The sequence below is a fragment of the Tachypleus tridentatus genome, chromosome 5, assembly GCF_004210375.1.
Source record: "Tachypleus tridentatus isolate NWPU-2018 chromosome 5, ASM421037v1, whole genome shotgun sequence".
NCBI classification, from domain to species: Eukaryota; Metazoa; Arthropoda; class Merostomata; order Xiphosura; family Limulidae; genus Tachypleus; species Tachypleus tridentatus.
This window is the reverse complement of record NC_134829.1, coordinates 19,285,312-19,429,490: the sequence shown is the minus strand read 5'-3', so window position 1 is coordinate 19,429,490 and position 144,179 is coordinate 19,285,312. Positions and strand designations below refer to the sequence as shown.

At 33.0% G+C, this 144,179-nt stretch overlaps 1 protein-coding gene and 1 long non-coding RNA gene across 2 annotated transcripts; one reads left to right on the top strand and one right to left on the bottom strand.

Annotated features, from left to right (window-relative positions):
- Positions 1-34,922: 34,922 nt before the first annotated feature.
- LOC143250649 (uncharacterized) lies at positions 34,923-127,799 on the bottom strand. Its single transcript, XM_076501513.1, has 3 exons — positions 127,665-127,799; positions 66,995-67,244; positions 34,923-38,014 (listed from the first exon to the last, which is right to left on the bottom strand). Exons 1-3 carry the CDS (start codon positions 127,764-127,766, stop codon positions 36,279-36,281), a joined length of 2,088 nt encoding a protein of 695 aa, XP_076357628.1. The 5' UTR covers positions 127,767-127,799; the 3' UTR covers positions 34,923-36,278.
- Positions 93,703-113,732, top strand: LOC143250650 (uncharacterized). Its single transcript, XR_013028287.1, has 2 exons — positions 93,703-94,056; positions 113,394-113,732. It is a non-coding gene; the product is annotated as an uncharacterized LOC143250650 (long non-coding RNA).
- Positions 127,800-144,179: the final 16,380 nt, after the last annotated feature.

Genomic DNA, 144,179 nt, shown 5'->3' with positions numbered 1-144,179 from the left:
ATGAAACATTATTTTTTTTAAAACTGTAGAATCATATAATGCATTTAATAATGCTGTAAGAAATCTAGAAAAAAAGGGAAAAATATTATGGCAGGTAAATACGTTTGTCAAATTCGTATAAAATGTTATAAAACTTATTAACTAAAGTCCACGTGAGTAGTTTAATCTTAAAAAATTAATAACATTAAAACTCACAACAACAACAGTATGAACTTAGAAACTGTAAACTTGGAGTCGTGGCATTTGAAAACCAGAAGTTTATCTCCTCAGATCGTCCGCTCAGTTGAGGATTTGGCTTTTGTCACACACTCTGTTACGAGAGCCATAAGCATTACAAATGCATGGTCTGCAGGTTCCACCAGAAGTTTATCTCCTTAGATCGTCCGATCAGTTGAGGATTTGAATCACGTTCGATATCAGTTTTTTCTCTTTTTTATTTTATCAGGAGAAAAGCCAGTTGAAATTGACGCTTTTAACAAAATATGAAATAAACGCGTTTTAAATTTTAGAAACCGATTACCGTAGATTTGTTTGAATTTCACCCAAAGCTACACGAGTGCTGTCTGCTCTATCCATCCTTCATTTAGCAGTGTAAGACTAGAGAGAAGGCAGCTAGCTATCACCATCCACTTCCACTTCTTTTACCAACGAATAGTGGGATTAACTGTAAATTTATAACGTCCTCACGCGTGAGACGATGGGTACGTTTGTTGGGGGATTCGAGCCCGAGACTCTCAGATTACGAGTCGAGCGTCCTAATCATCTAGCCATGATTACCGTAAGATTTTTGCTCAATTCCATTGTTGTTAATCAATGACTTGAAACAGATATGTGGTTTATAAGTGATAACAGTTGACTGATACGCATATTTACTCAGAAGAGTTCCTTTTTCGAAATACTACATCTTAAGAAAATAGAACTTTCCAGGATGGTATACCATTTCTGTTCCATGGTAATAAATATTCGTTTATGTAATTAATTAGCCAACGTGTCCGTTCACACAAGAAAATAAGTGTTATCTTCCATTTAGCACGACCTCTGCTAACTGTCGTTTTAAAGTTGTTTTTTGTATTAATTCTCAGTTAGCATGACCTATCACTATAGTTTCTTCTTCTCGTTAATGAGATTTTGGTCGTTGTAGACCAGGGAGGTTAGGTACTTGGACCTCTTCCTCCTGTCTGAACTGTAGTTATGTTAGAGGTGAATGTTTATGATGATGCTACGTGAGTGTCGGACTAAACCACACTTGCTCCAAGTATATATCTATATTAACATTCTTGTGTTGCATATAACGCTGTTTTATGTTTTGTTTGTCTTGTGAATGTCAATAATTAATTTTGTGGTACGTTTATTTTTGTGATATATTTGTGACAGTATTCTTTTATATTATTTAATAATGGTTATAAATTTCTCGCTGCTTTTGACACAGTGTGACACAATGGTTTAAGATTCCGCATGGCCGAAATAGAACTACCCCCGAGGACTGTTTGCTGGCGATCCAACTTCCTGAAAAATAGAACTTACAAACTAAGTGCCAGGGGAGCCTTCTCTGAGTATTTACTTCAGAGGTTGGAGTTTTCCAATGAGAGGAAGTTAATCCTATTTTGTTCATCATGTATATGAGCAATATGCTTTAAAAGACCCAGACTTCGAGTATGCATCACAATTCGTGGACGATTTTGAAATGGAATATGACTCTCCAGGCAAGCTGCGCGTGCGTGAGATATAACATATGCCCAATTTATCTGTGGTCACCTCGTGATATCATTATTCTGTGTAGCGATATACTTTTATTTTTTGACTTACTTAATGTTTTATATACTTCTTTAATATTTCAGTGTCTAATTTAAAGCGTAAAATATGTTTAGATGCTCTAAATGTCCAGAAAATTTACGATCAGGAACGCATATCCCTGTTATTAAATGTATTCCTATGGAAAATTTATTTTCCTTTATGCGTTTAACGCGACATTTTTCAGGATCGCTAAACTGTGGATGCTGGTACAGAGGCCTTTAAATGGGAGGACAAAACCAAGGGTACTGTATTATTCTCTGAGGAAACCCTCAAAGAATACATATCAAATAGGTTCAGGACAAGTGTGAATGGTGAACTTTCGGGAAGTGATATGTGGGACAACCCTGAAAGATGTGCCTGGTAAGTACTAAAATTATTCAAAACTTCTACACGTAAAAACCCCTGAGACATACTCAATACTTCTTTATGCATATAGATACTGGTCTGTTACCATAGCAATCTGTGATAAATATAAAATATCACAAAGTTAGATTGTACGAATATTTAATTGAATAATGTCGACAGGTTAAATAAACTATTGTGATAAAACAGTTAACACTCAGAATCTCATACAAAAGATGCAATGAATTTTGCAGAAAGGACCCCAAATTCGAGCACTTTCATCTATCCGAAAGCATTTAAGTTTATAGCTTTTGTCTTTAATTCACGAGTTAAATAAACTATATCGTTGAAAAGCATTTCTATATATCATTTCTGTATTCTAAAAATTCTCCGCTGGAACAGTGGTAAGTCTTCGGATTTACAACACTAAAAGCAGGGGGGCGATTCCCTTTGGTGAACTCAGCAGTCAGCCCAATGTGGCTTTGCTATATGAAAACACAATATTCTAAAGAATATAAATTTTCATTTTTGATCTGCAGTTAGCTTAATTAAATAATGGCCTGTTTCTGTAATAATGCTGTTTCATAATAATTGTAAAACAATTCATAATGATGTCTTTTGACAATATTGAAGGCTTTTGATCTTCGTCAGTTTTATAAAGATGAAGGTACTAAGTCAGCTCATCTAGCAACTAAACTCAAACTGTTACAAGTCATTTTCAATGGTTCTCAAATCAGGTGAGCTCTTTGAAAAAAATGAAAAGAAATACATGTAAAATCAAGAACTCATTAACTACATATTGTCACACGAAGTTGTCATTCAGTGGGCCAGCGGTAAGCTTCTGTAAATTTAAGCCATAATAATCTAAAATAGATCGAAATATGAAACGATTATGTCTATTTGAAGATTAATTTATAGCTTATCGTAACTGAAATTGATTGATACTTCAAATACGCAATTTAATTTTGAAGAAGAAAGATTTTAAAGTTCAATGTTAAATTGCCCATTTGAAGGTTTATTGATTCTGAAGGAAAGATGTACAACTTGTATACAGTCATAATCTAACCACTCTATTATTTCTCCTTCAAACAAAGCTACAACAGAAGAAACCTGAACAATCATGCTTATTACTTTCTGACACTTTAAAACAGTACAACAGCATTTAGTAAAGAAAACAGCCTCTAAAACAAGCTACCTAAGTAGTTAATAAACAAATGTACAAGACAGTAGAACCGCTTATGTACCAGAATCTCACATCAGGTAACTTAAGTTCTTGTACTATACAGAACCAGAATCTCACATCAGGTAACTTAAGTTCTTGTACTATACAGAACCAGAATCTCACATCAGGTAACTTAAGTTCTTGTACTATACAGAGATGAAAAGTTATTTTTTGAATAGCAGCATATTTCTACTTTTATACAATATTCAGATGTGGGTGATTAGAAAAGCTATCTGAGATTGAGAATCAAGCACCTTAGCCACTTGGCCATGCAGAACAATACAATTGTTACTCTACCTTCTGTTACTAGAGTATGACCATATAAATAATATGATGTATATTTTGTTTGTTGTGTATGACCATAAAATTGATATGATGTATTTTTTGCCGGTAGTTTCTGACCATGTAATTAATATGATGTTTCTTGTATTGGTAGTGTATGACCAATATATATGATGTATTTTCTGCTGGTTGTTTATAGCCATATAACTTATAAGATATTTTTCTTGTGTTAGTTTTGTATGACCATATAATCTACCTTCTACTGATATCATATGATCCTTGGTTAGAAGAGCAGGATCCAAATTTTGCCAGGTGAGTTTAATTTGTTTTGTTTTACTATAGTGTAGTAAACTATCTTCTATTATAGTGAACTTTATTCTGTGGGTGTTTGGCACTGTGTCTTTCTCACAAGAGTATGATTAGTCATTCAGAGCGAGATGCACACCTTGATATGAAATATCATTTATGGCTCCAAATAGAGCACCCATGTCGTGTTATTGAAGTGTGACCAGTCCTTTGTTATTATAGCTCGGTTCATCATCTACTTCTATGGCATGTTGTGTCGACCACCTACTGGTAAATTAAGACCTTTCATTGTCTTGAATAGGGAGCTCAAGTATGGCGTGAGTACACCGTGATCAACTAACTATAATTAATACAGTTCATTCCCAACTAATATGTTACTGTTCATTATCCCATGTTTGTGAGGTACGATATATTCCTCTCCTAGTGATTACGTATCATTGTATGATATTAAACCAACATCCATTTCTTATTACTACGATACGATACTTGTGGTGTCTGTTCACATGCATTTATGGCAAGATAAGAATCGACTTTTACCACGGTCAACTTCCTACCAGTAAATTACGATAAATCCTTCCTCAGGGTTATATTTTTATTTGTTTCTTTGTTGTTAAGATAAGAGCTACACAATGGGTTATCTGTGGTCTGTCCACCACAGGTACTAGTGTAATACCAATCCCAGTAAACAGCAAAGTATCCTCAAGATTTGAGAATATCAATGAGGGATTTCGGTCAATACCTTCAGAACATCCAAAATATAATTAAATAAAGCAGTAACGTACGATTATTTGTTTTATTTTGACTTATTTTGATACCTTGTTTACTTAAAGATCTGTTCTGGTGTCACATAAAAACATTGAATATATACACATACAAAACCTTTGAGCTGTTTAAAAATACTATGAGCAATCCCGGATTAAGTGTCACATCGTTGAAAATCTCTTTGACATTTCCGTCTCTTTGTCACGCGACTTTGGTTTATTGGATGTTATAACCAATATAAATAGTTTTAATAAATACTCTGGTATTTCAATCTACCAATAAATGAGAAAGAAAGAAATACAGAAAGAAACAATCTTAGCGGAAAGTTTTACAGCTGTGTTAGATTTCGTTGTACGTAATTAAATCATTAATATTAACTCAATATTAGAAGCAGTCTAAGAGTTTGTTATTTCTGTTTAGTTTGTTTTTTGTTTGTTTTTTGAATTTCGCGCAAAGCTACTCCAGAGCTATCTGCGCTATCCGTCCCTAATTTAGCAGTGTAAGACTAGAGGCAAGACAGCTAGTTATCACCATCCACCGCCAACACTTGGGCTACTCTTTTACCAACGAATAGTGGGATTGACTGCCGCAATATAATGCCCCCACGGCTGAAAGGACGAGCATGTTTGGTGCGACAGGGATGCGAACAGGGACCCTCAGATTACGAGTCGCACGCCTTAACCCACCTGGCCATTCCGGGCGCCTTCTGTTTAGTAATTTCAACTTTTTGATAACCTCGGATATTGCCTTTCTTTACACCACATACATGTACAAAACGGCTCGTTTGGTTTAAGAAAATATTTTACATAGAAGAACGAACAACGTTTCGACCTTCTTCGGTCATCGTCAGGTTCAGAAAGAAAGAGGTAACTGACCGGAAGCTGACAACATGTTTCGATGGGGTTGTGTAACTGAGTGTCGGAATGTAGAGGGCGGTGTTAGATGTTTGAATACATAATTTTATTTATTTTATTATATTAATATATGTATAAAGGCGTTCCTTTATATTGGTTTATTTTGGGTTTAAGTTGTTGTATAAGTAAGGCTTCTTTAATTTTGCGTTTTTTTTGCGTCATATTTTTATGACACAAGTTGAAACACAAGCGATTAACACAGCATTACATCCACCACTATACTAGTACAGATATGTAGATGACACGGTTGCGGGATTCAAATCTACAGAACACATACTTAATTTTTTCAATCACATTAACTCTATACATCCCAACATTAACTTCACATGTGAACAGGAAGAAAGCAATCAAGTATCATTTCTTAACCTCAAAATTACAAGAACTGACACACAATTCAAAACAGAAATCCACCGAAAAATCACCCATACTGGACTTTACATTCCTTGGGACTCAGCACATGAAACAAAACAAAAACTCAACATTCTATGAAACCAAATAAACACAGCCATAAAACTATGCTCATCAGATAAAATTAACGATGAATTAGACAAAATAAAACAATACTTCGTCAACATCAATAAGTTTCCTCCACAAACCATAGAAAACATTATACGCACACACCTAGACAGACAGGCAAAATAACCTACAAAAGTAAAAATATCTCACGAATCAAAAAATCACGAAACCATATACTGCTGCATACCATATACGAGGTCTGTTCAAAAAATACGCGGACTGTGTGAACTGCGCGGCTCCAGTTGATTCCAGGGGAATCCGCTTGGTGTCGCTAGTTTGCACAGATCAGCTGATAACGACGCCATTTCCCGATTGCAGATATCTTTATTTGTGTATTAGCTACGCGGTTTTAAGTGAAGTGCGATTTTTTCGTTTGGCGGATTTCTGTGAAATTTTGTGTTAAACTTGGAAAATCTGCGACTGAAACTTTTGCTATGCTTAACACGACTTACGGTGATGTTGCTATGAATCGTACGGCATGTTTCAAGTGTCATGAACGTTTTAAGGATAGTCGACAGTCCATTGAAGATGATGAGCGTCCTGGACGTCCTTCCACGTCAACTGACGACCCACACGTCGACAAAATCAACACCCTGGTGCGGGAAAATCGACGTCTGACTGTCAGGGAGCTTGCTGATGAGTGTGGGATATCAGTTGGATCTTGTTACGAGATTTTGACCGAAAACTTGAAGATGCACCGCGTTGCTGCGAAATTTGTGCCTCAGAACTCGTAAGTTTTTGGCCAAACACTCAATCACTGTTCTTCCCCACCCCTCCTACTCACCTGACCTTGCTCCTTGTGATTTTTTCTTGTTCCTCAAACTCAAAAGACCCTTGAAAGGAAGAAGATTTGAGACGATTCCCGAGATTAAGGCAAATGCGACGAAGGAGCTGGAGGGCATTACAAAAGAAGCGTACCAGGACTGTTTCAACAAGTGGAAATACCGTTGGGATACGTGTGTGCGTTGGGGAGGAGAGTACTTTGAAGGGGTCCCAGACCTGTAACTTCTAAACAAAGTACATTTTGTTTTATGACGTCAGTCCGCGTATTTTTTGAACAGCCCTCGTATTCCTGACATTAGCAGACAAATAACCAACATTTGGCAAAAACTAGTAATAAAATATGACATTTCAGTTAATACTAAATTTATTCAAAAACCAGGCACAAAACTGAGGTCTATACTATGTAAAAACTACACTGACAAACACCACAACAACATTATTTATAAAATACAATGTGATAACTGCCACGACTTCTATATTGGAGAAACAAGTAGAAAAATGGAAACCAGAATCAAAGAACATAAAAAGTCACCTTCACACGTTTTCGAACACTGCAAGTCAAATAAACACAACATAACCATAGAAAACACTCAAATGCTAAATAAAGAAACAAACACAAACAAACGCAAAATTAAAGAAGCCTTACTTATACAAGAACTTAAACCCAAAATAAACCAATATAAAGGAACGCTTTTATACATATATTAATATAATAAAATTATATATTCAAACATCTAACACCGCCCTCTAGATTCCGACACTCAGTTACACAACCCCTTTCAAACATGTTGTCAGCTACCGGTCAGTTACCTCTTTCTTTCTTTGTGAACGATGACCGAAGAAGGTCAAAACGTTGTTTGCTTTTCTACATAAAATATTTTCTAAACCCAAACGAGCCGTTTTTTGCATATATATTTCTCTACAAGTGGTTTTCTCGACATCACTGACTAGAATCACAACATGTCATTTGTTTACGCCTAATATGGTAGACGATTAAGTTTGAGTTGCATGTAAGCCTTATTTCACGTAATGTTTGACGTGATACTTAGTTTCTTCGTTACATTAATTTTGCTTGATTTCAAAGGGATCTCCAAGATTTGATAAAATCATTTCTTGCACGCGACATGAGTTCGGGGTTCAGATATAACCAGGAAATCCTGGATATAATCTCGGTAGTCAAAATTGTTTCGAATACACGCAGTTTAGATATTAAATGTACAGTAAAGTTATTCTGATTATGAATAACACAGCGAATGAGACTAAGTAAGTTGTTTCTATCACAAGCTCCCAGAACTATATTATTATTACATACACACGAAACGATTGAAAGGCGTCCAGACGCTATAAGCTATAAAAAGCTGACACAGACTTAGGAAGAATGAAATGAAGATTTATATTATCTAAGTCTAACTTAACCCATTAAAAAGTTTATGATGTTCATAAGAAAGATTGTCTTGGGAAGTTAAGCCTAGCGTGTTCTCAAAGTTAACGGGTTCGATCTAAGAAACTGACGATTCACGATTCATGGCCTTTCTCTGCAAAGTTTGTTTGGTACTTTGGGCCATGAACGAATGAGAACTTATTCTCATCCTGCTATTGAGTAAAGCAGGCGTACCCAAAGAGATGGCAGTGGGCGCTGTTATTCAGGTGCCTTATTTTTTCATCGACCGATTTATTAGCAACCTTATGTTGTCTTCCATTTTCACTGTTCCCCACTGTAAATAAAGCTTTGTTAGATCACAGCCTACCAGTAATATGCAATTAGACACCTGTACGAAGAATAATTCAGTTTTATTAAATAAATTGTCCCCTCGTTGTGTAACGGTAAGTATTCGAATTTACAACGGTAAAATTAGGGGCTCGATTCTTCTCGGTGGGCACAGCAGATAGTCCGAGATGGCTTTGCTATTAAGAAAATACAGACAATCTTTTTTTTTTTATCAGGGATCCTTTGTTTAAAGATTTGTTGTGTGGAAGTTTTTAAACAAACATCTTTCAGGCTTGGCATGGCCACGCGGGTTAAGGTGTTCGACTCGTAATCTGAGGGTCGCGGGTTCGAATCACCGTCGCACCAAACAAGCTCGCCCTCTCAGCCGTGGGGGTCGTTATGATGTGCAGTCAGTCCCACTATTCGTTGATAAAAGAGTAGTCCAAGAGCTGGCGGTGGGTGGTGATAACTAGCTGCCTTCCCTCTAGTCTTACACTGCTAAATTGGGGACGGCTAGCGCAGATAGCCCTCGTATAGCTGTGCGCGAAATTCAAAAAACAAATATTTTCCTAAGGTAATTTATATTACGTCGTCAAATCGATATTTTTATAAAATTACACCAAAACTGAAAGCATGTATTATATTTTATGATAACTATTTTATTGTTGGTTGTATTAAGATCTCTTTGCGTCTGTCACTAATTCAACTAATTAATAGTAAGTTCAACTTGCTAAAATAAATAAAGAAAAACACTCATCAGAAGATCTTATGAGTGTGTGGATTTTTAGATTGCATAGCAACAAAAATTGATTTGATTACTCTCAAATAAACATGGTCCACGTCTTGGGAAACCTCCACTCAGCTCTTGAAGAAAGCATTTTGAAAATATATAGGTTTTTAATACAAACTGTTAATATCCTATTTTTATTAACAATTTAAATTTTTGATTTTTCACATGTAAGGTAACATCTGATAAGTTACATATTTTGTATTTTAATGAGCTTTGAAACACTGAAAGAGATATGAGATAATGAACCTGGATGAATCTTGAATTATCGGAATAATATTAAGTTGCTAATATGTTTGTTTTTGAAGTTAAGCACAAAGCTATATAATGGGCTATTTGTTCTCTGCTCACCACGTGTATCGCTTTGTGATATCACAAATATTCCGCAAGGGAACGCTAGCTGCCGATATGCATTTTTAATAAGGATGAAGGAAATGAAATACCCTAGAGAAAAAAATGCACAACGAGTGTGTAATAATAGAAAAATTCATTCAGAATGATTAATTTGAACAGAATTCATTACTATTATTGCTGTTAAGTCGTAACCATCTGAAGTGTTTAGACATTTTTTAAACTTCCCATTTCGTTTTATTTACTCTCTGAGCAGTTATAAAATGTGAAATGTTATTGCAAGTAGTACCTTCAATCTATACTTTGTGAAACTAGCTGTTTTAACAAGCTTTTTTCAATTTACAAACATTTAACATTTTAAAGTTGAAGATATTTGGATGGTTTGTAGCAAATGTGTGTGTGGCGCCATCTGCGTAATATAATTTACACTATAGTACATTAACAATAAAATTCGCGGAGACATCAGTATCGCATGAAAACTTACATACTTCCATTAGGATAAATTAATTTCAATTTCATTCTAATGTTCAGACACACACACACATATATATATATATATATATGCGCTTCCATAATCTGTTATTTGTTATCAATTATCAGTTGTTTTTTTTAAAAGAAAATTTGTTCGCAAAACTGACACAAGTTACCTTGAAACATCTTTTTGCATGCAAAGACTTGTGGATATACAAATTTATCTCTAAATTAATAATTACTGTAAGATATTGAAAACGAAATTAATAATAATAGCCATTGTTATGTTGCTCTGTGTATGTTTTTTAATAATATTTTAAGTCGCTAATATATTTACTTTATAGATTTATTATGGATATTACTGAAAGCAAAGAGAACTTAATTTTACTCAAGAGGTCCAAAGCTTTTTAGAATACTATGTAGGAACTTTGAAAATGGTGAATGAACTTCATACCAGCATATAACGCGATAATTCTGGATTCAACTGAAGCCGACAGCTTTGGAATATAAAAAAACAACATAAAATGGAAGCATTCCGTTATTTTACAGATGTCGTTTAGTAAAATGTTTTTTTACGATAAACTATAAAATATAAGATTTTTAGAAAGTTCATAATAATCACTGTTTGCCTAGTTATTATAGTTATTTGAGACACCTCACTTAGTGATTGAGTCCGGAATTTATACCTTTATAAACCTTCAAGCTAACCATTGAACAAGGAACGCTAATTCTAAAGGATTATTTGTTGGTAAATTGTTATAACGTACTGAAAGATTAAGTGTTAAACTCTAGTCAAGCGTTTCCATGTCAGAACTTATCGATATTCAGGAGAATAAATAGAAAACACTTGAAATAGTTTAATTTCACCAGAATTATTCAGAATTCAATGAATACAATAATTGAATAAATGAACAGTTGTTGTTTCTTTACTCAAAATATCGATAAATTATGTAGATTCGTCTTTTAGTTTTGTTTCCTGTGTCTTAAATTTTCATCACAAAAGTTTTACAAAGATGTATTTATGACAAAATAATCTGAGTCATATTAAGTAATATTTATCCCAGCTCATAATGGTTGGTAAGCCAAACAAAATGCATGAGTTAGCCTAAAAATAATTCGTTACACGAAGAAATATAAGTATGCGGTAATAGATAAATTTATATTCGTAATTAAGACATATGGAAATTCCATTACAAGTAAAAAAAAAAAGTTCTATATGAATATATGTTTTTGGATGTCACTTAGAGGCAAAGTTTACATATTATAATTATTTTTCTTTCCTTTCAAACTCTGTAACTAGCTGAATCAGATCACACTTTCTGGATGGAAAAATCATAACATACCTTTTAGATATCCTTACTTGCGCGTGACTAACGTTTTCTGTAAGGGAAATTAATATCGTACCCCTCAGACTGAACACCTTAGAAATTGTCATTATAATTTCAAAGCACATTCACGGTGCGACTTTAACTCACTAGACATTCTGACAGTCAACACACGTGGAAAAAAACTGTGTAAAAGTTTAGTTCATTAAGCATGTGTGTTTTTCTTATAGCAAAGCCACATGAGGCTATCTGCTGAGCCCACCGAGGGGAATTGAACCCCCTGATTTTAGCGTTGTAAATCCAGAGACTTACCGCTGTACTAGCGGGGAACAGTGGTTCATTAAGCATCCTGACAGCCCTAAATGGCCAGGTGGCTAGGACGATCTATTCACAATCTGAGGGTTGCGGATGCGAATCCCCGTCGCATTTAAACATGCTCGCCCTTTCAGTCGTAGGTACGTTACTATGTGACGGTCAATTCCGCTAGTCGTTGGTAAAGAGTAGTCCAAGAGTTAGCAGTGAAAAGTGATGACTAGCTGATTTCCCTCTGATAAATTAGGGACGTCTAGCACCGATAACACTCTTGTAGCTTTGTGCAAAATTCAGAAAACAAACAAACGGTCAAATAACCTAAAATGTCAACAAACCTTGAAATTAAGTTATGTTAATTTAGTGAGAAGCCTGAAAAGTATCACCGTATCTGGACCTTATGTTAATGAGCTGTGTTTAAACGGTGTTTAAAAGTAAAATAACTTTGAAATTAGTTTTTATCAGCTTTTAAAAAATTCATGTTATTGTACCATAAGGCTCGATTGCTATGTTATTTGTTATGTTTTCAAAAGTAAAAAAGATATAACACCATCACTAGTTCGATCATATAGCTTACATTTCAAACATTTGTATTCATGGATTTTTCACAGGACCTTCTTTTATCAAGTTTTTCTATTAATCTTTCTTCTTAATTTCCTGTGTTCGAGAAAAATCTTTTTTTTATCACATTCTTTTATGGAAACAGCCAAGTCCTCGAATTCAGTTATGTTGCTATTTAGGAACTTTAACACTGATATATAACACGGAATGTGGACAACTTCATTTTCTTTTCCAAAATAAACACCTTCCAAACTAATACTTTTCATAAGGGCATGTTATCTAACCAGTGGGATTCGTCATTGAGATTCGTATATGTAAAGGCAAAATGAAAACAATTTTGTTTCAGTCCATGTACTTCTCATAATGCACTTAGTAAAGGTTCACAGGGTGTATACATTAGAGATTTCTTTTCTTTTTACCAAAGGTAAAAATAAAAATCTAACCTGTGATGTAGATGGCTAATACATTCTTTCAATCGCCGCATTTTGTTTTGTCGACTGCAATTTCGCCTCTTAAAAGCATATCAGCACGACTAGTGTCAACAAAACAAACCATAAAATATCCTCAGGCCCTTTATAATGGAAAAATGTAGATGATATCCATAGTGTTTATAACTCTTTTTAAACTCACCATGTTTTTCATATTAAATTACACTACAGACTACTGCAGAGGACATGACGAATCAAAGAATATACTAGATCTCTACGTCACGGATTATATTTTCAATTTTGTCTTTGATACAGCGTTATAATACTAATTACGTGCCCAAATAAATTCAAGTTACCAAATGGTGAGTTAAAATAACAAAAAACTCCATGAATATTGTGTTCATGTTGGGTTTAATGCTGACTTACGAAAGCATGATATAAATATATATATATCATACAGAGGTTAAAGACTGAGAAATCTGTTTGTGACATAAAACTGAAAACGATGTATGACCTTCTTTTCCTTTTTCATTTCATCTGGTGGTCAGTTTGTACATTAAAGAACAGATAACTATAATAAAACGAAATCATAATAATGAAATCAGTCCTGAAGTAAATGTTCCAAACACTAGTATATTATATTCAGAGTACATTCTATTTTCCGTCATTCTGCTTAAACGAACTTTTGAGTTTAATACCTCCGTAATTCAACCTTTTCTGAATTTGTATTGTTTAGATTTTGTTTGTTTGTTCAAAGTTAAGCACAAAGCTGCACAATGAGTTATTTGTGCTTTGCCCAACACCTGTTTCAAAACCTTGTTTCCAATGTCGTAAGTCCGCAGACTTGTCGCTGTGCAACTGAGGGCTATTGGTAGATATTTTAAATGTGTTTGAAATACTATATAAATACTTCCTCTGTTAAAAACTAATTCGAATACTAAAAACTGTAGATTCGGTAAATAATCACGAAAGTCCAGTGTTTTTATGGTACTTTTTATCTTTTTATCAGAAGTAATAGAGTGTAAAAGCTAAATTATTCAAATAGAATTCTGGCCCAGCATGACCAATTGGTTAAGATACTCGACTCGTAATCTGAGAGTTGCGGGTTCAATTCCTATAACACCAAACATGCTCGCCCTTTCAGCCGTAGAGGCATTATAATGTAATGGTCAATCCCACTATTCCTTGGTAAAAGAGTAATCCAAGAGATGACAGTGGGTGGTGATGACTACCTGCCTTCCCTCCAGTCTTATCTTACAGTGCTAAATTACGGACAGCTAGCGCAGATAGCTCTCGGGTAGATTTGCGCGAAATTCAAAACAAATAGAATTTTAACCTATATGAAATTCACTTCTATTGGTTAGGTGTGTTAAAACTATTTTTTATAGATCCACAGTTGTGATGACTCCTGACTCTAGATATAAAGTTATATACAGATTTTTTCGTACATATTAAAATCCTATTTCGAACCAAAATTAACTGTCTGTTTTGTTTTGTTTTATGTTGGCCCCATTTATCTAAAATTGCAAGTACTGTTCCATTTTACCTGCGTATTTCAATCAGATACTACTCTAGTTGTAACTTTAATATTGACTTTTGGTCATTGGTTTTATTTATTCTCCTATCAGGCTATAGGGGTTATCGTACGCTTTATTGCACATAGTTTTGTGTATTCTCTTAGTGAACTACATCTATTTATTACAATGAAACATAATAGAGTATTTGAAATACTGCAAAAATAGACTACTAGCGTGACGCTTACTTCAAATTTGTCCATTACTTGGAGAGCGGTGGACTATGGACTAATAATGTCAAATTCGGGATTCGATTCTCTCATGGTATAAAATGTAAATAGCTCATTGTAATTTTGCTATAAGACAGATTAAGTTAAGGAAATAAGGCTTTATTTAGAAAGTAAAGAAAAACAACAGAAGACTTTTGATTTACAGTTTGGTTTTGAATTTAGCGCAAAGCTATACTAGGGCTATCTCCGCCAGCTGTACCTAATTTAGCAGTGTAAAACTAGAGGAAAGCAGCTAGTCATCACCATCCACTGCCAACTCTTGGGCTACTCTTTTACCATCGAATAGTTGGATTAACCGTCACATTATGACGACCCTACGGCTGAAAGAGCAAGCATGTTTGGTGTGACGGGGATTTGAACCCACGACCCTCGGATTACGAATTGAGTGCCTTAACCCTCTGATCATGCTGGGCCCTAATTTAAGGTTTCATAATTGTTAGTAATATGAATAATAATTGTTTAATATAGATATCTTTGAGCGACAGAAATGTTAATGATAGAAAGAAACATATGGGTTTCTAAAACTTAGACTCAGAATTGTTTTCATGTAAAATGAACTGTCACTAGATTTGTAAGTTTGCAAAGTAGTTTGTTTTAAGATAATGGTATGTGATTTGTTTGTTTGTTTTCGAATTTTGCTCAAAGCTACACGAGAGCTATCTGCGCTAGCCGTCCCTAATTTTGCAGTTTATGACTAGAGAAAAAGCAGCTAGTCATCACCACCCGCCTCCAACTCTTACCCTCTAATAGTAGGATTGACCGTGACATTTTAACTCCCTCACGACTGAAAGAACGAGCATGTTTGGTATGACGGGGATTCAAACCCACCACCCTCAGATTACGAGTCGAGTGCCTTAACCACCTGGCCATGCCGGGCCCATGGTGTGTGAGCTAACGATGACTTTTTTAAAAACTTTGCTTCGGTAGGTATATGGGTGTGAAAAACCTTTGTTCATTTTATATGGTTTTATTGAATTGACTGTTTTTTTTAGCTGACGAAAGAAATATTCTTTTGTGATCTTTTGTTCAATTGGTGTTTTTAAACTCAATTAAGAAGAGAAGACATGTTAATAAAGAATTTAAGAGTAAACTATATATATATATAATATACGTGTTTTAATGGCTATCAAAATAAGTGTACACCAACAGAAACCAATTTATAAGAAGTTTATTGCTTTAAGTCCACCCATATATCTCTGCAAGCAGCTGCAACGTTTGTGAATTGAAATGGATTCTCTTAAATAACCATTTATAACGTTATTAACATGTTTTAGGTCTATAAATACCAGAGGAGCCACTGCTTTCCAACTTTTTCGGTCATTCTCATCTTGTAAAATTTGTTTTGTTTATTAAAGTTAGCACAAATCTATTAAAGAAATATCTGCTTTAAGCCATGTCCAATTTTAAACTAACAGAACGAAGAAAAGGCAGCTAGTCAACATTACCCACCGCCATCTTTTGGGTTATTTTCATAAACGAATTCTGGGATCGAAATTTACGTTATAACTCCCTACAGCTTAACAAGCGAGCCTGATCGGCGACAGCAATTTGCGCCTTAACAATCAGCCCTTTTATGCATAAATTTCTTTTGATTTTTTTAATTTTTTAATCATCCTACTGATTGGAGTAAAATGCAATTTTTTCGTGTTAAGTACATTTTATTTATCGTTTTCTCTTATTAAAGAAAAAGCCAAACAATTCCATAGTTGTCTTCTAGAACTGAATACTCTCACTGGCCATAAAAATAGCCTAATGTTGTTTTGCTCTATTAAAACAGACTAACTAACTTAATATATGTTAAACAGAGGATACAAAATGGCTATATCCTTGTTAACCTTAAGATAACCTAGGAAGGTCGAAACGTTGTTCTCTGCTTATCAATAAAAGTGTTAATACCCATACCAGCCGTTCTAAGATACAAATGACCATATCGTTCATAAGCAATTCCAATATCCATAACTAAGCTAATGGTTATCACTTTTCTATAAATATTTTATCTTATTTATACGGGTATCCAGAAATGTCCTGGAAAACCAATTTACAACGTTGTTTGTGAATAGTTTATCCAATATACACTTCATTTATTTATAATAACCAAAAATAACCAGTGAAAAGTATTTTGTAGTGAAATAGGATTATCCGTGTTTCATTTATTCACATTAACCAAAAGCAGCAACTGATTATTATTTTATAGTGAAATATGGCTATATATGTTTCATTTATTCACATCAACTGAATATAGATATTGATAATTACCTGGTACAGAAATGTGGCTGAAACTGGTCAAAACTACTTTTAGTTTGAAAATAAACAACTTAATACACATCACTTTCCTTTCGAAGCTGATTAAAATTATTCAACCGAAATACAAGCAAATTTCCTCTATCAAACAAAGATGTGTGTAAATAAAACTGAGGTATTTCTGTAATAGAAAAAGTGAAACTGCTTGAATCTCAATGTGTATATTGTTCCATGATAAAGTGTTTAACATCAACCACTGAAGTAACCTGGTTGAATGTTCCACGTTCCATGTTAATTTCGTGGGTTCGCATCCCCGTCGCACCAAACATGCTCGTCCTTTCAGCCGTGGGGGCATTATATTATGACGGTCAATCTCACTATTCGATGGTAAAAGAGTAGCCCAAGAGTTGGCGGTGGATGCCTTCCCTCTAGTCTTACACTGCTGAATTAGGGACGGCTAGCACAGATAGCCCTCGAGTAACTTTGTGCGAAATTCAAAAAACAAACAAATAAACCATATTATCGAACTTAATATATTCCATATTATCAACTTTATATTTTTATTCCAATATTATATATTCTCATATAATATATAACTTTTAAGATTCATTCTTAGCACAGACTTTTTAAAACAAAGGCTAGTCATTAATTCTTTTGTTTATGTTTAAATGCATGATTAGGTATTAGTTTTATATTCTAAACAATATGTTTGTCATGTGTCATTCGAAACAAGATCAAATTGAACAATTGGATTTCCATACTACGTCTAACACGAGTACTGAAACACGATTTTTAGCGTTTTAAGTTTACAGACATGCCACTAAGCAAGTAAGGGACTAAAATGTTTAAAATGTACATTTATAATTTCTCCTTTCGCTCCTTTATGCTATTATAATAACATATGTGAGTATACATATTCCACCACGAGATGGCGTAATTAAGCATTTTGACGACGAGAAACCTACTGTAAGAAAATAAGTTTGGAGACGGTTTGAATGGGTTATGAAGAAAACTTCTTTATAAATGTACAAAGTTTTCACAAGAAGATGACATATCGTCTACAGATTATATATTTTAAATAATGTTTTCTTTTTTTACTCATTCCTAGTATAGCGGTAAGTCTACGGATTTACAACACTAAAATCAAGGGTTTGATTCCCGTCGGTGGGCTCAGAAAATGGCCCGATGTGGCTATGCTATAAAAAAAACACACACACACATTCTACCAAGTTTCGACCCGTCATGTCCAGTGGTAAAGGCGCTTGACTCGTAATATGAGGGTCGCAGATTCGAATCTCCGTCCCACCAAATATGCTCGCCCTTTCAGCCGTGGGGGCGTTATAATTGACGGTCAAAGACTTTGGTAAAAGAGTAGCCCACGAGTTGGCGGTGGGTGGTGATGACTAGCTACCTTCCCTCTAGTCTTACACTCAAAATTAGGGAGGGCTAGTGCAGATAGCCCTTGAGTAGCTTTGCGCGAAATTAAAACAAACAAACTGGAAAATACTTTGATATTTATATATATATACAAGATTCTTACTTTGTGTTTGAATGAAAATGGACGCTTTTACCACTAAAGTAGTTGATATATATAATATAGTTTTGGAGCATGAGCAAACCGTCAGCAGTAAACACCCATTTTTCTTTGATCACATCTTTTACGATCCCGATTTGTACTTTCAATTTGTATTCACAAATTCTTCACTTCAAATTTTCTTCTATCTTTTCTTTTTCTTTCCTTGCAATAATTTTATAGTGGTGTCATAGTAGGGATTTATAGCATGAGAAAGCTGCCAACCATAGATTTCCTGCCTTTTTTACTTACCTTGTGACACTGCTCACTTATTAATTTTAAATTATCATTTTTAATTATCTTGTATGTTGCTTTATTAATGCACGACTGTAGACAGATATGTGACTAGAGTAAAAAACAAAACCCACTAAGCATGTATGACATTTTCCCTGTAGAAAAGTAGTCTTTTCAAATGAAACATCGCTTCGTGACATTAAAGTAATTATTTATCAAATCAGCTGGTTTCAGAGTTACGTTTCGTATAAACAGACGTTTAACACGCGTCAAGTACATAAGCAGCCGCTGAGAATAATATACAATATCGTAGCTATTATATATTTATAACCATGTAAATCAACTTTCAATTAAAAATAATAAGCTTTTTAATATTAACTTTTGATTTTGTTTACAGTTGTAAAATTAGTTATTTTACTTCTGTGTGTGTGGTCTAGACTATTGAAAAGAAATGTTCTAAATGTTGTTTGAAAATAAGTATACTTTTTGAGTTGAGTTTTGCTCGAATGTTATATTAAACAATTTTGAGAGCACATTTTTCTGCGATCTCTATTAAAAAATCACTATCACGGCTCGTGATTTCAACATCGCAACTTATAAATTTAATTACGAAATATTCTATAAAATTTCCGATACAAGCAAAATGTAAAACGTTAACTACTTCAGTAAAACTTCAAATTCATGTTGTTTTTTTCAATGAACAATTTACTGCACCTTATATACTGAGAAAAAAATGTTTATGAACTCGTTTATGTTTATTTACGTTTAGAATTTTAATTTAGAATTTAGAATTTTAATCACTTTTAAAGTAAAAAAATTCGTTCGTACTCTAAGATCCTAATAAGCTATAGAAATATTTCATTATCAATAATGTAGTGTTACAGAGTAAAACTAAAATTCTCTTGTGCGTAAAACACAGGAGCATGAAAGGGTCTGTTCTTACTGTAAAGATAAAAATAATAATTTAATTTGTTTTATAATCAATGAAAGCGTAATTAGCTTTCCATCTTCGTAATTCTCGCCTTCAGCTTTACACATTATTGGTTTGGTTTGTTTTGAATTTCGCGCAAATCTACACGAGGGCTATCTGTTCTAGCCGTCCATAATTTAGCAGTGTAAGACTAGAGGGAAAGCAACTAGTCATCACCACCTGCCGTCAACTCTTGAGCTACTCTTTTACCAACGAATAGTGGGATTGACCGTCACATTATAACGCCCCCACGACTGAAAGGGCGAGCATGGTTGGTGTGAAGGGGATTCAAGACTTTGATAAAATACAGAATTGAGGTAAAAATATTATGTCGTAAACTAATCTCTACATTGTTGTTTTACAACTACTCAAGTTATGTTACCTAAACACAGATTTGTATATTAAACGAAATTACAATAAAAATTACTTAATTACTTTTTAGTAACACTTATAATAAGTTATATTTTAGTTTAATTAGAATGCTATTCAGAGAAGTACATTTTTACAGATATACATTGATTATATATGAGCAACTCGTGTTGGTCGATTTTTCTGAAATTCTTATTTGAAATGTTTGTTGTAAATTGCATGACAAATGTGTTGAACCATCATAATACTTTTGTTTTTTATAATTTTTGAAAATGCTCAAGACGATAAGTTGATAGAATTTCCTCTATATTGAGTAAATTTCATACTTTTAATTAGATGGCGCTAGTTCAAATGAGTAAAAATGTAGCAAATGATGAATTGAAAATACAGTAATTCTAAGTTTTGTATAACCAATTTTGTCTGAAGTCTCGTCGTAAGGAGAAGTGTTAGGGTTACTATTGTGGTAGTTACAGCAGATTGCCAGTAGCTACCGGCTAGTCATTACTTCCACGACACCTAAAAAAATGGTAATCTTCCCTTTATTATACCGGCGTCTGCAGCGCTGGCATTTTAAAAGTAAGAACCCTCTAATTTATTTTCTCTTAAGACAGGCTTGAAGCTCAGATGACCATTACACCTCCCCCACAGGGTCGTCGACCAGGGTGTATCGGTGGGTCCACCCCTATCACAGCTACGCCCTCACCTCACTTCTAGTAATTATAAACAAAGGAAGCGGTACAATAGACTCTCCAAAGTCAAGCTAGAAGCCGTTTCAATAAATATGAAAAAAAAATTAATGACACAAAACAGACTATTATGACAGGTTCTGCGAAACTTTACCAGTCATACTTGTACACTGCAGCAGTTTATTGTCTAGATGGGAAGACCTGAAAAGTTTCACTTCCTTTCACAAACTCATATATATATATATATATATGTATACGGCTCTAGTTGTTTTGTTTGTCTATACACGTCTTTACTATGCCTTCCAGTTAATGTTTTCTCTTTTCAAGAGTTCATTTCCCTTATATATTATACCACACACGATTTCATTCAAAGTAGTCATTTCAACATATTGCTTTCATATTTGCTCGGCGAAGATGTTCTTTGTACTGTGTTTTATTTTGTTCAATGTTTGAAATTTTTGTGTCTTTAACATTGTGTCGTAATGTATAACAGACTAATACAGAAATGTTTAGCTCTAACACAACCTTCTTTTTATAATAGTCTTTGCTATTATTTTCATTGAATATGATGATAAATAAAGAATGCAGTTTCAGTTTCTATAAAAAAAAACAACTAATATTTTGTTAGAAATGAAAGTGAACATTTTTAACCATAGCATTACATCAAGATTCTCTTTAGAACTTTATGTCTTATTCTAGGGTCATTTGTTATCAAATGAAATGTCAGTTATTGGAGAACGGAAAATGTTTAAAGGTTGTGAATCATTTCAGTTAGCTTGAATAAATATGAAGCAGAAGGTAGACTTAAGCAGTATTATATGTAAACTAATACTCTGTGTTATTTAACAACTTAATTAAACTGTTTTCCACAAACATAAGCTTGTGCGAACTGTAAAACAATTAATTGTTCTGCCAATATAAATACGTACGTTTTGTATGTTTTCTAACAACACAAGTGAAGTGCTGTTCCTTTTGTTTATTTTAGTAAATTGTTGTGCTGTGAAATCACATTATCATGCGTATCTATATTGTATAAAATTCAATACAGAAATCGTTTGTTACCGAAAAATTTGTGCATTTTTGTACCGTTTAATGATTGTGTTGTTTGTAACTTGAATTTGTTTCATAGTTATTGAAATGTGGTGTCGATTTGTATTCCAAACTGTGTTGTTATAAGAATAGCTTATTTATTTTGTCAATAAAAACTCTGAAAGGAGTTTTAATGTCTGTATTCTAGAAACCAAGACCATTTTTGTTTTAGACAAAAGTGTCGGTTTTTTTATCATCTGATAGTACTTCTTCATGTGATACGTCTGTTAAGACTGTTTTCTAAATTCAGTGTTAAGTTCAGTTTCTTTAGTTTTCCACAATATCGTATCATAATTCTAAGTGTAGACGTCATGTTGTGGTAATGCTATTATTGTTGTAGTTTCTGTCAAAGACATTTACTTTTCTTATACTTGTAGACCGGCATAATCTGATGGTTAGGGTGCTCAACTTGTAATCTACGAGTCTGTTTTGAGGACGTTATAATGGTACTGTTAATCTCAATTTCATTGGTAACAAAGTGATCCAAGACTTGTTGGTTGGTAGTATTGACTGGCTACCTTCCATCTAGTTTATCACTGCTAAATTAGAGATGACTAGTACAGACAGTTTTTACGAGAAATTCCAAACACACAAAACAAATTTTATACTGGTATGGTGTTACTGCTGCAAATACAGTTTCGCTCTAATCAGTTGTACGTCTACGGGTTGTAGATTATCTAAACATAATCTCAACAATGTGATTGCATTTCCATTAAGATGTTATTGCATCTTTAGCGTGGGTGTGTTTTTTATCAAAGTGATACCATTATTGTGGGTGTATTTTATCTCAACGTGATATCTGTACTGTCAGAATTGTTTTATCAAAGAAATGTCACCGCTGTAATCGTAATTTTTCTCTGAGAGGTTTAGCAGAGTAAATGCTGCTTTTTCTAAAACAATATTACCATTATGGAGTTGTTTTAGTAAAGATATTTTAATTACTGAATGTGTTTCTTTATAAGCTAACTTATTAGTGTGTTTGTAGTTTCTATCGGAGTTATTTATCATTATTGGAAGTGCAACTGTTTTCAAAGTGGCATCTTGATTGTAAATATAGTGTCTCTTAAGGTACTATTGTAAAGGCAATTGTAGTTATTCTCAAGTCACGACAAATATACTTTTCCGAAGGTGTTATTATTACTGAGTTTTTAATCTCCCTTGGTATTATTAATGTACTTATATTTTTTTCTGAAAATGCTATCGTAACTGTTGGTGTGATTTTCTTGACAAGACTATTACTACGATTCTTGTAACTCTTTCAAAGTGTTATCATTATTATGGTAGTTGTTTCTATCAAAGTGATATCATTATTCAGAGTAACTTCTCCAAAGTGCTTTAATTATATTGGGTACAATGTCTTTGGAAAAATAATTATTATGAGTTGAACAGTTTTTAGAGAAAAAATTGTGATAGCATTTGGATTAATTTTGTTCAAACTGACATAGCAACTATGGTTATAATTTTGCTCACACTGTGGTTTCGGTAAGGTTGGTTCTCCGCTGGTACAGCGGAAAGTCTAGGGATTTGCAACGCTAAAATCAAGGGTTCGATTCCTCTCGATGGACTAAGCAGATAGCCAGATGCGGCTTTGCTATAAGAAAACAAACATAAAAATATACACTCCCTAACATTTGCGATTTTTTTCCCAATGTATTGTTGTCATTGTGGATGACGCAACCCATTTTTGTGACTGTAGTTTATTTTACAGTAACATGTGTCATACTAGTATATTTCCTTCTAAAGTATTATTGTCATTGTTAGCAATGTTCATTCTTGTGGTTATAGCTTATTACACAGTAACATGCCTCTAAATTGCTGTTAACACATGGGTTTAGGTCCTCTGAAATTGGTATGACATAGTTATCATTGTGGGTTCAGTTTCTTTCAAAATACCAAATTATAGTGAATGTATTTTTACTCAAAATTACGTCTTTATTGTGTGTTTAATTTCTGTAAAGTGATATAATTACAACATTGGGATTTCCTCCATAATAATAGTACTGACACAGTTATATTTTTTCTCAAACTAATATTCCCAGCGTGGGTGTATATTTTCTGTGGGATAAGCTTTTTTCTTCAAAAGGTACATTTGCTAACGACGTACGTTTTTCCAAAGTAGTAACGTCAATGTGTAAGTAGTTTCTCTTAGAGCCGTATAATTGGATTATTTCCTAATCCTAGAATTGCATACGTCTATTTGAACAAAATTTTAAAAATATTTATACACCAAATTTCTTAAAGTCCAATGGCTGCGTGGATTTCAGTCTAATATAATGTATGAATCAAGTGAAAAAGAGCCCGGCATAGCCAGGTGGGTTAAGGCGTAATCCGAGGGTCGCGAGTTCGAATCCCCGTCACACCAAACATGTTCGCGCTTTCAGCTGTAAGGGCGTTATAAAGTGACAGTCAATCCCACTATTCGTTGGTAAAAGTGTATCCCAAGTGTTGGCGGTGGGTGGTGATGACTAGTTGCCTTCCCTCTAGTCTTATACTGCTAAATTAGGAACGGCTAGCGCAGATAGCCCTCGTGTAGCTTTGCGCGAAATTTAAAAACAAACAATCAAGCAAAAAATATCAAAGGAAAATTAATATTAATATTGCGATTAACTGATCCCGTGACCCAGCGGTAAGTATGAAACACGTTGTGGGCACAACACAGATAGCCCATTTATAGAATGGAAGTTTATGGCTACGTCATTGCTCAGCAGTGAATTTGATATTCCACTGTTTGTAAGTAAAGTAACTTAGAATCTCTCAACGTGTTTAATTTCTCTAAAAATACCGAAAGCATCATTTACATATCTTCTGTAATACAAAGGATTAGATTGTTCGGGGCATTACCCTAGCCAAGAGTTTTTTCATGATGACATAGGAACAAATCGACAAGCGATGGGTCTTACCTGAATTCCATGGCAAAACTATCCAGTCATAGATTTCATTTTTATACACAAATGTTGTAAATCTTATATGTTTCTAACACATAATTTGGTTGTTTTCGTTGTGATATAATAGCTCAGTGCATAAATCTGTAGTCTCTTGCAGTGGTATATTGGTATACAGAAACTCTATATCAAAACTAGTGCTATAATTTATTTATTAAATTTCAAATATTTCATTTCTCGTGAAAATTAAAAGCTTTTTTTTAGTATATTTTATTTTAATTAGCAATTACAACAACTTAACTAAACACTCAACTAATTCACGATTATATACACTAAATACCCAGCTGGTTCGTGATTATATATCAGACACCTTCAGTAACTAAGGGTTCATCTTATGAATTTTACGAACCTCATACATCATATTTACATGAGTACCAGTTTTTTATTTTGTTATATTCATTATCTGTTTATACATTTTATTATATATATTTTAAATTCTCACAAGTATCTTTTAAACTGAATTTCTCTTATTTTATTTCGATCTTTATCTAGTCTTAGAAATTTAGTACTGTTACTTATGACTTCTTTAACTTTATTGACATGATCATGTTTTATAATAATTAATTGTTCATTAGTGCTTAGCCTTTTCATGGTCAGGAATTCCTCCTTTTCGATATTCATAAGTTTTCTTCCAGAATCATAATCAGTGAGCGAAGCTAAGCCAATACTGCTATATGAATTTTCATACTATCAAGAGATTCATCGCTTTTCTGTCATATTGTTTGCTTGAAAAATTGTTTAGGGAATTTCTAATTATTAACTAAATAATAATCACATTTAAGAATTTAGAGAGGAATGGTAACTTTTAAATCATGGGTCAAGAGACTTTTGTTCTATTTCATTGAAGTCATAACTGGAAAAGTTGAAGCTACTTTAAACATACCTTTTGCTAGCTTTTTTGACCTAATTACCTTTTAAAGTAATTATTTCTATATTTTTATAGAATTTTATTATTACATATATTTATACAATTAATCAGATTAATATAATCTAACTTATCTTTCTAGCAATTATAATTTTTTATTAAGTTGTCATTTGATTGCTTTTCAGTTTTAAGTTGTTGTTGATTTCCAAATTCAACAATTTTTTTCTTAAACTATAAAAACTCGCTTTGACAATAAAAATATGGAATAAACATTTTAAAATTAAGAAATTTTGGTGTTATATATTTTACACTATTTCAGAAATCTAAATTCAACTTATTTTTGTAATACTTAAAGCATAACTTGATTCCAACAAAATACAACTATTACAACAATTATTTATGACAGTAAAAACTGACTTACGTTTTGGTAATTTAAGGCTTATATTGAATCTTAATATACAAACACCTATAAGCAACATATTACAGTTGTATATATGCAACTAACAACTTTAGATATCAATTGTACTTCCAAATAAAACTCTGTAATTAAGTATTATTTCATAAATATTCCCTTAATCATAACTTGGAAATAGAATTTCGTGTAGGAGTAAATGACGCCAGATATTCAATCCTCAGTCTACCAGAAAATAAAATTATCCAATTAGAATGTAGAAAAGACAAGACGAACTAAACCATGAATGTGTGTTATAATAAGCACCACATTTAACTGAAATACATCCAGTTAGTCTTTCCTGATGTCATTCTTTTTTTCTTCTAGGGAATAAGAAAATTATACAAATAATAAATATCACATCACCTCACTTAATAAGTTGATCATACTCTAGCTTAATCAGAGTTAAAACTAAATGTGGTATTATTACACAAATCATAGGTATAGTTCTCTGAAAATAATATCTCTAGCATAGATATAGGTGTTCTCAAAATTATAGCATTAATTTAGGTGTTGCTTCTTTCATAGTGGTATCATTATGTTGGGTCAACTTTTCTTCAAAGTAGTAATGTTACACTCGGCGTGAATTTTATGAAAGAAATATCGCCACTGTAGTTACAGTTTCAAAGTCGTGTCGTTACTGTGGGCATAGTTCCATGTACATTAATTTCTCTAATGAGGCTGTAGTTTCCATTGACATGACATTATTATTATTTTTTAATTTGCTTTTTAAAAACGTTATCATTACTGTTTGTGTAGTAACTGTTATCACAGCTGTGACTGTAGTTCATTTGAAACTGAAATCATTATCATGGATGTAGTAACTCTTAAAGAGATATTACTTCTGTACCTGTGGATTGTAGGTTTTATTAAAGTGCTTTCTTTTGTCAGTGTGGTTTTCTCCCATAATACTATCTTTTTAGGAGGTATATTGAGGCAATTAAGGTTTATATGAAGTGCATCAATGTTATTTTCTCTTTAAGTTGACACTCTGAATGTTGTTGTAATCGTCCTGAAAGTGCTAGTACCGCAGTGGCCGGATGTCTCTCAGAGGGACATTAATAATTTATTTCCACCGTATTGTTTAATTATATTTTTTGTTGCAGGTGTTGTTGTTTTTATCAGAATCACTTTTGTGGTTGCTTTGGTTCTTCAACTATAATTTACTTCATAATTCATTACATTTCTAACAAACTGTGTCTTTAAAAAATATAACTAGTATCGTTTCACATTTTCTTGTCAGATGGTTTTGATGAAAAATAAAAAAATTATTAACTGGCGACCTCTTTATCTTTCACATCATTGTACATTTCTATAAATTAATAATTAATAAATTAGCTCATACTGTATGTATGTCCGTTATCTCTTGACCGCTTTGAGATCTAATTACAATTTTCGACTTAGGGGGTCAAACCCTTTCGATCGATGTATTGACCGCGCCCTAGGTCTGGTAAAATAATTTATTCTTATTCTGTATAAAAGAATTTCAGTTTGAGGATAAGCTGGTAAAAAACATGCTGAGCAATAGATTCAAGTCAGATACACGCTCGCTCCATGCTTCGTAACGCCAGCACATAAAAACATAGCTAATAATAAAATTGAAACAAAGTTCTCGTAGATTAACTTACTCTAATTTTGCCTAAAGGAGTTTCAACAGCAGCGGCTATTGAGAATTCTCTCTTGTTTACCAGACTTCGACGTAAGCTATTCACTCTTCTGTTGTGTTTGTTACATGAAGTATACGTAACGCTATTTGTTGTATATATATATATTGTATTCCTTGAATCAGTGGTGTATCCTGACCGGTGGCTATAGTTTATCACACTTATATATGTATATATATACTTCTATAACAGAAGTCAAAACATAGAAAAATACCCAAATTCATCATGAAAAATGTGTAACGAAAAGTATATTAGCATTTAGCATAATAAATAATACTAAAGTAGCGCCATCTGGCATTCGCTGTCCTAATTTGCGCCGCATCACGAGCGAAAAACTTACAAGGTGTTTAACTCACGCTGATCGGATGAACCACAGACGACACGTATAATCAGTATGTGGTTAACGAAGGATATATCTATGTCGCTTCTTCTTCTAAACTACAGTAATTATATATTTGAGTTAGTAATGGATGAAATTCCAATATTTCTATATTGACTAAACCACTATTTTTAATGATTCTCCCAAGGCTGGTTTACCATCGGTAAACGCGGTAATACGGAAGTACGCTACTGCTCTGAATCATAGGTACCATGCGGGCTAGATATGCACTAGGACTAGATAGTCCTGGATGGAAACTCTAAGTCAGAATAACAGTTATTTAGGTCATGGGGTAACGTTGCTATAGAAACCATTTATAAAGGGAACTGAAAAACTGGTTTGAAGTTTGCTGAAATCTATATGAGGATCACCTGCAGGGAAAGACTGGAGAGAAGGCAGCTAGTCATCATCATCCATTGTCAACTCTTCAGCTAATATTTTACCAACAAAGAGTGCGATTGCTTGCCAAATTACAACGCTCCCACGGATGAAGAAGCGAGCAGGTTTGTTGAAACGGGGATTCGAACCCGATACCTTCAGATTTGGAGTCAGTTGCTCTAATCTTCTGGCCATACCGGGCCAGGTACTGAAAGTTATATGCTTAGCTTACTGAGCCAAACTATTAGTACTGTGAAAGTCGACTATAAGAATTAACATTTGTTTCATTATGTATGTGTGTTAAAGCTTGAAATACAAAAAGACATACTTCAAAATAAAACATAACATACATACAATTCGCAAGTAGTATGAAGATAACTGTTTTTTGTAATGGTCTCATTCTCAATTGTGAAACGGACGTGTTCACTTGATGACTGGTTGCGCCCTCTATTAGTATGTCTAGTATCTTCGGGTTAGTAAAATTTTAGAAAGTATATTAAATACAACTTTTCCAGCAAACGTTCTTTTTTAAGGTAATTGCACCGGTGAATGGTGTTTTTTTTTCAAAAATTCCCGATAAATTTAGTTTCTTAAAATCTGTATTATATTTTAATATAATTTTGTTCAGCTACTAATAAATACGTGTGAATCTCCGTAATTTTTTTACACGTTATTATTGAAAGTTGTAACGTCAGCTACATGCTTTTATTTACGTATATATGTGTTGAATAACTGCAAGTATTATTACCTTTCCGAAGAGTATGATAAGATCATTCTGTAACTTTGTTGACTTTTAGAACAAGCGAAATAAACCACCTAAACGGGAAATACATGATTAAACAAATTAATCGGGTACCAGCGAAGATACTTAAGCGAACAAAGAGATGGAGCTTCTAACTAATTTATAACAAACTAGGATTATATGTATATATATATATATTATTAACAACTTTATAATCGGCCAAGCTTTTTAGTAAACAAGTTGTTAGGCATTCCAAATGAAACAAATGAAGTACAACGTTTAGTAACATTTTCAATACTGAAGTCAACTATTTTCCATTAAATTTATTGATTTGGCAAATAAGTTTAAGTGGCAAATAAGTCTAACCTTGTTAGTTAACTTGTTGTGTTTTGTTCAAATCCTGTTTTTATTCTTATTTTTACTATTATTAGTATTTTAAGGTTATCGTTTAAAGTTTTGTGGTGAATTCCTACAAATAGTACCAGAAAAAGCAAACAAATAGTAGGTTTAACCCGACTGTTGGTTTTGAGGTTAAATTGTACCTAACCGTGAAAATATGTATGTGAAAAGTAGGCCTTTGTTGTTATGTAAGACAACTAATAGTTAAATTTTAGGTATGGTAGTGAATCACTTATCTTAGGCCTTTGTTGTTATGTAAGACAACTAATAGTTAAATTTTAGGTATGGTAGTGAATCACTTATCTTAGGCCTTTGTTGTTATGTAAGACAACTAATAGTTAAATTTTAGGTATGGTAGTGAATCACTTATCTTAGGCCTTTGTTGTTATGTAAGACAATTAATAGTTAAATTTTAGGTATGGTAGTGAATCACTTATCTTAGGCCTTTGTTGTTATGTAAGACAACTAATAGTTAAATTTTAGGTATGGTAGTGAATCACTTATCTTAGGCCTTTGTTGTTATGTAAGACAACTAATAGTTAAATTTTAGGTATGGTAGTGAATCACTTATCTTAATGTTGAAATTTACTCAATAATCCTCTCACAGAAAATTGTTTATTCAGAAGAAAACAGATTTTTACGAACCTTAAAAACAAAGTGTTTAGAAGAATCAACATTTTTGATTGTTATTAATGTTTGTTCTTGTTAGTATATGAAATGTAAAGTAATAAGGTATTGTCATATTGGCAATCTAAAGATTTTACAAAAGAATTTCAAAATTAATTCTTTTGGTAATAATTACGTAAAAACAAAACAGAAGGCAACTGTGAAGCATAAGTATGGTTTATTTTGAATTTCGCGCAGAGCTACTCGAGGGCTATCTGCGCTAGCCATCCCTAACCACCCACCGCCAACTCCTGGGTTACTCTTTCACCAGTGAATAGTGAGATTGACCATCAAATTATACCGCCGAAGCGACTGAAAGAAAAGCGTGTTTTGTGCGACGGGGATTCGAACCTTCGGATTACGAGTTGAGTGCCTTAACCACCTGCCCATGTCGGGCCAACAGTTCTGAGAACAAAACAGTGGAAGATTGAAAACACACTTTCCAAAACACCATTTTTCCCTTGAATAAGCAAATATTAATTTGTAAAAGTGGAAAAAATTTAATTTCTCTTAAAAATAGAACATTGGAAGCTACAGTATTCATATATAAAATTATTACATTCAACAGAATCAAAATAATTATTTTAAGCGAAATTTTGAACAACTTTTTCCGTCCAGTTTATCAGACTTTAACGAAATATTTTTCTCTTCATTTAGACATTTCATTATTTAAATAATGTAAGCAAAAGATTTAATTTATTAATAATTTATACATTTTCTAACATGCTACAATTTATATAAATATTTTCAGCTTAATTATATCCTAAATAACGTCTTTATGTTACTGATCTGTTCAAATAATAAAACAATTTTCTTCATTTTGTTCATAAATTTGGTGATTGAAGTTCATATTCTTGTACAAATTTGTTTTTGTTTAAGCACAAAGCTACACAATGAGCCAGCTGTGCTCTGCCCATCACGGATATTGAAAAACTGGTTGTAAGTCTGTAGACATGCCGCTGTGCTAATAGAGGTGTCATTCGTTATACAATAGTTCATTAATACGTTGAGCATCATTACTATCATAAAACATTATTTCAGACTATATCTCTGAGCGCCTGGTATGGGTATTAACACTTTTATTGATAAGCAGAGAACAACGTTTCAAGGCCTGGCATGGTCAGGTGGTTAAGACACTCGAATCGTAATGTGACAGTCGCGAGTTCAAATCCCGTCATACCAAATATTTTCGCCTTTTCAGCCGTGGGGGCTTTATAAGTGACGGTCAATCACACTATTCGTTGGTAAAACAATAGCCCAAGAATTGGCAGTGGGTGGTGACGAATGGCTGCCTTCTCTCTAGACTTACACTCCAAAATTTAGGTCGACTAGCGCAGATAGCCCTCGTGTAGCTTTGCGCGAAATTAAAATAAAAAAGAAAAAGGAAGAAAGTTTCAACCTTCCTACCCATACCAGCCGTTCTGAAGTATATTCTTATTTCAAGCAGATTTCTCCTTATCAAGAATTATTTCACATTGTTTGCCTAACTCCATTGCTTAATGTAATGTAGTCGAATGTTTTGGAACTTAAAAGTTTTAAAAGTCGGTAAAATAAATGTATCAAGTAGTTTCTTGAATCATGGTTTAAGTAAACATTTTTTTTCGAATACGACGTTATGTGATCACAGCCTTACCTTTAAATATCAATAATGTTTGTTTTGTTTCACACTCTTTATTACAAGTGCGATAAGCAGTTGCAAGACTTTAGAATCTTACGGCAGAGGAAAGTTTAGGATGTGGTTCTAAATAACTAAATAGATTCGTAACAGATGTTACCATCTCACGGTAATAGATTCGTAACAGATGTTACCATCACACGGTAAACTTTACTGATACAGAGTATCAATAGCTGATATGAATGCAATAGAGCTTGAATTAATACTTTCAGTAGAGTTAATATAAAGGTGGTGTAGTGAGTGAATGACCTCTTCTGGTGACTTTTGTACAGGCTGTGCAGGGACATTATAATCACTAAGTGTTTGTTTTAAATGTATTTGTTTGTTTAATTTTAAATTTCGTGGAAAGCTACATGAGGGCTATCTGCGCTTGCTATCTCTAATTTAGGAGTGTAAGATTAGAAGGAAGGAAGCTAGTCATCACTACCCACAGCCAACTCTTGGGCAACTTTTTTACCAATGAATAGTGGGATTGACCGTAACTTTATAACGTCCCCATGACTGAATGGACGAGCATATTTGGTGTGATGAGGATTCGAAGCCGCGAACCTCGGATTACGAGTCGAGTGCTTTTACCATATAGCCATGCCGGGCCATGAATAGTTATCTTAGCATTGAGCTATTGCCACTTTGTATTAATTTTTCAAGGGGCTTTCTGAGCTCTGCCCACTAATAGTATCGAACTTTAATAATTGTCATCATAAATCCTCATGCTTACTGCCAAGTCTGCTCGATGCGTATAGAAATATTTATTTGTCTTTGTTCTAATGATTTTCATTTGATGTATGCATAATTTGACACAAATATCTACACTGACGAGTCATAAGCTTATTATAACATTCCATAAAACGAGGGTATAATTGTAACTCCATTGTTTTGTTACAGACATAATTAAAATGGAACATTAGTTGTTTTAAAACGCTATTGAACTTTTACAATTAAAATAATTAAATGATATCTTAAAGCGTACTTCTTTCTTGTCGAACTGCATACTAATTTTGATATTAACTCAAATATTGTTAATAAAAACTTGTGACATTTAGTATAAGCTGATAAGATCTAAGACCTAGCATGGCCTGATGGCTAGGACACGTAATTTGTAGGCCGGGGATTCGAATGCCGTTACTGATCATGTTCGTCCTGTCAGCCATCGGAGTGTTATAAAGTGACGGTAAATCCTACTTATGGGGAATGGTGGGCAAAGCGGGCCAGCGGGCAGAGTGAGCCACGTGGCCTAATTACATAATAAAACATTTTATAACTTCCTTTTCTTGAGTCTTGGCACTTCTGAGCAATACGGAAAGGTAAGAAATTGCACCATTTTCATCAAACTCCCACAATAAACATCATGTGATGCCTTGTCTCTCCACCACTTCCCCATCTCCATAACGTATTCAACCCAAAGAATGTCTAGTTGGTTTTTCATACGGAACAAAAGTTTTATACATTTTAGATAAAAGGCGCACCAGATAACGACTTTCTTTAGGCATGACCCCTTAGCAAGGTGAGCCACGGCAAAGTGAGCCATGGCCCATTATGCCCACGACCATGGCTCACTTTGCCCACTGAATTGTATGCACTGCTAATAATGCTAACTCACCATAAAACAACGTAGCATATTTTTGCAATTTTTTGTGTTAAATGAATAAATAGGCCCAACTGAATAAATTAGCAATGTTTAACAATAGTAACAACAACATCAACAACAACAATAATAATATTATTATCAGTAATTATTTTTATTTATTTATCGTTTGTGGTTTAACGAGGGTTAATATATTATCTACATGTAGATGGTCTCAAAGTACACGAAAAAACCGCACACGGTTCATGGTCACTGGAAAACCTAAGACAAGCCATGGCCCAGGCCCATTCGGGTCTTAAGTGCAAGGAAGCAGCTGGACGGTATGGAATTCCACGTGCGACGACGCTTCAGAGACATCTCAAGACCGCTAGTGAGCAGAAACAGTCGAGTCGTTTCCTACTTGGTAAAAGAGTAGCAGAAGAGTCGACGGTGGGTGGTTCTGACGAGTTGAATTTCTTTTAACTAGTTCTCGAGTAGCTTTGTGTGAAATCCAACGAAAGCAAAATTTAAAAAGTCAATCACAATATATTGCAACTAGGATTCATTGTTTTTCGAATGTTAATAGTGAAATGCTTTTGTTTTTTTAGGTATATTTACTTTAAATGGAGTTATTAAAATAAATCTTTAGAAAACAAAACAAAAAACTGAAGTTTTATACAGAAAGAAATGACTGAAACTAATTAAATATAGTTGGATACTTACTATTATTCACACATAAAACCGGATATTTGGTGCAATGTATTGTGCTGTATTTTATAAATATAAGAATTGTAATATATTTGTAGTTTTAGGTCAGTATATTATCGTAAAAAAATTCAAGTGGTGATTTTTGTTTTTTTAAATTTCGTGCAAAGGTACTCGAGGGCTATCTGCGCTAGCCGTCCCTAATTTAGCAATGTAAGACTAGAGAGAAGGCAGCTAGTCATCATCACCTACCGCCAACTCTTGGGCGCTCTTTTACCAACGAATAGTGAGATTGACCCACAGCTGAAAGGGGGAGCATATTTGAGGGTGACAATGATTCGAACGGCGACCCTCAGGTTACAAGTCGAATGCCTTAACCACCTGGCCATGCTAGCCTGAGTAGTAGAAATAATCAAAGCTTTATCAAAAAATTTGTAACTTAACCTGTCGTAATATGAAAAGTGAAGAATCATAAATACTTTGTAAATTTGAAAATAAATATGTAAGTGTCATGAAGGTTTTGTAGGTTTTCACATTATGTTTAGGTTTCAATTTTTTAAAATTTCTTTGTAGGTAATTTTATGTCACATTCTGTGGAAAAATAAATTCAATCTTTTTAAAAGTTTCTTAATAATTTGTATCAATAGCTTGAATACAGAAAAAAATAAAAGAAATTATTTTATTTCCCAAGACAATTTGGAAAAAAACACAAACTTATTAGTCCTGAAAAAAATTCAAATGTACATTCACAACCGTATATATATATATACTCTCGAAACCAATGCTTCTAACAGAAGCCCTTTTGTACTCTGAATGAGCTTAAGGTATAATTGATTTTGCTTTATTTTGAAGAAAGCTTAGGTTTGGAAGAATATTCATACAAGATTGGGGTTCTTATATCAATATTAAACAGTTAATCTTTATACAAGATTACGATCTTGATGTCAATATTAAACAGTTAATCAGAGACAATCTTAGTCCACAGTGTTCTAAATAGGATTTATAAATATATTAAGAAATGCAAATGAAAATGTACTGGCTGAAATATATTTTTTATACTTTACAAGCGTTTGGAGAAAGATCAGGTTTCTATAGCAGGTTGTGATCCGGCAAATTGCGAACATGATTTCTCCACTTTAGGATTTTGAAAACACCAACAATCCTAAATCGCACCAGCAAATAATGTGTCAAGAAATATTCTCATATATCACCGAATAATATATTTTCTGTAGAATAGATTATTTCGAAGATGTGTTTTAAACCAAATTTTTTTATATTGAGTTGTTATCAGAAATACTTCAATTAGTGATGTTAAAAATACAATATAAATTAAATAGTAATAAAAAGACTGGTATTTCTTAGATAATTAAATGAATGTCAATGTTGTAAGAATATTTAATTTGTACAGCATTATGCTTATATTAATAGATATGCTATTTTTTGACAGCTTATTCTGTGGAATAAATATGTACATATGAGATTAACTCACAAACCACCAAACTATCATAATAGAATATGGCTTGCCTGATATAGAGTAGCAGAACCGGAAGGATAATTAATGGTTGGTGAAGCATTTGGAAAGCGTTTAATGTGAACCGGTTCGACAACATGTGTTTTTAAATAAGATATTTTCTCAGCGTACTTGCATCTAATTAAAAATGAGCCAATACACGCGTTAATATACATAATAAAAATGGTAGCTTAATAATTATGTGTTTTTAAAATTCGAAGAGTTTCAAATATGATGGATGATAGTCTTTATTATGTACAGGAACTAGTTAAAAAATTAAATCAGAGGAATTTCATTGTCAAGCATTGTTTACATTCAGGCTGTTTCTATTCAACTCTTTCACTATTTATGGCAATAGGACGGACGAGTATGTAGTTATTACTGAGATAATATAGGTTGCTTTGCTCTAGATGACAAATTTAAGTAATACTGTTTAGTAATCAGAAGTTATTCTGAAAATCTATAACAGACTTAAACAAAGCTAAGGACTAATTTAATTCTAAGTTGATTCCTATTCTGTTGATTTTTTCTGTATACATTTTCTTTTGGACGTATATGTTGATTGGAGATTTTCAGGTGATGACTTTTTTTGTTTGAAATAACCTGGTTTAACTGCAGTGCTATAACAGCTTGTAGAGTCATTCACATTTGTCTTATCACTTTCATATTTAGGAGTGTATTTAGAAAATGAGTAAGAGTTGACACGATTGATGTTTGATATAGAAGTGCCTAATTCTCCCAAATCACTGTCATTTGAAGTTAAATTATCTTCTTCGGTATTTCCCGGTTCCAGAGAGCAATTCCGTGACTTGAAATTTTCTAATTGTCTAGTTCCCTGGTTAGTTGTTTGAGTTATTACGTTTGAAATATGAGGTGGATTATCTGTTTCTAAAGGAATTAGTCGAGAAGTGGTTGAGTGGGAAGCAGGGTACTGATCTTCGGAGATCAGTTTGGTTATCACAGAATCAACTCTTTTGAAAGAAGGATCCTCAGTCTGAGAGCTTATTTTGATTTTACCACTCTTGTTATTTTCATCTAGTGCCAATGTTGACTGAGTTTCAGATTTTCTGTCTCCAGTTGAAAGCTGGGATTTAGCGAAAGAGGATATAGGAAGAAAAAGAGGTATGGGGATAGGTACAGGAAATGGAAGAGGACAAGGAACCATAACTGTCACTGGAGGAAGGAGAGAGGATGTAAACGGGTTCTGCGTTTGAGCATGAGGAAAAGGACTAGGTAGAGAGTTCATAAACGCGCTAGAGACATTAGCTTGTGATAGGGGAGGAATAGATGAGATTAAACCAGGGGGAACGGGAAGAGGCGTGATGCTCGGTCTAATCCCTAGTCCGTGTTGCATTCGGAGCAAAGACTCCATCTGCTGCTGAGCCATGAGGTTCAGAGAAGATGGATATAAATTCGAAAGAATCACCGGATTTCGTAATTTATCGGAACCAAAATGGAGAGAAGGAAACACGTTCATAGAAGCCTCCGATTGGTGAGGGTTGACTGTCGAATAAGGACTATTTAATAGACTACCTTGAGTACACATGTTGATAGGGCTGTGTGGTGTGCTGCTCGAACTACTTGGAGAACGTGTTGTTTGGTCAAGGGGTGGTATAGAGGTCATAGCTGTATATATTGTAGAACTGCGAGCAGAACGACGTAGCTTCTCTTGTTCCTTGATTTTGGAAGATTGTCGAGTCGGGGTTTCATCCTCTTGGAGTGAAGAACCTACAAAACTTTTAGTAGATAAAGAGAAAGGTGATATCTTTTTATTTTTCTCTGAAGGTAAAGTGTCACTTTCCTCACCTGTTTCTGGGCTTTTTTTATCATGACAGTTCATAAAACTTTGTGTTTTGCAGTCCTGAAGCCAGAGATCAGGCGTAATTAAATTCAATGAACCACTACCAGCTACCCTACAAGTGGTTTCTTTGAGATGTGGATACATTTGAATATGAGCTTGAGTCTCTGTACAAAATATGTTCATTTTGTATTGGTTCAAGCACTTGTCACTACAGAATTGAAGCTGGTGATCTCCGTCTTGGAAGTCAACATAGTTCACAGTGTGTCTCACATGTTTACACCAATCACAGACTTTGTTCTTTTTGAAAGAAGCCCTTCGACACTGAGTAAAGCAAAGTTCGCTACAGAAGGCTTTGCTTCCATTTGTTTTCTTCAAGGTAAAAAGTTTCATTCCTACTTTCTGACACCACGTGCAAACTATGCACCCAGAAGGTATATTGGTGTGTTCTGGTAAACGAATAAAAAACAATATAATTAGTATTTTTAATATATATATAATAAACACGCAACAGTTATGTGTATCACGAGAAAACAAATCTTTTCAAACTTTTCTATAATGAATATTGAAGTCTAAAGTTTTTAATTCAAAGAGTCAGAAGATATATATATATGTGCTTGTTTAACAATATAATATAATATCGGCCCGGCATAGCCAGGTGTGTTAAGGTGTTCAACTCGTAATCTGAGGATCGTGGGTTCGAATCCCCGCTACACCAAATATGCTCGCCCTTTCAGACGTGAGGGCGTTATAATGTAACGATCAATTCCAGTATTCGTTGGTAAAAGAGTAGCCCAAGAGTTGGCGGTGGGTGGTGATGACTAGCTGCCTTCCCTCTAGTCTTACACTGCTAAAGTAGGGACGGCTAGCGCAGATAGCCCTCGAATAGCTTTGTGCGAAATTCAAAACAAACAAACAAACAAACCTTGAACCTTTATTTCACCATCTTCTGATTCCCATAGCATGTCCTTTTACGTCCCATCTATCCCATTGGACATGCGTGGATATAATGAACAATCAATTTTTCCGGAGGTATTTGGAGGGTAAAAATGCGCATTACATTCACAATTAGATACTGGACAATTTACTGCAAACTATATATTGGATAGGTATTAGGCTACATAATAAGATGACAGCACAAATAGGGTTTAAAACATTTCTTATAATAGTATACCATACAGGAATAGAATAATAGCTGATATAAGTTAGTTTAGTTTGTTTTGAATTTCGCGCAAAGTTACACAAGGGATCTCTGCGCTAGCCGACCGTAATCTAGCAGTGTAAGACTAAAGGGAAGGCAGCTAATCATCATCACTCACCGCCAACTATTGGGCTACTCTTTTACCAACGAATAGTGAGATTGACCGTACACGGCTGAAAAGGCGAGCATGTTTGGTGGGACGGGGATTTGAACCCGCGATCCTCGGATTACGAATCGTGTGCCTTAACTACCTGGTCGTGCTAGTTCAAATTATGTGTTATTGCAATATAACTCCCCATACAGTCAATACATAGTAAATTAATCAGTGGGGAATAAATATTAGGTAACGATAGTAGGAAGACAAATTTTAAAACTGAAATATGAATTTTATTTTTAAATTATATTTCTGTTTTACGTATATAACAGTCAGTTTCAAAGAACCCTAAACTGGTTCAATTTTTCTCTACTAAAAGCTGTCAGAAGTGCCATTAGTTATTTTGGAATCGAGCTCTAATGTAACATCAATACCAGAATATCCATAAATTTGCGAAAAAAACGTGAAGTACAGAGATTAAAATTATTCCAGTGATTATGGAATTAAAATATTTACTATAAAAATCGGTGTACAGTAATAACGCACGTGTTAAGCTATCATTGCACAGTTTTGACTGTTATTATTTGATTTGAAAATTAAAAGTTGTTTTTAATATTTCACTAAGTGAATATTTTACTTAACTTTTGATGTATTCTGCGCTACTTTTTATGTCGGAATCTTACTGATATTCCTTAATAATCAGAAATACTTGCTTAAAGCTTTATCTCACACACATATCAAGATTAGAACTATCCAGAATCACTCTGGTCATTTATCGCCTCTGGTTCTTTGTAAGATTCAGCGTGCGTGAACTTTTAAATTATATATCTTTTGCACACCGGTTATAGCTGGAGAAACATCGTAATTTGCGAATTTTATTAAATATGGACTATCGGAGAAGAAGATCACAAGTTAGAAACTAAGTACTTGAAGTCAGTAAGACAGAATACAGACGAATGAAGCTGTATCACTGCTTCTTTGAATTAAGGTGCCATTTGCGAGAGGGCTTTCGAATATACATTTTCTTCGACATTATATAAAGGTGTAACTCACAAAATAAAGTTCTTAGATAAGTTATCAAAATTTTAAATGGTACACAAAACACTTCTATTGTGGGTGGAACTTGCTTAACTAAGTGCACTCACAGATCTTAACATTTAAATCATGACATGTACGATTCCATGTAATATAAGCTTTCGCGATCATTCAGTCGCTTCAAAAAGGCAGGGTTGCTATTTCATTCCGTTTTGCCTTTAAAATAAGAAAGAGAAAAGAAGAGAGAAGCGCCTCACGCCCTAGACTAATGAAAGACATAGCCACCACGTAGGAATAAATAACAGCGTCCACCTCTAGCAATGACACAGTGTAATTTTCCGTTTGAAATACACGAGTTAGACTTGGAGTTCCGTCTGTAGTCACGAAACAAATCCTTCACCTAAAACTCAACTGAAGAACCCACAGAGTAATCGTAGAAAATTATGACAACTAGGGGGCGTGTCTCCATAAAATATTTCTTATAGTCCACCCCTAGCGGAGGCAGATCAGCCTGTTTGTACCAAGAAAATGTCTCATTAAGTTCTTTCTTTGTGTGATTAGCAAAGCCTAGTCGTTCGTTTCCTCTGAATTATTTATTGGTAGAAGATATTACAGCATGTGTAAATGCTGTTTACAGCAGTATGTAAAGAATATATATTTCTTATATATATTTTCTTATATTTCATCGAAAAACATTCGTCATGTTGGGTTCTAATATAGAAAATAGGTGTCAGAAACATAAGAAAGGAGTCAGGTATAAACAAATTCCAAATGTGTCTATTATTATGGTTAAGCAGTTTCTACAGCATTCTAGGGTGAATGTTTATATCTTAAAGAGATATTATCATATAAAACAGAATAGATATCTATTTTGCACTGAGAACATTACACGTACAGTTGGCAAGATGGTACTGGCATTTATAACGAAAATAAGCATAATTTGCAGAGGTTTTAGTCAATAAATGAAAGAAAATCTCATAATAAAACAAAGGACACTGTAAATAAGATCCTGAAGAATAGGTTCTGGACAATCAGAGTGACGTAGTAAGCCAAACAAAACCTACTCATTTAGAATGTATTTTATCGAACAGTTCGAACAAACGATACTGTCCACTATAACAAGGATTGTTCGTAGCTTAGAGAAAAAGAGACAAAAACACTTTTTGATCAACAACGTTTACTGAAGGAGTAACGAAACGTATGAAAATTAAACTAACTGGCTCATACTTCTGGGGATCAGTTAGTGTAGACTTTTAACTGGTAAGTGAAATAACAACAGCTATTCACTAAAGCAGACTTTAGTTTTTGAATTTAAAAAATAAAAGCAACAACCCTGATGAATAAGAGTGAACTTCAAGTGATAACATTTTATGAATTAAATTGAAGGAGTAAATACGTTATTGTGAAACAATCAAGTGGACTTAAAAATGCACCTGATTTATTTTTAATGCTTATGTTCATTGATTACTTAAGAAATACCCTGACGATACCTTTAATGAAAGAACGAAACGTTCCTTGTCCATGAGACTCTGAGAAAAAAAAGAACAAAACATTTCTATGACCACAGTAAAGTATATTATTATGAAATATGAATAGAAGAGAGAATATGGTGAACCAGTGATAAGTTAAACTAATAAATTAGAAAATATATTTTTTCGTTATGTTTAGCATAAAACTACTTATGTACTATCTGTGGTAACCATCCCTGACAGACAGGAGAGAAGGCAGCATTTCAACACTACCAAATGACATCTCATAGCTTACTTTTGTCAGATCGAAAAAAAGGGATTTCACTGTTACTCTTATAATACATCCATAGCTCCAAATTACGGAGCATGATTTGAAGAGGGGCGGTAAATGGACACGAACCACCGATCCTTAGTTCCACAGATGGCACGCTAACTACTGGGTTTCTAGTTAACAAATTTCTGCTTTATCAGGAAAAGCTTTAAACGACGACTAACAGAGACATTGTTACGGGTATTATTCTGAGAGATGGATAGTTTTCACTTTATGCATGCTCTATTCATCTCTGAGAACAGCTATTCATACGAAACTGTATTTTAAAACATATATTTACGAGTTATTGTGTTTCTAAGTACATAACAGTACATGTTTTTATCCAACACAAATGATAAGAATACTGGAAGAAACAACATACAGATTTATTACACGTTGATTTTTCATTATACAGCATATATGTATGGTTTAAGTTTGGTTTGGTTTGAATTTTACGTAAAGCTACACCAGGATTGACTGAGTAAGCCGCCCCTAATTAATAAAGCTGTGAAAGACCAAATGGAAGGTAGCTAGTCATCACCACCTACTGATAACTTTTGGGATACTCTTTTCACCAATGAACAGTAGTATTGGCCGTCACATAATAGCACCCCCACAAATGAAAGGGCGAGTGTGTTTGGTAGGACGGATATTCGAGCCCGCGGCCTACAGATTGTGAGTCGAGCGTCCTAACCACCTAGATACTTAGGGCCGTCAGGATGCTTAATAACTCAAGTGGCATTCATTTATTCTTTCACGCTATGTTGGCCGTCCGGATGTCTAGTGAGCTAAAGTGGTACCGTGAATGTGCTTTCAAATTATAATTATTATAATGTTAAAAGTTAACAACAAAAATATACTACATAGAAGTCTTTTCGTCTCTGCACCCTGTGGGAGAAGTCAGTTTAATTACGTACGTTGATGTAAGTTAAGCAGAATAATAAAAAATGCCCTTTATGAAGCCCCCAAAATATATATATATAAAAATTCATAGGTGTAATGTTTACTGAATAAAGGGACCAATTGACTCTCCTTTCCCACCCAATCTACAAACAGACTAGAAAATGTCTCATCAAATATGTTTACATCCATGATGTTCCAATATGGAAGAGCACTGTCCTTTTGGAATGAACACACTAATAATATATGTCAGCGCTGTAAGAAATGTTAAACTTTATTTCTGCAGGTGCAATGAATCGCATGCTTTGTGTTCTATGTTAAACGGTTTTTAAAACGTATTTACAATGTGTTTGGAAATCCGCTATTATCTATAAAGAAAAAATAGAAAGCGAAATGCAACAGCAACTCATACTTTGAAAATTAAAGACCCCCTGCTGTACTTAATTAATTTAGTTTTTTTTACGCTTTAAATATCGCGGATAATTAATCATAATGCAGTCTCTTTCTCTTTTTCTTTTTTATCCATTCCCAGCAGGATTGCACATCAAGATTCGTATTGGAGGTTCGAATCTTCAGCCTGCGTTATGTCGTTGAATACGCTCTGCTTTATAAGAAAGATAGTTCATTGTTAGCTTTGAATGGTTGGTATCCATACTGTACAGTGAAAAGCGTTGTTATTGTAAACGCAGACTTTTATAAGGACACGATTAATTAATTCCTAACACTTTAATTCATTGTAGTATAAACCTAGAAGAATGCTTAGGGTTAGTTATTAAATGAACCTTTATATTTTACAACCCGATCTTTTGAAAACATCAGGAACCACCCCCTGAGGTATTTTAATACTGTAAAGTATAATCTATTTGGAGGCAGTAGAACGAAACACAGAAAATATAAAGAGAAAAAAGACAAATTATACTCCCTTGACCTCCAAGTTCCGTTTGCTCAGAGTCGTCAACTTTGGGCTCTGTTTCTGATTATGAATCATTCGAGACAGAGAGACGCTAGGGGGGGAAGAGTTGCATAATTAATGGCTAAAAACTTATGCGTGATTTAAGTTTTTGTTAGTACACATCTCAGACCTGTTTACACAGTTCAAAAGCGTTTAGATCCCCTTGTGGTTCTGTGTATGTGTGTTAGAGTAAAATAAATCACGTAAAGAAGCTCCTCTATTGGGACCCACAGTACAGATACAATACATTGCCCTGACAATAATGAGCATCTAATGAAACAATAATTTCCTAAAGTTTGGTTCAACAACCCTGATGGACCTGACGTTGTAATCATCTGGTAATCATGGGTAATCATAAAAAAAAATGGGAGATGAGATTATTTACCGCAGAACCTGTTCAGTCTGGTGACACTAATCCGTTATCTTCGTTATGAAACTCGTTTAGATGTCGAATTTTTTAGAATGTTCTACTGCAATAAATCGATTTGAAACTATGCTATGCTTTAGATATATGTAAAAATAAAGTTCACAAGCACTTGAATGCGTTACTTTGGCTAATTGTGGCTTATTTACTTACACCAAATTTTGTCATTTATAGATCCGGCATGGCCAAGTGGTTAAGGCACTCGACTCGTAATCTGAAGGTCACGGGTTCGAATTCCCATCGCATAAAACATGCTCACCCTTTCAGCCGTGGGGGCGTTATAATGTAACAGTCAATCCAACTATTCGTTGGTAAAAGAGTAGCCCAAGAGTTGGCGGTCGGTGGTGATGACTAGTTTTACTCTGCTAAATTAGGGACGGCTAGCGCAGATAACCTTCGTGTAGCTTTTTGCGAAATTCAAACCAAATGAAACCCAATCGTCAATTATATTTAAATATGATTTAATTTTTAATACTTTTTAAAATCAAATTATTGATATAAATTTTCTTCCGAAATTCCAGGGGTCAAATGTCCCCCCCTTTTCATCCTGTTTACAAGTTTTTAATGGACTATTTTTTGAAAGGAGATAATAAACATGACATTAAGTGAGAATAAACACAGATTAATTAATTCTACATCCTTTTAAAAAGTGTAACTAATCTATTACACTTCAGACAGAACTTTATTATATTAAATTTACGCTTTTTATTTTATGATGACAAGACATATAGGCGACTCTGCTTCAGTTTCCTCGTTAACTTTTAAATCGTTAAAGAAAGCATAAAGTGACTTTGTTTCTTTGATAAAGCTTCATTTCCCTCAAGGAGTAAACAAATATCAAAAGAAAACGAAAATACCTATGAACAGTATTCAGGCAGAAAAAGGTTTGAGCATTTTATCTTTGCTAACATTTTTTATTGTTGTCGTCTAACGTGTACCTGAAAGAAATATTTAGAACCATGTTTTTTATAGTTTTCGTACTTACTGAAGAAGAAACTATTTACAATTAAAACGAAAAACAACATCAGATAAAGGTTTGTTTTATTCTAACCGACGTAAAAATTTATAATAACTATAATAGTTAGACTATTATAAAACACACAAAAACAAGCCAAATATTATAAACAAAACATCTCTAGATACATTAAGATTTATTTATTATTGCACTTTTCATGTTATCCTATGTTACTCCAGTAACACGCATATACAATTTTTTTCATTGGGTCAAGTGTGAAATGTAAGGAGATACTAATGTGCTAGTTTTTAAACATTGGGAATCAACACCATGTGACACATGATTTTAAAAAATCATACGTTTTTATGCTTACTCGTTTATCAAGTCAACCAGCTATAATATATGCAAAATAATACTTCGAATTACAATATCTACAGTTTTCATCTCGCTATCTTTAAAAAGGTAGATGTATTACTCATCATAACAGGGTTTGGTTGGTATCTCTAAAAACAAGTTAGTCTTAGAATATTCTTTGGTTGTCCAACTGAAAAAAAAATAATGTTGAATTGGTTAAAGTTAAAGTCTTTTCAAAATAATAGATAAGTGTTACCAGATAGCAACGTAAATGTAGATTGAATTCTATTCTCCTTTACAGCCCATCGAATAAGTTAGAAATAAACTGGGAGTATATAATACTTATATAAGTGAGAGTTGAAAGAAGGCTTATGATTTCTCATTGTGTTTAAATGATTTACATGCTTTATTGGTATCTTAGTATAAGCCTCTATTAATATTATATACATACAGTATTAGTACATGATAAATCACATAAAACTTTAACTTACATTAATGTAATTCATTAATAATAAAGCCCCCCGCTAGTACAGCGGTATGTCTACGGATTTACAACGCTAAAATCAGGGGTTCGATTCCCCTAGGCGGGTTCAGCAGATATCCCAATGTGGCTTTGCTATAAGAAAAAAACATACACATTAATAATAAAGATTTAATATGGCATAGCATAACAAGAGATCATTTGGTTCTTCAAGTCTAATCTTGCTTACTTGCTCGTAGAAAAGTATATGCAACTTATATTTTTCAACAACTAATCAATTTTCCTCTTAAGACCTCAAAATTTGCTGGCCATCTTTACTGTGTTCACCATTTCATTTCATAAAGTTAATCATCCTGCCAGAAAAGTAAAAATCACTTGGTCGGAGCCCAGCCTGTCATCCCCGAATCTTAAACATGCGCTGTCGTGTCCTATTATCTTCGGAATGTATTATAAATAAATTAGAGATCTTTACCACATCAGTGTCCTTCTTACTATTCTTTTGAGAAGAAGTAATAACTCTAGAATCGTCGCAGAATCCTTTCTTTGAACTTTTCCAAGCAAGTCAATGTCTTTATTAAATAAGTAGGTAGAAACTATACACAGCACTCCAAATGAGGTCTTATTGGAGATTTGTATAGAATGATAGTTTCTTTTTTAGACTTGTAATCATATCTATACATAGTCTTAAACATTTCATAAGTTTACTGCTAGCAACAGAGCATTTCTTCGTTACCTTGATGTCATTAGGTTGGTTCCCACCTACATTAAATGTGTGATCCAAAATACAATAACCTAAGTGAATTTCTTAGTACATACTATAATTTAAGATCATATTTCCAACATTTATCTAACTTACCAATTAATTCATGTAATATTTAAACATCTTCAGTGCGACTAAAATATCCAACTGTTTAATTTTCAAGCTTTACTGATTTTGCTCCAATCACTATCATTAATGTAAGCACAAAATAACAAATTATATATTTACACTTATAACCCGAACTACAATAGAAAAATAAAAACAAGGGAATGTTTGTTTGTTACACTCTCCTGTGGTAACTAGGGTCAAGAAGACTTATTGGACTCCATTAATATTAATGTCCTGCTTTCTTTCTTACTGGTATACTACTGTCCAATTAACTGGTATTTTTATATTTCTACCTACTTGATTTGTAAATGAAAACTCGTTCTGAAAACTTAAGTACACTAAATCAACACCTGATTCATCATTCATATGACATGTTTGAGAAAGGATAACTGATTAGTAAGTAAAATTTCCTTTTGATCAACCTACGTTGTATTTCACTCAATAATTTTGTAAAGTTTACTTTATGAAGATTTCTATAACTTTTCCCACAACAGAAGCAAGACTAACTTGGCTTTAATTTATAGAGCAACTCGTATTACTCCTATTTTTACCAATTTCTATTCTCAGGCACTCACCTATTGTCAAATGACCTACTAAAAGAGGTTCACGTATTTAATTTTTCTCTGGCCTTTGTACCTTATTTATGTTTAGATTCTAAGTATTTTATTTACCATCAAGAAATTAATGTCTACATGATTCAGGCCAATTACAATATTTCCCATAGAATACTCATGGTCATGAATATTACTAATATTTCTTCTTGTAAAAAATAGAAGAAACAAAAACGTTCAAAGCTTAGCCATCTCTAATAGTTAAAAAAACAAGGGTGCACCTCATTGAACATTTTACTTACCTATAACATATTGTAAAAAATCTGCTACATTATAAATCAGCTGTTTCTCATAAACTGTTTAGATTACATTTCTGTTTGAACCAAACCACTGGTATTACTCCATTTCTGTAAATCTCAAACTTTTTAAATTTATAACTTTTATAACCCTTGATTTTCTCTTTATACCATTATTAATGTAATTTGTTTGACCTTTTCTACTATTTTTAAACCTATTTGAATTGTATAAAATGTATTTAAATGAAACACTACTTATATCAGTCCAACATCACCTTTTAAAAACTATTCCAATTCAATAATAATAAATCTCGTTTTGTGGTCTCAGAATTAACTTTCTTAAAGTAAAACAAGACTAAAATTTGATTACTTTTCATTTAATTATTCAATTATCACTCTTTTAAATGTTGCTCTACTTTAGTTCTTACAATATTATCGTCATTAGTGGTTAACAATAAAACTAAAATGACATCCTCTCATCAGTTGTCTCTTAGACAGTTTGATATACAAAACCATTCTGAATTACTTGACGAAACCTTTGAAAACAATACCGTTTAATGTGTCCAGACTTAAAATTTCACATAATTATAGAGTCGATATTCTTACAAGTAGCAACTGTGATCTCTTTGCACAATTTCACAATTACTTTATATTTCTGAAACGAATGATTGCAATACTTATAGATTTAATATGTTGGTTACCATTTTTCATGTTTTCAATTCTAACAGCTGCAGTTCAACTTTTGCATACAAAATCACTTCACACCCTTTTTAAAAAATTATCTCGTTGATAAATAACTTGTAGCCTGAAATTTCAAAATAATTTCTGTGATTAATTGTCCTTCATTTCAACTACAGCCATGAACTCATGATTTTTTTCAGCATAATAATATCTACAATTATTCCTGAAACTGCTATAATTATATTTAAATTTAACACTTATATTTAAATCTATGACTGAACTTGTTAAGCCTCAAATATCCCTACTCCCAAACTACTCTTTGACCGTATTATATATTAGTTTATTTATTTTTAAATTTCCGAGCTCTCTCATTACTAAGTCAGTTTAATTTAAACTATCTTTAACGAATATATTCATATTTTTCCTGAACATCTTACTTCCCTACCAGTGTATGTGGCGCATATCATTTTCTCTGCTCGTGAAGAGTATCCTACAGGTTTATTCAGCCCACCTATTGCTCTTAGCATATCCCTGTCAATTATTTGTTTAAATCTTGGATCCTACTAAGTAATTTATTCTCATATTTTGCTCCAGGGAGCACTCACGAAAAAACAACAACAACAACAGCACATGATTATTTCTATCTCCAAAACAATCAAGGAACACTTTGAACATTTTAAACAGCTTTCTCATTTAGAGTTCCTACCACCTACTACAGTAGAAAAAATAAGAACAAGAGAAAGCGAATGTTTGTTGGTTCTGTGCAAAACGAAGCAAATCCTAATCCTGCTCTTTTTATGCTCCTCACTACAAATATTTCTATTAATATGTTTAATGCGAGAGTCCTCATTATGCAAACCTCTTGATTATTCTGTTCATTGCAAGCAACAATAGATGGTGAAAATTATGATAAGCCAGGTCAGATATGATGTGATATTGTTTTACTTGGAAAAGGTATAGAATTAATTGTTTACTTAAAACTCCCTAAAACTACTGTTAGATTAATATTTGTATCAATGACTAGTGTAAAAAAAATCAACAAATTTCAAAACAGTTTTAAATATTGACGTTTGACCAAACGCTGCTTACAAAGAATGGTTAAAATAACTTTGAAAATTGGTGATACTTAATTAAAGTGTTCCAATTAAATTATAACTAATATTTTAGCTAAGCTTAGGTTCTTCGATTAAATAGAGTTTCTGTCAGAGTCGCGAATACACTAAAGCTTCAGTAAAATTAAAGTGCTTAGATTAAACCATCTTTCCGTCGTTGAACTTTGTGATAACCCGATCCCTAAAATATCGGATTTTTTATTTAGATGTCAGCTAGCTTTAGAACTGTAGTTACAATACATTATGGTCATTGACTAGACAATAAATAATACATTTTGAATGGGATCTTGATGCTTCTGTTAAAACAAGTTTGATCACTGGCAATGCTAAAATAATGTATTTCACAGTTTTAACAAGGTATGGTTAGTAATTGCGTACATAATAAAACGTTTTAATATAACTGAATTTATTCAGATATTTCGTCACAGATCGCGTTATTATTTTTTTCGTATTTCACATTCTCATAGTTTATTTTTACACACAGGTTCTACTCTTAAACTCCTATCCCACATAATTGCCAGCGCCCTCTAATCACGAGTACTGCCCCTGTAGCACCAGGCCTGTTAGGCAATGAAGCATTACTTACCTGACCTCTTCAACATGTATCTCCTTGTATTTCTTATCTACAAAGGTGTGTTATCCAGAAAAGTATTCGTTGTTAACAAAAGACAAGCTTGTAGGACTTCTTCGGTGTACTAAGGTTTATGGATAGGTAACTTCAAGACAATGATGAATAGGTTGTTGGTTGTCATTCTGACACATAGGTGTGTATATATATATATACATATATACTTAAGAAAGAAATGTTTAAAACATCGCGACTCATTCTATTTATATATCAGGTTTGCACACACGAATATAAATATCGAATTCCATTGCATTCATTTCAGCTTAGTTTCAACACGTGTAACTGACCCTGAAAGTTTGAATGGCATGATTCTATTCGGCATTTAATAGTGTTACGTGGGAATCAACACATTTTGTACCCCTTTAATATATTATATAAAAGGAACAACAACAATAAATCACGTGATTACAACACAGTTTTAATGTTTTCACGGGTAAGCAATTTTTTTTCTAGATGAATATTTCGAGGCTCTAAGTTAAAGAAAACTCTGATATGACATTTTTCTTCGTAAAATTATAATTGATGCACAAGCTCACACAGAGATACTTTACAAGGACTGCCATGTCACATTTATTACAATATATATGTATACAGGGTTGGATAAAATTGATTAAACAGTTTTAAAATTTAGCACGTAGTTTAATTTCTAACATGTTACTCTGAAACGAACAGTCATTAGATATAACTGTCTTCGTAACATTTCCTTTGTTATCAACATCGTATAATATGAACTATACCAGTTTATTGTGTTGTTTGTTTCAACAACAGTATAGCAGCTTCTGTTCTACCCAGGAGGTCTCTTTCATGAAAGTTTAATGATGTAAAATACGATTCGGCAACATATAAACTCAAACACATTTGCTGTAACTCACCTCTGTGGTGACATTATTTTGTTAAAAATAAAAACATAGGATCGTGGTTGGTTCGTTATTTACTTTATATTAACTATTTCTGATAGTGACAACAAAAATCATTCAATAAACCGTAACTTGAGATCAGAATCTACATCACTCAATAGGCATGGCAGTTAAATCACATTTAAGATACTTGTGTTCTTTTAGTAATGCATTTATTACAATTTAGGTTTGTAAACAGGCTTAAAACTTTGTACATAACAAAGTTACTGCTACATAAGCAGAAAGACACACATTATTTTGATAATTTTAAAGTAAAAGTGCCTCTAACAAGTTCACAGAGGGAAACTCAAATTAAACCTAACCCACCAAATTTCATTTTAATTATTTAAACAAATAGGCATCCGTTATCAGAATTAAAGACACGCGCACACACACAATACATGTATTCATATTTATTTTGAAATTTGTTTGTTTTCAACAGTCTGCGCTAGTTGTTTTTAATACAATAAAGGGAACACAGCAGGCTAATACCACTCACTGCTAACTATTAACCCTTTGTAAACGAATAGTGGAATTCGACCTTTACTCTTATAAAGCAAGACCACAAAGTGTGAAACGCCATATTGAAATGACATGATTGGACTCCAGAATTAAGAGACCGACACACTCATCTCTGGAGTGCACTCCGTCTTTTTATAAAACAAGAGTAGATATGAGTCTCATTACTTGTATTTAAATACTGTTCAAGGAAAACTAAGATACTTCTTTTATAGACCAATACAAATTTTAGAATTCTCGAACCACTAGTATGTTTGATTAAACCTCAACATTTGTTTTTGACAGATTTAACTAAATGTTATTAGAATAAAAATATTGTTGCTGATTAAATATGAATACCGTTGTGAGGTCAATAAAATCGGAAGTCTGAATAATCATAAGTCTTGTTTAAGCTATTAAGCAATATATGTCCTGCCCTGCATAGCCACGTGGTTAGGGCGCTCGAGTCTTAATCTGAGGGTAGTGGATTCGTGTTCCGGTCACACCAAACATGCTCGCCTTTTCAGCCATGGGGGGTGTTATGATGCGACAATCAATCCAACTATACGTTGGTAAAAGAGTAGCCCAAGAGTTGGCAATGGATAATGATGACAAGCTGCCTTTCATTCTAGTCTTACACTACTAAATTTCAATGTATATCACAGATAGCTCTAGTTTAGATTTGCCCGAAAACTATATGGATAGTTCCTAAAGAGGAGAAAATGTGAGCTTATATTCATTCTCTAAAGATTTCCAAAAGTCTCACGGTATTTATAATTACAAAAGCATCTGTTTATAGTTTTTTTCTTTTTTTTGAACTAATAGCTGAACACGTGGAATTTAAATTGATTTAAAGAAATCGGAGATGTGTAGTCAAAAGTTATCTTACAAAAACTGCGGTTTTAGTAGTATTTGTTTTCCTTCATGTTATTAAAAAAAAAAAAAGTGCAGAGCTATAGAAATAAATATATACATTAGTTATTCAGTACAAGTTACTGGAACTCGTGTGTAGCGTTTCACATTTCTATAACCTGAATATTTTAGAGATAATTATATCCCCTTCCACTCAGGAATATTCGTAACTCCAGTTAACTTTCTGTGAAAACGAGGAATTTGACATAACTTGGTCAACAAAGTCGGATATTTTTTTATAACGTTGTTATCTTAATATATGTGTCACAACAGCAATGACTGTATGTCTTTAAGGCATTAAAACAGTGACGTAAGGACAGATGTTATGATACAAATTAAAATTAAAACTTGTAGTTTGATGTGACAAGGTATTGCTAAACATTTTAAAACGTGTCTTTATTGTTTTTTTAAAAGTAATACAAGTTTGGGCTCCACTGATAAACGTGTTTAGTAAGATTGCTTTTTCTGGTGTTAAACTTTCAAGGTATTGAATTCATATCAAATTAGCCTCTCTGTATCTCTTTCCAAAAACGTTTAATCTTGGTCTGATCTTTCACTGCCTGTCTCCCAGTGGTACAGCGGAAAGATTTAGGGACTTGAAACACTGAAATCGGGTGTCTGATTCCTTGTAATAGACAAACAAGATAGCCCAATGTGGCTTTGCTCTAAACTCAAACAAATTTACACTACTCACATATTAAAGGTTATAACTGTTTACTATTCTTTTGCGTTAAACTACCTGTGACAAACGAGCATGAACTCTATATGTAAAAATAGCTCGTTTGGATTGAGAAAATATTTTACGTACAAAAGCGAACAACGTTTCGATCTTCTTCGGTCATCGTCAGGTTCACAAAGAAAGAAAGAGGAAACTTACTGGAAGCTGACCACATGTTTGAAAGGGGGGTTGTGTAACTGAGTGTCGGAATATAGAGGGCGGTGTTAGATGTTTGAATTTATAATTTTCTATTATTTATTATATTATTTTTAATATAGGTATAAAGGTATTCCTTTGTATGGGTTTATTTTGGGTTTAAGTTGTTGTATAAGTAAGGCTTCTTTAATTTTGCGTTTGTCTATGTTTGTTTCTTTATTTAGTATTTGGGTGTTTTCTATGGTTATGTTGTGTTTATTTGATTTGCAGTGTTCGAAAACGTGTGAAGGTGACTTTTTGTGTTCTTTGAATCTGGTTTCCATTTTTCTACTTGTTTCTCCAATATAGAAGTCGTGGCAGTTATCACATTGTATTTTATAAATAATGTTCGTGTGGTGTTTGTCAGTGTAGTTTTTACATAGTATAGACCTCAGTTTTGTGCCTGGTTTTTGAATAAATTTGGTATTAACTGGAATGTCATATTTTGTTACTAGTTTTTGCCAAATGTTGGTTATTTTTCTGCTGATGTTGGGAATATATGGTATGCAGCAGTACATGGTTTTGAGATTTTTTGATTCGTGAGATATATTTACTTTTGTTGGTTGATTTTGCTTTCTGTCTAGGTGTGTGCGTATAATGTTTTCTACGGTTTCTGAAGGAAACTTATTGATGTTGATGAAGTATTGTTTTATTTTATCTAATTCATCGTTAATTTTATCTGGTGAGCATAGTTTTATGGCTGTGTTTATTTGGTTTCTTAGTATCTTGAATTTTTGTTTTGTTTCATGTGCTGAGTCCCAAGGAATGTAAAGTCCAGTATGGGTGATTTTTCGGTGGATTTCTGTTTTGAATTGTGTGTCAGTTCTTGTAATCTTGAGGTTAAGAAATGATATTTGATTGCTTTCTTCCTGTTCACATGTGAAGTTAATGTTGGGATGTATAGAGTTAATGTGATTGAAAAAATTAAGTGTGTGTTCTGTAGATCTGAATACCGCGACCGTGTCATCTACATATCTGTACTAGTATAGTGGTGGATGTAATGCTGTGTTAATCGCTTGTGTTTCAACTTGTGTCATAAAAATATTGGCTAGAACTGGTGATACTGGCTTGCCCATGCATAGGCCATTTGTTTGTATATAGTTGTGGTTGTTGAACATGAAGTTTGTCCTCATCGTGGTGAATTCTATGAGGGTTGCTAATTGGTTGCTGGGAAAGTCTATAGATAGGTTAGGGTCTCGGATATAGAGTTCCAAGGCTATCTTGAAGGCTTCAGTGGTTGGAACTTCTGTAAAGAGGGATATAACATCGAAACTGACCATTAAGGCTTTATGAATAAGTTAATTTAGATTAGACTTGAAATTAAAATAGTCTTTGATGAATGAGCTGGCTGATGTTACATATTTGAAGAATGTCCATGTTATGTATTTACCAATATTGTAATTAAACGATTCATATGTGGACATTATTGGTCGTAATGGACAAAACCTCATAAAACTACAACTACAAACACCACACCAACATTGTTTATAAAATACAATGTGATAACTGTCACGACTTCTATATTAGAGAAACAAGTAGACAAATGGAAACCAGATTAAAAAAACATAAAAAGTCACCTTCACACGTTTTCGAACACTGCAAATCAAATAAACACAACATAACCATAGAAAACACCCAAATACTAAATAATGAAACAAACATAAACAAACGCAAAATTAAAGAAGCCTTACTTATACAACAACTCAAGCCCAAAATAAATCAATACAAAGGAACACCTCTATACCTGTATTAAAAATAATATAATAAATAATAATAATAAAATAAATAATATAAAATTATATATTCAAATATCTAACAGCGCACTCTACATTCTGACACTCAGTTACACAACCCCCTTTCAAGCATGTGGTCAGCTTCCGGTCAGTTTCCTCTTTCTTTCTTTGTGAACCTGACGATGACCGAAGAAGGTCAAAATGTTGTTCGCTCCTCTACATAAAATATTTTCTCAACCCAAACGAGCCGTTTTCACATATACATGTTTCTCAAGTGGGTTTTCTCGGCATCACTGAGCATGAACTCATAAAAATGTAATTCTTCTACATTTTTATGTTATGCTAAGAAGGCGGTTAGTTATTTTTCAGTGTGAGAAGCCAGTATTTTGACTTTCTGTTGCTTATCTACAAACCAACAAATCTGGAATAAAAATGAAAGCTAAAGTTGTAGTATTGATTGATTGATTAGAAATGTTTGACCGATCCGAACACCAAGGTTTATAATTTTAAATCGATAACTAAAGGAAAGCTACTCAACCAGCACTAACTGCCAGCTTCTAGGCTACTCTTGTCTGATCAAATACTGGGACTTGACCGATAGACTTGTCGTACACCACGACCCCAAAGTTTAGAGTACCTTTGTGTGGTAACGTGACATGACGTGATTCAAACTGGAGCTCGCTAACAACTGTGCAACAACTGAAAAAAAATGGACTTTACGAAATCCTGTTTTTCGTAATGCCAAGAAAAAATAAAGGTAGTTACGAAGTAGATTTGTTATTTTCACCAGTTTTACGTTTATATCACATATGGAATAAACAAAAGTATTTCTTTAAAGAATATTTACAAAGTGATTCATTCATTCGCATAAAAACAACAACAACTCTAAAGTGTTGAATATGGTAAAAGAAAATCCGAAAATGTGCACGCATATTTCATAAAATCGCGATTTCTAGCGGACTGTATCTCTAACAAGGAAGTGAGTGGATGCTATGAGTTTGTCTTCTTGTTGGATTCTCGAATAGTTGTGAAACGCACGCAAATTGATTTCAAAGTGAAAATTTAAACTGAAATATAACTTTCATAATTAATATTTAGGTATACGCAAAATGACTGTTTTTAAAATAATTCATCACCGCAAAAATACAGTAAGATGAAATATATTAAAATAATTGTACTTACGGATAAGATACGGTTGTTTAAAAAATAAAATAAAAGCAATTTGTAAAGAAATATTACGTAACTGGTATAGTTAATATATATATATATACAACATTATGCAACGTTCAAAGTATGCATGCAAATTTACCCTGTTGAGAAAAAGAAACCCGACAGTGAGGGGGCGGGGTGACGATGTAGGGTTAGGGTTTGGAAAATCACGATCAACTGTCTGGTAGCTCCTCCCCATTAACAATAAATCGTTTCGTGTCATCTGCCGCTAAGGGGAAGGAACCACCAGTTATGGCTACTTTATAATTACATTAATTGTAATCTGCGTTCTAGAAGGGATCTCATCTCAATGAATCAGGGTTATGGATTCAAGAGTGTCAAGAAAAACACCTTCATCCCCTCTTAAAAACTCCTAGATCCTGGTCGTGACACCATTTAGTAAGGGATCCGGGTAAACAGAGAAGGTCAAGTTAAATCTGATATTACAAGTTAAATAACCAAAAACACAAAAGGATATCCTATTCCCAATTAAAAAGACTCAAGATGAAAGGAGAAGAAAAAAAAACTTGAAGTATCAAATAAATGAGGCCAATTTTGTGAATAATCCTGCTGTATTATTAACATGATTTACTTACATCTATAAAAATTAAAGTATTTTTTTTCCTTTAATATTTCTTTAATCGTAGTTTTACATTGTTAAAATGAACCAGTCTCTCCAATATATATGCCTGTGGCAGATCCGAGCTTCCGTGTATCATGGTTTTCAAATGCAGGTTCAAGTGGTGTGAGCCTATTATTAGTTAGGTATGCACAACCGTAATATGTTTGAGAATATTGTGTGTGTTTTCTTATACCAAGGCCACATCGGGCTATCTGCTGTGTTCACCGAGAAAAATCGAGCTCCTGATTTTAGCATTGTAAATCAGAAAACTTACCACCGTCCCACCTGGAGACGGAATACCGTATAATTTATGACAACATGTTTTCTTGCTTTTGTATGCTCGGGTATTTTGTTCAGTTTTTATATCATAATTGAAAGTATTCTATGCAAATATGGCCTAAAATGTACTTTCAGTGTTGTTGCTCATATGTGTCTATTCTTTATGGAGCCGTCATAAATATATATTATTTGCATTTGGAAAAAAATATACATATACACAAAAACTAACTAAATTTAAAAACAATAAATAGATACAGTCCGAAAATCATTGGGTTAAGATACATACTCCAAATGAAGTTCAATATACTGTATTAATATAATATGAATTTAGGGTCAATTTTTTCCAGCGGGGAATTAAAAATCATTTTTCAATCTGATATCCTAACTGAAGTTACATTATTTAAAATTATCCATGAAGCAAAAGGTCTAAAGTTTCCAGCAGTCAAGACACAGAAGAAGAGCTTACATTCTATTGTTAGTGAGTTACTGTGAATAGTTTTTGAGCTACAAAACACATAAATAGAAGAAAAGAAAAAATGTAAATTAGTGAAACTAATTTAATACTGAAGTTTTAAAATACGTGTAAAATTATACTCAGCTATATTATTTTATTATATCGCAAACACTCAATAAATACTCATTAAATTTTTGGGAAGTACTCGCAGAATAAAATACAAAATAATTTAATTAATGTAAAATAAGCTTACTAAAAGTTTATTCATTAATCTATCAGATACATTCATTGGTATTAAAGCAGTTTCTGATCGCAGTCCCAAAACCAAGTTTAGTCAGTTTAAAATGTTTCAGTTATGTGTAAATTCGCATGAAATGCCATTAATCCCATTCAGTAACCTATAGGTGTTGATAACTTATCAACTTTTTCAATGTATATTTAAATATATTATTAAACAGAGCAGTCGTCTGAAAGTGAAGGTTAATACCATGCGTAGCACGGGTACTTTTGCCCGTACTCAGTAAATTTATGGTTACTGATGGTCACACAAGCCATTTCCCAACCAACAAAAGGCGTATAAATGCACTTTATGTATATGTGTGATATTAACCACAGTTTTAACGAGAATAGCTAGAATAACTTGAGCGTAACATTAGTTTTATTTGCGTATAATTAACTAAAATACCAATTCGCTAAAATGTTGACACATTACTGACCTTTCAGACATCAGCATATATATATTTTACAGATATTTTTGGCCCCTATTGACCGAAGAATTATTAAATTCTTTAAGGCGAGTAAATAATTAAACTTTGTGGTCACAGCTTTTGTAATATTTACACCAGTGATAGTTAATAGATCAGAAGTGCCCCCCCCAGTGGCACAGCGGTATGTCTGCTATCTCACATCACTAGAAACCGGGTTTCGATACCCGTGGTGGACAGAGTATAGATAGCCCATTGTGTAGCTTTGTGCTTTACCAGCAAACTAAACCAAATAATATCTAAGAATTGTAACAAACTGACATTAGGTGACTAATTAAAACATTTAATCTAATCCTGAATCTCGTTTCTTTTCGCTCCTAATGAAGATTCTTTAATGCCAGCTTTTAATCAGTAATCGAAATATAAATAGAAATTATGAAGGTCGTCAAGAAAACTCAAGCACAGACTCAAATTTCCCTTGCCATAACGAGAAGCTGAAGGCAGACATTAGCTTTTCTTGCCATAACGAGAAGCTGAACACTGACACACGTTTTCCTTGCCATAACGAGAAGCTAGTCGGAGACTGTAGTTTGGTGGTTGTTAACCTCAAAGCTACACAATGAGCCATCTGTATTTTACCAACCACGGGTATTGAATCCCGATTTTTAGTGTCGTAAGATTGGAGAGATATCGCCGAGCCACGAGGAGCTAGAGAAAGGCAGTAAAGTTCCAATTTTTTTAAATCCTTGTTAAAATAATATTTCTCTATACATTTATATATGCCCCCCGCTAGTACAGCGGTAAGTCTCTGGATTTATAACGCTAAAATCAGGGATTCGATTCCTCTCGGTGGCCCCCGCAGCAGATAGCCCAATATGGCTTTGCTATAAAAAAATCACACACACACATTTAAATATATTAACCGATTAATCTAATGATAAAACATTTTATGAAAGGACAGTGAGACATAAACTATTTAATCACCGATATGTATTATACTTGCTCATAAAGTGAAAAATAAGATATACAAAATTAAATTACTATTCAATTTCCAATACCCAAACTGAAGCTTAAACAAAATCATTAATTGTATCACACGTCCTTAAAAATTGAAATAGGGAAATAATAACAAAAAATGGTATTGTAAATATTGTGAAATTTTTAACAGCTTTTCGAAAATGCTGTACTTCCTGTTCTTAAAAGGACTGGTGGTCTAAAATCCATAATAATAGTAAGCACTCCCTGTTCTCTTCTCTATCAAAGCTACTTCTGTTAAATCTGCTACTAGTAGATTAGTAAACTTACTAAGTAAAATCTTATATGTTTTACTAACAGTTAATATATTTACTAAGTAATATATCACATATTGTATTAGCAAATTCGTAAATTTACTAAATAAAATCTTGCATATTGTACTAGCAGGTTAGTAAATTTACGAATTTGCTAATACAATATGTATTACAATTAGTAAAATCTTAAATATTGTTGTCCTTATGAATTGTCAAAAACAGTTGTACGTACTGAATATTTATGGAAATGTAACGCTGCTAAGTCTTTTTACTGTTACATTTCTAAGAAATCTTCGTGATGGTCATTTTTCCTTGGGGTGAAATGTATTTAACCACATGCCTAGAAAGCATGTTTGTTTGTTTCAGGATTTAGTACTAAGCTGTAAAAGGTTCATCTGCAGCATAATAATCCCTAATTTGAACAGATAAAATAGAAGAAATGCAACTTGTCAAAAGAGCCTGCCGCCAACTCTTGGGCTTATCTTATCTGGTTTAATAGTGGGATTTGATCTTTTTGACAGCTCCTCGTTATAATGTTCCAAAACGCAAGGCACGTTTCGCAGGAGAGGCTATGAACCATGAAATCTCGAATTCACAATAAGGACACGCTATCCACTATGCACATGTATATATGTGCATACAAATAGCTCTGAACTCTTATTCGCATATAACACACACTACATACGAATAAAACAAATGGTAAATTGAACAGTAAAAAGTTGATTACCTAAAAGTAAAATAAGTGTCTTACGTACGCTACCAGTAAAGAAGATAATCTTTGTATTGTTTGTTTGAAAATTAGCACAAAGTTACAAAAGGGGATATCTGTGCTCTAACCACTAGGGTCTCGAAACCTGGTTTCTAGCATTGTAAGTTCGTAGACATCCGCTGTGACAGTTGGGGTTTAGGCCCGGCATGGCCAGGTGGTTAAGGCGTTCGACTCGTAATTTGAGGGTCGCGAGTTCAAATCCCCGTCACACCAAACATGCTCGCCCTTTCAGCCGTGGGGGCGTTATAATGTGACAGTCAATCCCACTATTCGTGGGTAAAAGAGTAGCCCAACAATTAGCGGTGGGTGGTGATGACTTGCTGCCTTCCCTCCAGTCTGACACTGCTAAATTACGGACGGCTAGCGCAAATAGCCCTCGTGTAGCTTTGCGCGAAATTCAAAAACAAAACAAACAAACACAAACTTGGGGTTCAAGAGGACGTAAATCATGCGTAATAATATGAAACCTTCATCGTGCGTTATTACAGCTATTACGAATGTTTTGTGTAGGTTTATGAAGATGTTTATTAAAAGATGATCTTTATCTGTCCTTGTTGCATGGCATAAGTTTATAAATAATTATTCAGACGTCATCTATTTAGAAAAAAAAAGTCACTCGAAATTTTAAGCTACACTGTTAACACGTAATACTGAGGAATATTAGAAAAATGTTGATATTCTACGGATTTTAAGTAATAAAATGAAACACTGTTATACTAGATTTAAACTAAAGTGACGGAAGAAGTACATTAGTGAAGAAAACTGTATTCTGATATTCAGAGCTTATAACATGAGCGATGTAAAAATGTCTTTCTATTAGACTATATATGTTAATCTTAGAGTCTAGTTGTTAAGTCATTAACCTAGCATGTGAAAGTCTCAGTTGTGATTTCTGTTCACAGAGATTCAAGTTCGTGATTAACAGAATAAATAATTGGTAGAATAAGAGTGAAATAGTTTTTAGTTTCTCATGAATAACAATCTAGAATAGTTTCGTCTAAATAGTTAATTCATGCTACGAGTAAAGCAGTTTTGTTAACTAAGTGTATTATTACTTCGGGTTATTTATGATATGACGACTTTTACATCTAAGTACTAACAACCTTATTAAAGTTATTTTAAAAAACGTAGATCCGAACCGACGAGGCTAGTGGTGGAGTCTATATATATATATTGCATTGTAATGAATTTCTGCTTTTCACAACACATGGTTGACAAAAACAACAACAACAAACAAAAGCAGTGGGAGAGGGGGTCTACAGGAAGAAGAAATTAGTGTTGTTAATTGCATTGTTAATAGTAGTTTAGTGCGAACTTTTTATATGGCTTTTATGTTATTAAAGACCATGTAATAAGCAACAACGTCAGTAACCCTCAAATCTTTGTTGTTTAAACTGACGTTCCTTTTAACTTAGCAGCAAATGTGTTTATTTGTTTTTGAATTTCGCGCTAGCCGTCCCTAATTTTGTAGTGAAAGACTAGATGGAAGACAGCTAGTCATCGCTACCCACCATCAAATTTTGGGCTACTCTTTTACAAACGAATAGTGGGATTGACTGAATATTATAACGCCCCCGCGGCTGAAAGGGCAAGCGTGTTTGGTGCGACGCGGATTCGAGTCCGCGATCCTCAGTTTACGAGTCGAAAGCCTTAACTCAACTGGCCATGCCAGGCCATACGGTAAATGTGAGGGCTTAGAACGCTTAAAAAATGGGATTAGATACTAGCGGTGGGTAAAGTACAGATAGACCATAGTATGTTGCATGCTTATTAACAAACACACAAATCAACGAAAGCATAAATTGTTAAGTAAAAGTTTATTAAATAGCAAACAAAGAAAAATTTAAGTCTCTAATTACAAAGTTAAAAGTTACACTGATTACCAAAACCGTTACAGTTGCAAAATATAGGTTCTGTATTAAACTATTGCAGAACGTTAGTACTCTTTTCAGTTGTTGTTTTTACGGTATTGCTCTAAAATAGTTTCTCTCAAATGTAGATACTGTACAAAAATAGATTCGACCAGTTTATAAGAACGGTTGTTAGAATTTTTATGTAACATTCATTTAGATTCAACCAGTTTATAAGAACGGTTGTTAGAATTGTATTGTAACATTCACTTAGATTCGACCAGTTTATAAGAACGGTTGTTAGAATTGTAATGTTAAATTCACTTAGATTTGACCAGTTTATAAGAACGGTTATTAGAATTGTAACATAACATTCACTTAGATTAGACCAGTTTATAAGAACGGTTGTTAGAATTTTAATGTAACATTCACTTCGATTCGACCAGTTTATAAGAACGGTTGTTAGAATTGTAATGTAACATTCACTCATTTTTGATGCTGAAACACTTTCGTTCTAAATTACATAGAAAAATGATAAGAAATCAAACACTGCGTGTAGAGATTCACCTTTTCTCTGTGTTCTTCATTCTTCATTAGGTTGGTATTAGATAAACCTGAAAATTTAGGTAAAACTTTGTGCTAACAGACAAGCTCACAAATGAATGTATTTAATATATATCAACGTACAGTGCAGGTAGAAATAAGAAGAAATCTTTATAAAAGAATTTAGTTTGCTTATTTCATGTTTTTTCTTTAAAATATTGAGATTATATTTTTTTCTTCTGTAGAAGATACACATTCGTGACCCAGCTTTGCTTCCAGTCAGTTTAATACATTCAGTAGCAACGGTTTTCAATAAAGTTACATGAACGAAGCTAATAGAAGCTTTTTAAATCTTCAGTTTGGATGGTACGAACATTAGATTTATTACCTATCCATACTTGGAAAAAATTGCAGAAGTAAAATACAACGATAAATTATCGTCACTCATTGAAATAAAAAATGTGATACAGAAATGTGAATATCTTTAACGTATATACGGAAATGATCCTCAGAGAAAATAGAGGGAATTTAAAGACCAATAAACACGATTATAAATAATTTAAGATATGTAGATGGCACAGTGGCTGAGAATCTTGTAAAATGCAACAAATAATTGATAAAGTAAAAGAAATAGAAATATTAATTGAATATTACGCTAAGAAAACAAAGGCGATGGCTATGAGTAAAAAAGGTAAAAACTTAAATTGGACAATTAATCACGTAAGAAAGTGAAAGTGATAAGATGAAGATAGCTTTTAATCAGTGATGTCGATAAACCCACTTGTTGAGAAATTTATATGCAAAAAACGGCTCGTTTGGGTTGAGAAAATATTTTACATAGAAGAGCGAACAACGTTTCGACCTTCTTCGGCCATCGTCAGGTTCACAAAGAAAGTGGTAACTGACCGGAAGCTGACCACATGTTTGAAAGAGATTGTGTAACTGAGTGTCGGAATGTAGAGGGCGGTATTAGATGTTTGAATATATAATTTTATTTATTTTATTATATTAATATAGGTATAAAGGCGTTCCTTTATATTGGTTTATTTTGGGTTTAAGTTGTTGTATAAGTAAGGCTTCTTTAATTTTGCGTTTGTTTATGTTTGTTTCTTGATTTAGTATTTGAGTGTTTTCTATGGTTATGTTGTGTTTATTTGACTTGCGGTGTTCGAAAACGTGTGAAGGTGACTTTTTATGTTCTTTGAATCTGGTTTCCATTTTTCTACTTGTTTCTCCAATATAGACGTCGTGGCAGTTATCACATTGTATTTTATAAATAATGTTAGTGTAGTGTTTGTCATTGTAGTTTTTACATAGTATAGACCTCAGTTTTGTGCCTGGTTTTTGAATAAATTTGGTATTAACTGGAATGTCATATTTTGTTACTAGTTTTTGCCAAATGTTGGTTATTTGTTTGCTGATGTCAGGAATATATGGTATACAGCAGTATATGGTTTCGTGATTTTTTGATTCGTGAGATATATTTACTTTAGTTGGTTGATTTTGCTTTCTGTCTAGGGGTGTGCGTATAATGTTTTCTACGATTTGTGGAGGAAACTTATTGATGTTGATGAAGTATTGTTTTATTTTGTCTAATTCATCGTTAATTTTATCTGGTGAGCATAGTTTTATGGCTGTGTTTATTTGGTTTCTTAGTATCTTGAATTTTTGTTTTGTTTCATGTGCTGAGTCCCAAGGAATGTATAGTCCAGTATGGGTGATTTTTCGGTGGATTTCTGTTTTGAATTGTGTGTCGGTTCTTGTAATTTTGAGGTTAAGAAATGATATTTGATTGCTTTCTTCCTGTTCACATGTAAAGTTAATGTTGGGATGTATAGAGTTAATGTGATTGAAAAAATTAAGTATGTGTTCTGTAGATGTGAATCCTGCAACCGTGTCATCTACATATCTGTACCAGTGTAGTGGTGGATGTAATGCTGTGTTAATTGCTTGTGTTTCAACTTGTGTCATAAAAATATTGGCTAGAACTGGTGATACTGGGTTGCCCATGCTTAGGCCATTTGTTTGTATATAGTTGTGGTTGTTGAACATGAAGTTTGTCTTTATCGTGGTGAATTCTTTGAGGGTTGCTAATTGGTTGCTGGGAATGTCTATAGTTGGGTTGGGATCTCGGATATAGAGTTCTAAGGCTATCTTGCAGGCTTCAGTGGTTGGAACTTCTGTGAAGAGGGATATAACATCGAAACTGGCCATTAAGGCTTTATGATTAAGTTAATTTAGATTAGACTTGAAATTAAAAAAGTCTTTGATGAATGAGCTGGCTGATGTTACATATTTAGAGAATGCCCATGCTATGTATTTACCAAGATTGTAATTAAACGATTCATATGTGGACATTATTGGTCGTAAAGGACAATCTGGTTTATGAGGTTTGGGGATGCCGTATATTTGCGGTGTGCGTGAGTCGGTTTTACGTAGGTAGGAATAAAGTGTTTGTGAAATTGTGTTGGCTTTTTTCATTTGTAGTAGCAATTTGTTCAGTTGCGTCTCGTGTGTCTTTGTTGGATTTGTGTGTATTGGTTTAAATTTGTTCGTGTCTGATAGGATGTTATTCATTTTTTGGATGTATTCATTAGTGTTCATTATGACTATAGCGTTACCTTTATCTGCTTTTAGAATTTTTATGTTTTTGTCTTGTTTTAGGTTTTTAATGGAATTAATGTCTCTTTTTGTAAGGTTGTTTTTTAGTTTTCTGTTTTGTGAAATTATGTTGATGGTTTTGTGAGAAAATTCTTTGAAAAAATCGTTTAAGATGTTGTTTTTAGGTGTTTCTGGAAAATATAAATTTGTAATTTTACCTGGGAAGTTTGGCTGTTGGATGTCACTAAAATTATCTAAGTTGTCGTCTTTCTGTTGGTTGTTTTTGTTCTCTAAATAAATAAAATTATATATTCAAACATCTAATACCGCCCTCTACATTCCGACACTCAGTTACACAATCCCTTTCAAACATGTGGTCAGCTTCCGGTCAGTTACCTCTTTCTTTGTGAACCTGACGATGGCCGAAGAAGGTCGAAACGTTGTTCGCTCTTCTATGTAAAATATTTTCTCAACCCAAACGAGCCGTTTTTGCATATAAAAAGATAGCTATTACGAAAACTGCCTTTAATAGTCCTAAACAAATTAATTGTACTAAAGAAATTAATAGTACTAAAAAAATTAATTGTACTAAAGAAATTAATAGTACTAAACAAATTAATTGTACTAAACAAATTAATAGTACTAAACAAATTAATTGTACTAAAGAAATGAATAGTACTAAACAAATTAATTGTACTAAACAAATTAATAGTACTAAACAAATTAATAGTACCAAAAAAATTAATTGTACTAAAGAAATTAATAGTACTAAACAAATTAATTGTAATAAACAAAGTAATAGTACTAAACAAATTAATTGTACTAGACAAATTGATTGTACTAAAGAAATTAATTGTATTAAACAAATTAATAGTACTAAACAAATTATGATGCCAAAAAAATTAATTGTACTAAAGAAATTAATAGTACTAAACAAATTAATTGTAATAAACCAAGTAATAGTACTAAACAAATTAATTGTACTAGACAAATTGATTGTACTAAAGAAATTAATTGTATTAAACAAATTAATAGTACTAAACAAATTATGATGCCAAAAAATAAATGTTCAACTAATAATAAGAATAATTAGATACTACATATCTAGGACAATTAATAAACGTATTAAGAAATAGCTGGATGCGTTTGAAGTGCGAATATTTCGAAAAACCTGATAAAATATCGTGAACAAACAGGAAAAATAAATGAAAATATTTTAAGAAATTAAATATTAAAAAGAAATTATTAACACCCTGTTGGTGTATATCAAAGGTATATAAACAGGCAGAACGAGATATAGAAGGAAAGATGGAAAGAAAGAGACCAAAAGGAAGATAAATAACATATTGGGATGATAATATAGATTAGCTAGTGAACCTTAAGATTTCACAGTGTACAAGAAGGGATTAAGACTGGTAATGCTGATGGTTCATTGCAGCTAACCTCTGCAACAAAGATGATACATAATTAATGAACATGAACATCACTTTCCATCAGAACAAGTCCAAGAAAATGTTAGTAGTTATGATTATGAATAAATGAACACGATGAGAGTTGTCACAAAATATTATTTTCTATAAAAAATATGAGAAATCTTAGAACTTGTGATTTTGAATAAATATACACGAACATGTTCCCAACAGAGTTGTCACATATTACCACTTTCCATCAAAAGAAATCTGAGGAACTTTTAGTAGTTATGATTATGTATAAATGTACATGCACATGTCCTTTCCTCAGAGTTGTCACATTGTACCACTTTCCATCAGAAGATATTTAAGTTTCAATTTCACTCTAAATAGAAAATTTGCTGATCTTTATATAAAATAGCATTGAATTATTTTACCTTCTACTCTCGGGCTGTGTTCTTGTGCTCCACTGTTGTTACTTCCAGAGATATCAGTTCTTATTCTAACCTGGTTGAAAGAAACATCCCGACTGGTATCTTCAGAACCACTGCCACCCGGAGTAGATGGCGTTCTTGGTGAAACAACAGCTGTAAAATGTTGAAGATTAAGCCCCTGTTTATCTCTACTGTTCAGTTTCTCATATCCGTACCACCCTAGGAGCTCATTCATTGTGGTCTCGGCGTAGTCCTAGTGGTAGAAATATTATTAGAAGCAAACATTTATTCAAGTAAAACTGCAATTTATAACAGCCATATTATTAGTTTTCGTAAACAATGGGTGATGTTATCAGTCTTTAGGATTATAAAAATATTAACATTCATATTAAAAAACGGAGCATTTTAAATACGCACACATATATATATACATATAGGACAGTTTATTACAATTAAACTCTTAGAAATCATACGAGTGACTGTTGAATCCACAGGTTATAAAATAATGTTTTGTGTCATAACACTTTTAATTTACAATAGGCAGTTTAAAAAAGTAGACTTAATTTTCTTACATATTTTACCGAAAGAGAAATTTTTTGTGTACACTACGAAATAATTATAATAAGCCAAATCTATCATTGTAGGTATACTCTACACAAAGAGATTTCACTTAAAATGGTAGATTAGAATAAACAAGTACTGTGTGTGTGTATATATATATATATAAGACCCTTCGATATTATTCTACAAGGTGAAACTACAAAGAAGTGTTCATCCAATCTGCCAAATTCATATTTGCATATAAAAGAGTCTGTCTAACGTGGAGAACTAACAATATATCGTAGAATGAATGTATCGATAGAACTTTTTGTATGCGCTCTCTTAACTTCACATTTCACGCAATCCAAACTGTAGTCGTTAAATGAAATGTATGAAACAATACTGCTACCTGGGAAAGAATGGATAATTTATTCTATAAAGACTGTAGCAAGCAAGTATAGGACTGACAAAATGACTATTCTTTTCATTCAGCGCGTTGCTTCTTTCTTAAAATGTTACTAAAAATATTAAAATCAGTGCTATAACCCTAACTTATAGTTTATTTACTAACTGTTTCAAATCAGTTTAATATAATTAGCCAGTATAATAATATTAAATAATTAGCCAAGGTTATCATGGTTAAATTGCTATATATATATCGTCCTTTAAAGTTCCTAATGTTTGTTTGTTTTTGAAATTCGCACAAAGCTACTCGAGGGCTATCTGTGCTAGCCGTCCCTAATTTAGCAGTGTAAGACTAGAGGGAAGGCAGCTAGTCATCACCACCCACCGCCAACTCTTGGGCTACTCTTTTACCAACGAATAGTGGGATTGACCGAAACTTTATAACGCCCCCACGGCTGGGAGGCCGAGCATGTTTGGCGCGACGCGGGCCCGAATCCGCGACCCTCGGATTACGAGTCGCACGCCTTACGCGCTAGGCCATATTAGGACCCCGTTACTTATCCAATAATGAAATAATCATAAGACTTTTCATCATGTTAAAATGTGTACACATGTAAGATGTCAGCACCTACACCAAAGCTGTCAACAAGCACCTGGGTACATTAAAAGAACATGACATATATGTGAAATTCTATTTCATTTTATCTGAAAATATTGAAAAAAATATAAATTATTGAAATAACTTTATGGAACATAAATAACAAATTGCAGAAAAAAATACATGAAGTTTCCTATTTTCTTTTAGAATGAACATCATTTGAACGTAAAAAAAATGATGTATATTGACAAACTTAGGAAGAAAAAAGATATATTAAGATTACACATAGATAACATTATTAAACAGGTTCTTTCTCTAGCCTTTAGAAACCAGTATTTTGTTTAATTTGATCTATTTTTCTGTTAAAGATAAATTATATCTCAATAGCTATTTAGAAAATCATCTTGGAAAGATAATTGACTGCTGTAAATTTAAAATGTTTCCATCAGAAAGACGATTTATATTCAACAATAGTTGTCTGCTCTTATAGATGAATACGCTTTCTGTACCATTATTCCTCCAAATACTCATCCACTCATTCAAGACAAATGTTCGCGTCGTTTAGGAGTAAGAAGACATTGAGAGAATGAGTGATGTAAATTTTGAAATAACGAAAGAAAATTAACAATAATCTTTACACTAAACAACACAAATAGTGTTTGAGAGATAGAATTTAATGTCTCCTATATTAGTTGCCGTATACCTGAGTTTTTATATAACTAATTTCAGTGTTTATTTGTTTCTGAATTTCGCGAAAAGCTACACGAGGGCTATCTGCGCTAGTCGTCCCAAATTTAGCAGTGAGAGACTAAAGGAAAGACAGCTAGTCATATCACTCACCGCCAACTCTTGGTCTACTCTTCTACCAACGAATAATGGGATTGACCATCACATTACAACGCTCCCATGCGTGAAAGGGTGAGCATATTTGGTGCAATGGAGATTCGAACCCGCGACCTTCAGATTACGAGAAGAGCGCCTTAATCACTTGGCTAGGTCGGGCCAAGTAATTTTAGATGACTCAGACAGTACAACAAATAGATAATTAAGGTAACCTTCTGTCTCAGCTAGGGTTAAAGCACAAAATCAACACTCGTTATCTTTTTTTAAAACACCAATATCTGCTCTATTAACTCACAATTTTCATTTGCGTGTCGTACTTATCCTCAGACCGTTTTTAATTAAAACTTCAAATTCGCCATTGTCTTCAAATTACTTGCGGCTCACGCCCTTCTACGGATCCTCGTCATTAATGTTTCTTGCGTGTATTACATAATTAGCCAATGGCAGCCAAGGTGGCAAAGCTTGGCCAGTTTCTTTTGGAAACTTTAATACCTACGTAAATGAATTTAAATAGACGCATTAACTCACACATTCGGTTAGAGCAATGTAACGATCTGTAATGAAATGTCTGAAAAGTTTGTTTGTAACATCTTTACGCTCCACTAATAAACATTTGTAATGTTTGGGTGGAACAATGTTATAATCGCAAAGTTGGAGTGTGTCTTGTTGTTGTTTTTAAATAAGAAATTATATATGAAAGATAAACGATATTTTCAACAAACGTTTATTTCAAATAGCAATATTTAAGATCAAGTTTTTGAGTAGTAGAAAACGTACACGACTCATTAGTGGTAAGAGAACGAGCAAATTTAGGTAACTGTTCAAAATAAGCTAGTCCCCTGCTAGTACAGCGGTAAGTCTACGGAGTTACAACACTGACATCGGGGGGCTTTATTTCCCTCGGTAGACTCAGCAGATAGCCCCGATGTGGCTTTGCTATCAGAAAAAACACACAATAAACTAAAGGAAATATCCCTGTTTCTGTGTGTGCGTGTGTTTTTTGTTTTAGTGTGAGGTTTATACAACTCTAAATGCATTGTTAAGAAATTACCTTAGTAATTACACCTTTCCGAATATTTGAAGTTCTATTGTGTAGGGGAAAAATTAGAGAAAACCAATGAACATTCTTAACGTATGGATAGCATATTTGAAATAGGGTCACTTGGATACATATCAGTTGACAAGGACGACAGAGCAGTAGTCAGTGATTAGACTGACATATTTGTTTGCCTTTTCGCTCTTACTTCAATTGAAAAAGTGACTTTGTTATTAATCTATGGCGTTGATGACATTTCTTGTCATTTTTCAGAAGATAGTTGGCTCCAAGTCCGCCCATTACCGCGTGCATCATGCTTCGTGATCCTTTGTCGGAGCAATTTTTTTTTCCCTCAATGAGTATTGATCACGAGTCCAGGGCACAAGCATGATGCGGGTTAATAACCGAAAGAAGTTACAGAAAAGTGTTGTTCATCACAGTTGTTTGATGGCCACGTCGATAAGAACTAGCCATTTCGGTGTGTACTGAGAAAATAGGCTGGCGATGTCCCCGCTGGACAATGGCTAGCCAAGCGTGAAAGATGGTTGCTGGGAGAAAAAAAAACAGTGAACGAGTGTACGGGAAAAGCCCTGCAGCACTGTACTAGGTCATTAATAACACCTACGACGCGAGAAACACATATAAAGAGAATTGAGCCAATAAAAACTAGATGTGAAACAATGAATTTACTGATATATACTCTCGGATCTAAGCTACTAAGTCGGGAAAAATCAGCAAACTACAACAAAAGCAAGCCTACCATCTACAGTTTAATTGCACTCAAGCACAGTTTCAAAATTTCTCAAATAACATACTTATATATTTTATTTTGAGTGTTATTATATTTTGACATACTTAAGTCACTTTTAGTAATAGGTCATCACCCTTCAATACTATACATCTCCAGCTTTCAAGTCAAGTGAAACGCTATTAGAAACAACAAATAGAAAAGTAAATTAACTTATTTACATTTGCACCATTAGTCATAACTTTCTAAGTTTGTCTTAATTTTATATTACTTTATTCTACCTTCAGTTGTCACAAGGTAATACATTAATTAATTTTTGTCTTAGAATATAAATCTTGGAAAAGTTTGCTTCCTTTTGATCGAATAGCTAGACAACTGGCTCCATCCACTCCAAATATCGAACCTCGATGAGTCACTTGACAGAAATTTCTGATAAATATACACGAGTAATATTTCATGTCAAAGCTGTACAGCGAGGAATTCAATAAGATGGGCTCTCTTAAAATTGTTGCCCCCCGCTAGCACAGCGGTAAGTCTACGGGTTTACAACGCTAAAATCAGAGGTTCGATACCTCTCGGTGGGCTCAGCAGATAGCCCGATGTGGCTTTGCTATGAGGAAACACACAAACACACTTAAAATTGTTATTTGACTTTCTATTAAGAAGGGTTATTTGTTTATTTGAACTTCAGTATAAAGCCATACAATTAGCCATTTATGCTTTGTCTATCATGGGTATGGATCTAAACTTGGTTTCTGGTTTCAAGAACTTAAGTCCCCAGACATACCGCTGTGCCATTATGTTTTTTATGTCTATGCTTTCTCAGGATCTGCGACAATCCTTAATCAGTTTTAAATTGTAGTGAAAAGTTATCTAAAGAAACTCGTAGTAATAATGATAATAAAACAATTTAGAAGTAAAAACAGACTAAATTATTTTATCCTTTAAATAACTAAATTCATTAAATTTTGTGTGTGTGCGTGCGCTCTATTTTTTCATATTACTGATTTCGTTAACCCAAACTTGAGTTATGTCTTTACAGTTGACTGTAATCTAGGCATTACTTACATGAATATGTTACCAAAATAGATATTATAATAATAAAGTTATTTTATGAAAAAAAAACGAATTTAAATAGAATACACAAATATTTACATGTTATCTAAATTTAATTATTTGTTCTAAGTTGACTACAAGTTTGATTATTTCAATTTTTTAATTTTTGTGTGTTTTTTAATGCACCTTGCAAAAATATCTTATTTTTAAATAAACGATACTGTTTCGTTTTTCTACACATAAGATTTTTTAGTAATAGGTTCTATTACTTTGAACTCATTTAGAGAAAACTAGGACAAACCTTGTTAACACTGTTGTTGGCAGATTGCCATTAACTGAAATTAGAAGAGTTTTTATTTCATTAGGTCATGATGTTTCTCAAAAATAGTTCTAGAAAGAGAACTTAAGAGATACATTTTGCATTTGAAAGTCTCTTGGAATACAGCTTGCCATCGTCAAAGACGTTTTTCTAAGTCTTGTCTCTGTCGATCGAGTTAGTTCAGCACATATGTACTGTAAGAGTCAGTGATGAATAATTCGTTCTTTCTAGAATTATAAGTCTTTCTACTTAAACTCGCTAATAGTCACCACTTCAAGATAATAATAATAACACAAACCTATTTCTTCTAAGCTTAAAATGAGTCACCTGGTATCAAACACACTGTTAACGACTTAAATATTTATTATCACTGTCAGACAACTGGCCAGACGTTTATCTCATACGGTTTACATAAATATATACATGTAACATATGTCACTAATGCTTTTTCTCCCCCAGTGGATCAGGCGCTATATGTGAGGCCTTATGATACCAAATATTAAGTTTAGATACCCGCGGTTGGCAGAGAACAGATAGACCATTATGCAGCTTTGTATTTAACAAGAAAAACAAAACAAGTAATCGAACAAAATATATCATAACAATGCGCGCCATTTATATACGCTTTTAACTTTTCTATCGAGTGTATACAAGACAATTTCAATTATTTTATTTTTTCTTATAGTTATATTTTTGATTTATAGATTTTTTTCCCATTACCAAGATTTTTGTGATCTGCAGGTTATTTGAATAACAGTTTATAACTCAATGTTCACTAAAAATTGTGTTTATACACCTGTAGTGAACACAGCATAAATAGCCCACTATGTAGCTTTGTGCTTAATAACAATTAAACAAAATCATAATACGAATTATTCATTTGTAGCTTAATGTTATATTACTGGTGAAATAACGTTTAGAATAGTACAACAGGTTTCTACTGACTGTTGCTGTGATTAGTTTTCATCTCCTAGTTTTATACAAGTGTGTATTTGATACTTAGACTGCAGGTGTAGGATTCGACCAGCGTTAAACACAGCGTGCACGGTTTTTATACGAAGCAGGTGGAATAGCATGTTTAGGTTTAAAGTGTTACATTCTAAAGTGTGAGCCAACGACAGAGTTTCGAGGAATGATTACATATAACAAACTGTAAGATTAAGTAGTAAAATTATGAAGCTTTTCTCTCTTTCTCTTTTTTACCTCTAGCACATATTACTGAACTCAAATATAATCAAAGTCGAATTTTGTACTGAATTAACATTGTAAGTGTTCTGACGCTGTGGTGAAACATATATAAAGTCTGTCCTCTAAGAAAACACAATACGTCTTTATATAGACAGTTGCACATTTTGTCTTCAAGTGATTCGTGATGTTGTACTAACCAAAACCGTTCGTAGACAATGTACTAAACTTTTTGTTACTGTAGACAATGAACACAAAGATTCAGCACATTTTCATCTGAAGTCTGGTCTCTGTATTGCTTATATCTCTTTACGTCCGTATTAGGATATTATACACATGGTTTATATCCAAATTTTTGCGATCCGTCAGTTTACAATATAGAATATTTCACCGATTCTCTGCAATTAATCTTTCTATTTTGTGCAGATATTCTTATTGTAGTAGGAAATGTCGAAAATCAATTATAGTATTGAATGTTATATAATTGCAACAAATATACCAACGTTTTTCGACAGATAAATATGTTTATTAGCACGGTTTTTGAGAATATAATCTTCAAATTGATTTTAATTAATAATTATGTCAGGATTTCTCACCAAGGTACATCGCTAAGTGGAAGCTTAGGCCAGGTGGGTTATGATTAGCTGCCTTCCCTCTAGTCTTGCACTGCTAAATTAGGAACGACTAGCGCAGATAGCCCTCGAGTAGCTTAATTTAGTATTGTCATCACTATCCACCGCCAACTCTTGGGATACTCTTCTACCAACGAATAGTAGGATTGATCGTGAAATTATAACGTCCCAACGGCTGAAAGGGCGAGCATGTTTGGTGCGACGGGGATTTGAACCCGCGAACCTCAAGTTACGAGTCGAGCGCCCTAACCACCTGGGCATACTGTGCCTTTCTGTCTGATTTGCTGATTTATTAAAAGTTTGGTGATTTGACTGTATTAAACAAAAAATGAAACGTGACGTTGTGAGACAAAACAAATAGATGAAAACAACCAAAACCTGTAAATTAAAGCTGTTTTGAAGGAAGTTTAAAGAACATAACGTGATATCTGATATTTAAATTAAGAAGACTGACAGATAGTATAACGTTAGTTTTTTTGGAAGATAATTGTTTGTTTGTTGAATTTATTGAAAAACTATTCGAGGGCTATTTGTTCTCGTCGTATCTAATTTTGAAGTTATATATTAAGGAAAAATAAAAAGGTAAGCCATCCACTGCCAGCTTTTGGTCTATTTATTGTCCACGAACGAATTCCACATTATAACTCTCCTGCGGTTGAATAAGAGAAGATATTCAGCAAGGGATTTCGATCTCAGACCTTAGAATTGTGAATCGAGCAATCACCACACTCCATGTTTGAAAAGTGTAGTTTTGGTCATATCAAATTATTATTGTTATCATATTGTTGGAATAATTTATTATTTATTTATCAAATACACATTCAATAAATAAATAATATTGTCAAATTATTACAAATGCTTACAATTTGTCTGTCGTCTACGGGATTTTTTTTTAATGTATTGAATAACTGATAAAAAACAACATGATATACTCACTTTTACATGATCCTCAACAATACGTTCTTAATATACAGGTTATATTCTCCTCTACATGATCCTCAACAATAAGTTCTTAATATACAGGTTGTATTCTCCTCTACATGATCCTCAACAATACGTTCTTAATATACAGGTTATATTTTCTTCTACATGATCCTCAACAATACGTTTACGTTCTTAATATACAGGTTATATTCTCTTCTACATGATCCTCAACAATACGTTCTTAATATACAGGTTATATTCTCCTCTACATGATCCTCAACAATACGTTCTTAATATACAGGTTATATTCTCTTCTACATGATCCTCAACAATACGTTTACGTTCTTAATATACAGGTTGTATTCTCCTCTACATGATCCTCAACAATACGTTCTTAATATACAGGTTATATTTTCTTCTACATGATCCTCAACAATACGTTCTTAATATACAGGTTATATTTTCTTCTACATGATCTTCAACAATACGTTTACGTTCTTAATATACAGGTTATATTCTCTTCTACATGATCCTCAATAATACGTTCTTAATATACAGGTTATATTCTCTTCTACATGATCCTCAACAATACGTTCTTAATATACAGGTTATATTCTCTTCTACATGATCCTCAACAATACGTATACGTTCTTAATATACAGGTTATATTCTCTTCTACATGATCCTCAACAATACGTTCTTAATATACAGGTTATATTTTCTTCTACATGATCCTCAAGAATAGGTTCTAGATACAAAGTCACATATTTTTTAAAAATAAAATAGTGTTTTTGTTTTGAATCTAAAATAAGAGCATATTTAATAAGTTTATCAATATGAAGTGAAACGACAAAATTGAGTGTATTCCGTTGTTGTTTAGAACAGAATTGAGAATAGCATGCTCATTTACTGGTAATAAACTTGTAGAAAGAAAAGGAGTATTTTTCTCTTGTATAAAATAAAGCACAAGACTAGAGAAACAACCACGTCTTTAGTTAATGTAGATAACTATGTATTGCTCAATCTGAGAAACAAGAGAAGAAAATAAGAAAAATGTAATTAATACTATTTCGAAATCAAATAATTCTTTTATAAGCTAGTCAAATCAAACCTCTCTTCAAACTTACTGCCAACGTTTCTTTCTAGATAATAGCTTAGCACAATGTATTATTGCAAATATGTATAATATATAGAGGTTCACGCTCGGTCATGCTTTATGTGCAAAATGTGATCTTGACAATAGACTTGCAGTGTAGTTTCCGTTCTGAGATTGTCACGTTCAAAGCACACCACTCTTTCTTATTGCCCTTCCAACATCTATCTATTATAAAAAAATAACGGTTTCCCACCACTTATTTCAACACATCAATTGCATAGAAATCCATAGGCACTACGACTAAACGTATTTCTATAATATGAGTTTATGAATAATTTGCGTCGGAGAGGGGTGTTACGTATCCTTCCTAAAAGTTATCAAACTTTTGAGGTATCGTAATACTTCTAAAGTGCAAAACAATGTAAAACTGTAGATTTTATACATTCCATTCAACTGCAACTTTATATAGGTTGTGGTTATCACGCGACTTGCTAATTTGCATATTCAAATTGTTTTAATATAAAGTACATCTATGTATATATATAAATTATCTTCTTTGTTCCCTTTTCTTTTGTACGACAAATCTGTCGAAAGTGAATTTATAATGAACGTAGAAAATGTATTCCTTAACTCAAGGATGTTTTGCATCAATACATTATGAACTTGTTGTGAACTTAAACAGCCTTGAAAATGAAGTGTTCTGTAACGCGTGGAGCCGCGAATAAATTCAACTTCAAGAAGACAATAATTTATTATTTGTAACGTTGTGTTTATTTTATAAGTTAGTTCCATCCCTTGACTTCAAATTTCATATAACCAAAGTCTAAAATTACAGAAAATAGAGACGTTTCCTGTAGATATTTTAAATTAATAATTACTTACTTTTATTAGCAACACAGACGCTGAAGGTGTTTCACTCTTTTCCCAAAACATATGTAACACAGCTGTTTAAATTTGTATAAATACAACGAATCACAGAACCATGTTTATGTCATCTTATTATCATTTATGCTATCAGCCCCACAACAACAACTTCGAGTAATCTTTTACCATGTACATATTTACACATATGCTTTTGAAAATTTTACGACTCATTTCTTGACTTTGATATTTTTGATACAGGAGAAATTTTAAGATCCAAACAATGTGTATAGTGTGCTCTTTGTCACATTCGTTATTATGAAAATGTCAAAATTCGTGTTAATAATTTAAATACATATCTTAAAAGGTAATTCTTAGTGCAATAATATCATGACTAGATTTTGAATGATTCATTAACGTAGAAGTTCTGCGAACTACATACTTTGTATTTTCGGCTCATATTTCGGAAAGAAATTTTTTCAAAAATGTTTAGTGTGTAAAGGGTAAACTTGTTTATACACAGATTTTATTCCATATCTATCAATGACTTATTTGAAGTTAAGCAGAAAGCTACACAATGGGTTATCTTACCACCATGGTGGTTGTAAACCCAGTTTTTAGAATTGTAAGTCCGCAGACATACCACTATGTCATTGGAGAGGGACATTTATATATGATGCAAAGTTTAAGTTAACACCAGCGTATTTAGAAAACAATTTAACAGCAATGCTAATTACAACATCTAACTCGAAAGTCTAACGTTGGTTTAAAATATATTTTAAGCGCTATTAGATAATAAAAATAAGATTCAAATTCTTATAAATGTAGTTAATGGACATATGATTATTCATTCCTCAATGAACAACTTATTCCTAAGTTTTCTGACACTAGTGTATTAATGCACTGTCGCCCTCAGTGCTACCGTATTTCAAACTGGAGTGCAACTCATTTTTTGTAGCTATTATTCTACAACTGCCACTACATAAAAGCTTGTACTTGTTTGGATATACTTCAAAATAATTGCTGACCTGTGATGCAGGTCATACAAGACAAGGGATGACACACAGGCTTATGCAAGATTTTATGAGCTCTGATTTACTTCTCTTGAATATACAAAACGAGAGTGATCATCAATATGGGTTGATGGATTATGGAATACTACAGTAGGGTTTTAATCTTTCAAAACAGTGCACTATCATAAGCATTCTTACTTTTATCTTTGTTTATTTCAGAAGTAAGAAGATCATCTTTCTGCTTCAGCAGTCATTTAGTCTGAAAATAACTAAACAACACATAAGAACTTCTTAGCTAAGTAGTAGCTAGTAACTTCGGTGCTTTTCTCTTAATACCAAAGCTATCAAAGAGGACAGAAAGACAAAGTTATGTTTGAGAAGCTATTTATATAATCGAATTTCTTGACAAGCCACTGTTTCGATACAAACTGGATTAAGTTTGTGAAATATAATTTTTTTCCATTTTATTTTAACAAGTATAAATCAGAACTAGTGTATTCATTTTTAACACTGCTTTACTTATTTATTCTAACATCATATAATATCAATTTTCATTTCCTTCAAATAAACTGACCATTATTAAAATAACTATCGAACCAGTAAGCTAATCTTTATGATGTAGAAAAAATACATTCAAAGTATGTTGACATTTAAGAGACACCAATAAATTATCACTAACCGATAAGGCCTGGCATGGCCTAGGTGGTTAAGGCGTTCGACTCGTAAGTGACGGGTTCGAATCTTCGTTACACCAAACATGAATTATCTATTCTGAGGTCACCAGCGTGCGCGAAATTGTTTTTAGTGTTATCAGCCTTTACACTTACTGATGAGCCTCTGGGATATCTTCAGAAACATATTAATATATTGTAATGTTTGTCTTAACAGGAGGATCTTATATAAAATGTCTTTAATTCTTTCAAAAATGGTTGTCATATTTTTCGTATGATAACATCTCTTCTAATGAAAACAACACAGATATTCTAGGAATATAGTTTATTTTGTATGAATTCGATTCACCAAAAATACCTTCAGAGAGAACTTTATGTCTATTAGTTTGTTTATTTACTTTTTTTTTTTAATTTTGTGCCAAGCTAATCGAGGACTATCTGCTATTGAAATGATAGAATAGAGAGAAGGCAGAGAGTCAAGACCAACCATCGTCAATTCTTGAAATATTCTTTACCAATAAATAGTAGGATTGGCGATCACATTATAATTTTTTCTTCGTCGTAAGGGCAAGTACGTTCGAGAACAGGATTCAAACCCGCAATCTCCTCAACTCCAAGTCGAGTTTCCTAAACCACCAGGATATACCAGATCATATTTACTAGTGTTTTGAAGATATTTTTAATCCAGTATGACTGACATTTTCTAAAACACCTTCCTTAGCTTAATAAAAACAAATTAATAGATGTAAACTAACATGAAGTCTCTGATGCTCAAATGCAAGCTTAACTTAATAGGATTTCTTCTCATTATTACCTAACAAAACCAACTAGAGTTCGTGTTTTAATGAATAAACTCATTATGTGTCTATACGTAAACAATTTTCTTATTTTAAATGTGTTAATGATATTAAAATGGCTTTTGATAATTCTTTTATTTTTCAAGAATAATAATAAATGTTGGAAAAAAAACTAATGACACTACACTATACATCCTATATAATATACTTACTCTTGAACATTGTTATAGCATTTTAATTCATCTTCTAAAAAAATAAAAAAAGGTCTTACAATAATAAGCATATTGTACAAAAGAGTGCTAAGACATATGTTTAAGGTATCCGTTCTTTTACTTATTTCAACAGTTCAAGTGCACAAAATTTCACGTCTATCGGAAAACACGAGAGATACTTAAGGATCTGTTAATAAAACACTTTTTACGAGTACACTTATTAATACAATCTGCGTTCACCAAATTCTTTTATTATGATTTTACTGTTTGTTTATTTTTGAATTCGCGCAAAGCTACATGAAGGCTATCTGCGCTAACCGTCCCTAATTTAGCAGTGCAAGACTAGAGAGAAGACAGTCACCACCACCCACCGCCAACTCTTGGGCTACTCTTTTATCAACGAATAGTGGGATTGACTGTCACATTATAACGTTCCCACAGCTGAAAGCGCAAGCATGTTTGGTGTGACAAGGATTCGAACCAGCGTCCATTGGATTTCGAGATGAGCGCCCAGCCAATACCGGCCTTTGATTTTACTAAATAATGACTGTAAAGTTAACGAATTTTACCTTTTCATAAATATTTTATGACATCACTAATTTTTTTCTTTATGTACAGGTGTTCTGCATTTGTGCAGTTTTGGCATTTTCGCTAACTTAAGACAAGTGTTATACTTTTCTTCAGCTAAAGGTTACTTATGCTACGCCTAGAAACTGGTTTCATCCTGGCTCTACGTCTGAGGCCCCTGAGTAGAAGTGGCTCCACTTCAAACTATGGCAAACATAGTTGTTTAAATTAATATTCTTATTTGTCGATAAATATTATTTGAAATAGTCCATGATGCGTAAACATTGAATTCTAATATACTGTACATTTAATGCTCTATTTGTATTTTGCACAGTAAATCAATTTTTTTTTTCCAGTAGACACGTAGTAATTATAGATTTATTATTTTTGATTACTTATCTTCAGATATAAAGTATTTCTCAGTTGTTGTTTTGTTTTAACTTTTCAATTACGAGTACCAACCATACACTCTTCCAACACTGTTGTTTGTGTTTCTGTCATATATATATATAAAACAGTTAGAAGAAACTAGTACTCTAAAGAATAATACATATGTAGATTTATTTTGCAAAAGTTCTTTATGACAGAGAAATGAAATATCAATACATATAACCGTCCACCTAATGTACCTGGACAACATCATATCTGACACTAAATAATCTAGTCACGCAGAAAGGTTTTGCCAGGCTTAGCTATCTTTAACGTAGAAGTGCTGTAAAGTGAAAGGACAATATGTCAGTAGCACGTGTTTCCTATATGGCTACTTACATCTCGAGAATAGGAGGACGTAGAACTAAGTGTGATATCCCTGTTACATGTTCATCTACCCATTTGCACATACGTTACCTACTATACACCATGCTGTTTGTTCGTTTACTCATTCATTCACCTATTCGAAAACTTTTCAGCCACCAATTCATTCATTATTATACCTATTTTATAATAAACTTGTCTCGTGCTTTCTTTTAATGGAAAATATGAGTTACAAAATGTCACTCTTATTGAATTTTAAAAAGAAAAAGAGAAAATGTCCTATATAAAACTTTTAAATTCTAACTTTTCTTTAAACTTTTGATAAATTATCAAATTACATTTTAAAGCATCATTATATTTGATTTCACTTACTTGCCAGGGGAACCATTTATTCAATTTGTTTATTCCTTTCACAAAACGTCACCTGAACAGCACTACTATTATACAGAGGTAAATTTTAATAACAATAATAACATGTAAAAGGGAATTTTGTCACTAATTAAGTCGTAATAAAGTTTTGAAGTAACACGCAGCTATTTTCTCTGCAAATTAGTGTTTAAGTTGTGATGTAAGTAGCAGGATGTGAGGGTTGCAGAGAGATGGGGTTTGGAGTTTTCACTAACTTGACATACAGGAAGCACGTGTTTCTGGAGTATGGTGTTGTTGTTATTTTAGTATTTCAATCCTCGAGCTATCATTTTCAACTGACGGTGTAGAAAAAAAATAGCATTGAATGGTACAGACCAATCGGATCAAGAGATATTTGTCACGTGCTAAGATTGAGGGTAAGATTTCCAGCTTATTTGAACACGTGTCTCGATGACCCAAAGCGTTTTTCTCACTGGTCGCTGCAGTTAGAAGAAGCTGGTACTCTAAACAAGTTAATCTGCATCATATCTTTATGTATGCTTATATGTTATCATATGTTACTCCTCAGAGGGCGAAATAAGGCACCTTCATGACTTCAATAATTTGATACGTTATGTTGAAGACCAAGGGTGGGTAGAAATTATATAAAATACTTGTGAGAATATAAACGTAACCTATTCTAGCATATCATAGAATATTAGAAACTTTATTCCTGTGAAATACAGCCAGAGATAACCATCCACAAGGATTACAAAATATATGATAAATAGTAGTCCATGAAGGATGCTTATTTGAAACAAAAACAAACATTAAGCCTTATGTTATATTTTCGTATATGTATGCAAATATATATATATATATATAAAATTAAGTGCGTCAAGTTACAACTTAACAGAATTAGCTTGTCAGTTTTAGTGGTTTTTTTATTTCAGTTTAATGAGCATGATTCATCTAATGGAGATTGTGACTGTAGTAAAATAACAAAAATACCCCTTTAGTTCTAATCTGATAAATGTGGAAATATATAGATACAGTTTTTGCTTATTCTGTTCGAAACTTAAAACGCTCTATACAGCCTCGTATATAGTTTTCTAAAAGCAAAATATAGTGACAAATGTTTGCACTTTAAGCTCAGGAACTGATGGTGAATATGACATTTACAGAGTTTTCTATAACTGTTTAGTTAGAAAATGTCTTGTAATTGAATATGAAGAAATAACAAGAATTTCGATGACAATTTTTGCCACTTTGGCCTTGACATCGTCGTAAAAATGTTCTAACCATTTGAAAATACAGATACTTGGAAGGTAAATAAAATCTTTAATGACTATCAATATACTTTAACAAAAAATAAGATTAGCAGGAAATAAACACTTATGGTTGTGTTGTCATTGTCTGATGCTAAAATTTTCATCAACTCTAAAACATATAACATCATGACAATTCGAAATTCGAAATGCTTAATATTACAACGTTTGCCAAATCTAAATGCTTGATACCATGTCATTAGTTTAGTTTTAGCATGTGATAATGTATTGATCATAAAATCATAACGATCACAAATATTAAGCACCTGGATAACTCCTTTCATACCCATTTATATTTATGCTAAAGTACAAAGAAAATAAAGACATAAAATATAGTAACTTAAAGCAACCATGAACCTGAGTGAGTATTTGGTATTATGACATTCAAAAACATTTCTCTGCTATTCTAGCTTTCAAAGCGTAATACATTATATCATAATGTTAATAAGATTTTAAAAATCTAGTGCTGTAATATTCACAAGAAATTAAGTGTGTGACGTCATGGTGTTCATAAACACATAAAACTTGAAGATACTACTTTTATCAGTCCAGATATTATTATTGTAACGTTCATAAAATCTCTATGCGTCTCGCTATAATAATTTAATCACCATCAACACGTTAAAATGTTTAATGATATTTACGAAGCCAACTAACGTGATGTGATAAAAGTAACAAAGTATGAATACTTGGCATGTTTATTGTTGTCAGACACGATTAATTTATTTTATTATTTTCATAAAACATGAAGGTTGAACAGTATCTAATCTTCATGAAACCTGAATATACTAAGATAATGTAAGATATAAACACCTGACACTGTTATGTTAAATGATGAGTGAATATATTACGTATTTTAAAATCTAAACATCTAAAATGAAATGTGAATATATCATGTAACGTAAGATGTAAACACCCGATACTGTGGTCTTCATAAAATATGAATATATCATTAAATGTAAGATCTAAACATCTGGCTGTAAGATCTTTATCAAGCCTGAGTTTCCAATCTTATAACTTTTTTAATGTTTCAACAAATGATTGTAAACTATTTATGAAGCATATCTGATGTTATTATGCACAGGAAATCTCCTGTGGTGATTTCCATTTTCTCGTGAGCACACCATTTTTTGCAAAAGTTTATCTGAAACTTTCTCCAGTTCATTCTTTCAGAGAGCATATTTAAATAGTGATGAGATCTGCGGATCGTTTTCTTGTTCATGGATCATGTTTGCTATTAGCAAACGGAACTTCAGCAGTTCAATCAGATCCCTCACGTCCATTCATTGCCATTAATCAAAGCCTTGTCAGTAGGACAGTCCTTCACAAAGTCCAATGCAGACCCAAAAATGCGATACAATTCTACAATACTATCCTCTAAACAAGTGTCTATCACTTCATTTTGCCTTAATTTCTTATCCTGAACTCGAGTCACACCACACGAGGGAAACACTTCTGGATTCTCTTTAACAACAACATCCTTAGATGAACATTAATAGGCTTACTATCCAGTTTGGGTTCGGCAACAACTTTTCTCAACAATAATGACACACTCTGAATCGGTGGGGTAGGCCTTACCCCAACCACAACTGATCCCGAAATTAGGATATTAAACAAATGCTATAAAAAAGGAACATTAATAAAATTACCCTGAACACTCTGAGCCGTAATTGACTCACTAGTGGCAGAACTCGAATTTAAAGACAATACACCTTCTAAAAACAATAATCGAGTCAGCCCAGTATCACGTAAAATACGTGTGGGTATGGGATTAGCAGTATCATTTGCCAAAGACGCAGAACAAAACTAACAGACACAAAAGGTCTAAATTCTTTAGTAGCCACATCAAACTTTTCATCAATGGCCAAATGAACAACATCAGGTGATCTGGTAAAACTACATTCATACGTGAACGCAAACGCACGAGGTGTTGCCTCCTGTTCTTTTATATATTTTTTTCAAATTCCAACAGTCGGACTTACCACGATCATGTTTTTTACAAAAGTAACAGAGAGGCTGTAATGGTTTTGATAAAGTTTTATCCGGACTGTCAGAATATTTTGAACTAGAGGAGCTGGACTTTTTATAAGAATACTCAATTTTAGTTGGAATGAACATGTATAGGTTTTTCTTTGTTAGCAGAATTTTTTTTTATGAAAATTGGTTTCATGAATTAAAGTGTAATCATAGAAGAGATTCGGTGGTTCCTATTGTGTTTCAACTTTCTTTTCAACCAAATAAGTTTTGGGCCTTCAACTGCACATCGTTTGAATTCTTCAACTAGTACTAATTATCTTAGTTTGTCAAAGCCGTGGCCAATATGCATAAAATTACACCACCGATGGAAAAATAATTTTCTTTTTCTTGGATGAATTTCATATGCGTTTGACTTCTTGCTCGCGATAACCTCGAAACTTTTGGCGATAAACTTCCGGTGATAGCTTGTACTCTTTGAGGATATTTGCCTTAAGCTTATTATAATTGGTACAATCTTCTCGAGAAAGAGAAACATAAGCCTCTTAAAGTTTATCAATGATACCACTTAGTAACAGTAATGACTATTTTTGGGGGAGCCATTCCATGGTTATGGCAACTTTCTCAAAATGTTGAAAATATTCATCAAGTTTATTTTCGTTAAATGTTGGTACTTTAATATATCGATTGAGTTCAAAGTTAGCATTTGTCCTTGGTCAGTCAAGGTTAAGCCTACTTTATACTTCCTTCGGCCTAATTTCTTTTTCGACTTCAGAAGGGCTTGCTTTTTCTGGGCTTCGATACGGGCTTTTTCGTTCTCAAGACGTTTATTTTCTCTTTCTGACTCGATATTGGCTTTCTCTTTCTGAGCTTTGATGCAGACTTGTTCTTTCTGGGCTTCGATGCGTGCTTGTTCAAACTCGATTTGTTTAAGTTTTAATTGCATCTCTAACTTATCTTTATTGCTCAACTCTGATTGGCTAGTGGAGACAATAGAGTATTTCTCTAATGCTTCTTCAAACAACAAATCATCATTGACTAATATTTCAACAGTACACTTTATTTTATATTTTAACCTTTACTTCTAAAATTTTGACAATTTCAAGCAATTCACTTTTGTTATATTTTCTAGCAGTTCGAGGAAGAATATTCCAAGAAATCTTGATAATCAGACATGATCAGATCTTGTTGGCACTGATAAAAATAAATTAAATTAAGATCTGAGTTTGAATTTATATCGACTTTCGTTTCTGATTCAGATTTCGGACACAATACCCCAATTTATTGTGTTGCATATTATACTTTATTTCGTACGAGTCTCTAGCTTATTATTACTATTTCAAATAAGCAGAAATTTAAATTTAGAAGTTAACATAACATTCATATGTATCAAATTTACATTATTTGCCAACAAGATTGATACACACAATATCATTTTTTAAACACAAATATGTTTTAATATACAAAGATAAAAAAATACAATTTATAATAACGGTTATTACTAATAGTTATTACAAATGATGGTTTATATACCAGAGCTGTCGTTTCTTGCTTTTTCTGGGCTTCGATACGGGCTTTTTCGTTCTCAAGACGTTTATTTTCTCTTTCTGACTCGATATTGGCTTTCTCTTTCTGAGCTTTGATGCAGACTTGTTCTTTCTGGGCTTCGATGCGTGCTTGTTCAAACTCGATTTGTTTAAGTTTTAATTGCATCTCTAACTTATCTTTATTGCTCAACTCTGATTGGCTAGTGGAGACAATAGAGTATTTCTCTAATGCTTCTTCAGACAACAAATCATCATTGACTAATATTTCAACAGTACACTTTATTTTATATTTTAACCTTTACTTCTAAAATTTTGACAATTTCAAGCAATTCACTTTTGTTATATTTTCTAGCAGTTCGAGGAAGAATATTCCAAGAAATCTTGATAATCAGACATGATCAGATCTTGTTGGCACTGATAAAAATAAATTAAATTAAGATCTGAGTTTGAATTTATATCGACTTTCGTTTCTGATTCAGATTTCGGACACAATACCCCAATTTATTGTGTTGCATATTATACTTTATTTCGTACGAGTCTCTAGCTTATTATTACTATTTCAAATAAGCAGAAATTTAAATTTAGAAGTTAACATAACATTCATATGTATCAAATTTACATTATTTGCCAACAAGATTGATACACACAATATCATTTTTTAAACACAAATATGTTTTAATATACAAAGATAAAAAAATACAATTTATAATAACGGTTATTACTAATAGTTATTACAAATGATGGTTTATATACCAGAGCTGTCGTTTCTTGATTGGCCTCACATTGTTTACAAGTTCACTTCTTACCGATTAGCAATTCCTATCAGCAATAATAACGTCCGAAATAACTTGGCGAAGTTGAACGGTTTGCAATGTTAAAAATTCAGGTTCCTCCTCTAATTCTGTAGTTTCCCATTAATAGGCGTTGATCATAATTATAGCTTTTTAGGCCTATAACACTCTGATTGTAGCTGACCAATAATAATAATCTTTGTCTCTCGGGGCGTCACTTTTTAATACAATAATCATGCAAGTTTCTCTACATTTCAACAATATTCTAGTGCGTTTATGTGAGACAGATATTCTCGATTTTCACTTTCAGGAATTTTATTCAAATTTCGAGAACAGGTGGAACTTGCGCAGTACACGTGATATGCAACCATAAAGAAACAAGTTACTAAGATAAATGTATATGGTTACACTAGATACTCGTTTTCTGCAAAGCCGTCCTAAATTAGGAACGGTTATATCCGAATCATGCAATCTTTACTTTGAGTGTTTGGCGCAGTTGTCTTATAACATGTGATGTTCAATCTATGTTAGCCCCGGCATGGCCAGGAGGTTAAGGAGTTGGTCTCGTAATCTAAGGGTCGTGGATTCGAATCCTCATTCCATCAAACATGCTCACTCTTTCAGTTGATAAAGTAACCAAAGAGTTGGTATTGGGTGATGATGACTAAGCTGCCTTTCTCTGCTAAATTAGAATGGCTAGCGCAAATAGCCCTCATGTAATTTTGCGAGAAATTCAAAACAAACCAAACCATCCTGTGTTGTAAGATTAAAGAAGCCCAAATACCTGATACATTATGTTCGCAAATTAGCGATTCTTGACACTGTTATTTTTCTCTAGCTTAAATACTTATTTTATATTAGCTTAGCATGTTTCAATAGATTCTGTTAAATGCTTATTACTTCAGAGCACTTCAGGTTCTAGCATTCACTAAACCTGAGAAACTGAATGCTTAAATATTTATTTGATAAGTAATGGTTTCTTTTGAATTTCGCGCAAAGCTACACGAGGGCTATCTGCGCTAGCCGTCCCTAATTTATCAGTGAAAGACTAGAAGGAAGGAAGCTAGTCATCACCACCCACTGCCAACTTTTGAGCAACTCTTTTAACAACAAATAGTGGGATTAACCGTCACATTATAACGCCCTAACCACTGAAAGGACAAGCATGTTTGATGGAACGGGGATTCGAACCCGCCACCTTCAGATTATAAATCAAGCTAATAGCATATTATAAATAATGTCTACTGAATTTCAGGGTTTGGGGAAAAATTTGTATGAATAATTTTGTATATTTTTATACCTACGTGGATCAATGACGTATGATTAATCAGCAAAATAATAATGAATATTTGTTTTTGGTTTGTGTTTTTCTTAATTAGTCCCCCTTTGTCTGCAGGTACATGTTTAGTTTCTGTGTAATTATATTCAACTGAGTATCATCATTCTTTGGAGTAGGCTCTGTTTTCATGTCCCATTTCGTAAAATTCTAATATCTGAGCTGTATCTCCTCAGCTGCGTTTTGTTTATGTTACTTGATACTCTCTCAGCTAACAACACAAGCTTCCCCAATATTTTCTGTACAGAAACCTAAGCTACACTTATCAAGTATCTCATTAGTTTACTGATGTGGTAGTGTTGTCTTTGTTTGCCTTCGAGGAGCACATGAAGATCACGTTACTCGGTTTCTTGGAAATTTTGAGCACCCGAACTTCCCATCTCTTCATAACTTTTTCTCTAATCTAAATACTGGCTCGTGAACGTGCTAAATATTAGGAATAATAAGAATTGTAAAGAAAAACATATTTTATGACAAAATATGAGTATGTTCTCATGTTACCACAACTTTATATAGTCTGTTTTTATGTGAAATTGTTATTAGAGGTTCGTATATCTAATTAACTGAGGTTTAAGCTCTCTATACATAACGCAAGGGTTATTCTTGTGTAATAATTCAACGTTAATGAATAATATTAATAACATACAATAAATTTCGTATCTACAAATAGTTATTCTATAATCAATTTCATATCTACAGATAGTGCTGTAGAATATTTATCTGTAGATATGAAATTGGTTTTAACTAAAGCATTGGATGTATTACACCTGCATAGTCTACTTGAATAACTTACAGTATTGAACGGATGTACGATAAAACTCTTCTTTAGGCGTTCACCCAGTCATCAAAAGCAAGATTCACCTTACAAAGATGATGCAGAATTAACGTAGTTTATGAGGCATTATAAGCGGTATCCTCTCAGAGTGAGTTTGTTTGTTTTTTGAATTTCGCTCAAAGCTACTCGAGGGCTACCTGTGCTAACCGTCCCTAATTTAGCAGTGTAAGACTAGAAGGAAAGCAACTAGTCATCATCATCCGCCGTCAATTATTAGGCTACTCTTTAACCAAAGAATAGTGGGATTGACCGTCACATTATAACTTCCTCACAGCTGAAAGGGTGATCTTGTTTGGTGTGACGGGGATTCGAACTCGCTAGTAATTAACTACGGAAAGAAATGGTAACATCATCAAAACTGAACAACAGTACAGGTTTATCCTCCAATTACGAAGATATCACACAGATTTGTATAACAAATAGGAGCACCTTATGCATCCAACCTTTATTTTATTTCTTGTGATAATTCAATAGCTGATAGGCAAATTATAATATGATTAAGAAATTGCAAAAAGTTTTAATAGTAAAACGGTAAATTAGTGACATGATATACAACACTATATATGGGTACTTTATTAATTCATGTCGATAATCAAAGGATTATAAAAACTAGGAACCATATTTTGAAACACACTAGCGAGTGGAACTGTTACTTACAGTGTTGTCAGACAATATTTAATAATGTTCAAACGACTCTATAAAGCGTGTAATACAACATCTTTAAACAATAATACTGTGTTTGATAACACAGGCAGAAATTTAAAATTCGATTTAAGACTTATATGAAGTAATTTGTTGTTTGAAAATGTTCTGGTGGTGATCAACTAACAAACCGATCTTTAGCCGACTACAATAACAAACTATATACTAGAACATTTGATATAGTGGTACCCGCGCACGAAAAGCTTGAGGTTACTGAAAGACAAATGTCTACATACATGTAGTTACTAATGTTGCGGATATCGAAAATGAACAGTGAGAAAAAAATCAGTTTACTTGGTAATTCTAAGAGGAATTATGAGGAATAAGATAACGAAAAACTTAAATCGAAATCATTGAAATGTGAAAAGCTTGAACAATAACTGTCACAGTTAAACAAATGTGAAAAGTTTGAACAATAACTGTCACAGTTAAACAAATGTGAAAAGTTTGAACAATAACTGTCACAGTTAAACAAATGTGAAAAGGTTGAACAATAACTGTCACAGTTAAACAAATGTGAAAAGTTTGAACAATAACTGTCACAGTTAAACAAATGTGAAAAGTTTGAGCAATAACTGTCACAATTAAACAAAACAAATTCAAGGAAATGGTTTCAAGCATACTTTTGAGTTTATTTGTTATCTGTCAAACGAGATGAACTTGAAACTCTGTAGAATGTTTAAAAAAGCCACTCATTTGTTTGAAAATACAAATACTACAACAAAAAGCTTCCTTAGTTTGAAAATGTACCTTGAATTCACAGAAACTGAAACAACAATTTATTTACTCTTGAAACAAAGTAAGAATAACCACAGATTGTGGCAGCAATACCAAGAAAAGGAGCTAACGTAAAAATCAGTGACATCTTTCACTTAACTTGAAATGTCATGTATCTTTGCAGACAATGAAGGACAGAAATTAGTTATTTTCCCAAATGCACAAGAAAAACACTAAAAACTAGCTAACGGAGTGATTCGTAAATGCGATTTAAGTCTAATCTGCAATTAGCTAGAAATCACGTAGAGAGCTTTACGATAATTTTACTAATCTTGATATTTTACTAAATATTATAATAAAAACGTTACGGTTATATCTTTAACAATGATTGTATGTAACATGTGAGAGTATTGACTGTATTTACCCTAGAGTATTTACCCTACAACACAATAGTAATGTAGGTATTTAAGCCTCAAGTGCAAATATATCAAAGAAAGTGTTTTTTTCTTTCCTATAACAAATCAGACTTCCCTATAATTTAGCGGTAAGCTTGAAGGTTAAAACGCTAAATAATTTAGTTTGTTGATTTAAAACATAAAACCTAATAGCAAAAAAAAAAAACAAACAAAAATCACCTTAGCAAATGATGCACAATATCATGATATACTTGAAGCCATTTTTTGTAAGTGACAAATGTTACCACGTACAAGAGTATATCTAAACTGTTACAGTATTGAATATTGTTGGAAAAAATAGACAACGAAATTCGTAATTGCTAACCAGGGAATAGGTAGCCATTTATAAGTGGATTGAAATGATTAAAACTGTTTAAAGACTTTTATAAAATTAAACTGTAAACGTAAAACTGAAAACCCAAATCCAAAACAAAAACTCTTTTTTTTTCCCATACACTTTAGTTATGTAATCTAATGATATTCATGATAACGAGAAACCCATTTTAAGTAAAAATGTATTATAAAGACGTCTGTTATGGGTATTAAAACTTTAATTAAAATAAGTACAGAACAACGTTTCAACCTTCTTAGATTATTTTCAGGTTAACTACAACAACAACTTTTATGTGAGTCTGAAGATGACCTAAGAAGGTGAAAATATTTTTCTATACTTTATTTTAGTTATAATTTTAATACCCATAACAGCCGTCTTGAGAATGCACTTATGATATTCAGTTTCTGCAGTGAGTTACTTTCAGAAATCTAGTTCCGTTAGAAATTCATACACTTAAGGAATCATCCCAGAATATTGTTTCAATAACAGCATAATGTTTTGATTTTACATACATTTGAAATATGTTAATATAAGATGTTATACACTTTATACCCAAATTTAGAAATCTGAAGAGAAACAATTGAATCTTTGTTCTAATATCTGCGATTCTGATGATATAACGGTTCATGAATGTGTGTGTTTTCTTATAGCAAAGCCACATCGGGCTATCTGCTGAACCCACCGAGGGGAATCGAACCCCTGATTTTACGTTAATGAGTTAATAAAGTACAAAATAATTATATTTCTATACACAATAAAGGTTTTAATAAACGAGATAATTTTATTTCATTTTCAGGTTTGCGAACTTAAGTATGAGCTACTATTAATGTTATCTGATTTGTAAATAAATTCGTAACTAAATAGAGTTACCCTTAAACTTTAAAGGAATAAAATAAGCCATGCTATTGTTAACAATGTACTTGTTAACTTAAAACTAATCTAAATGTTCAACGAACACTGTAAAAAGGGGCGTGATGTTTAGGTTATTAAGAAAAGGATTAGAACTCGGTGATCTTAACAGCTTTTATGATTAGAACAAATAACACATGTAATTAAGGCTTCATTTCTAGTTCGTGAATCTACATTAACACATGGTGTCCATAGGAATAATTTCAGGCCTAATACAAAATTATACAACTTACAGTTATTAAATCTAAGAGACATTTATTAATTATCGGGTTCCAGCAAATTTCTTTCGCTATGAGACATAGGCGGAATACTGTTGTGCAAATTACATTTTCCATTGAAATTATGTATATATTTATAATTATATATAAATGCTTTTTAAATCAAGTATGTTTGTTTCAGTTATTCTATATAACAGGCCCGGCATGGCCAAGCGTGTTAAGGCGTGCGACTCGTAATCTGAGGGTCGCGGGTTCGCATCCCGGTCGCGCTAAACATGCTCGCCCTTTCAGCCGTGGGGGCGTTATAATGTGACAGTCAATCCCACTATTCGTTGGCAAAAGAGTAGCCCAAGAGTTGGCGGTGGGCGGTGATGACTAGCTGTCTTCCCTCTAGTCTTACACTGCTAAATTAGGGATGGCTAGTACAGATAGCCCTCGAGTAGCTTTGTGCGAAATTCCAAAACAAAAAACAAAATCTATATAACGGGACTTGTGCGTGTTTTACTTTAGATCCTAAACAACAAGACTAGAAACGAATTTAAAATGTGCTACTTCAAATATTACTTATAGAGTTTAAAAGAATATTTATATTCACTAAACTATCATCTTATATCACCCCCACCCTTAACCTATAACTTGCTCTCATATTTGTTAAAGTATCTCATGTTCGTTGGTCTACTTACTTAAGATGCCAAAGTATATTCATTCTTCTTCATTAACACCAGTTTTATTGGAATATCTGTGACGACTATGTTTTAATTACAGATCAACTATATAATCAGTTTTAGAGCAATCTACTAATCGTTTCAAACATAACACGTGGTTGACGAGTATAGAATCGTGGTTGGTTTACAGAGCAGATAAAAATTACAGGAAAAAAAAAAAAAATATACATCTGGTAAGTGATTAAATGCCGAAGAAGCTAAAAAAACACGCACATAGATAGAAGGCATGTGCTAGTGTTAGAGTAACTGATAAATCTACTGATAACATCTCCGAGAAAATTATTTAGTAGTCACATTATTTATTTGATGAGTAATGGTTTGTTGTAAATTTTGCACAAAGCTACACAAGGGCTATCTGTGCTAGCTGTACCTAATTAGCAGTGTGAGACTAGAGGAAAGGCAGCTAGTCATCACCACACATCGCCAATTATTGGGCTACTCTTTTACCAACGAATAGTAGGATTGACTGTCACACTATAACGACCACACGGCTAAAAGAGCGAGCATGTTTGGTGGGACTGGGACTCGAACTCGCGACCCTCAGATTACGACGCGAGTGTCTTAATCAACTGGTCATGACGGGCCATTTGGTAAGTAAATGCTAAAAATTAAAATTTCGGCTTCAAAATTTTCGTAACGTTTTATTTAACATTGTAATTAACCTTAGTATGTGGTATTACAAAAACAACTGTAAAAACTCCGTTTCTTTATTATATACTAAGTTTCTCGAACTAATAATACAGATAAACAGAAGTGAATTCTCTACCAAATATACGATCCATTCTAGTAGAAAGTAATTTCATAAAATGAAATTTAAATGTTTTAAGCTAAGTTATTCAAAGGAAGTAGTAATTAGTACTAAACTTCTATGAAAAATTATGGAAGTGCTAGAAAACTATGTGAAAGTAAAATAATCTGGTGGTTGGAGCACATAACTAGCAATCTGTGGGTGGCGGTTTCGAACATTACCGAACATACTTGTTTCTGAGAACTTTATAATACGAAAAGAAATCTCACTATTCTATTAGAATAAACAAAAAGTTGATGTTGGTGTGGCGTCTAGTCATTAAATGCAGATAACACTTTAGCAGTTTTTTGTCAAATACAATGAACGAACAAAGTAAAGTTTGGCGAAACGATTGTTTTTAAATTTACTGAGTACAAAGATATATACATATATATATAACACTTATGTCTATCGGTATATTTGGGCTTTAGCCTATTGCAGGTAGGGTATTTTAAGTGCGTGATAAGATTGGTGTCGGGGGGTGGGGGTGGAAGAATTCGTTAGATCCTGCCATTAAGTCTCTTATCTTTCCACCTCTCAGCAGCCAAGATGATCGCTGAAATAATAAAATAAGAAGAGATCATGAAACTGGCACGTGAGGAAGGCGGAGAACTCGTCCGTGCGTGTTTTAGCTCGATTAACGTTGAAGTCGTGCAGGTGGGAGCCTCACCAGGGGTGATGGAGAACTCATCCGTTGTTATGTGACAGCCTCCAATCCAGGGCTTTATTTTAACGAGAAATACGTCATTTGTACTCATGAGGGCGCTCCTTTAATAAACCCAGTACTTAAAAGTTTGGGCGTTTAGTGGGACCGAAGTGATGTATTTTGCGTGAAATATCAAAGTTCTTTGCTTTAGCACCGCACACAGATAGTTCACACTCTACTACTTGTCTAACAGGACTTGTACTAACATTACATGGGTTACGAATGAATTTCAATATCTTATATTGTTTGTTTGTTTTTTGAATTTCGCGAAAAGCTACTCGAGGTCTATCTGCGCTAGCCGTCCCTAATTTAGCAGTGTAAGACTAGAGGAAAGGCAGCTAGTCATCACCACCCACTGCCACTTCTTGGGCTACTCTTTAAACAACGAATTGCGGGATTGACCGTCACATTATAGCGCCACCACGGCTGAAAAGGCAAGCATGTTTGGTGCGACGGGGATCCGAACCCGCGACCCTCAGATTACGAGTCGCACGCCTTAACCCACCTGGCCATGCCGGGTTATATTGACTTACGAAAAAAGTATATACAAATTTCAAATCTTGATCGCAGGAAGGAAAATTGGATAATAATACTTTTTAACAATGTAACATTCATTTTGGTTTCCCCAGTAATGGAATGTCCGTGAACTTACAATGCTAGAAACCAGGTTTCGATACCCGTGGTGAGCAGAGCACAGAGAGCCCTTTGTGTAGCTTTGTGCATAATGGCAAAACAAACAAACATTCATTTTTTTCCAAAGCATATTAATTTTTAATATTTGAACTAACTCAGATCGTGTCATGTTATTATAACTTACGTGTTTGTAGTTAGGGTAGTTTTAAAAAAATTAGAGGTAATTTAGGTAATCATGACAACGAAATAAAAAATAGATAACTTTAATGATATATTACCGGTAGTTCGGGATGAAATTATAGGTAGTAGTTAAATTATTAAAAATCGTTTAAATATCAGTATATTTACGTCCAAGCGAATTCCTTCAATTCCTTCCTACGTCTTCTCAGTACGGTTTGTTTGTTTCGAATTTCTCGAAAAATCATTTGAGGGCTACCTGCGCTAGGCATCCCTAACTTAGTAGTGTAAGGCTAGAATGAAGGTAGCTAGTCATCACTATCCACCGCCATCTCTCGGGCTACTCTTTTACCAACTAGTGGTGAGATTGACTGTCACATTACAGCGCCCCTACGGCTGAAAGATTACGAGTCGAGCGCTCTAACACGGGCCCTATCACTACAGACGTCTCACAGAGAAAACCGACGTAAATCAATGATCGCTGTGTGGCATTTCGTGTGTCTGTTGAAAGTTCGCTTTGTTTTATCATTCTGAGTGAAACAAATTTCGTAACTCAAACAGCAATCTACCGTGCTTTATCTCGCGATTTCAGAAACAGTGATTAAACCTTAATTAGGGATTACGCATGGCGAAAATAATTTTGTGAATAATTTATTATAATTTATGTCTATGTATTTATTTCTTGATTTCCCATTCTCTCTATATATGCATAACTTTCTTTATTCCACTATAATTGTGTTGCGCTTTAAAGGTTTTAAATAAGACATCTCACGTGCTTTGAACTTAAATAAATGTTCACTCTAGTGATGAAATATTTTTCTATACATTTCAATACGACACCCCTTAAGAAATGTGTAGTGAATGAACCGAAATAGGCACTATACCTCTACCTGAAAACAACTTCAAGAGTGACTCTTGAGCATCTTATGCTATTTTGTCTTTGTATTTTTTGTTGTTTTGTTTTTACTGCCAGAGAAACGCGTTATTTGAAACGGGAAATTTTGAACAACTCGTTTCTTATTTAAATGCGTGTTTCTGAAGCGTCAAGCTTGCCTACGTCTTTTAAAAGCTAGGAAATCTCTTTTGGAGCCAAATTACTAATGTCATTGACGTCATGTTAAGTAAATATTCCTTCAGAAGTAATTTTGAAAAAAATAGTAAAAGCATTTTTTCTTAGAATGCCACTTGTTAAATTTTAAAATTTGTTCTTCCTTTTACAAAATTTAAAACAACTTTATGTCGTCTCACTTTTTTTAAAGTATTTCTCATATTGAAGAATTGCAATAGTTTACAATAATAGTGTCCTTCCTACACGCTTTGTAATAATTCAGTAACATTTATTTGAATGCATTTGGTGAAACAAAATTAAGTGTTACAGAATTAGACAAAGCTTAGCAACAGCATTTCAAATAATTTTAACTTTTGTATACCGTAGTTAAACAAATACATTGGTGTGGATAGCAGACCAAAAAAAAAAAATCTGCACAGGACTAATAGAAAAAACCAGAGGAAGTGAAACAAATCAGTTACTGAACTTACTTATTTAATATACATATAAGTATCTGGTCTGTACCCAATTGTTAATCCATTGTAAGTTCGAAAAGGATAAGTTTTTTTTTTTTTCTACTATTGTTTCAGTTTTAGAGTTTTAGTGATTGCTAGAAGATATTCGTTATAACTATCATATTTAAATGTTACTATAACTCCAGGATCATCTCCCATTTTATTGAATCAGCGGTAACTTTACGGACTTGCAATTCTGAAATTCGGAGTTCGATTTCCCTATTTTAAGAGAATGCAGCAAGTCAATTGCATATGTGTGTGCTATAAACGAATAAATAAATGAAAACACATCTATTTACACAAAAACTATGTTATATGCCTACAAAATACTGGGTTTCAATGTATAATTCAAAACCAAGATGAAGTGTGTTTGATATTTCTCAATGATGAAAACTTTCAAGTATTAATTTTCAATTATCCACAGTTCTAAGTAGTTGACAAACTTTGGATTTTTTCTTCTCAACATATAAACATAAATAAATAAATGTGTCCAACTGCCATAGATGAAAATTGTTCTTTATACTTTTTACCTAGATGTTTAATATTTTTCATTCACCTTTCACATTAAAAACGTATGAAACCCAATAACCTTAGGGTTCTAAGAAGATTCATCCTTGCTAACAAATGTGCACCTTCTAAAGACACCAGATTATTAACTTTCTTTTATGTGTTAGTTAGTTATCAATTGTTATGGTCTTAAATGCTTTGAAACATCATAAAAAGGTTAGAGTCGGGGGACTTGTATTAAACTCTTCGTGTTTTCAAACTATGAAATCTTATATATCAGAGAACCATATCATGAATTTATCTCTCTGTTATCGTACATTTCACATTATTATTTTATTTTCCAAAAGAACAAACCTCAGGTTATGTTATGGTATATCTGTTTCTAAGTATTTCGTTTGGAGTCATTGAATATGAACATCTAATTTTATAACCCTTCTCAACCAGTGTTGAGACAGGGACAGTAAAAAGTAAATATATTACAGAAAGAAGTATCCACAACAAAGGATCTTGTAAAATATAAAGATGTGTAAACCACCAACAGCACAAGTGGTACGTAAAATCTAGTATGCTGCTGACAGTCTTATAATTGATGGAAAAGCACTATTGTATATATGAATACTGAATCACACCTAAAAGACCGGAACTTCCATAGTGCAGTGATTACTAAGAAACAAATTCAATGATACAATTAACAATATGTAGAATAAGGATGTAAAAAAAACTTTAACAGATTAATGATGCACTTTTTAAAACTAGCGATATTATCGCTAGCAAATTATATCAACAAAAGTAATAACATCTAGTCTAACGAGGACATCGCTAGTGAAACGTAATGATAAGATCGATTATAATAAAACATAATATGATAAAATCAATTTTATCTAGGAGATAATCGGTAACTGAAAAAAGCAAAAAAAATCAAATGATTGAAAACTTAGATCAGTAATAAAATTAATAACAACTGTATAAATACTAATTTAAAACTATCAGCTGCACTGAAGTTAATATTTAGGTAAATGTTAATTAAAAAATGTATGGTGAAATTAATATTTAGTCATACTGCAAAACATGGGCACATCAACAGAAAAGGTAATATGGCTTCCTACATTTGTTCACTGTAATTGTAGTTTCAGTTCCGACTGTTTGATATTATTATTTAAAAGAATAATGTAACCTCCCTTTAGTTAAAATAAATTAAATTGTATGTCTGTCTTCTTGTCTGCAATTCTTAAATTTCGGGCCTCCTTTTTGTTCCCACCCTGCAAATACGAGGCATATTTACGTCATTGAGTCAAACTTGAGAATTTATTATCTGATATAACTTATTGAAGAAATCAATGATACATTTTTACAGATGAAATAAGTAGCATATTAATGATATACTTAGTAATACCTTAACTGGCAAGAGTATCAAGAAACTGGAATGAATGATAAAATAATATCTCATAAAATGAGAAATATCAATAAACACAACTCAATAATATCTGATAAACGAAGTTACCATCACCTATCATGTAATATAATCTATATAAAAACTGGTGTGTTTACATCACGTCACACTTCATTTATCTAGACTCCTCGAAACAGGAGGTGTCACGAAAGCTAATTTCCGTATATTCAAATAGAACAGTTCAATTTTTGTCTACCTATTGCCATTTTAGTCGTGGAGGTGGAAGGGGCCGTGAAACCTAATTGTGCAGTAAGTGTTGTTATGATAAGCCTAAAGTAAAGACTTCGTGTGGGATCACCTAGCTTAGTGCCAAGTGTATAAAATTCATCTTTATCATGAAAGTAAAAATATCAATTCAATTATAAACTTAAATCATTTATGAATTGAACATTTTTTTGTTATGTCACCAACGTTTTTAATAAAAAGCAATCTTTTTATTCCACGGAAACTATAACTTAAGAAGTGAGGAAGTTTTTTTTCCAGTTTTGCCGTTTATATGTTTCATTATATACCTTCAATATATACTCTAACAACAATAAAAGGTTATACCTTAGTTGCTAAGCAATGGAACATAAAAGTCACTGCTCGCACGTAGTGTTAACCAAAACACACTTTTTTTCTATCTATATTATAAGTTCTTAATCTAAGTGATTTGTTACTCATAATTATTCTACGAATAATCTTAAATTTGATTGTTTCACGAAGGAATTTATCGACTTTTGATTGTGTCAACTATACTTTCTGCTTCTTTTCTGGTTAAGCTTGATTTTGCAATATTTAATTATTTTAATTAGCTGTGATTTTTTTGCTTGAAGTTAAGCACAAATATTCATAATGGGCTATGTGTGCTGTGCCCACCACAGGTACCGAACCCCGGATTTTAGCGTCGTAAGGGCGCAGACATACCGTTGTGCTACTGGAGAGCGTTAGCCATGAAATGTGAGGCTAAGATTTACAACAGTTTGGGGATAGAAGTATTTATCCCGCCATTTTTGTCGGGATATACATTAATGATATTACAATAATTAGACTGTAAAGAACATTAATAACCAGACATCCATGACATAATATCTGTGGTTTGTGGTTGTTTGAATTAAGCACAAAGCTACACAATGACTATCTGTGCTCTGCCTACCATGGGTATCAAAACCTGGTTTGTAGCGTTGTAAGTCCGCAGACATACCGCTGAGCCATTGGGGGGCAACATAATATGTGATATATATGAAATGAAAATAAAATTAATGAAAGTTATTTATAAATATATTGATATCAGTTAGTGGTGACAAACAATAAACTTGAGAAAACAGAAATGCAATAATAATTAGACATATAATATTACCATGAAATATAAAATCATGATTATGGTGATGAAGATTTAATGGTTTAAGATAACGAAAGCCGTCTGACCTGAACGAGACGAAACACAACAGTAATTGGACTACAGAACTACGAAGTAAGTGGCTTGTAAATGCAGCGAAATGATACAATGACACCTAACAGCAAAGCTACCAACTCTGTTTATAAAGCAAAAAAAAAAAATTCTGTGTTTGTCTATTTGTACGTCATCTAAATGCTCCTAGGTCGCTGAGCCAATCTGTACCAGACTGTACGAAATGATACTTTGGAACAAAGGGCATGTTATTGGATATTTCCCAACCGTCTCCACCCATTATTTTTGCTGCTACTGATCATTTATTATATTCATTGTAACTTAACGTAAACTACATTTACAGATGATACTGCATCCTCACATGAAAAACGTTGTTATTTTGCTATAGTACAACATACATCTAAAGTGGAGGACGGCACATAAAATGTATGTTGAGGAAAAGAATAAAGACCAGGCTGCCACTACTGCAGTAATACATAAACATTTGTATTATTTATCACAGTATCCACATCCACATTTTTTTATTTCATATCTCGGACAAAGAACGTGTACCTCAGTTTGTATTAAATAAAGGCCTATAATTATTGGAAATCTAATACCGTCATCAATTTGCATAATGTCATAATTTTCCTGCTATCACTCTCCATAAAAATTGTGTTACATAAAGAGAGAAGCGTAAGAAAAAAGTGCTATTAAATTAACTTATACATCAAAGAGTAGATTGCACATAAATGTAATGCTATGATAAAGTCATAAATAATGAAACTCTGCAATTAAATGATTATTTAAAAAAGCCTATTTTCCTTAAATACATTATTAGTACAACAGTAAATAGGACATTGTTTAGTAAAACATTTTTAATAAACAGCCACTGCTGATCACCTAAGTGTTGAGAGAAAAGTAGAACTGGACGAAGGTTAAATAGTTTGCCATACCACTCACAGATTGGTTGGTCTGTCCTACAACTTCTGAACTAGACTGTCAGTGCTTATGATTTGAGTATGGAATAAACGAATAAAGACTGTATTGTTTAATCGACAGCCAAATCATTTTCAAAGATGAATAAATAACGATTATGAAGATTATTGGTTCAGTTTATTGTGATGAAAATATAAAGTAGGATGTAGACTTAACATTTCGTTACCCCAGTAGCGGTTATGCTTTGTAGTCCCCTATGTATTATAAGCAAGCAAGACTATACATATCTCTGCAGTGACAGTATAAACCAAAAAAGGAACCTTATGAAAACTTACAAAACTGTAGCAAACAACAACTGTACAAACTGAGACACATTATTTAGATCTCTTTTGAGAAACAAGTATTCTTCAAAAGGATGTTGGTATTACTAGTTACCAAATCACAAGTGAGAATGTAAAAAACAAGAACAGATGCAGGTGCATCAAAAGATAAACTAATGTTGTTCAACATTTTATGGTTATGGAGACCGAAATGAATAATGGCAGGCCATTTAGTTAAAAATGAAACAAAGTATCAACAAGAACTACAAAATTGTAGTAACACAATAATAAATAGAATGTTTGCATGAATCACACCTCTGTAACAAACTGCAAGAGTATTTGCTGATTGCGAATATTGAATGGAAGCTCAGATGACTGTAGAAAAACTTTTGTGGGAGATTTGAAATAGGACCCAGTTCAAAATAAAATATCTGGTGACACTAAGACGTTATCTGAGAGTACAAAACAGTCCTAAAAGCAGCGACGTGTGTAGAATTCAAACACTGTATAGTGCTGCATCGTGGAACATAAATGAACTTATTTACTGAAATAGCCACAGAAGCCAATAAAGCTTCACACAGTTGCACATAAGAAAAGAGAATGAATGAGTGGTATGCGTAATAACTGAAGTTATAGAGAGCAGAGTTACATTAAAATCAATATGACTATCTTTATGTGCCCTTATATAATATAATATAATAAACAGAAGATACTATTCAGAGTTTTGAGAAATTTCAACTAACTTTATTCTTTTGTGTTTAAGAACTGTATGTTATTTTACATTTAACGGAAAGTGAATCTACGTGATAGATGTCGTTTGGTTCTGAACACTAAAATGGAGAAAATATTTATAAAATAATGTCATCAAATGTCCATTTTTTTAAACAGTTGAAACATATAAGAGGGTTCAAAATATGTGGTCGCACATACATTAAGTTTGTTTGTTCTGAATTTCGCGCAAAGCTACTCGAGGACTATCTGCGCTAGCCGTCCCCAATTTAGCAGTTTAAGAGTAGAGAGAAAACAGCTACTCATTACCACCTGCCGTCAACTCTTGAGCTACTCTTTTACCAACGAATAGTGGGGATTGTCAGTCACATTATAACGCTCTCACAGCTTAAATGGCATGTTTGGTGTGACAGGGATTCGAACCCGTGACCCTCAGATTACGAGTCGTGTACCTTAACACCTGGCCATGCCGGGTCTAATATACGTTAAGAATGGTCAATTTGGTTATTTTATATATTCCTCGTTTCTTGACAGAAATTCGATGAACTGATGTTAAAATATGGTCTTAAAACTGTAATAGATCTTGCACTACAGAGGTATTAAAATGAGCTGATTCATTAATTGCTTCTTTCAAGGACTTTAAAATGTTATAAGAGATTTTCTCTAAAGAAATTGCTCCAATGGTTTTGTAATTCAAGACTTGTTTATTCTCTTCTGACTCAGATGTTTTTATAAGTACTTTGATGATAGTTTCTGAAGAAGTATAAGGGGTTCAATGGCGTCTGCCTGGGAGAGGAATTCGTAGACGTACAATATTTAATGTCTATCTATCATTTTAAATTCACACTTGAGATTTTAAATGCTAAGTTACCTACAAGGACCGAAAATTTTCTTTGTTACCAGTTGATGCTTTTTATCGCAAAAGTAATATGTTACATCAATGCCAAGGTTTAACTCTAAAGAGCAATTTCAGTGTAGATGCCCGCTTGACCCGTGTCACTATTAACCAGCTGAATGACCCGGATCAGTTACAATTTTCCACGTTTTTTTCATAAATCTGAAGTCAGAAAAGCATGTTATGGCGAATCTAATGGGATTAAATTTCTAATATCCTGCTATTTCCTTCATGAGCAGTCAACATTCGCAAACATGAGTCTGACACTGTGCTTTCAAAGAACGTAATTTGTATAAGCCACCCCTCTGAATGTACTCTAACCACTAACAAGGATTATCTTGGATAAGAATTTAATGGAATAATCACTATTATAAAGGATGACGATATTAACAACATGTAGAAGGTAACGATAAAAACAATAATATCTGGTTTGATCTGATAGCGATCAGACAAAAACCAGTAACAGGATTAATAGCATACTGACAGACGAGACTGGTATCAAACTCTTCATAATTATAAAATCAACATTTAGACATATAAGTTTAATAAAAAGCACATCTTAATGATAAGATCAATGATAGCTAGACATATTAGGTTAGCAGTGAAGTGACATACAAAGAAACAAGAATTTGGGGAAAAACCGCGGATATATAAACAGATGAAATTAACGGCCAAAATGAATGAACGATAAAAGCAGTGATAATTAGAAAAAAATGAGGTTTACAAAATGATAAATATAATCATATATAGTCAGTAATGATAGACATATAATATTTGTTTTAGCTGTCAGCAATTTAGCAGTGTAAGACTAGAAAAAAGGCAGTTAGTCATCAGCATCCACTGCCAACTCTTGGACTACTCTTTTATCAACAAATAGTGGGATTGATTGTAAGATGTAAGAGCATGTTTGGTGTGACAAGGACTCGAATCCGCGAATCTTAGCTTACGAATCGGACGCCCTAAACACTTAGCCATGCGAGGCCGCTTATGATGTTAACAACAAATATAACTACGTGATAAACACATGTGTTTACCATTAAATATTTTGTGATAACGTGAGGTTATAATAAAACTAAGACTTAGAAACTCTTTAACGACAGCTTTTGAAATGAACTTGATATATTAGGTAATAAAATGCAATCAAAGACTATCAACAACAGATGTTTAAATTTTACCTAAATTCGTTTGTTGTAGTCTTTTTGTGGCAACTTGCACGGCAAACTTTATAAAAAATGTGTTTAAATGTACTTGATTTATTTGGTAATCGAATTTGTACAAAACTGGTTTAATAGCATGTATACGAACTATAATCTCTACCTTTTGTTTTAAACTACCATTGAAGTATCCCAAAAAATCTGTTTTAACGGCATTTGATATATTCGGAGCAAGTGTTTTAATTGTTCTTACATCTTGGGCAATTACGTGACATCAGAAACAAAACTTAAATATCTGTTCTAACAGCACTAGAACCATCTGGAAGATGAGTGAAAAAAGATTTTGCTTTAACTCTTACCAATTATTTTTAGAAATAGCTCAACAACATATACTTGAATTGTAATTATCTCTTTGACCGTAAAGTGCTGCCACATATTTTTAAAATACTATTTGTTTGACTTGTTAGCATTGTATAAAAAAACGCGCTTGGTATTTGCTGCAGGTATATTGCCTGATCACTGACGTAACAAACAGTTTTTATCACAAGCGGTCCCTCCATCGTTTTTTGGTGTTCTATATAAAAGGTCTCAAGTTTCCGTTAGTGAGAGAAAAAATTGTTCTTTGATAAGTTTGGTTAGATTTAGTTTGAGTGACCATTTCAAACAGAGATTTTCTGTATCATATTCGAAAGAGTTTTTGAACCCAGATATTAATCGTAGGTTTTTGTTATAAGGTAATAATAGCTTTTGTTAACAATTCTAAAGAGTTAGTAAGATTAGGGTGAAAATACAGTCTTAACTTGTGTAAGTCTTGTGTGTTTTTTGTTTCTTTTTTGAGTCAGTGTGGTAGTTTGGCGTTTTATGACGCAAAGCGTCTAGGCTATCTGCTCCTTCTTTTTAAGAAATATTGAAAACTGTTTATGAAAATATAAATAAAATTTGATGCAATTGCCATTGGAACACTGAACTTTTGAAACTTTACATCTAGCGTTACTTTTAACTTCGAATTTGCAGCTTGAATCTAAATTTCGAAATGCTACTTTTGAAATGATTACATTGAATTGGAGAAACAGTTTCAAAGGAAAGGGTGATTCTTTTATACTGTACACTTTTGTAAATTAATGTACAGAAATTAATATTTGATGTTTGTGTTTTGATTTGTTATAATATATCTACAAAACTATGAAATTGAAGAGTTGTCGTTTTTTTGTTTTCAGGTAGTATACAGTACGGTAATACGGGATCGTAACACTATTAACTTTTATGATATAGTGCTTCTAAAATCCCTGCTGCTGGATTAGTTTAGACTGTGACCGAACTTTTTGTTTGTAAGTTGATACAAGGAATGTTACGTTATCTTTTCTTGACATTTATCTAATATATTTTGGAGTAGACTAAAAACAGAACATAAATAATGTTAAGTCATAGGGTTAATTTGCGATTTTCTGGAATAAAATGCTATAAACGCAAATATTTCATAATGTTCAGGATTCATTGGTTTATAAGGTTTGAGTCGCTGATGGTTCAGCAATAAGCTAGATGGCTTAAAAATTTGAAATTTGGGATTCAATCCCTGCGGTTGGCACAGTGAAGAATGTTTCTCGTATAGGCCTGCACTTAACAGGAAACAAATCTACAATCTAACACCCGACCAGTAGGATTATAAGACCATGTTACTGTAAATTTTATATGACAAATGTGTAAGCCAAACTTAATTGCATGCAGACTAAAATATTTTCTTAATTTTAGAAACATTTAAGTTATTGCACAATTGGATTGGATTTTTATTCTCAGTATTAATTTACGGTACATATAAATAAATTACGTAACAACATTTCTTGGATTCGCTGATGAAACTAATTAATTAATTCGTGTAAAGCGAATTTACTCAATAATATTCTGTAAATATCCGAATCCAGCTTGGAAGTAGCTCTTCAGTGTTACTAGACATACTAAATGAAATCTTCTCTGTAAATCTCGACAAATTCTTGGAATATAGCCAAAGTTAAAATTATGCCACAAATCCTTCTTGTGACAAAGTTGATTATCTATCATTCAGCAGTTATTTTAGTCTGTTATTGAAAGTTGTCTGGAAGTATCGATTTCGACTGCGTGTTGTATTTAGTTTTCACTTGTAAAAGCAACCAACCAAACCGTTACATCAACTAAGTATCTTTATTAATATTTTCGTTTTGCAAATATACCAAAAAGATGTACCAGACAAAAAATATATCTGTGTTTATCTTTATTGGTTTAAGTAAAAAAAAAAATTCTTGTTTCCAGATGAAATAAAAAACTTAAAATAATTTTTTAATTAATTATTTAAGACCCCGGTTTGTAGAAAGTGTGAACTGATATGAAAGTTGTGAGTGAATAATATTGGAGATCAAATGGTTAAGAAGCACTGTTGGCTGAAAGGATGCCTACTACTGAAGAGTTAAGACGTAGCGGTTATATTTAAAATGGTTTCCGATAACCTAATTAAATGACATCATGGTACACAGTTTCTCCCAAAGCTTTATTTCACATTGATGCATTGGTATCACACAGCTTTAAAACTGAATGAAATTTTGTATACAAGTAAAATGCTTTTAATGTCATGAACTTTATTTTCATATATTTGGGTTTTTAATATGTTTTATCAAATTGGGTTCACCAGAAAAAAAGAGAGATATCATCCCAATTCCCACAATAAAACTAATTTTATAAATGTTTTGAAACGTGGCTTATGTTATTTTGCTGGGGCTCTCGAACAAATTCTGTAAATATTCCATGAGATGTATTACGACAATTGAGTTTAGCGAGTTTAGATAACAGACTACCTGATTCTTACTATAATCTTCAAATAAATAAACCTTAGGTAAGAACTCATATCAAACCACGTTACATGTGGTGATATGTTACAAGAGTTTTGTCCACATATGGCTGCTAGATTTACGATTCAAGGAACCAATAACATGTAAGGAAATTTAAAAACATGAATATGAAATAACTGTTCGTGAAATTACACATAAAATGAAACACGAATAAATCGCAAACGTAACTCAGCTCTTGAGAGACTAGATACGAAAGAAGAAATTCACAAATGGCAGTAACAACCACACAAAACTAAGATAATTAGAAGTTTTTAGCTGACTCTTATTTTGTGCTTAGTTTATTTGTAAACAGACAAAGAGACAAAAGTAAACAGTGAAAATTAAACTGTCATATTTTACTCTTCGAGCTGAAACTTAATCTTAAGTATTAAGATGTTTTCACTCCAATGAAATAAACACAACATTAGTGTTTTATATAAGTGATGAGCACTCATATAAAATTACTTCGACAATATCTGAACTTGTTTTCCTCAGTAGAGGTCGTACTTTAACGTACGATGTTCTTTCGAAAATGTGCATTACCATCGTATTAACATTAGTAGAAAAGAAAATAGTTTAATGTTGTGTTGTGTTGGAATATCACGTAATATTCATACAAACCACAATCAATGGTCAAAACATTTCACAATATAATTAGGAGTTTTTCAAAGGTAGGTCCATCTTAGGCCTTATGCATAAGCTCGACTGAGAAACAAGCAATACTTCTAGAGCTGAATCTGTACAGACTGAGGTGTAAAAAGTGAGAAATGTCCTGTCAGTATAAAATACACTGATATCAGAACTTGTATCGCAAACTGAAAACAGATAACACAAATGAGCTCATAATGATTAGCGAGCGACCGTAATGACTTCGAGAAAGATCTCTGAGCAATGTTATTTGGATCACAAAATTAGTTTTTAATAAGAGCTAAATATATCGTTTTTATTTACGTTTATATTTATAATTTATTCAGTATGAGCTTTCGCTGTTCACGAAATTTAATATTTGATGTGAATTTCGCGAAAAGGTACACGAGGGCTATCTGCGCTAGCCATCCCTAATTTAGCAGTGTAAGAGGGAAGGCAACTAGTCATCATCACTCACCGCCAACTCTTGCGATACTCTTTCACCAACAAAAAGTAGGATTGACCGTCACAGTATAACGCCCCCACGGCTGAAGTGACGAGCATGTGTGGTGCAATGGGGATTCGAACCCCCGACCCTCAGATCATGAGTCGGGTGCCAGACCCGAAATTTTAAGACGCGTTGAATTGGTTAGTCTTATGTATGCGTGTTTTTCTTACAGCAAAGCCACACCGGGCTATCTGCTGAGTCCATCGAGGGGAAACGAACCCCTGATTTTAGCGTTGTAAATCCGTAGACTTACCGCTGTATCAGCGGGGGACTAGTTAGTCTTACTTTTTTGTTTTCCCCTTTCCAAAACAAGTAAAAAAAAAGGTCACGTAAAGGAAGTTAGAACGCCACTAAAATGTTTTACTAACGAAACACGAACCAGAATCTTATTCATGAAATAACTATGATTTACTTTATGAAAAGGGCAATACTCGTGTTCACGCTGCCTTGAATTAAACTGAAGAGCACGAAAGGCAAGTCTTAGTACAAATGACATCACGTCTTTGAGACAACAGGTAATCCATAAGAAAAGTAGTAATTTATCTAGAAAGTTATAAGTTGTGTGTCTGGACGCATTCGTGTTCTATATCAAAGTTTCAGCTTTAAACAAATACTGCTGATAAGCACATATTTAAAACCGGTTTTTGTTACATGTTTATCTGCAGGTACCAACCGCACCTGAATTAACGAAACAACACCCATCCACTGTTGAATAGACAGTTTAAACATACAAAGTACTAATTAAATCTCCACAGCATTGTGAATATGCAGTCATGTACAACCATGACTTCTCTCAACAGCTTTAGAATGAACGCCCTGAAGAAACCAACAGTTTAACACAATCCTCTAATTTTTGAACTACGTGACAGCTCATTCTACCGATGATAGATCTACCAGTAATTTGAATAATAAAGATATAAACTAACAGTCTAGTATTTGTATCTGTTTAAATTTATCGTATCAATACTTCAATGACCTATTTTCTCATAAGTATTTCAATATGACAGAAATTCACTTTAAAGAAATCGTTTGTATATCTGAGTGATAATAAACACAATTAAATGAAATTAGGAATTATTACGTATTTGACATAACTATTAATAACAAAACGAATAATAGTCTATTCATGATTTATTTGTAAAAACCTTACAGGAGGATTAATTTACCTCCGAGATTTTGCAAATACAAATACAGACTGCTACATTTATATAAATAATTCCTGCTTTTGTCTAGATTTGAGTTAAAGTATCTATTAATGACACGTGGAATATTTGAACAAAAGCAGGGCTGAAACAGTCTTCGTTAACTTTGTATTGAGGAGTACTGAATATTCGAATAATGAATAAGTGAACAAGTTAAAGTTATATCAATGGTCTTTCTTCTGAGTAATATCTAACAGTACCTAAACCAAAGTTATGGTCTTATCACTACACGTAAGTTTTACCTATCTGTTCCTTCATCAGGATAATATTTAAGACAATTAAATCTCCAATGAAAACAAAGTACAGATTGCTTTATTCTGATGACTAATGAACTGGACTAAAATTGATTACTATAAGTTATTATCCATTATTAGACCTGGAGCACATCTAGAGCACGAACAAACGATATACATTTTTCAAGCATGTTATTTGTACCTGGTTCAAAACTATATTATTAGGTTTTGATTTGGTACGTTTGTTGTAAGTAGAAATGATTAAAAGAAAAGACCCAAAAAGTCCATAGTTCACTTAAGTTACTAATTCCTCATGTCAATTCAAACTTTAAGTATCATAATATACATTAGAAATAAGGCGTCACTAGTGTCAAATATTTTTAAGACAAGTTAGTGCATCTAGAGGACATTTCTGGAAATTAATTAATTAGATTACTTCTTTGTCTAACTGCAAAAGAAACTTACTCCTTCTATAGGTAATTTAGTGCCTTTACACAGGTCTTCAAATTTGGAATTATTATAGGTCCTCATCTTAGGAAAGTCAGTATTTCAAATATGTTAATTCAACAATGAAACATACTTCTATAACTTAACACATTAACAATGTAATTTACTTAACTCTCTGATTTTCACGCGCATGGAGTGGTTTTTCATTATTTAAGTAAAAGTTTTATTTACAATTATTACAATCAGTGGTAATGACATAGTTGATTACAATTCACATTTTGAGAATGCCGACTGGCGCGAAATATGAAGCAAAACGACAATAGATTTCTAACGTCAAGTTCTGGAAGAGTTCCTTACTTTGGTGAAAAGTTTCTTGTTTCCAGTATCTTACTTCAGGTTTTTTACGTGATCTAAGTGAAGACACATTTTTATACTTTCATGTATAAATGGACATACCTTACCAAGAGAAGAACACTTTCAACTAATCTAAAAAGCTATAACATTATAAGCACATCTGTATTTTTATTAAGCTTTAGTTAGATAAATATAAAGGCATATGTTAATCTATACAACTACGAGATCTTTCATAACATGTATATACTTTTCAACTACCTACAAGACAGTTTTGTATCCTTTCTATTGAAAACACTACCCAGTCACTTCTTGAGTTATCTACAGCTTATACAAACATTTATATAATAAATAAGTGAGAGCTTTACTACTACTATTTGCTTCTTTACTTGTGGTATTTTTAATAATAGTAGTATAACAATTGTTGAAGTGAAACCTGCTTAATTTTTTATATACACTAACTATACTTTATTAATCTTTATATATCCAAAGAAAACTACCTTGATCTATGGCAGTCTTAAATCAAATGATATAATTAAAGATATTTTATACATACCTAAAGTAGTATGTTTAACTTCAAAAATGTGTATTTATTTATTTTTACTGTTGTTTTGTTCAGTTTATGATATTTTTTTTAATATTTGTTGGGCAACAATGTTTATATGCAGATCGACCGTAATTAATGATTGTTAGAAATTGAGCTCAAAGCTACACAGTGGGCTGTCTGTGCTCTGCTCATCACGGGTATCAAAACCCGGTTTCTAGCTGTGTGAGTCCGACGAAGAAGCTCTCACAATATGTACCAAATTAGAAGGTAAAGAGTTGGAACATTTATAAGTGTTTCACATATATATACTCGAATGTCAATAGCGAAGACCTGTGGAAAAAAAAAAAGAGATAAAACGAAGAAAATGAAAAGCAAAAACATCCACTCTACAATGTCAGAGATTTACTTAGCAGACACTACTAAAGAAGATTGAGTGAAATTATACTAAAAAAGTTGTTGAATATCCAAGTCAGCATCTCACGTAAGAACCACAACTAATAAAACGTTGCGGTATTACAGTATGCATGATAGTTAAATTTTGAAATTACGTGATATTCTGCAAGTAGGGTAACCCTACCGAAAATTGTTCGCACTTGAAGAAAGTATGTAACATCGCTTTCCGGCACAAAATATTCATACACTTAGGTCATAATGTGTATTTAGACTGAAAAGTTACCATATACAGCCTGGAAATATCCTTGTACTTAATGAACAACTTCAAAAGCAGGAAATATCTGGAGAGAAACCTGCAAAACATATTACCCCAGTCGTGGCGAGACATCTTGTGACAGGTGAGAATATTAAACACAAAAGTCAGTGTCAAAAGCCGTCCACGTATCCAAAGTAAAACTGCAAAACATAATCAAGAATGATCTTTTGCACAAGCAATACCATTTCCGTGTACACAAGTTGTTTCCACGACTTATTTGTTTAAGTTTCGTACACTACTGCTAATGAATGAAACAGGTATTTATTCATATTGGTCTAGTAGACAAACGCAATGTTGATGGATTTGTTTACAATCGGACTGTTGAAATTGGCGCTAGGAAACCGTTATCCTATTACACTAGATCACTTATGAAAAGCAAGCAGGGAAGAGTGTGTGTCTGCGTGCTTTGAGTATGACATCTTTACGATAGCCTTTTGCAATATAAACTAAGCTGTAGAACTATTGTCAAGATGCACGGTCATCACACAGACCATGGTTGGATATGGCAATGTGAGGCTTCATAAATAGTTATAATTTAAATGTTAATCGTGTTTTAAAAATATTAGGCCTAGCCTATGTCTGCTGAAACAAAAAAAAACACTTGAAAGCGTTTGAAATCTGGTATTATACACAAATTACGACGATCAGCTACATAGAATGAAATGCTAATGTTAGTTTTATGTAGAAGACTGAAATGCACTACTTTGGGCATACAGTTGTATCTGAGGAAGAGTTGGCAGATATTCTGATGGACGAAACTGTTGGAAGAATTGCAAGAAACAAGCTCAGACTAACTTAGCTCGATGACATTAGAAAATAGATTAGTGCTGAATAGCTTGAATTGGTAAAGTTAGTGTAGGCAGCTTAGGGTAGACCCTCAGAGTTAAGGATAACTGATTAATATGCATTCTAGTTTATAACATTATATCACAAGTTTAGTGCAATCATTTTTAATTGCTTTCAAATATAGCCGTTTTAAAGGATGTGAAATGATGAAGGAAAAAAACAGTATGAGAAATTTAAGAACAAAGTAAGGTACATTTAATTTTAATTGGATTGTGATAAAATATCCCTTTTCTTATCGTATACCTTAAGTAAAATGCTTTATTTAATGAGACAAACACTTAAAGTAATTTTGTCTCAAATGATAACACATAATGTTCTTGGAAAACTGTATGAAAACATAGCTAAAATTTTCTGGCTTTTTCTATTTCTGTAGAAAGAGATGATCAAAGGTCAGTTTCCTTTCAAGTGGAAAGTTAGCGAACTTGATAAATCAGTTGGATCTTGTTTTAAGCAAACCTTTGATTCTGTTAACGATGGACTTGGTGAAAACCTGAGCTTACTCACACATCAAGAAGTTGTCTTTAAATATGTAGTTAAAGTCCTAAACATTTTCATTTGAACTGCAATTTCTTATCCAAATACGTTTAAAAAAAATAACAGAGTATGTTTATAACTGAAGTAAATATTATTAAGCTGAAATGACTGGGAAATGAATGTAATATTTCATAATGAATAAAACAGGAAATATTAAAATTCCTTACAGGAAGCACAACTTTTAAAGTGCAATTATTTCAATCTGGAAAAGGAATAATGGTATGGACTGTCGCAAAAATTAGATTGTTCACATATATATTTCTAAAGAGTACCATAGAATTATATTAGGGACAAGGAGTGTCAACAGTACGATAGTAACTAACCCTTCCTCTGAAAGTCAACGCATGTACGAGTTTACGTAAAATTATTGTTGAATTTTATTAATAAAAATATTTACAGTACTAGAGAATGTTTTTTTCATCTTGTTTCAACTTTTTTTGAGCTTCAATACCGGACCAGAATAAAAGGTATTTATAGAAAAACCTTTATTATTTTGATGCAGTAAAATATTCCGATTTTGTTAGTTGAATAAAAAACAAACGCTTACACTTTACGATATGTAGTTAAAATACATATTTTTGGAGATTGCTGTAATAGCATAAATATCAAAAATTATTTTCTTTAAATAAGTGGGACAGACGAAATAAAGAGAATTATATTTCTCACCATTTGACATTTTTTTATTACCTGCAAATGTTGATAAAACACATACAATGATAAAGTGTTGATATTAGTTGAAGAGACGGCAGCGTTACCTATATTCTGATCAACAACTGTAAATTATAGTTTTATCTTTACATTACAAGACAAATAAGCAAGATTAGTTAATATTTGAAAACTTTATTGACACAAATTTGATACATTCATAGATTATGAATGTTAATTTTTATAATTAGATTGAGAGACAGTACATTATCTGACTGTGAAAGGTATAAAAGAATATTTTTTAAAGAAAGTTATAGTATTTTTATTTACTTCGCACACGCACACACACACCGATATACATGATTTGAATTTTATTCATCACCATAAAAACTAGAAACAAACTATTAAAGAGCAATCAGAATATTACTTATAAAACTAAGCTCAAACAATAATAATTAAAAATTATTGTTTATTAATTATTAACTAATTAAAAGTGCCATCGCTGTCTTGTGTTTTTCTATTATAAAAGTTTACTGATATTTGAAGACCTAATTTTATCCTTCTGTAATAAAATAGGATCTACTGTTAACGTTGGCTGTAAATAATAATCAAGGTACCTTCTAAGTTTTCTTGTGCATGATTACTCTTCATAACGTCGGTACCTTGTTTACAATAAAGTTTTAAGAGGATGGCCACTGATTTGTTTCTTTCTTGTTAAGTACAAAGCTATACGTGGGCTCTAACTGTAAAGCGCCCAAGAGACATTGGAGTCTGAAAATTGTATTGAAGTTCAATAATTCACTACGAGAGAGCGTTATATTGTAGAATAATGAATTTTTAATGAAATATGTATGTACATTGTGAGATAAAGATATAAATATTTAGCACTAACTTAAATTTGAATTGAATGAAAATGGTGAATATTATTGTGATTACGCTTGAAATTATCAATAGGAGTCAGGTTATTCAAACGATAATTTCTAATTACTTTTATGCATTCATATCTCTATAAGCTTTTGTTTCGGGGCATTTCTTACTTATAGACCGTTATATTAAATTAGCTGTATTATTTTCTGGGTTAATTATAAATAACACCATGCAGAATTATATTGTTCAGTCCAGACGTCAAACATGGAGAACTAGAGCTATACCACACCACTGCAATACCATGTTAAAACAGCGTGAAGTCGGCCTATAAAATCATTACAGTACATCATATTGCAGTACGGTGTTTACAGTTGTAGTGTGAAATCAGTTCTTCGTGATGAGAAACCCGCTTGATAACGAGAGAACAATAAAATTGTTAATACACATTCCAGTCGTTCTGAGATACAGTGTGAAATAAAGTTATTACAGAAACTGCCCTTTCGTTCCAAATGCCAGCGAGTGCACAGAAGCCAAAACCAATAACACAAAGGATCAAGATATGTGATGCGTGAAATTTAAGCCGTGTTTAAACTAACATGGGATAATTAAGCTCAATATACTCAATGTACTGTCTTCCATAATGCTCATAGCTCAAAGAACTTATATGTACAATCAATAATACCGTATTACCCCTCACGTAGATGTTGGAACCGTAAAAAGAAAAATACAGAAAACCAAAGAAATAATAACTTATATACTATTTACACGTTGTTCAGTATTGTTGTACTACTAAATAGCGAGAAGGCATTTAGTTAGCAGCATCCCGCCATCCACGTTGAGAGATTAACTGTCACTCTTATAACATATCCAAAGCTTAAAGAAGGTAGGATATTTTGTGTTGCGCTTGGATTCGAAGCCAGGTATACATATTCGAAAATCGGAGTTCTAGTGCAAAATCAATCCTTCCCCTCTGGTTAAAAAAGTCGCTTAATTATATGATTTATGAAATGTTTAATATAACATCAAAAACTAAAATTTTCGACGTGGTATCTTAACCTAATTTTATCATACAGAACATTTGTTTTATTGTCATCACGTGAACGACACAAATAAGAAAGAATACCTAAACGAACACAAGTTAGACTTATCAAATGACGAACTACGACACGTAACACAAACTTTATCAAAAAAGGTAACAAGACAAAAACAATTATGTGTAGGTCACAAACCCAAGGAACATTCTTATAGCTGATCTGAAGAGCATATTTTAATTTTTCCATCGTGACATATGTGATGTTCTCAAATTTATCAATAATTTCTTCAATATCTAGTTAAATTTTAAACAACTGTTTTGAGGTTTTTTAAAAGCTAATTAACTACATTTTATCAAACTTTCTATTTCTCATTTTTTATCTCTTTTATCAGAAACTTTTTACTTGCTGACAAAGGGAATAAGGTTGTTACAATGTTAAGTTTGACTTTGGAAGTGATAAACCTTAACTTTGGAATTGATATAAACTTCGACATAATTTCAATAAACTGTAGTTAGGAGTACATATGTTTTCAAAATTAATGTAGGCAGCTGTGAGAATGTAGTTATTTTCTTATATGTTATAATTCATAGAGGTTCAGTGCAAGAGTAAAAGTTATTCTAAATACGGGAATGTTATTATTCTTATGTTTCTGAACAGATTTAAACATTCTTACATTATATTAAAAACATCTGGCTCATATCAGTTTGAAATCAGGAAAAATTAGCAGTGCAAAACCTGTAAAGTTAATGTTCCTCTTATTATTATCATTATTGAACTGGAGACAATCATTTAGTGAGCAAAGGTGGACTGGTTCGAATTATAATTCCACTGAGAAATGTCAGTCTGAGCTACGATTTGACAACCTTTGAACATAGGTTAATCCTTTAATTAATAATGTTTCTCTCCACAGCCACTAGGTTTAGACATGAGGGTCGAAGGACAAATAAAAAATCTAGAATAACGGAATGGAGTAATAGTCTAAGATAATGCATTTGTACTGAAAGTTTCTTCTGATAGATAAAGCTTGAACCTCGCTTGAGGCGGTATATTGTTATTAATTATGAAAAATACGAGAAATAAATGTTCAAAGAGTGATAAAACATTTTTGTTTTCATTATTATCCTTTTTGTTCATTTCTTTAACGAAGTCACATGGCCTAACGAACAAGTTTTAACCAATATCAAAATAAAGATCAATTATTTTAGAAAATAGTTTCACCAAACAAGTAACATAAATGATAAAAAATCTGATCATTTTGTGCATAAAGCAAATAACATTTTTAACACGCACGCACACACAAGTTTGTACTTTGAACATCATTTTACTTGTGTCTTACACCTGGTATTTAATGACAGCACTTTTAAAATTCAACATGGATTGGTTTTCCAGTGATACGGCGACATGTCTGCGGACTCACAATGCTAGAAACTGCGTTTCGATACCCCTGGTGGGCAGAGCACAGATACCCTATTGTGTGGCGCTGTGTTTAATTCTAAAAACAAACAAAACAATGTAGATTGAGATATTTCAGTTTCTTGAAGTTATCTAACACGTGTTTGTTGTTTACATTCACACTCCCAAGTTACCTGTTAATATTTGACTTCATATAACGTAAGGAGTTAATTCTCCGATGAATCTCTCATCATTAGCATTTATTATTTTCAATTTATTGTCTTGGACAGTGGTAAATCAACGTTATAATATAAAGTAGAAAAACATCACAAAACTTAGTATAATTAGCTGGCATTAGATACATAAAGGTGACTTTCCTTATTTTTGAATAAATTGCCAACGAGACACAATCACTTCAATGAAATTAGAGATTCATAATGTACAATATATATTTATAATTGTAATTAAAAGTTACAGTTTAAATTGTAAATCTTACAAAAATATATTAAACATGCTATGTTCCTGAAAATAATAATACTGTGAAATAAATTAACCAAATAATGGCATATTGTTTGTTTGTTTTGGAATTTCCCACAAAGCTACTCGAGAGCTATCTGTGCTAGCCGTCCCTCATTTAGTAGTGTAAAACTAGAGGGAAGGCAGCTAGTCATCATCACCCACCGCCAACTCTTGGCCTACTCTTTTACCAACGAATAGTGGGATTGACCGTAACATTATAACGCCCCCACGGCTGGGAGGGCGAGCATGTTTGGCGCGAAGAGGATGCGAACCCGCGACCCTCAGATTACGAGTCGCACGCCTTAACACGCTTGGCCATGCCGGGCAATAACGGCAGAATTTTGTTAATGTGGTTCAGGCATATCCTAAGGTGGTCAGTTTCCAATGACAAGATTCCTTTGTTTGCTTGTTTTTTGAATTTCGCGTAACGCTACTCGAAGGCTATCTGCGTTATCTATCCCTAATTTAACAGTGTAAGAGTAGAGTGAAAGAAACTAGTCATCACCTCCTACCATCCCCTCTTGGACTACTCTTTTACCAACACATAATGGGATTGACCGTATCATTACAATGCCTCCATAACTGAAAGGGTGAGCAAGTTTGGTGTAACGGGGATTTGAACCCGCTACCCTTAAATTACGAGTCGAGCACCCTAAGACAAGATTACTAATATGCAAACTGGAATTTTATACCCTATTATTTTCTAACTAGAATGAGTTACTAAATATGACAATTTACCTCTAATAGACATAGTCCACATTGCATAATTCCTAGCTCAACTACAGTGGGTTAATGTTTTCAGTTATTATTTTTGAAATTATACATACGAGTGTTTGTTCCGTCACCTAATGACGCCTGGAGTAGAAGCACTGTCTTATTTACAGCTCTGAACCTGAGTATAAAAAAGGAATAGAACACAACTATATTTCTGATTAATATATATGTATGTGTGTTTCGTTGTTTGTTTTGGAGCAGTGTTGCGCAATAGGCTATCTGTGCTGTGTCCACTAAGGGGAATCTATCCTCTGGCTTTTCAAAGCTGTACGTCCTTAAAATTACTACTGACACACAGGGTATATCATACAAATACATACATACATATATATATACAAATTTGTACTTCAAGCCCATTGTTTCTAATGAAAGATGAAACACGAGAAAGACAAAAACAATAAAATTTTATTGTGAATAACTTAATGTGAAACAGAATGAGTTATGAAATTTATGGATTGTTTTAGAAAATATATCTAATTTTATTATCTTTAACACAATAGTCTTTCGTTGTCTGTGTTTCATCAAACAGAAAGTTACGATCCATTACAGAAACACGTATTTGCGCACCCAGTAAAATAATTGCTAAACAACCCATTACTAAATCACTTTAGCGTCTGCAAAAACCAGTACGTAACACGAATACATTCGTCAGTGTAAATTTAATAGTAGAAGCGATATAAAATATGAACTTAAGAGGAATATTTTATCATAGGCGAAGAGACGTCAAGGGTTTTAAGTGAAATGAAAAAAGTATGATAAATCACCATATTTGAACTTGAATGTTCAACTGGATGGATATGTCACGTACAATTGCAAATACACAATAAATTTAAGCAAATAATTACTAATTGTGGAATTATTCTTTTTGCCCTTTTAAGACATTGAAAAAGAAGGACTAAATGCTAGCCACGTCCATTTGGACGTTAGATGTTATATCCAAATTTTAATTACTTCAAAAGAGCAACAATCATTAAAAAATAATTATGTAAACACTCAAACTCAAAGGTAATTTCCAACGCAAGAATATTATTCAGTATTTATGTGTACTTGTATTATATTACCAACTTACTGATAGCCATACTTTTTTTCACAGCAGTAGGTCTAAGTTTGTGTTAACAATACGTATCACATTCACAGCCTGCTGATATCGAGGCCCAAAGTGAAATCAAGAATGTAATATTGCTGGTGAGAGATCCATAAGGTGGTTAAAGCTTGAACTTCAGAAAGGCTTAAAGCAGTGCAACCGATAACTGGTTACCATGGCGTGAAAGCGATCTATTGTCATAACAAGCGTAAAAAAAATAAAAAAAATAAACATATGTATTAAGTTTTTATATCAGCTTCAATCATGTCACTTTTTTCACATAATGTTTCTTGTGTACTTTCCTGCTTTACGTCCATTCTCTGTTTATACGTTCTCAATAAATATGAGACATTACATATAAAAAAAACAATTGCTATGAAACAAGGAGGTTTTATATATATATATATATATATATATTTAAATCTTCAAGCATATCTTAAACTGATCGCTAGTAAAATAACTAACAGCAGAATCGTTTATAGAATATGTAAGGCAACTGGGAAAATATGCTTATTATTTAATTCACTTATCGTCAAATCTAATGCATATTAAGAATGTAGCTGAGTAATAGCGTATATCATATCAACGATTCGAGTTTATTCTGTACTGACTTTATCATTTTTACATCATGTCGCTAAAGTGGTGTTGTCAAAGAAACGTTTATACAGATGGACAATCCAGCCCCACATGTTTACTTTACATTTACGAACCTCTTGAACAGTCATTAATTAAGCACTAAAAGCACTTAAAATATTCCTTTCCCGTTTTTCGTGATGATTAATAAGCTGAGAGATTAGTTTGCATATATTAAATAATTTCACTTGGTGAAACTGGTAACTTGCTATTGGTTGAATTTTGAAAAAGATAAAAGTTGAACAGAATTTTATAATCTATTAATTAAAATAGCTAACTTTATAATGTTAATATTAATAATTTTGCTGAAAAGTTTACAAGGACAAATTAAAAGGCTGACATTTTCAGCTTTGTTGTAGATTTTAGTAATAACCAAGTCTTAGGTGATACGACGCACAAAATATCTACGGATTTACAACGCTAAAATCAGGGGTTTGATCCCCCTCGGTGGGCTCAGAAGGTAGCCTGATGTGGCTTTGCAATAAGAAAATACACACACATGACTCAGTTTTTTAACTGGTAAATAAATTTGAAATCTGACTTTTTTTCATGTGATCTACTTGCTTTGTTATGGAATAAAATTTACAATTTGATGCGAAGTTTTGTAAATATCTGAAGCAATAGCTGAAAACAAATAGAAACAAAATAAAACGAAGTGATAATATTATAAATAATTTTTATTGCCATAATTACAAAACTATTTTCTTAATTAATTAATCCTTTGGCTAGTTCATATAAAGAGTAAAAAAAAGTGAAGTATATTTCATTAATTACCAATATTGTCGTTATTACATCCTGATGATAGAGCAACAGTCTAGTAAGAAAACAGCAAATACATACACTTGCTCTATCAACTTCAACTGACATTCCTACAAACTTTTGATTATTATTTATGGTTTTACGTAATTTGTTACTGAGAGGAAGCTGATATCCGCCAATTAGTAGTTATTTAAACACGCACATATATATGTTTTCACTGAGTTTCTATAATGTAAGAATGTTTTGCTTTCATGATCATATTAAGTTTTTTTAATGCAAATTTATATATAAAGACCTATGAACATAATTATTTCTTAAAAAGCTAAATTTTCTTAACCTATTCAACAATGCAATCCTTGGGTGAGTACAGTTAACGTTACTCATAACTGTTACAACGCTACATTTTTCTCAGGAAGACTGAAATTTGTAATAGAGAAAAGTATACTAAAGAACACTATGTGGGAATTTTAAGAATATATCAACTAACCAATTTTCTCTTGTAAAAGAAAAAAGATAACAGCAAATTATAACATTAACTTTACTTACCATTTCTATGATATATTAATTATAATGAAAAATATAAAATGAATAATAAATATAGAACATGATTAATACATACTCATAAAAACTATTATAAGAAAATGTGTTTTATCTGATTAATGTTATAATTTATGTTTCTTGTATTCACTACGTTATAAAAACACGACTTACTTGACGTGGCATTTATTTTCCTTTTCCTTTTTTCACAATGAAAAGTACTGATCTTAACTGAGTTTGAACGTCAACATTTATGTTTAATTATTACATGTTACTTAATACATAGCTAGTTTAGATCGTACAGGACGAATAAATATCTCAGTTTTGGATGAGACTAAGATTATATATGTGAAAAGTGATGTAAGTTCGACTTACAAAATAGTTCTTTACTTCTGTGTCATAATTTTTTTTCCAATACTGTTGTAGATGTTTGCGTGCAATATCGTTAACATCATCAGATGCGATGCCTTATAAATCTAAGACCATTTTTTTTTTCTAAACGTCAGTTGAAGGTGGTGTAGCTATACCTTTATGAAAAGTTTATAGTTCAAAGTCAATTATGTAATTCACAAGTAAGAATCGCTAAAAAAGATATAAACAATCAAACAAGTGTGGACACAAGTCAATGTACGCATATCAGTGAGTAGTCAAATGATTTGTGTAAACGTGGAACGACTATTAATAAGGTGTATAGAACTCATCAGCTTGAGTTTCCAAAAAAAAATTAATATACAATCAGACGCAGACTGTGTTTTGCTAACATGGAACGTCAACAAGGAGGACCAGAAAACTCTGGCCGCGAAGTAAAAATTCTTAGATGATTTTATTATTCTCGAATTTAGTCTGGTCATTTACAAATTACTGAGAAGTAGCTATTAGAAAGAAGACAATTACAGAAAGAGGTGATGTGCTGTCTACTCTTGTGCATCATGTTATTGTGTCATTGTTGTAACTATATTACTAATGTTGTAATTTATTTGTAAATTAGAGGAAGCTGCATGTCTTTAAGTATGTAATGATACAAAGATCTGGAGAAATGTCGACGCCAAAGTTTAGGTATTAAATACAAGGGAACCAGTCAATTAGAAACCAGTAGTGAATACTGAAACTATGTAAATAAACGTCAGTAAATACGTGTGTCTGTTTCTTGCACGTTTCCACATCCAGATTTGTTGATCAGTCAGCATCAAACTTGACATGAGAAAGGTCATAGAGGGGTAGACTCCTCATTTGATTTCATATCAAATTTCGGAAAATACAAATATATTTATTACTCAGAATTAAAATGAACTATTTAACCACCATTGTTAGAATTCCTGAGAACAGTATGTCTTTATTTTCAGTATTGGTATCTTTATGTGTTCTTATTGCACTTTTAATGTTTGTTATGTCAGGTATGACATAAAAAGTACAATTTCATATCCTCTGTTACAAACGAGTTTTCATTTCACTTGTCCAATGAATGGGTAATTTAGTCAGTGATAAAAGATAAAGTTAATAGTTATTTAATACTTTTATAGTGTTATTTCCAGACATAAAGTTAAATCAGTCAGATTAGTCAACGTGCTACCGTTAAATATTTAGGTTTATATTTCCTATTGCAGTTACTAAGATACTCTATACAAGTAATTTGATTTTATGGTAATCCAAGCCCTTCGCAGAGGCTTAGCAGTAAATATAAGGAATTAAATCACTAAACACTGGGTTTCGATACCTGTGATGGATATACCTATCGTGTGAGCTTTACAAGTTAACAATAAGCAGACTATAGCTTACAAAGCCTACTTTATCCATCACAAAAAAGAGAACCTAAGACAAGTTTAGTAATTTCTCAAGAAACAATCAATTAGTTGAGAAACAAAAATTTTGAAAATTCCAAAAATGACTAGAGACATTGAGACCTAACAATGTTTAAGCACATGTTACTGAACTTCTGTGAGACGATGTGGCGAAGTCTCTCTTCGATAGCGAATCATTGTTTAGTGATAATATAATATATTACCTTGTTTTAATAATAACATATTACGTTATTGTGATTTAATGATAACATAACAGATTATTTTGCCCTCTTGCGGCCAAAAGTGAATCACGAGTCAGTCAGTCTCTTTAAAGAAACGTGTGAGATTGTGTATAATGTCAGAGCATGTGTAGAGTTAGTTGTTTTGAAAATAACTTATCAAATAATATTTTAAATGCGTTACTTAACGAGATTATGAACAAAGGGAGCGTCTAGCTGCCAGAAGTCGAGGTTATATTCAAGGCGAAGGGTAATAGTGATATCGAAACAACAACAACAACTTAAATAAAAGTATTAGAATATCCATAACTTGCAAAAACTACAAAATGGAATTATGTATTCAATTATGCCAAATAAGTTTGTAAAGTCGAATAATCATTACTTGTTCCAACTTTGGATAATTTTACTTTTAAGTTTACTTTGTGAACCGGTTCTCCCACAGTTTGCGTGTCTTTCTGATACAAAATAACTTAGATATGCAACTTTTACTTTAGAAAAACAAATCATGGACAGTTTACGTAAGGGTTAGGGTTTAGTAACGATCGATTTCGTAGATCTAGTGTATTGTTTGTAAGGAAACTTTCTGTAGAGTAGATTAACAATGAATCGATGAACTTAGGCAAGGTATAGAACCAAATAGAATTCTTAATTCATAGTTTTAATTTTATGCAAAAGCTGGTCTAATTAATAAAAATGGCAAAACGTATACCTTAAAGTTTCATCAAATAATTTATAAGAGAACAAAAAGAACTTCACTAAAATTACTGTAGGCTACTTACCATAATTATCCATATAATAATGGATAATTACGTAATTATTTCAATCATCAAGCCGTTGTAATAAGCAAAGCCTACAAGAAAAACTTTGTACATACCCTAAACAATTTGCATAAATTTTATGTAAGGGCTACAACAGCAAATTATTTTAGTTTATTTGAAAGGCAAGGGGAGGTATGTGTGTGCCTGGTATAATCGTTTGAAAGCCATGATAGTGTTGAACAGTTTCATTAGTGTGGGTAGCCATAGAGAAAAATTTACAAAACGTCTGTGTGTGTGTGTTTTTGGTCATGCTTTTCATCCGCAAATTTATACGGCTGATTGAAACACGCCGCATGGAGGCGCCACGAAGGTAGTACAAAACAAAAAATTCATTGGTAACACGGTGTAACGCTACATAGATAGTATGTTCAGAAACATTGCTTTATCCAGAGCCGGTATTCTACGGACGTCAAACTTATGTTTTAAACTACACCTTTCATTTATACATTTATATGTATCAGAGTGTGTCATGAAAAACCGAGGATGTGACCTTGCAGCTTGTTATGAGAACAATCACGGTTGGTGACCTCAGATGAACAAGTATATTCATCAGAATGAACCTTAATAAAAGGAAGTTCAGCATGTTTTCAGAGCTTGAGTTAACGAGCTGTCAGGTCAACGGATGAAAATAGAGTGATAATATCTACGTCAAACAAGGAATTTAATTTATGTTTTTAAAGAACACAAAAGTAATTTTTTTCAGAACATTAAAGCCAGTAGAACAAACTTTGTTGCGATTGGAATCTCTCACAACATATTTACCTGTCAAGGTTAAAATATATGTGGGGGAATGATTATTTCTTTGGTATAGACAGATAAATAGTTTTTAGTAGATATAAGTTTACTCATGGAAAGTAATTCCGCCATGGAAATCAAGTTTGTTTTGAGAATTTTACTAATAACATGACATTATAATTACTTTGTATATATGTGTGAAAAAGAAATCATGCAGGATGTGTTTACAAACAGTCACAATCAATTGATTTATGTTATCCCAAGCAGACTATATTTGAAAATTATCATTGCTTAATATCTTTAATATCATTAATCGAATTGCACCTATAAACAGCCATAATCATTTGATATTATAACTATCATTAAGCGGACTACACCTATAAACAGTGATGATCACTTGACATCATTACAATCATTAAACAGATTAAAACTACGAACCGACATGACTTGTTGACTCGTTGGATTTGATTAAATGAATACCATGAAGCGGACATGAAAATTTGATCATCATGTTATTACCAAACGCACTACATTCCCAAATGCGGATCATTGATTTTAATACGTTATTTACAAATGACTACACTTTCAAATAGGAATGGTATGTTGACGCTTATTTTATGATCTAGTGCATTACAGGTAAGGGAAACATTACCACTAAAGACTACACATAAGACCAATTGAATTTTACGGCGTATTTCGCTTATTAGATCTTACGAATCTTATTATCACTTTAATGGACAACAATTTACAATCAAACTAGGTTTCTCCAATGGGATAACATTACTAAGTGAACTACACCTGTACGTGAACAAGAAGTATTGGTTCTTATTGTGTTTCACAGTATAGTACATCTAGAGTTTACCCACGTGTATTATTCTCCCGCCTAACTATGAGGTTTAACGATTCTTATGGTTTCTTTAAATATAACTTATGTAGATTAAAACTTCAAGCTAGCAAAATATATTGATTTGTCAGAGTCGTTATGAATAACTCACGTGTGTTATACTTCTATCAAAGTAATATATCCATATTTGGATTGTTATTGAAGATAACTCCTACTACTTAGTCCTTTATATTGACCAGAAATCTACTGACTAATACGACATCATTAGAACTAGTTTATGAGGGTTGCACTCGTCTCTTAAGAATTTTCATTGGCTCTATGATCACATTAAAGCCCACTTATACTTGTAACCTGTCCTTACTGGTAACATCTATTGACTCTTAAGTTAGCTCTAATTTATACGTACATCTACTCTTTAGGTGAACTCGACTTCGACTGTGTAACTAAGTTGATCTATTTACAACTATAATGTCGCTATTTTCATTACGTTTCTCTGCACATTTGATATATACATCTATAACCAAACTGTCAATTGAATCTTTTAATGGCAATAACACAGAATGCAAATCCGAACAAACTAGACCCATTGATGTTTATGGAGTCGATGTGTAGGTTAAAGATTTAAATGGCCTAGATGATACTTAAATCAGAACAGTAAGCAATCTTCATCTCCGAACGCACATACTTTTTGATATTAGTGAAGTATAGTGAACAGGATGCATTAATACTTGTGATACCACTTCATTAACTAGATATTCAAATTGTTCAAACTTGATAAACATGAAGTATCACTAAACGGATAACGTCTTCAAACAACTTAGATATATTAATTCTCCTGTCTTACTCCTTGACGTTGATCGATGTGTACACTCATGAATCGCCGGGTGGAAAACATCTCCAAACAGATTTGATGTATTGATAGAGATTATACATCCAACCAACTTACAGGTAGACACAAAGTATCGTTAAATGACCTTATGCCTCCGGCAGGTTTGGATTTACTGACACTGATTTTATTATTACTTAGACCACAACATCAAGCAGCCTAGATTAACAAATATTTGTAGTATTATTAGAAGAGCTAGCCTTAAGCAAGGCAGGCAGGGCAGGTGCTTAGGGCTTCTTTTGGGACCTTTATGGATATATTTTATGAGTGATTCCTAAAGGAGAGCCTACAACCCCCCGCCCACCCCCATAAAAAAAAAGAAATAAAACATACTACTGAGCTATTAGCAGATACATCACATTGTTTAGTTGTACAATTTTCATCAAATATTTAATACTGCGCCTTGCCTAAGGTCCCCGCAGTGGCTAAGGCCTACTTTGTTACTAGGTGTTTACAAAGCTTAACATTGTTAGATCTAGTATTATTTTATATACTGGGCAGTTTGAAAATTCAAAGAAATTGGATCTGGTAATACTCTTGTTTTCGTACTACTCTAGATTGTTTACCTTTATATCTTCTTCAGATTCTCTCTTGATGGGAATGTTACTCTGTTCCCCGGCTTCCCAACGCATCCGACGTCGTTTACGTGAAGTTTCAGAGCCGTTCATCCCTAGCACTGCAGCAGGTTTGCCGTGGGCAGCTGTGTTTGGGCGCCCTCCGTTTTCTGTGGCGGCAACTTGGACTGAATGGCCCGGTTATGGGCTCTTTACAGGAGAATCTCGTCTAAAATGGTGAAAAGTGAGAGGATAACGTACCTCAGGTATCAAGTTTCGTTCTCTTTCTATCGCGAGCGCCTGTACATATGTTCCCTCGCCTACGGAATGCTGCTATGTTTTTATTAACTTCCTGTAAGACATGCGCAGTGAAAAAAACGCATTCTCGCCACTTCTGTGTCTTAACGTATCCTCGATGTTGCATCTATCGAATAAACTAAATGATCGCGGAAGTTCGTTTGGAAATATGAGAGCAAACTCAGGAAAAGGCAAATAAAAGACTGATTTGATTGGAGAAAATTCATTATTTATATATCTAAAATTTGGAAACCAAAGTTACTGCTGTGTTTTAACACTTTTTATCCATTCCCTCAGTGGCACATCGGTATGTCTGTGTTCTTACAACACTATAAACTTGTTCTCGATACCCTTTGTCGGCAGAGAAGAGATAGCTGGTTGTGTAGCTTTGTGTTTAACTATAAACAAATACATAGCAAAAAAATATTTCATAATTTCTTTGTCAGTTGAGATTGTGCTGTGAGAAAAGTTAATTTATGTTCAAGCTACAAAGAATGCTTTAGATCATATGTGAACATTTTACCCTCAACATCTTTTTTAAAGACCTAAGCAGCTGCAGAGTAATTATAAGAACCGGATTTTCGTTATTTTTAATAAAGCTTATAATTTTTAGTCACTACTGAAAGTTAGCCTTGTAATTTTGGTCACTCTGTTTCGGTTCATGTTTTCTTTTATGTACATTATGTTTAACAAGTTTGTTCCTTATTTCCTTGTAGAAACAAGTACCAATATTTATGCAAATACATAATGTCAGCCGAGTTTAGTTAGTGGTTTTTGTTTGTTTGTTTGATTATTTTTTAATTTTGCGCAAAGCTGCACGAGGGCTATCTGCGCTAGCCGTCTCTAATTTAGGAGAGTAAGACTAGAGAGAAGGCAGCTATTCATGACTGCCAACTCTTGGGCTACTCTTTTATCAACGAATAGGGAGATTGGCCGTCACATTATAACGCCCCCACGGCTGAAAGCGCGAGCATGTTTGGCGCAACGGGGATTCAAACCCGCGACCCTAAAATTACGAGTAGAGTGCTTTAACCACCTGAACATACTGGGCCAGTTAGTGGTTTAAAACAGACGTTATAATCTTATGTTGAAACGTCCCTAATTAACAAAGAAAACGCTTAAACTGTAGATACAAAATAATAATAAAACGAAACATATAAATCAATATGTATCAAAATAAGCTAATTATTTCACCGTAAATTAGCTTAGTTTGGACTATGAAGACTAAAGGTCGAATTTGCAATTATCGTTTAGTTATAAGTGTTTAAATTAATTGACACTTTTTGTTTGTCTTTTCTCGTTCATTAATGAGAAATGTATATTAATTCGCATTAATTATTCGTTTTCAAAACTTTCATATTTATTATTCTATACTATTCAAACGAATTAAACGATGTCATGAATGCCCTCTACTATGTCATGACAAATACAAATGGATCAGAAAGTAAAATAGTGTTCGAGTGTAGTAAACGTTAGAGTAGAACTGAATTAATTACTTGTTAGCAGTAACCCTAACTTCATTCCTAATTCTTGAAGCATGGTATGGTGTTTATTGCAGAGAATAAAAATTAGCAAAATTAAAATGACATTAGCATGAAAATATTTGGTACTTTTACAAATTATCTTTCCAACTATCTTGTTTATGTTTTTTTAATTTCGCGCTAAGCTACTCGAGGGCTATCTGCGCTAGCTGTCCCTAATTTAGTAGTGTAAGACTAGAGCAGCACCCACCGCCAACTCTTGGGCTACTCTTTTACCAACGAATAGTGGGATTGACCCTCACATTCTAATGCCCCCACGGCTGAAAGGGCGAGCATGTTTGGTGTGACGGGGATTCGAACCCGCAACCTTCAGATTACGAGTCGTGTGCCTTAACCATTTGGCAGGTCGCATGTATATATATACAAGTGTATGTGTTGGTATATTATCAGAAGCGGTGCACCTGAAGAAACTAATGGACATAATCAGTTTGCATGAAAGTATCGAGATACACTCCTGTGTAGAGTCAATAAAGATAAGCAGCTGCTACAGTTACTCACTTATCCATAAGATGAAATAAGGAAAGTAGCTGATGCACTATCTGAGAGGAATGGTTTATTAGCCGTTTGTAAGATCACGTTAGCCCTTTCACTTTCTTTTATATCCAATATAAATAATGTAATGAAGATATGTAAGACCACTGGAAACGTTGATTTGGACTATCAATACCGGCTTTACCACCACAAAAAGATTATTTCTATGTCCTAGGACTAAATTGTATATCCTAGCACTATAGTTACAGATCAAAACTGCATCCGGTACGTCTATTACATGCTGGGGGCTCAATAATGTTGAATTTCCTATACAAGCAGCATCATAGCCATGAAAGCTGAGGATTGATTCTCATACTGCCTTAATAATTGTAACTGAGGTTAGGAAGGATAAAACTTACACAACATCATATAGAAAAATGAATCTTACTTTCGACTGACAAGTCTATACTCAATGATAAGACAATCTGAACATGTCTTTGTTACCTCAAATGCGAAAAGTAATGTGGTAATAACTAAGGAAGTCGGCTGAGCAATGACAAATACTGCGGCATATCAGGCTATGTTGTTTTGTGTGCAGTGCTTGAATTTGTGAGAAGTATCATGCTCTTTCACCAATCTTTACAAGTACTTTGAAACTATGTCTAGAGTGTGCCCGAAACAGCCAAGAGACCCTTAGTGAAATTAGTGTGGCTACCTTATAGCAATTTGAAGGAGAACCCGAAATATCACTAATATTTAAACTTAGCACTAATTAAACTTAGTGCTTAATTAAACTTAGTGCTTAATTACAACTTCTCATTGTCTGATGCCAAGACTCATATAAATGGACTGGTGAATGCCAAAGATGGGCTTGCTATGACCTTATTAAAATAATTTACAACAATTAAACACCGCATTTTTTTCTTTTGAAAGTATTATGTTCTAATACTTTTGATTATAGTTTATCTACGTGTGTATATGTAAATCAGTTTTCATCAACTGTTGTCAGTCTGGGTAATTCATAACTACAGTAAAAGAAAATTTTAACAAAAACTAGATAATAATATCATAATTACATTTATGACTATCAAAAATTAATTTTAACAGTATATATTTGGGAGATAATTAAAAATTGTTAATATTCCTTCAAACTTAGTGTATCTTGATTAGGGGTGATTTGAAAGTTTTGAAATATTAATTATAGTGTGTTCTTTCTTAAAGTTAATCTGTTTAAATATGTGAGAGTTTTCTAATGTTTTAATTGGCGGGAATACATTGTTGTCTGAATCAAAGCACTTAAGCACATTTTGTAAATTAAGATTAAAAATTATCAGGCTATGTAAAATGTCTTTATCATATCATTGTTGTAATGTTTAACTACTAAATAGCAGTATTTTTTTGCTGTAACAATGTAATTTGTTAAGAATGCATAAAATAAATTATAGACTTATCTGAATCTTCAATATTTTTTTCATACAAGGTAAAAATACCAGTATAAAAGAAAGATAATCACCTCTTCAGTTCAATCAGGTATGTTACCATTTTTAACCCGACTTGAAATGCAAACTATTATTCATTTAGTTTATATTTTCACATGCTCGTTTGGTAGAATTGGCTTCAACTCTTTACAGTCATAGTATTCTAACTCAATATGTCGTCTTGTCTCATCGAACACCAATGACACCTGAATTGATGACGCATGTTTAAGCGCAGAAAACTGATAAATTTTTGAGACATCTTAGTTAACCCCATGAAAGAGTTTTTTTTATATATCTGGAAGCGAATTTACAGGGTGCAACATGTTTGTTTTCGAGAGCATTCTATGAATTCTTTATCACATTGAAATCCTTAGAAAATGCTACATACTGCTCAATCGATTACACTATATAGCAAAATTTTTACTTTTTCTTGTCCCTGGGCAGCAAGTGTTATTTTCCAATTGCTTATGCCTAAAAAAAATGAAAAAGACCTATTCTTCTCTTCAAACTTTGCTTTGGTATCCTGGGTAATGAAATTTTCAAATTTACCCATTTTTCCAGAACATTCGAAGTAGATTCAGTGCTAAGTAGCTGATAGAGAATTTTCAAGAACTTTCTAGAATGGTGTAGAACTTACGAAAAATTTCAAGAACCTTTTAGAATTTTCTAGAACTTTCCACTCCTGTTTAGTTCTAGCTGACTAAGTAAACACATAAACCTATTTGATTTTATCAGAGATGGCATCAAGAAGCTGTAAGCATTTTCCAGCGCATTCTGCTATGTATGTGGCCAATATATCAAGATATAGCAAAAAAGCACTCTGTGACAGCATTTGCTAAAATGTGTGAAGCCTACAAAGCATATTTCTGCATGTCTGTTAGGGATCAAGACAAACCCTGGGTACCTCATTTTATCTGCGAGCACTGCAATAAAACTCTAGAAGGTAAGACGGACAATTTTTGCTTGCTTGAATAGTAAGATTTTATATTTTACAAATTTTAGACCATTTAAAATAAAATATATTTTAATTTACCTTTTTAAATTTCCAATAGTATAGAAAATAGCACATATAAAATATTTTGCACAAACCTCTTACACATTAGTTGTGGATGAAATAAATTTATTTTTCATAATAACAATTTTATTTTGCTCTTCTGCAGGGTGGTATAGATGGGAAAAGAGAGCCATGAAGTTCGCTATTCCAGGAAGTTGGCGTGAATCCATTGACCACTCAAGCAATTGCTACTTCTGCAACTTCCAAACTTCGGGTTGGCAAGAATGCATCTGCTATCATGTATCCGGACCTTCCATCATCCATCGCCACAGTGCCACACTGTCCTGAGCTCCCTGTACCCACTCCGCCAGTAACAAAGCAGCCATCCTCAGAAGAAAGCAGCAAATCAGAAGAGGAGGTAGGCGTTGAACATCCAAATTACAATTTCAGAGGTGCAGCTGGTGAGAAAAACCCATACTACCCCAACCAAAGAGACCTCAATGACTTGATCAGAGATCTTGGTCTAACAAAGTCGAATGCCGAGACATAATTTGGGTCCTGATACGTGAAAGTGATTTACATTACAGTCGCAAATCTCGAGAAACTACTCACTTCTTAACATAGGCCCGGCATGGCCAGGTGGGTTAAGGCGTGCGACTCGTAATCAGAGGGTCGCGGGTTCGCATTCCTGTCGCACCCAACATGCTCGCCCTTTCAGCCGTGGGGGCGTTATAATGTGACGGTCAATCCCACTATTCGTTGGTAAAAGAGTAGCCCAAAAGTTGGCGGTTGGTGGTGATGACTAGCTGCCCTCCCTCTAGTCTTAAACTACTAAATTAGGGATGGCTAGCGCAGATAGCCCTTGAATAGCTTTGCGCGAAATTCAAAACAAACCAAACGTCTAAACATTTTTGTATAATTTTAGTATAAATACATGTAAATCTTGATTCATATGTTATTTTATTCAGACCTTATGTAAATGAAAATGTGCAAATTTGCCCGTTTTTACATAGAAAATAGTTTAATTTCTAAATTTCATTATCCAGGTCACAAAAGCAAAGTTTGAAGGGAATAATGGCCATTTTCTGTACTTTTACAACATAAGCAATTCAGAAATAAAACATACCATCCAGGAACAAAATTTGTGTTACATAGTATTATCTCTTCTTTAAAGAAAATATTGTTAATTCTGAGTCTAGCTTCACCTCAAGTTGGTATGTTCGTGATATTGGTATTATAGCGAAGTATGATACATCTGTCAAAACAGAAATTTCTCAAAATCATGTTTAGATGGAGTTATAGGTAGATTAGACAGAAGGTTTTGAGAACATTAATGGACTGAAAGTACCTGTTGAAAGAAAATAAGACGACGGTTCGCTTCTATAATGAGACCTATGTTGAAGAAAACTTCAGTATAAAAGCCGAAACGTCGTCTTATTTTCATTCAACAGGTAGTTTCAGTCCATTTAAGTAATTAAACTTGATCTAAATGTTTGTCGCCAACTGGGTGTGCTCCTAGTAACATTACCATTTTGTGCGTTAATGTCCACTCTTCAAAGGCAACAACTTTGTTAACTGACTCCATTTTGTTTCATTTCCTCTCATGTGTGTAACAACATATAGTGTTTTTTTACAGCCATGAGCAGTTAACAACTATAGTATATTAGAAATTCTCATTATGCTTTAGTTGTTATGTGCAGGGTGTTAGCTCTGATTACTGTTTCAACTATTTATCTTAGGTTTTGGTAGAATGAATTATAGCTATAAATATTACCTTGTAAAGAAACGATCAGTGTATTTTAATTCGAATATACTGTACTCATAAAGTTATCTTTACCCACCACTAGAAGTTAATGTTCTTAATGTCGTAAACTGCCAGTAGAAACTGATAGGAGCAATGTTCTGGTCCACAACTGAAAAATGCTAAAGCTAATAGGCTAACAAATAAAGTCAAGTATTCGTAATGGTTCATCCTATCAATAAAGCTGTGTTAGTAATATTTGCGCTAACTAATGGAAACTGATATTGACAATACTTTCGCTACGATAATGCATAATAGGTACTAATATATTAATAATGCTCTTGTCACAGATAAAAACTACTGTCAGTAATATCTTTTTATACCAAGAACTACTGTTGTTCTTATTCAATAATAGTAGTTGATATTGGTTATGACATTTGAGTGTGTGATAACAAATGCATTGCCATTATACAACCGTATACTTTTATTGACATCTTCTAATCATCAGTATAATCTACTGTTCATGGTGTGCCCACTCATCAGTGAACGATGTCATTGATAACGGCTCTACTCACCAACAAAATTCAGTGTTAGCTATGTCTTTGCACATCAATAAAAACAATATTTGACATTCTCTCACTCAATCGTGAAAGCTGCCACTGGTAATATCCTTGCTCATCCATGAAACTTTAAACTTCGTTCATTGTTTAAGATTGTCAGCGCCCGCTAATAAATACTGGTGTTGAGAGTATAAATTACAAACAAAATGCAATAGGCTTGACATAGTAGACATATAAAATAACTAAGAAAAAAGTACTATGGTGGGGCCTTTTGTAAATCAAGTACTTGAGTACCAATATTTAGATTACATATCCCTATTTCACGCAATACATATAACTTAAGTATAATTATATATCTGGTTATTTACTTGACCTAAATATGTAAGTTGCTTTATTCTTACCCTTAACTTCTTTGCAGGCCTAGTCTAAAAAGTAATATCACATCAATAGGCTCTTCTCACTTTCAGACAATATAACCCACAATCTAGTGCGCTACCAGGAGAAACCACGCGTCTGCCACGGCTGGCGGTGCTCACACTGTCGGCAACCGCCTTGGATGTCTATAGCCGTAGTCTAGATGGGCGGTGTGGTTCCTGGCACATGCAACGTGTACTGAGTCAGCTTGGTCGAGGCGTGGAAAATGATTTCACTTTTATTTGTATCTTGTCGCAGAGAGAGAAAGAAAACAAATTGTGGGGGGAAGCAGTCTTAGGGATAGATTACTCTTTACCTGAAAAATAACTCATCTAATCAGCTTTCTACACTTTCACAGAACTTATGTTGGCACGTACTCACACATGAAGTATTTTGCATGTGAATAAGTCTTGCTTATCAAACTCCCCTCCCCTTTCTTCCCCGTCATCATCTGCTAAGCCGAGAAAAAGACTACTATAAGTAGGCGGGCTTTGCAGCTCACAATAAGGAGGATCACAGTTGGGTGCTGAATTTTGCTCTGACCGCTACGTAATTACACTTGTTCATCGCTGCTGTAGTCTATATGAAAGTGCATTCAAGCAACAACGACGGCAGAAGACAAAGAAAAAAAAGTGAAGTTGTCTGACTTAAGCAACATCCTACAGCTTCTTTTGTTAGTTTGAGCTACTGAGGATGCTAATTAGACCGTCTTCCAAACAGCTTCTAGTCACTATAGTCAGGCATCAACACGAACATAAACAGATATCTTCTGTACAGTAACTTCGTACGTGTCTGTTCTGTATGTTTCTTGAACGATTGATTTGTTTTGAATTTTTCACAAAGCTACACGAGGACTATCTGTGCTAGCCGTCCCCAGTTTAGCAGTGTGAGACTACAGAGAAGGCAGCTAGTCATCACCACCCACCGCCAGCACTTGGGCTACTCTTTTGCGAAAGAATAGTGGGATTAACCGTAACTTATAACGCCCCCACGGCTGAGAGGACAAGCATGTTTGGTGTGATGGGGATTCGAACCAGCGGATTACGAGTCGAGTACCTTAACCACCTGGCCATTCCAGCCCTTCTTATATTAACACGTATGACAAGACGTTAGTCTTTACCCACAAGGTTGTAGCTGAGGAATTAAAAAAAAAGTTACCATCTCATGATCCGAGAACATCACGGTACCTAAATAAATATACACAACAAAACATGAACCATTGCAGATCATAATAAGTAAAAATAATTTTACAACATTGAACAATTTTATTTACTTGCTTACAAATAGTTTAGAAGTCAAAGTCAACATTATTACTTAATTTTTCACTTTATATTTAACATATTTTTTTGTGTATTTTCGAGTGCACACCCTACGTATAGAGATTATCCACACTTCCTTCTAATATTTATTTGGTTAATTTTCGTCATCATCTGAGTATTTTTAACTTTATTCTGCATTTGTTACCATTCACATGTTTTGGCCTGCATTTTATAACAATACAATAAGGATGTTAACGACTAGATAATTTCTAATATTTCAAAGAAGTTAATATAAGCTTAGTTTTCAAAACGTTTTCTTTAAGTTCCAAAAAGATGTGTTATTCGTTGTTGTTTTTTTAAATATGCCCAAATATCTTTGTAGTAATGCTAACTTACACAGTTTTTCATTCTTTGTTTTTGTCCTCTGTGAATGCTAAAATGTTTTAATCTTTTAATAATTATTTAAATTTCAATAATTGATTCCGCTCCAACTTACGTTATTGCATTTCGTTTCAAGGATTTCTTTGTTTGGTTTGGAATTTCGCACAAAGCTACTCGAGGGCTATCTGTGTTAGCCGTCCTTAATTTAGCAGTGTAAGACTAGAGGGAAGGCAGCTAGTCATCACCACCCACCGCCTACTCTTGGGCTACTCTTTTACCAACGAATATTGGGATTGACCGTCACATTATACGCCCCCTACGGCTGGGAGGGCGAGCATGTTTAGCGCGACGGGGATGCGAACCTGCGACCCTCAGATTACGAGTCGCACGCCTTACGCGCTTGGCCATGCCAGGCCAGGGATTTCTTTAATCCTTATGTTTGTACTATACTCGAGATGTCTTTAACATGGTTTGTTATTTAAATAAAGGCGTATATGTTTGTTGTTGTTTTTTGTTTACTTTATATAGTATCAAGTTAAGTAGAAAAATACAACAATATTTGTTTTTTTCATACTTGACTGTAAATATTGTTTTTTGTTTGTTTCTTTTTTGAATTTTGCGAAAAGCTACACGAGGGCTATCGGCGCTAGCCGTCCTTAATTTAGCAGTGTAAGACTAGAGGGAAGGCAGCTAGTTATCACCACCCACCGCTAACTTTTGGGCTACTCTTTTACCAACGAATAGTGGGATTGACCGTCACAACATAATGCCCCCACGGCTGAAAGAGCAAACGTGTTTGATGCGACTGCGTTTCGAACCCAGGACCCTCGGATTACGAGTCGAACGCCTTAACCCACCTGGCCATGCCGGGCCAACTGAAAATATAAAGTGTTCTTTTCTATTGTGCGCAATTACTAGAATGTGTTTAGGTTTCTTTTCCTTGTGTTTAGTGATTGAAAGTCTTCTAGGTGTTATTTTTTCATGAAATCAAAAGTTTGTTTCAACATTACATGAATAAATCAACAAAATAATATCTAAGAGCTTATTCGAAAAGTGTTTAGTTAATAAAAACTTTAGAAGCTCCTTTTTTCATTGCCTTCATTGAGATTATTTTAGCGATTTTAAATTAAGAAAAAGCGGGCGCGTGGATATATATTCATTGATAGTTATCATACGTAGTTAAATAATGGTTTTATGGTCTCTTTGCATATATGTGACTGAAAGCACTTAACGATCCCTTCCAGGATACAAAGCTAAATGAATCTATTTTAGTATTACTTATACCATCTTTAGTTACTTTCTAGGGATATTTTCAATAATACTTAATTAACTGAAAATTCTATAAACCATTTTTCAACATAAACTAAACTAATCAAGACATTTATCAAAGAAGGAAACATCGGTTGAATACATTAGCCTCCATATTCACTAGATGTAAAATATGTTTGAGCTACGCTTGGGAAACGTTTCAAATTTCTTCAAGTAATTCTGGATATTAAAGATGCCAAGTAAAATAGCTTTTAAAAGGAGTGACCAAGGCTAACTCAATATTTTATCAGTACACTGATTTGATAGTGTGCAAAACAGGAGCCGAATGATTTTGCTTTTAATAATGAATAAACACAGTGCTGAAGTGTAATTTCATGAACTTTAAATACGTAAATTTACATTTACCAGATGTTAATATATGAGCTGGTACTGAACTGTCAGTCATATGCATTTCAGATCACACTGCTGTTAATGATATTCCTAAGTTATATAAAAATTGGCTAAAGGATGATTAGTATTAATTGATAATACAGCTTTGCCTTCTCGGAGCTGTTACTGTACATATTCTAGCTGTCCATTAGTTGTTCTTATTTGTGTCATTTAAGATTTCTATGGTTTCTTTTTCACGTTGCTCAATTGATTGAAGACATACGTCTAGAATTTAGATTTAAAAGATATAGAGAACTGTGTTGTCACAGTTACGTAGAAATTAAAGTAGCAGAAGCACAAATTTTGAAACTTTGTAGAATGGACGGCAACTATCTGTTGTAGAGACACAAGTCTTGAGAATGACGTTTCGAAAGACGGAAGACTTTCAAAGCTTCGTTCTCTACACTTGTGTCTCCACAACAGGCAGTTGCCGTCCATTCTACAAAGTTTCATCATGAATACTCTGCCTGAACAATCTATCAAATAATGTTTGTTTTAGCTATGGTAATAATCCTGTAAAGCGATAAGGTGTTCATTAACAGACATTTCAAAGAAAAGTTCGCAATTCGTTTGGTATTGAAAAGCGATTGATACATTTTGGAAATTTTATAGTTCTGAGACATTTTACATGTTTTATTTAGAATATATAATTTTCGATAAACGTATGGAGTAACAGTGAATAACATATTTTACCATATGTAACTTATTTCATTGCTTACTAATATGGATGATGGATAAAGTGACATAAATTTTAAGCCAATATGGTAATACGTCGTATTTCTTGTGTTAATAGATGAAAAATTAAAATTAGGTTTTGTAAGTCACTAAGGAGGTTTTTGTAAAAAAACAAGTTTAAAATGTTATAGATTTTTGTGTTATTTTCAAGTTTTTTCCTTGCAAGCAACGCTATTTTCAATTGTCTCCTGGTAAATCAGCATTAGATTTTCAGATTTAGAAAGTTAAAATTAGAAGTTCGATTCCCCGCTGATGACAAAACGTAGGTAGTCCATTTTATTTTATAAACAAACACAAAAAGAACACATTAAATTTATGTGTTCACATTATTAGATGTGGCGCCATCTATTAATTTTTACCGAGCTAATTTATTTATTTCGATAAATTGAAAAATTATTTGACAGGAATTTCAAAGCATATAAGATGTATATTGTACGCACCTATTTATCAAATTTTTACTAATTCTGTTAGATTAAAATTGTTTGAGTATTGATAAAATAGTTGAAAAATTATAATAGGTTTAATATTTACGTTTTTCAAACACTGAATGCTTTGTCCTCGAAATTGATAAAATTTCAGGATTTTCTACACCTGCAATAGTGAACTAAAACAAGTTATCGTATACGTAAACTGTGTGATAATTAATTCAAATGAAATGTTGTTTCAGTGTCTTGCCAATGTTGTCTTAAGAAAACTACATTAAACACCAACTCATACAGTCTATTATGGTTCTTTATTTCTTATTCTTCTCTGGCTGCACCAACAGCTTTCCTAAATCAAGCTTTTCATTTTTTAATACATTGAACCAAGTGAGTCTCTGCCTGCGTCTCTCTCTTTTCTTCCTTTGATTTTATCCATTAGGATCTCTAGAAGCCTTCTATCGGAGTTAATTATACGTCCTAAGTAGCATATATTTCGTATCGTTTATATTTGTACAGAATTTTCCTTTTGCATTTTCACGCTATAACCTTCACATTTATTTCTATGAACCTTATTTTCGTAAATTAAAATGCTCCCAACTGTCGTTTTGTTTTAGCAGACAGAGCCCATGTTTCCACATTGTAGAATAAGACTAACAATAGGTAACATTTTTAGTACTCTCCTCTTCAACTTTAGTTTGATATTGTTCCTGAATAATTCTTTGAAATTAAATAATTCTGTTTTAACCATTCCCATCCTTCAGTTTATTTCCTTTCACCTTTGTCATCACTATTGATATTATCCGTCCTTGAATACTTTATTCTAATTCTTCCAGTTAATAAATATCTTAAGGAATTTCCTGTGATCGTAAAATTATTAGTTTGTTGGATTTCTCGACATTTATTCCGTTTATTAAAAAAAACACACCAATGTAACAGTTTTATCTTTTCTTCAGATACAACCTTAACTGCTATAACATCATATGTTATTGCACATTCTGTTTCCTTAAATATCTTGGTTACTTTTTTATAAGTAATTAACTCTCTTATCAATCACCCATTACGCTAGAGTGGTGACGTCACACATTCTTGTCGTACACGTCTCTTGACCGTAAACTCGTTGATTAGTTCCTCTTATGTTCGAACTGTTGGTTCCTGACTCCATATTGAGAATCAATTTTAGGAGTAATTTTATACATGAATAATAAAGATGGTATTTGTGTGTAGGTCCATATGCTACAGCTTTAGATTCAATGAAACAGTTGTGGTACTTTCACTAATATATAGTTATCTCATATCGTAAAGTCCACTAGTAATGAAATATTCGATATTACGTTTACTGCAGAGTGGTTCCATGCTCTTTGACCGTTGGAGTAAAGATAAGTAATGAAAGACTAAACACAAAGTGAACAATCTTTATTTAAGACAAACACAACGGAAATGTATGCTTAACATGTCACGATAAACAATTACATTTAGCGAAGAGTTAGTACTAATTTGGCAATTTCAGTTTCTAAACTGTATCTCTCAAAATCATATTACAAACTGACTAAACTTAGATCTGGTTCCTGACTATATAATCTATATAATTCACGCGTTTACTACTTCAGTCATTAACACCAGACTTATCCAGAACAATAAGAACTGCACACGTGGCTAGTTATTCTCCAATTAAATATCAGATTGGTCGTTATATAAATATGTTACTTACCATGAGTGATCTTGAATGAATGATACAGAATAAGAGATACTTCAAATGAAAGGAATTTAAGAAGAGTTTTGACCCATGCGGTGTAAAAACAGCACAAAACAACAGATTATCAAAATTTTCTATATTAGTAGACGGAAGTAAAAAAGGCATAATGTGTTTATATTCGACACACGTGTAGTTCAAGTTTTCGTGGTTGATCTTTTGTCACTGCATTTGTAAATGTTTATTTACACACTGTAATAAATAGACTACGTTTGGCTTAAATGAGTGAGAAAAAGTTGTAATTGGTTTCCTTATTAGCTCAGACCGATTATGCAAAATAAACTATCAAATACATATTGCACTGCGAACTGATCTGAAAAACATATGCCAATAATAATTTCAATAACTGGCCAGTTTTTGCTATCAGGAAATGAGATTTTTGTATAACAAAACCACTGTATCCTACATGTACCCGACCGATAACTCCATAGGGAACTAAAGATATATATAAATTTATTGGTTGCTTAGACTCGTAATCGCTTTGACTTAGAAGATAAGCGAAAACATGCAAGACACTGAAAATTTCTTCACGCCAATTCATTCTACCTATCCAGTTTATTCTAATTTATTTTTAGTTGATTGATTTCATTTAGAATAAAATGGCCCAGATCACGTTTATCATACACCATACTATAATGGAACTCTTGCTTATATGATACTGGAAAAAAGGTTTTATTACGTGTTGTGAAGCACCCAACTTCACGTAATTTGTATCCTTTGTGCAATTAGATTTGCAATATGGGTCACGATTTTCCCATTTCGTCTCAGTTTCTCGCTACGAAAAACTTTATTTTTCTCCATTCTAAGGGTGGCGATATGACATCATGAATATGTCACACGCAGATCTAATGCACTGACGCCACAAGTTAACAGCTAGTATGTATTAATAGCCCTTTTGATCTATGCATTGTATTCATTTGCAGTGTAGATTCTTTATTGATTGCATATTATGTTTAATGTGCCAATATAGTTCTTTTATATCTCTTGCAAGGGTTATTTTTTCAGTGAAAACTCATTCTCAGAGTAATATATGTGTATGTGTTAATCTGGTAAACTTTTTTTTCAGGATCGCTCCTGCCTGAGCTGTTAAGAAGTGGTTTACTCGGAAGAGTTAGTGTTAAGTTCTTTAACTTCAGTGATTTATTCTGTCCAACAGCTGAAAAACAAACAAACTTATTATTCCTGCTTCATTAGCAAAACAAGTTCTAGGATCTAATCTCATGCCACAACCACGAGCTGGAGTAAATTGTTCTAATGATACCTCCTCGGGCTGAGAAAGAACGTTTTCTTATCAAAAGAGTGCCCTACTAACAGAAATATTATATCATTACGTATTTCCCGAAAAGCTCCTTTGAACAAATCAAATAACTGCAGAAAATCACAAGTATCTGAAAAATAGTGTGAGAAGTCGCAAAATGTTGAGATTATAATTACTGAGCCTCTTCGCTTATTAAAAAACTATTGTAAATCTTTCACTTGTGTCTTTAAAGTATTTCATATATGTGTTTCAGTACGTTTATATTACAATAGTGTCCATAACAAAGAAGAATGGATAAGGCATTATATGTATAGTCTGTGTTTTCGGAACGAAATGCTAGAGCGATGCTTAATTTTATATTACGTTAGAAAAACTTTTGGACCTATTTTCGAGGAGTTTCATCATATCATTAAACCTGCAACATTGGTATTACTATTTAATAGTAATGTCGACAATAAGAATATGATATGAATATTGTGATTTCTCAAACTGATTACTTTAAACGTAATTTCAGAAACTAAATTAATAGATTACTGGATACGAAGATCATAAATAGAATGAAAGGTTTAATATACGTAGTAATCCTTTATTTCTCAAGAAACCAGCTCTTCTCTTAAACTTGCAAATTGCTGATCTCCATTCCTGCCAAAATATCTCATTCCTCTAGTAAAAACAAAAATATCTTGCCTAATCCGTCTTTCCAAATCATATGCTGGTATTTTTCTTTGTATTATCATCAGTATATGACACAAAACATCATTTCGATTAAGAGGAAGATCATATAAGTTTTAACAAGATCACATCTTTCCATTCTTTTCTCAAAAGAAAGTAAGTTTGGATATTTTGAGCTATCCTTGTAAGATCGTCATTTTATTCCTAGGATCATTCTAGTAACATTTTAGTAAACCCTTTTTAATAACTTAATATCATTACTAAAGAGACGAAATTACATGGTATTCCAAGTAAGTCCTAAGGAGCGATTTATATAGATATTAAATTAACTTTTCACATTTGTAATTAATATATGCTTATAAATATACCATAAAATTACATTAGCTTCACCACCAGAAATGGAGCACTGCTTTGATGGTTTGAATGACTCATCCACTCATATGCGAGGATCCTTTTCTCATCTATATTAAACATGTAATGCAAATTATAGTAACCCAAATGCATTTTCTTTCATTCTATATAATTAAAAGTCATTTGTCAAAAAATTGTTAAACTTACCAAAAAAAATCAGGTCATTATATAATATCTTAACATCGTCAATACAGGTGAAAACACTAAAGAAATTAAAACCAAAACCAAAGTACTGATTTCTGAAGTACTCCATTAGTAGCGAGGGTCCAGTCTGGCTGGACTTCATTGATAATAATCTTGTGTTTCCTTCCATCCAACTAACCTACAAGTGGGTTAATTAATCTTTCCTCAACTACACTGATCTGAGGTTTTGAGCTAAAAGTTTGTGTCATATTTCATCAATTTTTTTCTAAGAATCTAAATACACCAATACAATACCCTTTCA

What these genes read in the sequence shown, in the direction of transcription:
- LOC143250649 (XM_076501513.1), bottom strand. Translation starts at nt 127,766, where the DNA reads ATGAACGGCTCTGAAACTTCACGTAAACGACGTCGGATGCGTTGGGAA. An exon ending in AATCTGAAGAAGATATAAAG is followed by an intron (nt 67,245 to 127,664) that starts GTAAACAATCTA and finishes TTCTACCACTAG; the next exon opens with GACTACGCCGAGACCACAAT. An exon ending in ACACAGCCCGAGAGTAGAAG is followed by an intron (nt 38,015 to 66,994) that starts GTAAAATAATTC and finishes TTCGTTTACCAG; the next exon opens with AACACACCAATATACCTTCT.